The following is a 126,324-nucleotide window of genomic DNA, read 5'->3' on the forward strand; positions in this document are numbered from 1 at the left end:
ACAAATAAAGGGAATGTGGCCAACTTGCTAGGGGCAATCCAATGTCACCGCAACACTGCCTGGTGATGGCTTGATGACCTATGTTTTAAAATATGTAGTTGTCACAGTGGTGAGATAATGAACTCTAAAATATACGCTCAAAGTTTCTCATCGAGGGAGCTAAACTACCCCAGGGTATCCCCAGCCCGTGTGTAGCACAATGCCTGAAAGTAAAGAAGCTCAGATCTAGTGAATGGTGGGGAGGCCTGCTGGAGGTTCTAGCAGCGGTCTCTCCAGAAAAAGAGAGAGAGAGAGAGAGAGAGAGAGAGACCCTTCTGTTGGATCAATATTTCTTTATGAGCTGTGGACCAAAACCACTGCTACCACCATGACTATAATTCTATCCACAGTAATTATCATAATGCCCTGTAGATGGGAGTTCAGAATAAGTCACAACCAAGTTACCCAAACTCAGATGCTCAGACTGCACTGGACAGAAGTCGGTTATATCATAGAAATTCCACTTTAATTTATGAAGAGATTTGGGTGTAACTGAGACAATTTAAAGGGAACAGACAGATGAGATTTATTTTTATACAAGGCATGCTTAGCTCTACGCCGACTCATCATCCCCTCCAGGTGCTGGGGCCTGTCCTTAGAGGCTCTGGACCGCCCGAATCCAACAGCCATACGCCACAGCCTCCGCGCCGCCTGCTTCCCGGGGCAATCGGGCCCCAGTGGCGCTTCAGGGGGCGTCCCTGTCCGCTGCAGCCCTCGGGGCTTCGGGAGCGCCGGCCCGGGAGCAGGAGCTCCGCAGGGGACTCCGGCGTCCGGGCCTCGGACCGCGCGCCTCGTTCTCCGCCCCGAAGCGGCCCCGAGGGGCGGGAGCGGAGCTGGGCTGCGGGGCCGAACCGGGGGCGCACAGCGGCCCCAGAAGTGCGGGCTTCCCCCACCCCCGGTGGCGACCCCACCTCCCGCCCCCGCGGCGTGCGCGCGTGTGTCCGTCTGTCTGTCTTCTCGCTCGACGTCAGTGGGAATTTCCAGCCAGGAAGTGAGAGAGTGAGCAAGACAGAGAGACAGAGAAGTGCACCAGCGAGCCGGGGCAGGAAGAGGAGGTTTCGCCACCGGAGCGGCCCGGCGACGCGCTGACAGCTTCCCCTGCCCTGCCCGTCCGTCGGGCCTCTACTCAACGCCGCCGCCCTCGGCCTGCGCCCCGCCGCCGGCCCCTCTCCGAGACCCCGCGCAGCCCAGGCCAGAGCCGCCGCCGCGGCCGGGAAAGCGGCGCCGCCGCGGCCCGGCCACCGCGCGCCCCGCGCTTCCCTCCGCCCGCGCTGCGACATGGCGCGGCGCTGACTGGCCCGGCCCGGCGAGACCGCGCGCCCTCTCGTCCGGACCCGATCAGACCCGCACTCGGACCTGCTTTGGCCCCGGCCGGCCTCCGCCTCCTCCTAACGCGGCCCCGAGGCCCGCGCCGCCCCGGAGGGGGACCCCGCAGGCGCAGGGAGGCCGAGCGCGGACCCGCCACCAGGGTAAGCCAAACTCGGGCAAGTGGGGGCCACGCCGGGGACTTGCGGCCCGAGTCCCGCCACCTACCCGCCCCGCACCCCTCCAGCCCTGCTCGGACTTCCTCATTCCTGCGATAGCCGCTACTCTGGACCCTAGGAGGCGGTTGACAGGAGTTAGAGGCTCTAGGGATTGGCGAGAGGGGGGAAAGGCACATCCGGACTTGGCGGGGGCCGGTCGGCCCGAGGGCCACGGCTGCCCGGGCTGCCCTTTCTCTTCACGTCCCTCCGCCAGGCGGGAACGGAACCAGAAGGGAACTCTGGCAAACTTTTTTTAATCCTCACCCCCACTCCTTGCTGCGGGGTGGCTTTAAGGTTGAGGTGCGCTTGGGCGCGAAGGAAAGAGGGGAAGGTGGTTGGTGCAGTGCTGAACCAGATTTCACCTAAGGGCGTTCCATGAAATGAAAGCAGAAGTGCATGGCAGTCCTCTCGGCTGGGGAAGCCCTCCCCAGCTCCCCCAAATTGAATAGGACAGCCTTATTCCTTCAAAAAGAAGCCCCCACTTCACAAACACACACACCAGGACATAATATGTTCACCTACTATAGGATCTGTACATTGGTTTTCAAAAAAAAAATGAGGGCCTGATACTGATCTACAGGGCCTGGCATTTGAGAGAGAAAAGAAATTACCTATTTAGATCACTTTTTGGACACTCTGATTATGAAAAACACTTGGAAAACGGTACCATGTGTTGTGCATGACCTCTAAAACAAAATAATGATATAAACAAAGCCTAACCTAGATACAAGTTTTCTCATGGTCTTTAAAAATAAATAAATACTGATGGAGATGTTTGCCCTGATTTATTGGCCTATTCTGAAACTTAAATGGGACTTAATGACACAGTATCTGATTATCAAGATTTAAGACATTTTCATGGATTTGTTAAGTAGGGTTGTTCAGCACTGCAGCTTATTAAATAACTATATTTAACTTACAGATTTTGTCATAAAGCCCATAATCTGAGAAAATGACTATAGTATTACTAAAACACTCAACAGCTCTGGCATACAAATGTTCTACAAACTGATGAGCTTTGGAAACCCTAAAGTTTGAGATCAAGATGTTCGGTGCTTATTTTTCTAGCAAAATACCTCAATTGAGTATTCTTGAGCAGTTTGAATTGCATTCGTGTTTGTTAAAACTTTTAAAAGGAATCTCGATTAAAATAAAGCCCTTGGCTGAAGCATGTTGTTTTCCTGATTTTAATAGTGTGCTTTCTAGAAATGAATTCTTTTATTATTTGATGCACTAGAGAAATTTTGGAAATGATTTAAAGCAAAGTATTATTTTGAGCTTATGAACTTGGGAAGCCAGGATATAAAAAGACTTGTTTCTTGTAGCCTTTTACATTGATCACGTAATTAAATTGCTCCAGTGAGAACATCCATGGTAAATGGAAACATGAAATCTCCTGAAATTGTTCATCCATATTGATATACCTGCAGCTCCTCAATGCCTCCTGGAGCTTGTTTAGATAAAATGTCTTCCTGGGCCACAGCCTACTGGACAAACGTGAACACAAAGGAAGACTCATTATGTGTAGATTTAATGCTGGGCCTGAAATACTGCTTGTTGTGAAGAGTAAACCACTTCTAAATTGTTTAAAAGACTTTTGAAGGGAAATACAATAATCCAGTTGGGGTTGGGGCCAATTGGAAAGTCTCTTATTTTTGTTCAGTAATTTCAGTTTTGTCTTATGTTCGGCAGTTGGCATTTACATCAGCTGAATAAATGCCTCTGTTTTTCAAACCCAGTTAGTAAATACTGGAGTATACATACAAAAATAGTTGTTCCCCTTCTTAAGCTCTGCTTTGATCTTTGCACTTCCTTCTTCTACCTCTTAAAACAAGATTGTCTGTGACGACTGAGTTGCAGTTGGTAAAAGCTCAATTAGTCAGAAATAGGCAGAATTTTAGATTCAGTGATCGTATTCCTCAGAGACATATTTCTCTTGTCCTGTTCCTTGAAACAATTTGAAGCTAGCTTGAGAAATAAATACACATGCAGGTTGTTTTTACCACTGTTTTCATACTTCCAGATAATTGATGAAATAAGTTTTAGTAGTACCTGATTTTCAGGTACTGCTTATTGTGGTAGATAGAAGGCCTAGATAAGGAATTGGAGGCTATAGGAATCTGGGACTCATTCAATCAGCAAGGCCTTATTTTCTACCCAGTATTCCCCTGTTCACAAGAGGTGAAAGTTCTGGCTTCTGAGGGGAAGTGGTTACTTCATAACCTTCAATTAGTTTGAACTTAGGAGAAGAAAGAACAATAGTTGACATTTTAAAACAATACATTTTAAAAAATGATATCTGAGTTTCCATATGGATTTTTTGATAGTCAAAATATGATCTTTTTCTTCTTCAGAACTTATTAGTAGGTGTCCTGTTCTGAACATAGAGATGACTGCAGTAGAAAGTGTGTCTGGAAATGCAGAGTTGTTTAACCAATAGAGTAATTATTCAAATTATGCTCTTCTAGTCTACAGATTGAACATGAATCACATTAGCAGGAATGGATACATAAGAATCAATGGCTAAGCAAAATTTCTCATGAATTTACCTTACTTAGAAGGAAAGTTGTCTTGTTTGCTTGATTGGTTTTCTGTTTATATGACTCATAAAAAGTGGCATGATTGCTATATGCTGTAAGAACAGAAGGAGAAGAAGAAGGAAGGAGAGAATTTTAGTGCTGGAGGACACTTTCAAATGTTCTGTTTCTACATCTACGTTTATGTATGGTACAAGTTCATTGACAAACGCTTTCTTGGTAACCAGTAAACCACATTGAAGCAGTTTACCCTGCTTTCTGGGAAACTTGTACCTCTCATAAGTACTGAACTCAGTATAGTGTTCTTAGAGGTGAGCAGGTAAATCATCAGAAGCATATATATACGTCTTTGAGTTGACCCTGTCATTCCTTAGTTGACCTTGAGGTTTGAAGAACTAGAGGCATTCAGCTTAGGAGAGGACTGTTTGGACTTGTGGCATGGTCCTGCAAGTTAGTTTGGCTCTTTGTGTGTGTGTGTTTTTTTTCATCAGAAAAGATTAATAATTGAAACCAGGTAATTTGGTAGGGTTAATAGTTAGGGTAGCATAACCAAGACATTTATCTTTATGATAGTTCATTAATAAGTATCCAGTGCCACACTGTTAGATTTTTTTTTTTAAGCAGCATTCTTTTCATGATGATAAAATTGCTCTATACCTTTGGTCTCTACTGTATTAGAGGTATTCCTCAGTGCAAATGAAGCTGTCTTTCGTATTTTCCGATGAAGTTGGTAGACTTACCCTTGAAGATCAGCTAATAGTATGGAAAATAAATTGTGAAATAAAATCTTATTGCTTCACTACAAATAACTTAAAGCCAACAGTTTTGCACAAAGTATGTAATATAAGGTATGATTTGTTAAAGATTATAGAATCCTCAAGAGTATAGACTATGGATGAAAATACTTGTTTAATTTAGAGTATTAATCATAAAAATATTTTAAATTTTAAAAAGAAATCAGTTATTATTCTCTTCTTATATTTTCTGTAGTAATTAGTATATTTAATTATCAGTAATACAAGTTTCATCTGCTTTAATCTGTTGCCTGTTTTTGAAATTAGAATAATAAAATGGGTGGTTTGGTTCCCCATTACTTTGGCTTATTATTTTTCATTTACATTTCACCATGAGGCCAAAAAATCTTATAACCAGCTTTCATTATGATCCATACTTTCAACAGATTGTAGTAAATTTGAAGTACCTATAGACTCAATTTCTATAGACTGAAAAAAATAATCTGGCTGTTGGAGCTTTAAAGAAGAATGTGAAGATTCTATATGGCTTATTCTTTAAGAGCCTCGGTATAAAAAAAAAATAATAAAAAGGATAGGAAAAGAGATATATGAGAGAATCAAAATCCTGTAGTTCCAGTTACAAAGAAATCGTATCTAATCTATACTGCCAAATATCTGACACTTAACATTGTGCTTATTGGTACATACTGAGCAATCTGTAACAATTTTTTGAATGAACAAATGACATGTTTTGTTTTGTTTTAAAAATGGGGGGACAGCCGATTTCTGCAAGGAACAAAAATTAGAGTATTTTGCTTTACCTTTTGGAAAGAAAGAAGCCAAAACTAGTTCTTACTTCCTAGATATTACATTTTTATCTAAAGAGCACTTGAAGTTTACTAGGACAGATAATTTATTTAAAAATACCCAGTGCCTTCCAAAAGGGAAGCATTTCATTCTGAAACACGAGTTTATGAACTGGGAAAAAAAAAAGCCTTTTTGTTTCAAAGTTATAAAGGCATTTATCAAACAAGGTAACAAAGTAATTTAAATGATAAAAGGTGCTTGTACAAGTAAAAAATGTAACTTTTTGGCTAAGCTAGAATTTCTGTGATCTCCACTGAAACTGTAATTTCAATACTAGTATCTCCAAAAAAAGGAAACAATGCTGCAAGCACTGCTTTATAATCAAAAGCTTGTTCAAGCCTATCTAAATTAATCAATCAAAATGTAAAAACAAATACAGAGTGCCAAAAAAAGTATACACATTTTAAGAAAGGAAAAAACTGTATTAAAATTGTAATAATATATACCAATAACAAAAGATGAATATAAGTCCTATGTATACACTTTTTTGGCACCCTCACCCACCCCCCGGTATATTAAGACATCCAGAATTAAATTCTTATCACCTATAAGAAAAATGGGAGGGGGGAAGTTATTAGCTAGAAAACCTCAGGAACAAGCAGGCAGTTAGCAAGGTTTCCTGTACTTTTCACTTATTTCTCACTAGTAGCATTTTCAGAAAATTGTCCTTGAAATTCTGACTCTAACCATTTATTCTGTGTGGACACAATGAATGAAATAAAGTCTACTATCCAGACTAGAAAAGAGCACGCGGTGGCACTCCCTGTCCTGCCTGGTGTGATTGTGCCCCAGGGAGAGTCACAACCATTTTATTGAAAACTGCTGACTTCAGTCCACTCTGCTTTGCTGCCCACCTAATTCTGGTCCTGACCCTGCCCTCTTTTGAATCACTTACAAACATACACTCAAGTTCAAAAAGTTAATTTTAAAATGGTTTACAAATACATAGATGTATAATCATTTTTGTTGTTGCCAACAAACTGAGGAAAAAAAATGAAATGTTTACTTTTATAACAACTGCGTTATAAAGGTGTCAGTCATTGTTGAAAAGTACTCTGAAAGTGAATAGCAGCAGTGCTTGTTAGTTAAAATAATAAAATAGTCAAAGTACTCTTCCTGTACTTCCTTGTGAGAAGTCGCCAGGGAACCATAAATGTTGCTGTGTTTCATTACATAATCAGCTCAATCTACAGCTTCTGGGCATGAAGAGAAGCATAAACAAAATCACAAAGTTATAGCATTGTTCTAACCTTTCCCATACTTGTCAAAAATGTATGCACAATTCATATATTTCATAATGGAGAATAAAGCTATTGGATGTTTCTTAGATTTTAGTCTTTTAGTAAATGAGGCTCGCTAGCATTTGTAGGCAAGATTTACTTTTTGCTAACTTGAACCAAAAAAATACAAAACCTGCATGAAGTTAAGCACACCTCTTACAAAGAGTTTAATTAACATTTTTAAAATAATTTGATTGCTATAATGAATTCTTTCTCAAAATAGCAGTTGTTTTAAAAATAATTATTATTCATTATTATTTATCACATCATTTGGACTAAACATACTATATTTCAATGTTATGGCATACCTATCTCTCATCTGCAGAAATCAATTCTAACATATATCAAGCATGAAAGTAGAAAAATTAAAAGTGATGACAGACACGCTAATCTACCTACCTATCTATTGGTTCTGTGCCCAAGTCTGCAGTTCATTTAAAAAGTGAAAATAAATTACTTAATTGTCTTAGAAAATATGCCTTCCAAGATAAGAATTTTAGGAACGGAGAGAGTGACTTTTTTTTTTTTCTTTTAACATGAAATCCTGATACATGTTTTATTGATAACTTGAAGAACGTCTTTGTCTGCCAAACCTTAACTTAGGTATAGGTTTATTGTTTAGGATTTAGCCATTTATTGGTTTTTGATCATTAATACTTGATGTATAAACTGCGTGTCTTTTTCTTTCAAATGGGGGCTAGGTGTGGTGATGAGGTCAAGGAAAAGAGTCCCTTACAATTTACAGCATCTAGCATGATGATGTCTATATAACACAAACATCTTTATGACTTAGTTAAAATAAAGAAGATGTGAAAGGTTGGAAGAAGTATGATGGCTCTTCATATATAGCTAGTTCCATACCATATCATTCAATTCATTCATTTATTATGCTAATATATAAAAGGTATGTAACTTAAGTATTTTGTGTGTGTGTTTGTGTGTGTGTGTTTCACACCTATAAATCTTGAAAAATTTGATCAAAGGATCATGAAAGCGTAGGTAAAGGTTTAGGGGGAGAGTCTTCTATAAAATTAGATCTTGAATTTTATTATTGACTTGAATGTGAAAAAGAAAAATAATCTAGAAAGTGAATCAGAATTCCAGAGAAAATGGTAAATTCTATATCTCATGGGTGAGAATAAAAGGATCATAATGAAAGATGTAGAGACAGATTGTTCTTGAATAGAACTTTTTTACACACTGTGGATTGTCCTGTTTTGATAAATTGAAAACAATGGTCATTTCCCCCACATTCTGAAAACACTTTAGAAGTCAGTTGTGATTTAGCAAACCTCAGTACACCTGGGAAATTAAAATCAGAAGCGTGGTATATGACAACAATTAAATGTACTTCCTTGCTCTCATGCCATATCATAGTATTCATTTGATATAATGTCTTTATGGTTTCTCTCCATGTGTTTACCCAGTTTCCCATTTTACACATTTAACTGAATTTAACTAGCACACCTTAGAACATTTCAGTATTTCCTGACTATTTTAAAACATTAACTTTATTGGTCATTTACCCTGAAGTTCTTTTGTATAGTGGGCAGGGAGAGTATCCCATTTCTCTTAGAAAGTCCACTGCAATAGCCAAATAGGTATTAGTCCAAGTTGCTTAACGAGGTAGTACAATCCTGTGTTGAAATAGATGGCTGATTTGGGGGGCAGGTGTGCTACATTTACTAAATATCTGTTGTACTGAAGGAGTCCAGTCATTCAAGACAAGCCACAGAAAACAACAATTATTTCTAATATTGCAGAGGCACTTGATATTTCTGATATGAATCTCTGTTGTCTGCACAAGCTGATTTCTGCACACCTCACCTCCCACGCTTGCTTCTCAGCTATCCCCTATTTCTCGTATCATCCACATCCATTTTCAGTTCCTTCTCCATGTTGTCTCACTTTGAATGCCTCTGCATATGCATGCCCTGTGTGAGGAGTGCCCTTTCCTTCCCAGCTAACTACTAAACCTTCAGGCACGATTCAGGCATCACCATTTCTCTCTCCCTCCTCTACCCATTCTCCCTGACCTATTCATAAAGAGTTAATGTGCCCCCCATTCCATGTTCTCTTGACTTATGCTTTCCAGACAGAAAACATCTTGAGGGCAGGGACTTTATCTTACTTACCTTTTAATTTGCACAGCACCTGGTAAGTTTGCTGAATGAATAAGGAAGTAAACTATACAAAATATCAGTAGACTGTGTTATTGATTAAGCTGTGTGGCTGTGGGCAAATTAATTAACTTCTCTGGGTCTCATTTTCTATCTACAAAAATGAGAGAGTTAGACTAAATGAGTATCTACCTCTAAAATTATTTGTTTCTTTGATATAATAGTATTATTTGGAAGGCTTCAGCTTTTGCCATATTGAGATAGCTTAAGGAAAAATGCATGTGAGAAGATTCAAAGACAGTTTATGATTATCCATGTGATAAATGTAAGGAACTATTCATTTCTGGATTGAGTTGTCATATATGGTCTCAGTCTAGTTTCTTCCTGGTGTGTCTGGGGTTCCAACTTTTCATTATTAATTAGTCTCTACTATGAACTCACATTCATATTTCTCCAAAGAAATTGAAGGCAAACTTGATACAGAAATTGAATGTAAAATTCAATATTTTAATTCTAAATTGGTTCAGGGTTTCACTAATTATAAATATATTTGGAGGAAGGAAAAAGGGAAGTGGTAGTGGTGTGAACTGAATCCTCATCTGTCATAGCAAGAATACAATTTCTAAAATTGTTTAAGAAAAAAGATATAAGTGTAGTATTTGGAGATATGAAAAGAACCCCCAGGAAAACCAAAAAGAGAAAGTTAAGAGTGTTAAAAAGTCAATCACTCTGTAAAACAGGTTTGGAAGTAAGGAGAGGTGGGGCAGGGGACATTTGCTTTTTTATAAAAGCTCTCTACCTTTGCATAGTAGGATTTTTTTAAAAACCATTAATTTATTTGAATATATGTGGAGTCCTTTCTATGTGCCAGGTTCTAGGTATTGGAATTACAGTGTTGAACAAGACAGAAATCCATAATTTCATGGAGCTCATATCATGTAATGTTGTCAATTTAAAAAAATTTTCTGTTTACATTAGCCTTTTTAAAATCGAAGAATCACCCTAAAAAAGTGCACAAATCGTAAGAGTACAGTTTAATGATTTACCTCAAAGTAAACACACTTCACCTAGGTGGTGTTCTAAAAACAGAGCACCCTAAAAGCCCTTTTCTGCTCTTCTTAATCAGGACTCCTACCCTTCCGTCTTTTAAAAGGTTTCACTAATTACTTTTGGATTACATGTATGTTGATTCCATGATTCATATTCATCCGCATACAGTTGAGAGTTGACTAAATGAATTCATTACTCCAAGGTGCTAATAATGAGCGTCATACAAGTAAGAACTGCTATGATTAAAAACCCTAAGGTCAGTTCATTTCATATTTTCCTCACTAAACAAAATGTTAGTAAAAATGTCAAACAAATCACATTTTCACATTAATTGGTTATTTATGAGTAAGTGTTTTGTTCATTGCCAAGCAGTCAAGGTCACTGACAGGAAAGATAGGAGAAAGAAGTATTTGCCTCAGATATTATGAGACAGAGAAGAAAGTGTAGTTCACTTCTTGCTTTTCTCCTCACTTTCCATCTTGACATCTGCATATATTGAAGGGTTTATCTATCTGAGTGGTCAGTGTGGAAAGGCCTTCATAACTAGATTCAAGGACTGAAAGGTCTTTGTATAAGGCCTGATTTTAATGCTTACAAATAATTATTTTTGTGTGTGATTGGAAGGTCATTATTGTAATTTTGTCAAGGAAACCGTTTTCTCCCTCTAGGCCAACTGGCACATATCATAGAACCAAGTATTGCTGGTTCACATGCTGAATCCTTTTCTTTTAAAATATAAAGGACATAATTTTATTGATACTTGAGGATTAATAAAAATGAAAACCCAAACCCAAGTCATCATATTCAGATTTAAGAGAACTTGATCCGTTTTTCTATATTTGATCAAAAGAACAGTAATCTCTAAATCATAATCCTCAGGGTTTACTTCCTCCTCAGTTTGAAAACACCAGTGCGCCAAAGTGGTACTCAAGACAAAGGCCCGACATGAAATTAAAATTTGGTTATACACTATTTTTTTTATGAAGACTTAATTTTTTTAGAACAGTTTAAGGTTCACAGTAAAAGTGAGGGGAAGGCAGAGAGATGTCCTGTGTATCTTCTGTCCCCACACATGCACAGCATCCACCATTACCAACATCCCCAATCAGAGGGGTGCATTTGTTACAGCTGAGGAGCCTACGTTTACACCGCATAATCACCCAACGTCCATAGTTTACATTATGGTTCATTTTTGGTGATGTGCATTCTTTGGTTCTCGACAAATGTTTAATGACATGTATCCATCATTACAGTATTATACAAGAATATTTTCACTGCCCTAAAAATCCTCTGTGCTCCACGTACTCATCCACCTCTCCCCAGCCCCATCATACTCTATTTTTAGAGAAGATGAAATCTGTAGAATTGGAAATGTGAAAACAGAAGGTTCAGAACAAAGTGCAGTAAGTCAAATCCCTTTCTATGGCACTTGAATGAAAGACCTCAATTTTTTGAGTAGATGTATTGAATTGGTTTTTATGTGGAAACAGAAGGCAGTGACATCCCATGAGTGACTTCAGTTATAACCTGTAAGGTTGTATCTAATTTACTGTAATATTTAGAGAATTTCTCTAGCTATACAAATTTATACTTACTAGATTTTATCCTACCATTGTGTTAACAAAATGAAATTTTACTTAGAATGGAATCTTCCATTTGATATAAATGACACTTCATTTTAATATGATTAGAAAATGTCCAAAACATCTTTTGATCGTAAAAATTTCAGTCATCTATGATAAAGAAAACAACCATAGGCAAAGGTTTGTTTCTTATGGAACACAGTGGAATTCATTTTAATCACTTCTCTAAGAAAATCCTTGTCCCCCATGGTTACAGTAGACATGATACAGCAAGAATTTAGATGCTTCTTTCATGCAGGAGAATGAGGTTATATTTACTATGTTTTCTTAATTCTAAGAGGCACTTTTCCCCTCCACCAATCCCACAATTTAACATTTGGCTTAATTATGTATATTTAAGGATTTACAGACACCTTTCTGTTACTGGTTTCTAATTTAATTTCATTGTGTTTATATAACATATCTATATGCTTTCACTTCTTTAAAATTTATTGAGACTTGTTTTATAGCCCAACATATGGTCTATATTGGAGAATATTCCTTGTACATTCGAAAAGAATGTGTACTCCACCATCATTGGGGGAGCGCTCTATACATGCACTTAGGTTAGTCTGGTTGATAGTGTTGTTTTTAAATTTTCTATATCCTTACTAATGTTCTGTTGATTTATTTTTATCAATTACTGAGAAAGGAATGTTAAAAAATCTTAACTATAGTTGTGGATATTTCAGTTTCTTTCTTTAGTTCTGCCACTGTTTGCTTCATGTGTTTTGAAACTCTTACATACACATTAAGATTATTATTATTATTTTGTCCTGATGAATTGACCCTTTTGTTCTTATGAAATGTTCCTCTTTATCTCTGGTAATATTTCTTCTCTTGAAGTCTACTGTACCTGATATTTTAATATAGCCTGCTTTTTCATGTTTAGTATTTCTATGGTAAAATTGGCATAATTTTCCATCCTTATACCTTTAAACTATCTGAGTCTTTAATATTAAAGTGTAATTGTTATGAAAAGCATATACTTGAGCCTTTCTTTTTTGTCCAGTCTGACAATCTCTACTTTTTTATAAGTGAGTTTAGTCCATTTCCAGTTAACGTAATTATTGATATGGTTGGGTTTAAGCCTATCTTGGTAATTGTTATCTGTTTGTGCCATCTGTTCTTTATTCAATTTTTCCTTGTTTCCTGCCATCTTTTGAATAAATCAAGTTTATTTTTAAAATTCCATTTCATCTTCTTCATTGACTGTTTTTTAAAGCAGTTACTTTAGGGCACCCTTGAGTCTACCATGAATTAATACTATAACATTTCATATGTAATGTAAGAATTTGACAATACTATACATCCATTTGTCATTTTCCCTTCCTGTGTGCTGTTATTATTATACATTTTACTTGTGTGTGTGTTATATATCCCCAAATATATTGTATTTTTTAAATAGCAAACAAGAAAAAAAGTTTTATACTCCGCTACATAATCATCATTCTTGTCATGTTTCATTTTTTCACGTAGGTCCAAGTTTCTATCTAGTATCATTTCCCTCCAGCATGAAGAACATTCTTTAACATGTGTTTTATCACGCTTGCTAGTGACGAATTCTCTTAGCTCTTGTTTATTTGATAAATGTCAATTTCACCTTTATTTTTAAAGATGTTTTTGCTGAATATAGAATTGTACACTGATCATTTTTTCTTAGAGCACTTCTTCCATCATTGTTTCTGATAAAAAGTCAGCCATTATCTGTATCTTTGTTACTTGTCCTTGGATGCTTTTAGGATTTTTGTTCTTTAGCATTAGTTTTTAACAGTTGGTTGTAATGTGATTAAGCATAATTTTATTTGTCTTTATTTAACATGGGGATCTTTGAGATTCTTGTATATGTATTGATTTTTTTTTAAGTCAAATTTGGAAAATTCTTGACCCTTTTTCTTCAAATTTATTTTTCTACTCTCTCTCTCTGGGACTCTAAATTACACTTATGTAAGACCACTTGATATTGTCTCGTAGGTCACTGAAGGAGGCTTTATTCTTTTTGGATTTTTTCTCTGTGATTCAGTTTGGATAGTTTTTATTAACTATTTGCAAGTTTATTGATTCTTTCTTCTATAATGTTTAATATGTTGGTCAGTCCACCTAATGAAATTTCATTTTGATCTAGAATTTTTCATTGGTTCTGTCTCTTTTTAAGAGTTTTCATTTCTCTGCTGAGATTCCGTATCTATTATTCATTATGCCCATCTTTTCCTTTACATTCTCGAACATACTGCTATTAGCAGTTTTAAAGTCATTGGTTGCTAATTCCATCATTTCATTTTTTTCCTTCTGAGTCATATTTTCCTACTTCTTTGCATATTTTGATATTTATGTTGTATATTGTGGATACCACATTGTAGAGAGTATGATTTTTGTCTTCCTTTAAGAGCATTGAGTTTTGTTGTAACAGGCAATAAATTTATTGGCAGATCACCTGGTTTTATTGAGATTGTTTCAGAGTAGCCCTTATTGTAGGGTATGTCCTTTACTCCCATTGCAAAATCCGTCTGGGGTCACAACTGAATGCTTAGATTGTTCAGTGATGTCCTTTCACCCTGGATGATTGGAACTTCGATGTCTCTCAGAAGTTCCAAGAACTTCTGGGATCTTTATTCAGCTCTTAGATCCCCAGCAGCTGTTTTCTAGTAGGCTTTGCTGAGTCCTGTCCTGCATTAGCACAGTTTAGTATTTGGCCAATGACGAGAGGTAATCCCTATGTTGATTTCTGAGCCTCTTTCTTTTTGTAAATCCCTCGTTTTTGATACCCTGTGCCCAGTGTGATTGCTGCTCCCTGTTTGGCCTCTACTTCCTAGTGTCATGGTTTGGAACATGCTCTCAGTCAAAAAGTGAATTTGGCACTCAGCTCAAGTGTTTCCATTTTCTTATGGTGTACAACCGTATGCTGTCTTTTGTCGAGTGTCTTAAATTATTGCTTCAAGTGTTTTGTATAGTTTCACAATTGAGTATGGCAAGGGGACAAGTTCAATAATTGTTACTCTGTCGTGACTGAAACAAGAATTCCACATTTTGACAAATATGAAGTTGCAATGTTTCTTGACATTAATGAATATTAATAAAAAACTACTTAGTGTTTACTAATTTGGAAGTACAAAAGAGTAAATCTGTCATGTCTACTTCTTAGGCATTTATAGCCACTTAAGACAATGGTAAATATATAGAAAGATAAAGTTAAATTGCAGTAGAATAGTATGTTGTCAAGTGTAAAGTCACCAATACACATAAGTATTATAGCCCTGATGTGGACTAAAGAGCTATATACAAAGGAAATTATAGTATTTCTTGGCAGAAGTCAGATTTGAGTAGAGGCTTGAGGAGTGGGTAGTACTTAAATAGGAAAGATGACATTGCAGGATGCACGGCATACTATGAACAAGTATACAAGATGGAAAGGTATTTTTGAATGATCAGTGCCTATAGTAGAGGGTTTTGATTAGGATATAATAATAGGTGATGCTTATAATATAATATGCTGAGTGGTTAAGGGCTTTCGACTTTATCTTGTAAGTAATATAGTAATAATGTGAAAGACACGTAAGGAAGAAGAAACACCACAGTAAGGGAAACCAGTAGGGAGGTTATTATTGTCAGTCAGAGGTGAGGCAATGAAGGTTAAACTAAGGTGAAACTGGAGATGGAACAGAGAGGCAGGTATAAGAAATAACACCCCCCCAAAAAAATCAGCAGAAATTGGTTATTGGCTGGATATGTGTAAGATAAAGAGAGGGGAAAAAAGAAAAGAGAAAAAGTGACTGAACTTTTGACGCTGAGTACCTGAGCGTCATATAGAATGGTATATTGGCAGATATTGGGAAGTCAAGAATGGGGCCTGTTGTCATAGGAATGATGAATTTGTTTTTAGATATTGAAGAATTGAAGGTCTTGAAAACAATATTAGCTTGTTTTATTATAGTATCACTGCTTAAAGCTATTAACAATTTATTAATATTTACATTTTGAAGGTTTTAGCAGTACTAATTTTATGTCTATGCCACAGTGTTTTGGGCTAATGTACTTGTTATTTTTGTTCAGTTGGGAACTGAATAAGCCAATGGAGTAAAAATGACAGTAAAATTTTAGTGTCTCAGTTTCTCTCCCCACTTTATCACAAACACATTGCTTGTTATGCTATCTAAATAGGACCCTAACAAAGAAAGTGTAATTACTAAATTTCCAAGATAACTAACCCCTGCTCCATCTACCCTCCATTTCCCATGACACTTACCATGTTGCATTGCTTTTGCCTTTTTGTCTTCCTGCTTACTAAACTGATACATTAGTTAGTTCTGCTGCATATCAAAATTACCATAAAGCTAATTAAAACACAAACATTTGTTATTTCTCCCCATTCAGTGGGCTGTCTAGGTCATCTGATCTTGGCTGGCTCTACTAATCTCTGAAATCTTCTGGCGACTCAGCTGGTGCTGTTTGGTCTAAGGGAGCCTCAGCTAAGACTTCCCCTCTCTGCTCCTGGTCTCTCATCCTCCAGTGGGCTACCCCAGTCTTGGTCACATGGCAGCAGTGTCCCAAGAGAACAAGAATGTTGTTTTTGCAAGGTCTCCTGAAACCTGAGTATTAAACTCACACTTCTATCTCATTCTGTTGGTCAGACAAAAGTTACAGGCCTGCCAAGAGTCATAGATTTTTCCTTTTGTTGGGTGGAGTTGCAAAGAATTTTTGCCACTGCTTTCAATCTACCACAACTGTAAGCTCTGTGAGTACCAGAACTGCATCATTCTGTGTACTTTGGTGTCTTTACTGACACGTAGTACACTTAAGTATTTGTTTAACGAATGACTAAGTTAATAAAGGGAGGAAGGTATTCAAGGAGCACTTCAATATACCTTAGTTTTAAATATATACATACTTTTATCATGCCATTAGTGAATATGGTATTATCTATGGGCATGTTTCAGATAAAATCTCTTCATTCTCCTTCTATCCTTTGAAATTGACCAAAGGAGATCTTTAAAACAAAACAAAATGCAGCTACCACCAAAGTAACATTGTTTGGTATTTTTACCTTCATATTTGATTGTCTCAGGAAGAACTAAGTTGAGTTTTGTGCATTGTCACTCCCCTGTTCCACTTTTCAGGCTGTGCTATGAGTAGACTAGCTCCAGCCAGAGCGTTCAGGAGACCTGGAGCAAAGATGCTCTATTAAAATAAATAAATTTGTAAGTCAAGAAGGAAAAATCACTTCTGCCTCTTAGACAAGTGAACTAGCTGTAGTCTATAGTCAGATTAGCCAGCATTGCTCTATCAACCCAAGCAAATGACTTACGCTAAATCTCGGTTTTCTCATCTGGGACAATATTTTGGAGGATTCCTATGAGAATTAAGTGAGACATGTGAAGCACTAGCTACAGAGCTGACTCATGGAAGGTAGTCTGTCAAATTTAGTTCTTTCTCCATGTGAACCAAAGCACTGACATCAAGCGATGGCATTTATCAGCATTTCTCATGCTTGACAATATGGACATTTGGGTCGGATATTTCTTTATTGTGAGGGATTGTTCTGTGCGTTAGAGAATGTTCAACAGTGTTTCTAACATCTACACACCAGATGCCAGTAGGACCACCCACCCAGTTGTGATAGCTGAAAATGTATCAACATTACCAAATGTCCCCAGAGGCAAAATACAAACATTTTATTCAACAGTCATAAAGATAAGGAGAGAATGTAGCAGTGTACCCATCAATGTAGGATGGGAAAGAAATAAGAATACTTGATTCTTCTCACAATGCCTAAAACTTTTACTGTCTCAATTGCTCTTCCCAGTTTATCAAAAACATATTGTTTGTTATGCTAATAAAATGGCTAACATTTACTATCTGTCACTAACTGTGCTAATAAACTTTGCATAAATTAATAGTTGAATGTTCTACCATGTTTCTCTGAAAATGAGACCTAGCTGGACAATCAGCTCTATTTTACTATAAGACCCGGAATATAATATAATGTAATATAATATAATATAAATATAATATAGTATATGATATGATATATGATATGATATGATATAATATAATATAATATAATATAATATAATGTAATGTAATACCGGGTCTTATATTAATTTTTGCTCCAAAAGATGCATTAGAGCTGATTGTCCAGCTAGGTCTTATCTTTGGGGAAACACGTATATGTATCTGCCATCCCTATCCGATTGGTGTTCCATTGTGCTCTTATACCAGCCCCAAGCACAATGTGCTCGTACTTACTAGGTAGCAACTCTACCTGTCAGTTGGTCACATTGCACCCAAATAAAAGAATAAGGAGCTGAAAATGGATGGAGGAGTGGAAAAACATGGAAAATGAGTCTATACAAATCAAAATGTGGTGGAATACAAATATTGACTCTCTGAAAAATCAGCTATTCTGAGAAAAGTAGCTAAACCCATCGTTATTTTTTCTTTCATCACTAACTCAATATATCATCAGAAAGATGTAAATAAAGAGCTCCTTTAGAGTTAAATTTTTTCTACTATATATTATGAAGAGGATTTCAGTAGTGCTTAGAATTATTTAACTAATTTTATACTTCATCTTTTATTCACTATATGGCATTAATTGTTGAAGATGTCAAAGTTAAACTTTAAATTCAGGATAGGGTTTGATTTTCTCTTTTTTCCTATTAAAATGTGTATTTCCAATTACACAATTGAGTTAGAAAATTAAAACATAGAAATGTATAACTTACGGAGTAAAAGTCTTCATGTTACTATATAATAATCTGAATTCTTAAGTTTAACAGTTGCATAATATGTAACTGAATGCAGCATAATTATAAACAATCTTCTATCAAAAGAGATTTATATTGTTATCAATTTTTGCTGCAGTGAATATTCCTGTACTTATTTTTTGCACACTTGCTTGTATAATTTAGTACAAATTCTTGGAAGTAGAATTGCAGAGTCAAAAGATACTCTCATATGAGTGTTTCACTTTATATGTAGTACACATGTTGTACACCTTATAGCACGTTCCCTCAAAACAAAAATTCCTATATGGAAAGAAACTCCAGCATATCCTTTCTCTTTATCAATTCATTACTCATAGAGAAATGGTCAAAAGTCATTCTTATAATCTCATCCTCCTTGCTATCCACGATAAGGTATTAAGGTTATACCTAAGGGGTGTGTGTTGTGGCTGAATATAATCTTGAAACCAGAGACACTTTATCTCTGATTCCCAACTGTACCCTCTGGATGACATTTCCGGTTCTGTTTTAAAACTGCATATTGTGACGCATTAAGGGGTAATGAAATCATTTTCATCCATTGGAAAAATTTTGGGGTTTTTTGTATTTTTTTTTCAATGAAACTTAATAGAATAAAAATGATATGTTTTCTTATAGTGGGCCCTGGTAAAAACATTGTGAATATGTCTGATCCTACAAAATTCCCCCAGTTACAAGGAGAGGCATGCCCCCCAACTCCATCCTGAATGGTCCAACACTGTGACCTTGGTCTTTCTGCCTTCACGAAGAACTCCTTATGCTGGCCTCTGATGTCAGTGATGGGATTGTCATGTATGTGCAGAAAATAATCCATTAGGCATGTCATATAGAACTCATCACATATTCAGAACTTAGCCAGTTATAACACTATGCCTCTCATATGAGAAATGCAGACAATTCTCTGGAGATGTTTTATTTATTGCTAGCTAGCTACATTTTCTATTTTTCTTTCCATGCTGTGATATTTTTTCTGAAAACCTCATCATTGGGGGAGAGAGATGAAGAGTTTAGGTGCATCTTCTCACCGTCAACCCAGTATCCCCCTTTCTGTTTTAAAGTCCTTCCTCAAAAGCACAGATCTGTGCAAGGGGAAAGTGAGAGGAAGGGCTGGGGTGGCAGGGGGCCAGAAGGGGTTTTCCCTGGTCTTTCCTAATCCTTCACTTCCAAAGGCTTAGTTAGTCTTTCAAAATTTTGAAATAAAACCTGATTTTAAAATTAATGCAAATGTTTCTGTGATTCATCCTTTCCAAAGAATTCTTCGTTTCTTTTGACATTTTATTTTTAAATTATGAATTAACTTTGATACCACTCTAGGGTTACTCTTACCTCAGCTCTTTACAGTGAACTTACACTGTCTGACAAAGGATGTAAAAGTTTAGATTTCACCATCACCCAAGTAGCTTTTGGACAGCTGTTGGGTGTTTAAAACTGTGATTTTGGGGTACACATTTGTGCATGGGGAGGTTGTCGGAGAGAGGACTGTGCTTAGTTGGATAGTTTGCTAAAAAAAAAAAGCCTATAATTTAGGTTCATTAAGGTTTTAACCACAATAGTGATCGTGATAATTGCCCTGCATCAGTTTTAATAAAGTAGATTTAGTTGAGTTTTTTAAATTAGGGTGAGGGATGCTTCATATTAAATCCATGCATTTAAGGGTCTGGAAACCAACTGTGTGTGTGTGTGTGTGTGTGTGTGTGTGTGTGTGTATTGAACATGTTCTGTCAGTTTAAGAAGTCAACAGTCTCCCCTCTGCTTTTGAAAACTGTGGACTAAGATTGTTTGAGAGGATTCAGGTAATCAGCCCAGATTAATGGAAAGTCTAAAGGCAGAAAAAGAAAAGGTTTTAATATTTTTCTTGGTAGTTAGTCTCCTGTGGTATTCTAAGAATAAATACTTTTTTTGCATGGAATGTTGTAACTGGTATTAGCACTGTATTTCAGCATTACACCATTTTGCTAGTATTCTTCATATAAATGAAAATTATGCTATGATTCTTTAATATAGATATATACCTGAATATGTATAAAAATCGAAGTTTACAAAAAGAGTTATAATTTAGGTAATTTGTTCTTTGAATAAGCATTTATTAGCTAACTAACATTCTGAGCTCAACAAAATTCTACTCTTTTCAAAGGTCTATCCCATCAAAATCTCTCCTTTTACAGGTGAAGAAACACACCACAGGATCCAAAGTCACCCAGCTAGCAATGGCAACACATTTAAATTTTGAATGACTTAATTCCTCTTTACTGTATGAGGTCAATTTTCCCCCTTTTAACTGCTTGTATTAATTGATTACAGCTGTTTATATATCTTCAATCAATAATTTCGTGTTTAAAATATTTCCTTGCAAATCTGCATGGACTTCTTGTTCTGTAGGACTCAGAGCTTCCCTTTGCCCTTTTGTTGAAGTTGGACACCACCTCGTATCCCACTAGGAATCTTCACGAGGCTTTCTCACTCCTCACCAGTCACACAGAACTCTAGCAGGAGAGGCTTTCATGGGAAATCAGGGCCCTCTTTGGACAATTTTGTCCTCATTGAAGTTAGGTGATGTATTCATGAGGGAGGGCTAACCTGTTTTAACAAGAGATCCAACAATACACTGTGTTAAAGAACAAGGAAGTTTCTTTCTGTCTCACATGACCACCAGTATTAGCTGCCTGCCAGTCCGCATCATCTACGTGATAGAAGCTCCATCTTCTCCATGTTTAGGTTTTATCCAGCAAGAAAGAGAAAACACAGAAACATGGAAGGATGTTAAAGGCCTTAAGCCCAGACCTGGTGGGGGCACACAGTAATTCTGATATTCCAGTGGTGAATATTTCATCAAATGACCGCCCCTAACTCCACGGAAGTGTGGGGTATACTCCAGCTGAGCAGTCAGGTTGCCAGCTACAACTCTATACTGTGGAAAAGGGAAGGACAGATTTTGATGGGCAGCTAACATTTCCAGCCCCAGTCCCAAGTGCCCTTGAATGCTTTATAGACTTCATGAAAAAATAAAAAAGGAACTTTGCCTCAGGAATCCATATTTGCTTTCAGCCTTGGTTTTTTCAATCTTCTGATATTTCATGTAATATATCTAAAATTTGATCTAAGTAAATTTAAATAAAATGAATCTATATTTAAAATGATGATAAGGGTATTTCTTAAAGTAAATAAATCCGTAATGATATGTGATATTACATACTATTTTTATCTGACAATGTGATTCTTCACTTTTCTCAGGGCCTGTGGGTAATACAAGATTGCTAGGGCATGTGATGTACTAATATCTGGCTGGGGTTGATTGAATCTGAGACTATAGCCTCGATAACAAATTCTCTTATTTTTGTGTCTTTTGATTGCACTTTTAATATTACAGTGTTTCTATGCAGTAGTCCCTCCTCATCCATGGGGAATACGTTCCAAGACCCCCAGTAAATTCCTGAAACCAAGGATAGTACCAAACCCTATATATGCACACAGACCTATGCTAAAGTTTAATTTATAAATTAGGCACAGTAAGAGATTAACAACAACAATAATATAATAGAACAGTTATAACAATATACTGTAATAAAAGTTATGTGAATGTGGGCTCTCTCTCAAAATACCTTACTGTACTGTACTCCTCTTTCACTTAAAGGAAGCATTTCATGGCTTCTCTTTGGCTTACCCAAATTGCCAGGATCACGACTCTTGCAGCTTGGGATCATTATTAAGTAAAATAAGGGTGACATGAACACAAGCACTGTGGTGCTGTGACAGGTGACTGATAACCAAAATGGCTACTAAGTGACGAACAGGCGAGTGTTGTATATAACATGGAGACATTGGATGAAGAGGTGAATCACACCCCAGGCGGGATGGTGTGCGATGGCAGGCGATTTCCTCATACTACTCAGAAAGGCACACAATTTAAAATTTATGAATTGTTTATTTCTCGCATTTTCCATTTAATATTTTCTGACTAGGTAACTGAAACGGCAGAAAATGAAACCGCGGATAAGGGGAAACTGCTGTACCATTTTAACAATGGCAGGAAATGTCCTGCTGCAGTGGAACACACTGGCGGACTGAGCACAGCACACTGTGGCCACCCTCCCCTTGTGCCATCATGCACTGACCAGGCCACTAGGACAGCAGAATGACCCCCTTGTGGCTTCTCAACTCCAGCAGCACATAGAAAGCTTGGAGACAGGTCTAGGACCATCACAGTATTCATGAAGGGTTAGAAAATAATCTACACAAAGAGCTAAGACTGTACATCTTGAAATCTCCATAGTGACAAAAAGAAATGGCCTCTAAGAATCCAAACATGCATGATTTTTATACAGAGGATAAAAATCTCCAGGACGTTGTTATGAGCTTGACAATAGAGGTTTTGGATTATACGTAAGCAGTAATTCTTTGATTATGCAATCTTTCTGCTGTTAGATTTAGATTCCAAAGAAGAACTACTGTCTTCCTCCTAAGGTCTTTAAAAAAGAGTTATATTTAGTCTTAGTGGAATAATACGGATCACTCATGCATGATGGAATTTTTAAGGTTCATGTTAGTCTTACAGTTTGCTTTTGTTTTGTTTTGATCTACAGCTCCAAAATGGCAGAAGACAATCCATATTTAGGAGGGCATGAACAAGTAAGTATTATAATATCATCTCACTGATAATTATTTTTGTAAATGTATTCATATTTTAAATATACAGAGGTAACAATAGTAATTATCAGGCAAACTCTAAAATTGGTAAAAATTTCTTTTAAATTGTTTTTGCAGTTTTCCTGTCTCTGCATATAAGGTTGGAGAGGCCATGTCTTATAAAATGAGTAACTTAACTCCGCTCTAACACACTGTTGCACAAAAACTATATATGCTACAGGTCAAATGATAACTGCTGTATTAGTGTCCTAGGGCTGTTGTAACAAATCACCACAAAAGAGGTGGCTTAAAACAACAGAAATTCTCTCACAGTTCTGCAAGCTAGAAGTCCAAAGTCAGGAGGATGACAGGGTTTGTTACTTCCAGGAATTCTGAGGAGAATCTGTTCTCTGCTTCTCCCCTGGCGTCTAGGGGTTGCCGGCAAACCTTGGCTTTCCTTGGCTAGTGGTTGCATCACTCCAGCCCATGGCCTTCTTCCCTGTGTATCTCTCCTGTTTCTCTGTATCCAAATTTCTCTCTTTTCTCTTATAAAGGCACCAGTCGTTGGATTTAGGGCCCAGCCTTCAGTATGACTTCATCTTCACTTGATCACATCTGCAGAGATCCTATTTCTAAGTAAAGTCACATGCACAGGTACTAGGGGTTAGGACTTGAACATATCTTTTTTGGGGGATACAAAATATTTAAAACACATCTAATGAGGAGGCAGATCGGTATGGTTCAAAGACTTTTGGAACTTAGAATTTGAAAAACTTTATGTAAATGCTAGCTGCTACTGATGAGCTCTTAAAACCTGAGGAATCACTTAGCTCCCCTGATCCTCACTTTTCTCCTTTGCAAAACAGGACTGCTAACCCCACATTAACAGGGGTGCTGAAAAGGCTTAACGGGCAATGAATGTGCTTTGGGAGTATAAACTGTTCTTTATAATTGTATTAGCAGTTATGAAGAGATACCAATGTCCTCTTTTCCTTTTCCTCCTAGTTTTTTACTTGGAAAAATGTCAAGCCTATAGAAATGTTGAATAGTCCAACAAGTCTTTGTCCGTTATTAATATTTTGCTTTCCTCTCTATATTTTTATATTTATATAGAATATATATGTGTATGTGTGTGTATATATATATATATATATATATATATATATATATATATAAAGTGAACCATTTGAAAGCAATTTTTAGACACTAGGGTAATTACAATGCCAATATTAAATTTTAATATAATGATTTTTAAGAAGTATGTCAACTTCTGGGGTTTATTCATTCATCAGGTGTTTATTGAGGCATTACTCTGTAGCAGAACACTGGGTAAGGAGGGGGACAAAAATAGTTACATAGACCCTAATTTCCGACACTGCCATTCTACTAAGAGGGATAGCAACATAAATAGTTTCATATGTGGTAAGTACTGTAGCAGTAGTCTGCACAGAATGTCAGAGGGATAACTACGAGCTGCCTGTGGGGAGATCAGGGTTATGGGCTTACCAGAGGAAGTCTCTGTAAACTGAGATTTGGAACATGTAGTTTGTTAGACTAGATAGACAAGAAGAGGTAACAAGAGGTACCAGGACGCCCTGGGACTTAGAGGGGGCCAAGGGTTGTAATGATGTCACACTTAATCATTAGTAGCAACCACATAAAAAATGGATTTTCCAAATTTACACACGGAAAAAATCAGTCAGAAAAATAAAACCAAAAGTGAAATAGTTTCTAAGGGGTCTAGTATTGCTTCTTTAAATAAAAGAGACTTCTGTAAGCAGTCATTACTCTTGATAATGTTCTGATTGATTTAGAAAGAATGCGGATGTATAGCCTTTCACATTCAGGGACTCGTTTTTGAACTTGACTGTAAAAATGGTGATACAGGATAAATCTAGGAACATTTTCTTTAATTAGAGCATGAAAGACATTTGGCTACTCATAGCATCAAAAACCTGTGTTTTACCTTTCGCTTTTAATAGGCTATCTGTAACAAAGGCAAAGTCTAACCAGCCTTAGAGTTGTTTCTTCTGGGTTTTAGACGATGCTTTCCTGTTTATAGGCAGGAAATCTTATCAACAAGAGATAGTCCTTTATGCCACACAAGAGTAAAATCTGCTGAAAACATTCATTTCGAAAGTTTTTCTTACGTGGGCATTTTTGGTGATCGGTAGCAACAAACAGGTGGGGCCATGTTCTGATATTTCCACTTTTGAGGGGAAAGGTCCTCGAAGTTTGTTTGTTTGTTTGTTTGTTTTCCTTGTCTGAAGCTTAATAGTATATATTTCCTGAAGTTCACATGTCCTCAGTGTTGTAGTGTATTCTGGAATTTGCTCTCCACCCTTGACGTAATACACAGTGCAAGTTGCAGCACAACACAGCTTCTGTCTTCTTTGTCTGAAGTGGAGTGTGTGTCTCTGTCCTCAGATCAGTGCTCTTGCCCTCTAACCTCATTGTTCTTGCCCCCGGCAGGACCCTAGGAAAGAGGGTTTTTTCCTGCTAGGTCATCTTTTCTGCTCTGCGACTTTCTGGTCTGTGAATACTCTGTAAGGTGGGGCCCATTTTTACAATAACATGTTTTTTCATTCCAATATTTCCTTTTCAGCAAACAATGAAAAGTGTAGATGAACTTGACTCTTAAGCAGTAAAGTGAAGCACATTTATTATTCCTCAGTTGAAAATTTGCGTACCTCACTACTGGAGGTGAAGTTTTCTTTATTTAAACACTGTGTTTGTTATTCTTGACTTAACGAGGCATCTAGGGTCTTAGTTACCCAAGAGTTTCCAGTAATATACTAATAAAGAAAAGGAGTAAATTGTAATTCAGGTGTTGTTGTTGTTGTTTTAAATACCAGCTCCAGCACACTTCCCAACTAGCATATCATAAAAAGTGAAATATGGTTGGTTTCTATGCTATCCACAGACATTTCGAACAGATGACTTACTTAGGTTGAAACAATTACCAAGCTAAGACATATGAATTTAAAGTCCTGAATGAACTACGTGGAAAGAAAAATTTTTTCTTGGGATCAGTAATTATTAGTAACTTATCAAGATAGAATATATAATTCCATCAGAATACATTGTATTGGTTTTCTATTGGTGCTATAACAAATTACCTCAAATTTAGTATCTTAAAACAACGCAAATTTATTCTCTTATAATCTGAAGGTCAGAAGTCTAAAGTCAGGGTGTTCGCAGGGCTGCTCTCCTGGAAGCTTTCGTTTCCTTGCCTTTTGGGCTTCCATAGAAAGCCAATGTTCCTTGGCTCATATCCCCTTTAATCACTCCAACCTCTTGCTTCCATTGTCAGATTTCTTATTATTCACTTTGATATCCTGTATCCCTCTTATCAGGCCCATCTGGATAATCCATGATAATCTCCCCATCTCTGTATTATTACGTTAATAACATCTTTAAATCCTTTTTGCTCTATGAGATAGTATTCATAGGTTCTGGGGATTAGGATGTGGTTGTCTTTGTGGGAACTTTTATTCAGCCTCCCACATCCACTACACTCCAGGTATTTCTGCATTGTGCCAGGTACATAAAGGTTAAAAAAAAAGTGACGGAGCTCAGTGCTTAGTTATCTGCTCCTTAGACTATAAGTCATATTTTCAGTTTTTCTGTAAATTGTTCCAGGGCTGGTGTCGAATTCTTTCAGGACTTGAAGTTAGATGGCTAGAGTAGGGGTCTATTTACCATCATAAAAGAAATACAGATTTCTAGGATTATATTCTTGTGCTTATATTTCTAAGGGAGTTTATTCAACAAATATTTATTAAGTATCCACTATATGATAAACATATACTGGGCCCTGATACACTAGTTAAGCTGCCTCTGTGGATTTTATAACTAGGTCATTCTTCTCGAATCCCTTTGTCACATAAACACTGCCAAAGTTATGGAAAGTTCCATACAGATGAGGATTTAGCGAGGTCTCATGAAGGCATTTTTAAAATCCTGATTTGAAATATTTTCGGATTTTTTTGTTTTTGGCTTTAGGTTTTGGTCCTGTAATTATGTTTTATGCATAGCAATTTCAAATGTTTAATGCAACGTTGGAGACATAATGATTGACAATTTACATTTTCTTTGTTACAGATGTTTCATTTGGATCCTTTAAATCATACAATATTTAACCCAGAATTATTTCAACCAGAGATGTCACTGACGACAGGTAAGAAAACCCCTCACTCCTACTGCCCTATTGTTTTGCTTTCACTTTTACTTAAATTCAGGATTTGCTAAGTCTCTTTTAGAAAGTCAATGATGTACCTAGGAAGGAAATGGTGATTTATGTTCTAAACACCAATCTTTTAATATACTTTCTTGAAATATATTTGCACAAAAAATGTTTCACCTCAATTATGTATTGTAAGACTCAGAATGTCTGTCACTGATATCTGCTAGGACAGCTCAGAAGTAATGTCTTCACTCAGTCTGAGGATTTTCCTTCTCACCCAATCTTATCATCTCTGGATTCTTTTTAAATCCCCCGTGCTTTGTTCCAGATGTAGGCCGTCTCGACTCTTCAGATCTACTCCAAAAACACTTATTTGAGTGCCTACTGTGTATGTCAGGCACTGGGGAAAGAAAGTGGACAAAAGTCACAAAAATCATCTCAGTATAAAATTCATCCTTTTAAAAAGCTCTTAGCTTTACATTCTGACCAGTTGGATAAAACTCATGATAATTATCCTTCCTTCTAACGTGACTGTATTAATTATTGCCATCCATAAAGTGTTTAATCTCATATGAGTGATTTTAAAAATGAACACATTTAGTCTCTTTTTTTATTTATTGATTTGTATACAAGCTCGGTGTGATGGCTCTCTTTATGTGCTCCTCACATCACCAGCGGGGGCACTTAAGAGATGTTCAAAAGCAGTGTGAGTACGTGATGGAAGTTGTATATAAAACATGAAGTTTTGTAATCACTGAAGTGGACATCCGCTCTTCGATTCACCATGGACTTGTCCTCATTGGAGGCCTTTATCTAATTTGTATCATTCTCATTTAAAACTATTAATGTTACTCTGGTACTTACTTTTCATTTTTTAGACCAGAATGTTTTTCTGCATTTTTATCTTTATTATTTCTGGAAGTTCATGGGAGGGAAAAAATAAATTTGCTATGCTTTCACCTTCACTAGCAAAAGTTGTACTGCTGAGGCTGTTTTCTCTTTACCCCACAAAACATATTTTGTACGCCACCCTATCTGAGATCTCGTGAACTGCTGTCCAATTTGAGCTCTAGGTCAGCTTCCTGTGAAGAACAAGTAAATGCCTTGGTAGCTTCTGTGTTTCCTGTGAACTTTTAATTCTGGGGATCAAAGTATTTTTCTTAGTATTAATGCTTTAGTGAAAACATAAGAACTTGGTTCTGCCCTCAAGAAACATATACATTTCCATTTAAGACCTTGCAAATACCAAACAGTATCCTGAGGCAGACACTTTCAGAAATAATGTCGTTATTTCATCAACTTTATGAAGATAGAAATAAGATTATCAAAAGAACCATCTCATAAATATTCTGGGGTCAGAGCTTCACATTGTAGAAATTATTTTGCGATAATATTAGAAAGACTTTTAAACTTATACCTCAAAAGTTTATCTTCCAGTTATTACCTCATCATTTTTATTGTTTTTCCCCCTCTCTGTTGTAGTGGCATAGTGCAGTTTTTAGAATCCAAGTTGTATGCTGTTTTATGCACATTTTGAAGGGATAGGATGATTATGTAAGCCAATATTAACTTGTAATTTTCACATGGATCATTTTATCTTACATGTTTCTTGAAATCTAAAACCATTAGTAGTTCCCTTACTTATTGAAAATTCTATGGGCTATAGTACAACTGTTAAGTCTATAACATTATGCTGTAATTTAAATTTCTCTATATAGTGGGATGTTACTTCATGGAGTAGAAATGTGACCAAAAGACAATTGTCATTAAAACAAATATATACATATCACATCTAATTTTCTAGTTGATTGAATTTTTTAGTGTGTTCCCTGAAAGAGAAAAATGGCCCCATTTCACTGATAAAATTTTCAAACCTGGAATTTCACATATTAATCATACAGCAAAAATAATAGCAAAACTTCAAGTACTTTTAGAAGTCAATAACAAGTGAGAGACTTGAAGTTTAATGTAACCATACTTCATCTCCCCTATATTTTCCATGACATCCAAATGTTGCTTTCTTAGAGGCCTCTCTTCTTGATATGTTCATTTAGAATTCTGGAGGGAATGTTTTTTTATGACTATATTTGTTACATTGTCATACAAGCTACATGTTAGTAGTGTGAAAATATTTCTATTTCTAATTGGTTTTATTTCCTTATCAAAAATTAAATTCTAGCCACGTTTTAGAATTTTTAAATTACAATTTCTTTTCTAAAAGTTTAAAATTTCCAGGGATAAATTTCATACAAACAAGAGAGCTCATTTACCTAAATTATACTACAATGGCCAGTCACTCTCCATATTTCCTTTCTTGTGTATGTTTCACTTCAAATTCAGTCAGTTTTCAACTGACTTTCCTGTAAATTTCTTGATTAATAACAGGAAATAATTATACTTTTGTTTCCAACAGTTCTCTAGCTTTATGCTGATTCAGTATAATGCTTAAAAGATAAAAATAATTTATCTCTTAAGTTAGTAGTTTATTTATAATTTCAACCTGAAGGTGTGTAGTTCCTCATATATTTATTTATCTGAAATAATAGGTCTTCAACTTCTGGCTAAAAGACTGTGAAGATTGAAATGCACACAGAAGCATTCTCCTAGAATTTTTTTAGTGCCAAACTTTTTAATTTACATTCAAACAAGTGAGAAATACCATATATCTTTATTTATTGTAGAGCTATGGGTTATTATACTGTTGACATAAAACCAGCTGGGGAGCTTAAGGACTATCTCATATTGAATAAATTTGTATTTATACTGTCAGAGGCTCTGATTTCCCTTTGAACTTCCGAAGTCAGATATAATCATGGTATGGATTAAGCTTCTAGTTTTCATTATGTTTTTATAGTAATTAATTGACATTCACCTATCTTCAATTAAATTATTTTCAGGATTTTATAAAATGCTTATGCTTTTTTAAAACAGAGTTTATATCAGAGCACAGTATTCAAAAATTGTATACAAACATCAAAAGCTATGGATTAATAAGAAAAGTCTACCATGTCATTTAGACCAAATTAAATTTGAGAGAGAGGGAGAACAAGCTAGCCAATTGGTGAATGAAGGCAGTACTTATGGAATCAAGGAAGGGAAAGGAACAAAAAACTTAGTGTAAGGGCAAGTAGACAGCCTGAGACCATTATCTATGTATTTCACACATGTAAGTGCCAGCTCAGTCTTTGTAATTTCACATTAAGGACATTCTCTCTGAGGAATGGAAGTCAGGATCTAATGATGTGAAAGCAAAAGATAATTCTTTGTTAAGTACACAAGACTGTGAAGGCTATTAACATCTTAATCTTTGCCAACATCAGGCCTTTTGTTGGGTTACACAATGTACCATCACCATTCAAGAAGTGTTTATTTATTGTGGTTCTCTAAAGGTGTAAAACTGTTAAAATAAGGACCAATTTAATATTCAAATAAGGAAGATAAATTATATCCTTGTGGAATTTTAGCTAAAAATTTAATAGAAACCTCTTTTTAAAAACATAATATCAGTTTTTTACTTGCTTTATGTTTTATACCAAGTTTGAGAAGCCTCACATTCTTTTGGTTTTTGTTTGTTGTTTTTGTTTTTAGCAGATGGTCCATACCTTCAAATATTAGAGCAACCTAAACAGGTAAGAAGATTAAAGGGATGGGGCTGTGTCTTTACATGTTAGATCCATAAGTCTAATAATATTAATATCTCAAGCACCGAGTAATAGTAAATGAATTTTGTGAAGGAAGTAGCTTATCTAGAAGGTCAACAACCTGTCAAATTATGTAACCACTTCATTCGTCTATTTTACATTTCTATTAGTCATTCTTCACATTGCCTTGAACCTCAGTATGTAGTCTGTAAAACTCCATTAATTATAGATCCTTGGTATCTTACTATGTCTACTAACTTTGCTGACCAGCCACTCCTACAAAAGGCATAGGTTCTCTCCATTCATCGTCATTCCTCCAGAAATACGCACACATGCAGCTCACATGCAGTTACATCCGCCAGTCGTGTCCATGCACACACAGTACATCTTAGCCTTCCTCCTACGGTTGGTAGGTCCAGCCTTTTCTGTTCTGTCTGTGGAATATGCACCCTAAGATACTAAGTGGGAGGTAATAGTATTAGAACGGACAGTTGAGTTCTCTTCCTTCTGGTGTTAGCTTTAGAAACTCAGCCTCTTTGGAGTCAAGAGAAGAGGCTTTTATTTTCTCAGGCTCTTCCTCGATTCTGTAGAGGATCCCTGGGAATTGAAGTGGCCTCTTCATCATGCCCCAACTCTGTGGATCATATTCATCGGAAATTGGATAGGACCAGTGATGAAAGAGGAGGAAAGAGAATCTTTAATATCTGCCTATAGATTTCAATTATTAGGGTGCAGAAAATGGTATACTTACTCCTCCACAGAATGAGGACAAGTCAGTAAATCTCTGAATGGATGTGCTTACTAAATTTGTGTGACACTGAAGGTGTATATACCTGTTCTCTTGGAGTTATATTACCCAGGACCTTTCCTAAATGTTCTGAGTAGCTCAGGCTAGTGAGCGTAGCACTTTTACATTGTGTAACATTTAACAAATGCTAACTAGGTCTATATCTTAAAACATGTATTGTGGTTACTGTATTTGTGGCATTATCTGTGTATTTGGATTTGGTCAACATTTAAAGGATATAAATATTTTAACTATGACCAAATAGACAATCCTTATAAAGTTGAACTTAGGTAAAAGTTTTTAGTGTGGGGACTGAAAAGCCACATGAGACTTCGGGGCATTGTTCTAGTTGCATGTTGGTGGCACACCCTGACTCCACAGGCTGCCAACAAGACTTTCCTTTGCTTATGTCCAATTCCATAGTAGTTGCCAACAAGACTTTCCTTTGCTTATGTCCAATTCCATAGTAGTGACTTCTCACAGAAGGTCACCAATTATCTCAAAGATCCTTCCAGTGGACCTTTATCCCTAAGATTCTATGCAGTGGGCTCCTGGAAAATTTTCTAGCTTGTAAGATCTGGGTAATCCATGAAACTGAGAAATCAACTAACAATTATTTGGCTGCATACCAGACAAAGCATGTTTTTCAACTATCCATTTTCATAAGCATAGCACTACAATGAGAATTTTAAATGCAATTTCTTATGAGGGGTCTAACAGTTATAAGGAAAAATTGACATTTATAATTGACCTGAAGAGTTATATAGTTCCAAAATTCAAAATTTAATTCACCATATGTGGAGGGGTAAAAGCTCATCTGAGTAAAACAATGTGTCTGTTTACCAAACTGATGCTATTTTGATGTCTGACTGCAGTGAAAGTAAGAAGGTTGTATTTAAGTCAGACTTTCTGACCGGATGGATGTACCCTTGCCTTTGAGGTTGATGACTCATTTTAAGCAAATGGAGTTACTGAGATGAATGGCTGTGGACTGGCAAACTTTAATCTCAAAAATTTAGAATCGGAAATGCATCTAGACTGTGCATTTGAAGAGATCCTATCTTCCTAAAAGTAAACAGTAATAAATTTCCATCCTCAGGTTAAAATTCCTTTAGAATTTTATATACTGTTATACAACCATGAAAACTATTTGTTGTTTTTCAAACTTAAGCAAGCTATTAAGACATGTTTCTTTACCCATATCCTATTTGATACTACTCCCAGTAAGATGTAAAAGTATACATGTATATGTTTTTCCAACTTTCCTAGAGTGATTAAAATAATGAATTGCTTTATTCCATTTTTAAAATAAAAATTAGGAAAATGTTCTTTTTTCTTTGGGTTCTCTTTGCCACAATTCTCCCCAGGTCTGACAGAGATGAGTCATAGCATAGATAATTAATCTTTGAAATAACCAGTTCTGTTGCATATTATTTAATGCTAATTATCTAATACTGCTTAAAAACTGAAGTAGTATTTAAATTGAGTGCCATTCGAGTAAATTCCTACCTTTATTGTTAGCTATTTCCGGAGGCTAATTGTTGCACATGCTGATGCTTTTTATAAATTTAATTTAATTATTAAAAATAAGCAAACAGCCTTTGTTTACAAAAGGGATAGAGCTGAATTTGTAACTTGTTTTTTAGTTTGAATTTTGTGAGAGGCAAAACAGAAGCATTGCCCTAAATGACTGTCCTCACCTCAGAAGGCTTCACTAGGATTTAGGTTTGGAATCTCCTGAGCTATACGCAAGAGTTGTTTTAGGTCCCACTTTGATAAGTTAATCACACACTCTAGATCCATGTGACTTGAGGAACTCCCTACACTAGGGAATTTACTTCAAGGCCTTACTCATCCCATGAAACATGCTTTAATGTTGATCCTCGTTGCAAATCAGGAAGATCTCAGAGAGTATAGGGATAGTTCCAGATGCCAGAAATTTAAATTCATTCAGGACCCTTGGACCACTCAGACAGAGACTGTTTGTTTCCCAAGACCCTACGTGAAGAATAATGAAATGTAGTGCAATCTAAGGAGGGCAAAATTTTTACATTGGTTGAAGAGCTCAAAGCTGTTAAAACCTTTGTGTTTGCTGACTCCACAGTTGCTGAGTGTGCAGGGCAGAGCCCTGCCAGCACGTAGAGGGTATGCAGAGCTCCTGGTAGCTTAGTGATGGAGCACTGTTCCTATGCAGTCAGTCCCACATTAATATAAATGAAAGGTGAGGATGTTACCTGAAGTATATTAACATACTTTCACCTAAAGGTCAATGTGGAAAAAGAAAAACTGTCTGGTTAGTGACTGTATATCTGTAAACTACTAGCACTACTGCAAATTGACTGACATCATTATAACTTTGAGTCTTTCAGGAAATACACCAAAAGTTTACTTAATGTGATGGTGAGCTCCATTCTCATAATTGTCCTTGTTTTATTATTTTTGTGTGTACTAATATGATACAAATTATAAGTGTTAGCTTTGTAAATCATAAAATGTTAGAACTGGGACAGACCTTTAAGGTAGTCTAGTCTAATCTCATTTGTATAGATAAGAAAAACATGGGATTTAGGTATTTATGAGCCCACCGTAGTTCATATAGTCAAGACTAACCCAGCTCCTCATCGATTTACTACACCTGTAAAATTCTTGAGTCAATAATGTGTAGAGAGGCTGTCTGGTTTTGCATTCCTTCTGGTCACATCATATAGAGAGCTTGAGCTTGATAATATCAATCATCATAAAATCAAAAATCTTATTTTCTGGAACTGTTGAGAAAAGCTGGCCAAATGTGGCGTCTAGCTTAGGGTGTGTTCTGCAACACCGATGTGCGTGCTGGGTTTAGCAAGACATTGCTGTATTCCCTCCTGAGCCAACTGTAATCAGAGGAGATAAAGGACTTCCTTTAAGTAAGAGTCAGTGAAGCCTAACTTTGAGTAAGAGATCTAAGTTCAGAGCTTGGCGGCAGCAATCTGAGACGAGGAAGCTCTTGATTCTAACGAGCTGTAGCCCGTGGAGTCCAAGGCTTAAACTCCTCAGCAGTTCACTCCTCGGTATGCACAGCGGGAAGAGTTTTCCAAAGGGTTAGGGACCGGGCTTTTACACCACAGCTCAGCACATAAATATCAGTTAACCTCAGTGTCCATAGTAAGATTGTGGGAAAAGTGGTTCTCATTTACACAATCCTCTTTCACATATTTCTTGTTTTTCCTCTGTCGTCTAATACAGACAAGAATTAAAAATTTGTATGTAACTGTCCCTATACTTTTAATGAGTATTTCTCAAACTTGTTGGCTCTGTGTTCACCTTTGCAGAGAGGATTTCGTTTCCGTTATGTCTGTGAAGGCCCATCCCATGGTGGACTCCCTGGTGCATCTAGTGAAAAGAACAAGAAGTCCTACCCTCAGGTCAAAGTAAGTTAGTGCTATCTTTCTATGTGAATTTTGGTTTCCTAGCGACAAAGGTGAGGAACTGCTTTAAATGAATACAATTTGCTTTTGCCCCTAACTTGAAATGGTCACAGGATTATTATAATTTTTAAATAGAAATTTGTGTCTTAGCAATAGAAATGACAGATTTTAAAACTCCGTTAATATATATTTCTATTTAGTAGAAATTATTTCAACATTAGCTAACAAACTTTTATTATTTCTTGGTCACCTTAAAGGGTGTTTTTAATTGTATACTTCTTGAAACTTTAATAGTAAGTCTGAAAGAAGTGCTTCGTTTCAGCGCTTTAGAAATTTAGTGAAAAATGAAACAGATGACTTGAGTATATGGATTATATAGCGTAGTATTTAAAGTCATGAATTCAGATGCAGACTGTTACTGTGTGGCTTTGACGATGTTGTCCAACACTTCTAAACCTCAGTACTCTAATGTATAAAATGCAGAAAGATTGGTGGTATACGCTTCATAGAGTCTCTTAGAGATTAAATGAGAAAATGCATATAAGTGCTCCACAGAGAGCCTGGGAGTGCAGTAGGGCTTCTGCTTTAGCAAATACACATGCACAGGTGGTGGTCCTTGGAATCTACTGCTTCCTGACATGCCTGTGGTGTGCTTGGTGGAGCCTTTCACATCTTCGGGTTCTTTTTCTGTTTGTTAATTTAAAGAGAAGATCCTTCTCTCAGTTAATTTGAATTTTTTATTTTCATACTCAATGGTGTCATGCTTCATAGATGGCTTGGTAATTGTTTTGCAGATAACCCAGTCCACAATTGCAGTTACGTTGTTTATAAAAATTTGTATTTGTTTAATAATTCAAGGCTTCGGCAAAAGGTTAACTCAGTTCCCACTAAGGTGTGTGTGCCCCTTAGGATATGACACACTTTTGGCCTCAGTCTTTTTGTTGGTTTGTTTTTGTGACTGGGTGAAGGGAACAGGGCAGGCCCTCAGTAAAATCGTAATGTCAAGGAAATTGGGCTGTTTTTGCCAGGCTTGCTTTTTGTTTCCTCCTTCTCCTTACAGCCCACTTCTGGCCTAGGCCTTTCTAATTTCTTATCCCTGTTGCCAAGCAAAAGACAAAATACTGTGATGATATTCCTTACCTTTTGAGTGAAACCCATCCGTATTGTATAGTATCAGTCCTACCAATCATATTTACATTTTAATTCTCCTACCTCTATGTGGAATGAAAGATGTTTTTCTTATTCAAGGTCATTAGGTAGGGTAAATATGGTGTGTCTAGCCCAGAGAAAGAGACAACAGTCTTAGGGTCTCAGTCCTTTAGAGTCTGGATGAGGAAAGGGGATCAGCAATTATCAAGAGAATTAGCATTTATTAAGCACCGAAGATTTGCCAAGTGCTCTGCATACATTACCTCTTCTAATCCTCAAAATAACCCTGGGAGGTAAAAAGTTTCTGAGGAAACTGAGGCTCAGGGAAAAGAATTAACTTGCCTTTCTCACAGAACTGGTGGCTCTTTATCCTACAGAAGACTGTTGTTCATTGAAATCTCACTTGGAATGTGTACATTTGAAATGCTGGGGACAGGGATATGGGTGACAGGACATGGGAGAACGATGGTGAAGAAAGGGGCAGAGAATTTTAACTCTAGAAACAAGGGAGAGAGAGGCTCAGGGGGCAAAGGGTACTCGATATTAGAGTCTAATCCAGCACTTATCTTTTTAACACGTGTCCATGTATCAGTAGATAAATATTGTATGTGTTCATGTGTTTGTATTTGTGATAAGCATAATTAAAAGGCACATGTTGTCAGCATTGACACTGATTATAATCACTGAAGAATTAACATTGAGAGAAAAACTGGGAGTATTTTCTGAATTGGTTCTGTACAAAAAATATAAATTACTATGGTATTTTCATGAACTATTTACTTCTATTGCTCTGGTCTTTTGTGGCTGGCTGACAATTCTTGACACTAACAAATACATGGGATTAACTTGGTTGCAAATTTACTACCTAATAAAAACTTTATATATATCCATTTATGCTCAGTTTCATACAGCCTTCTCATGTATTGGTTGCTGCCTCATATTTACAAAATAATTCAGAAGTGAAACAACCTATTGGACATTAGCTATTCTTGTCAAATTATAGTTTCTATATCAATGAGTTTAATACTTAGTGGGAAATACAGATATATAAATAACTACTACTATAGGAAGTCAAAACATAAACGGGTAAATTGGTCATTATTAAACTTCAGCAACAGCTTCATTATTACACCCCATCTAATTCAACATATATTTATTAAGCATTAAGCTAATTCAGTTGTAAAGAAAAAAAAAAAAAGGAAGAACAGTTCAGACAATCTATTACAAACTGTCAGTGTTCTCCTAGCCTGTCACTGTTCACTGAGAGTTTAAATGACCGCTGTTTCTAGCAGTTAAAGCAAGTAATATTGTTTATCTTAGAAGCTCTTACTCAGAAGGATGGGCAGGAGGAAGAGCAAGAGACCACCCTGAGATATTTTTCCCAGAGCTCTCCCAATATCACTTTTAACAATCTTTTCATAACGGATAGCTGAGGGTGACCTTTCCGTTTACAAAGGGATTTTTAAATCCCTGTTCCTTGTGAAGTTGAGGCAGAGGAAACAACTGTGCTCAGTGTGTATCTCTTATCAGGAAGATCTTTACGATTGTACATGTGTACTTCACTAGTTATCTAAGCATCCGCTCTGTGTGAGGCTGTAAGGAAAGCAGTGGGACAGATACAACCAGATCAGGGTTTTTCAGACTCAGCACCATTGAGTTTGGGCCACAAAACTCTTTGTTGGGGGTGTTTTCCAGTGCATTGTAGGATATTCAGCAGCATCCTGGCTTCTGTCCACCAGATAGATGTCAGTAACATCCCTATAGAGGTGACAGTCAGAAATGTCTCCAGACATTGCCAAATGTTCCCTGGGGGACAAAATCACCCTGCTTGAGAACCACTGATGTAGATGCAGGGTCGAATGAACCGTAACCTTTCTCTGTTGCATACTCTTCTACTATAAAGCTGTAGCACACAGATTATATGGAGTTGCCAATGTGTACTATTTTGCAAACATGTACTTTTCCTGAAAATTAGTAGATACTTATTTTCAAGATGATGATCATGGTGACTGTATCATTTCTTCTAGAATCTCTGAGCTAGCTATATTTGGATATTAAGGAGCAAAATGGAAAAGAGAAGGAAAAAACATATCTTAAATATTCTATATTCTGTGATAACTGCATGCTAAAGATGGACATAGGGGTTCTGTTGGCTCTTGGCAAAATCTATTACAGAAGAGAAAGTCAAAGTGGAGTTGAGTTCGGTCAAGGCCGTGCACCTGCAGAGCAGCTGTGAGCAGTGGGGTCATCAATGGAATGGTCGTCCTCCTCCAGTGGAGGGAGGTATAATGGAGGGTGCCCCCACCTACCCTCCCAATCCATTCTGCCGGGACTTCAGAGGGAGGGCATTTCCATTTACTGGAAAGAAATGATATTTCTGAGATTTGCATATGCAACGTATTTAATAAAGGACATTTGTTCAGGCCTTACAGCAAAATCTTAGGGGTTCTGCCTTTTCCTCACCTATAACCTCTTACTCTCTTCTCTCTCTCTCTCCTCCAGCCTCCCTCCCTCTTTTCCCATCATGCCTCTGTGAGAGCACACCACTCCCTTGAGAGGCCCTGAAAGGCTGGTAGTTGAGTGTACACTCAGTCATATGCAGGCAGCAGCAAAGGGTCAGGGTCAACCTGAAAGCTGTTGGGGCTGTCTGTGGTTTGGGGTGCAGACCCCTAACTACCTTGCAGACCACATAAACATGTAACCCTATTGGGTTATTCTCTTGCTGATTGTCCAAATATGATACCTCAAGTTAAATCATTTTAAAACCAACTCTAGAGGCTATCCAAATCCTCCTTTTTCTGCTGAAATTTAGTCCCATGTTTAAAAATCCTATTTCAAATAAGCTGGGGGTAGGATAGACACTCTCTTACCATGTTGAGGTTATTTCTACAACTCAGGCTACTGGACCATCTAGTGCTCTGCTTGTTTTTCATGTCAGAAAACCCTACTTAGCTTTCTAGAGTCTTGCTTTGTAAGTCTTCACTTTGTTTTTAAAAATTATCTTAATTATAAAATATTTCAAGCATACAGAACATTTAATAATTGATATAACAGATGCCATCTACCACCATCTCGATTTAATACATATTAACATTTTACCATATTCGCTTCTCATCTTTCTCTCTTTCTACAATAAAATATACTTACTACAGTTAAAGCCCCCCATCCATCCATCACTTTTTCCTATTTCATAAACTACTATTCTGAGCTTTCATTCTCAGATATGTTTTTACTGGTTTCTACCCAAATTTTCTGTTACACATGATTGTTCCTTTTCAAGGCAAGTAAGAGTTAAAACTGGGCTCCACTGAAGATTCATGTTCCCTTTGATCCTATTGGTTCCTCTGTCTCTCTTCATCATCTCGATAAAATTTATTCATTCACAATGTGGAATTTATTCCGACTCTTACAGCAAAAAATAATAACCAGAGGAAAATCTGGGGGAAGTAAATATGTAGACTAATTCTTGCATCTTACTTTCTTAAAAGAAAAGCTTTCCTGTTGTTTAATATTTAATAGTCTATTATTCTGTGCTGTAAAGTTTCCCTTTAAAGTTTCCTCAGTTCTAATTTCATCATGAAGCTCCTAATGGCTGAGGCTGGCAGAAAAGCACAAGTACCTTCCTCGAGGCCAAGCTTGTCTCTGCCTGTTTTTGACTCAGTGAGGAGTGCCAGGGAAGGCTCATTTCCCTCTTTTTCCCGAAAGTTATGCATGATATATTTTTTTTAATCAAACTGCCTTCCTCTTCACAGAGGTGGAAAGGTGCCAAAAGGAACAGGCCCCTGGGGCTTCAAAAACCCTCTCTGATTCTCGAGTGACCAGAAAGCACCCATTCCTTAGCTGATATGACATCCTCCAATGTGGTCTATCCCATGCCAAACAGAAATCAGCATCTGTGACCTTGGTTCTAAAATACAAATAGCTTGCCAGTGGTATTCTTATTTTCCCTTTAGTTATAAATACAAATTGCCACAACTTGAAACACAGCTGATGTAAGTGTAACTATTTTTAATCAAATGTTTTCTGAAAGCTGGGCCTCACATATGTTTTCTTTCCTGAGTGTTTTATGTTGAACCGAAGGCAAGTGGTGAACTGTTTAGGTCAACCGCAGCTTTTTTGTTGCTCCCCCACCCTTCGCCCAATTTTTTTTTTTTTTTTTTTTTAATCTCTATCCTTGGTGCCTCTCACTTAAAAATCCTAAATGTTAACTTTCTGTCAAGGTCAAATAAAGACTGGCTGATCTGTTATGGCATTTAAGGATATCACATATCCTTGCATAACCTCCCTTTCCTTTGTGTAGACTTGTTTGATGTGGGAGGCTTGCCATTTTAAGGATTTAGGTGTAATACCGATTTTGAATAATTTAATCAGATTCAATTAGTAAAAACAACAGGGAAGAAGATCACCAATAATCAATTAGGCATGCATATGGAACTTAGTTGATAGCATTTATTAAAATTTCCATCAACACTCCTAAGCTATTCATTATTTGCATATGTTAATAAGTGAAATTAACCATATCCCCTATGTACGGAGACCCCTGTTACATATATTGAAGAGAAGGGCTTTGTGACCTGGATCCCTTTTTGTGGTTTCAGAGGGATTTGGGACTTCTGAATTTATATATAGAACTTTATGTATATGTATATACATTTTTCTGGGGATAAAAGTATAACTTTTCATCATATTCTCAAAGGGAAGGACTCATACTTGGTTGAGAACTAGTGCTGTAAAGAACATGTCACTTTAGTTTTTTGACAACTAATTAAAAAACTGGTGTGTGTGTGTGTACACACACACATATATAATCATTTAAAATTTTTCATTTTTATTTTTGTGCTTTTTAATTTTATATTTTTGCATTTTTTATCCATTTTAAGCAAGTTGAAATACTTCAGTTTGCCCAATACAAAGCCCAGGAAAGCCTCCCTTCACTTTGGGTGTAGAATGGAAAAGAGGGTAGACTTGGTGTCAACAGCCAAAAAACAGTGAATAGGTTTTACTGCTTTTTGTTTCTTGCTCTTCCATAGAGATGCTGATTGAGCATGAAATTAACCAATAATGGTTGAAGCCAAAAGAGGGAAAACAATTCATTTAACAAATATTCACTGAGCACTATGCGTCAGGTTCTGCTCTAGGCACACAGACAAAACTCCCATGTGTAACCGCAATCTAGACTTCTAGATAATTTTTCTCTCAAGTTCTTTCAAGTAGTTCAGAAGTTTTGCATTTGGCCCATGGAACAAAATATTACCTTACAGAATATTTTTTTAAAATAGCCCTAAGAATTCACTGTATGCATTCCTAGTCTTCATTATAAACTAGAGAAAGCTACTCATTAGAGGAAACCTCTAGCACAGATCATAGCTGTGAAACTTAACCCTCAAAAATTATTAGGAGAACCACAGGCTTCTTAAACTTATACATTGTCCGAATTTTAGTTTTGTTTTTGTCCGTCCTGACTTGGTGACCTTCCTCTGTTGGCCATTCCCATTTTTCTCCCCTCTACTCTTCCTTAAATACATCTGTATTCCAGAGACCATTGCTCATTCGGAAGCAAGTCTCTGATGGCTTCTTCTAATCCCTGTGGTCTCAGCCTGAAGATTATATAGAACCCCCCCCCACCTTCCATTCAGGAATTTGGATGTCATTAAATCACATACTGATCATTATTCTTAATTAGGTAAAAATATACCAAAGTACTACAGCCCCAAATGTGTAACACCTCCTCCTCCACAGACATGTTTTCCAACCTGTCAGCAGGTCTGGAAACTGATGAGGCTGGAAACTGCCCTGCAGTCTCAGTCTCCTCTCCTCACACTCCAGGTAGATTCCAGATCAGAATCCTCTAGTCTACATTTACTTCTCTGAGGTCTCATGAAGATGGACTGGAAGGTACGTGAGGAAATGGAAGCCTAGAGAAGTTAAAAAGCTTACCGGCCTTTCAGGGATGAAGCCCAAGATTTCAGTTCAGGCCGTCTAAGAGGCTACACTCTTAATAATTATGTGATACTACTCGTGATCATAATATTAAGGGTCTGTCTGTACTCAGGTGGGTCCTTTAAATCTGTGGTTCTTGACCATGCGTGTGCATCAGAATCGCCAAGAATATTCTAACCACAGAGATGCCTGGGACGCCCCACACATGCTAAATCACAATGGGTCATTTAGCCAATCTGCGATTCTGTGATAATTCTATGATAATTTCTAAGGACTCATATAATGACAAGATATAGCAACAGATGAATGACTAGGTAAATCATGATGTAACCATGGAATAGAATATTAGGCCACTGTTTTACAAAATAATTATGAAAACTGTACAACATGGAAAAACTGCTTAAGACCTAATGTTAAGAAAAATGCAAGATTCCAAATTAAAAATCTTAATCACTGAAATGCTTTAACTCAGTGAAGAGTTAAAATCAAGATTAAAGACAGTAGAAGAAAGAATTACCAAACTGAAAAATAGATCTGAAGTAATTTCCTAGCATGCAGCACAGAGAGATGGAAAACTTGAAAGAAAGGATGAGACACATGGCACAAGAGAACGAGTATGAGGTGTCTAATTGAAGTCCTGGAAGGAGGTAGAAAAGCTGCAGATTTCTGGTTCTGCACATAGAGGTTCTAGGTCTGAGTGAGGTTCAGGTGGCTCGTGGACCACACTTGCAGGTTTTGAAGCATTGGCTCTGAAGTCAGTTCAGGGCAGGGCCTGATCTTGATTCCTAGTTTTGCCACTTACTAGCAGTGTTACTTATCCTGGCCAAGCCTCACTTTCTGCATATGTAATGTTGAAGTAAATACTACTTACTTCATAGAATGTATGTATAAATTGAGTTGATCAATGCACGGCACATAGTAAGCACTTAAAAATGATAGTTGCCTCTGTTTTAATTTACCCACATACACTAATTTGAGTATTGGATGTCAACTTTGCTGATTGGGTTATGGAATCATGGAGCTGTACAAAAGCTTGACCAGTCTACTCGATTTTCAGCACAGCCTCACTAATTAGTATTGCTTCCACTCTATTTGCACCATGTCCTTCCTTCTCTCTGGGGTTATTAAGGTAGGAGATTGAATACAGATGCTATGCCAAAGCTTACTTTTAGATGTAACACATGATTTCTTATGAAAATCTTACAGGTAGCAAGAGACCAGAAAGGAATTTATTAAATTCTTGTTAGGCTTCCTAACTGTGCTCTCTTAAGCACTATGCATCTACAAATTTGTACCAGTATTTTATTAGTTTCCTAGGGCTGCCATAGCAAATTACCACAAACTGGGTGGTTCAAAGCAACAGAAATTTATTCTCTCACAGTCCTGGAAGCTGTGAAGTCCAAAATCAAGTTGTCAGCAGGGCTGTTCTCCCTCTAAAGGCTCTCAGGAAGAATCCTTCCTTAGTGGCTTCTAGCTTCTGGTTGCGGGCAAAATCTTCAACATTGCTGGGCTTGTAGCTGCATCCCTCCAATTTCTGCCTGTGTTCCCTCTGCCTCTCTGTGTCTGAATCTCCATCTCCTTTCTCTTGCAAAGACCCCAGTCACGGTGTTAGGTCCCACCATAATCCAGTTGACTTCGTCTTAATTAATTACATCTGCAAAGACCCCATTTCCAAATAATGTCACATTCTGAGGTTCTGAGTGGACATCAATTTGGGGAGGATTCTTGTCAACCCATTACAAGTATATTATGATTATGGTATTAAGCTGATAAACCAATAGTCCTGAAAGTATAGGATAATCACCATTTTAGGCCCATGATGCACTGGGAAAGAATTTGCATGTGTCCATGGTGTACCCTTATATATCACTATTATATATTTAGGGAGCAGTAGAAAATCTTTCAAGTTGGAGAACTCTGCCAGTATTTTGAATAATTTATTTAAGAAAGTTAATTTCTACGTGATTTCCCCATTGAGTAGATGATGGGCCTTAAATATAGTGGTATGCTAGTAAATGTGTAATAACTGGCTCTCCAGGAAAACAAAAAACACCTGATTTGTAATATTCATCAATTTACTTGATGTAAGTATACACCCACCATAGTCAATTTCAAGCTATCAACATGAAGTCAATTGGCTTACAGAATTTCTGAAAATGTAACAATCAACTCTTGTGAGCAGGTCAAGCCAACTCTAACATACCACTGCAAGATTTCATAAAGAAAACAGATATGAGATCACATCTTAGTTACTAACCCAATGAGCAATAATATCAGATCAAGAGAAGATAATAAATTGCTTCATATAAGGTTCTTTATTAGTGTGTTATATAATACCCGGGACTGTGCAGGATCTGAGTAAACCCATTAAGTTGCTAAAGTGGAGACATGTGTCATATAGTAGTTAAATAGAGCTGTGGTTTAGTGAGCAAAATACAATACTTGAAAGCAAAAGCTAGATCTTACTTGAGATTGCCACTTACAGATGGTGTGATCTTCAACAAGTCACTTAATCTCTTTCAACTTTATTTTCCTCATTTATAAGATGAAAATAAAATTACCTACCTCACAGGAATAGTATTAGGATTAAGTGAAGTAAGTGACATAAAAGAACCTAGCACAAACCCTGGCATGTCTCTAGCACTAAATGTTCATTTTAACATGTTTATGTTTTTAATTTTTAAAAAATCATGAAAAATGCCTGTAAAGTGATTGTTAGCTCTATGAAGGCAGAGATTTATTGTTTTCTATTTTGTTTGCCGCTGTTATCTCCAGTATCTGGAATAATATCTAGGTAGTATATATAATATCTATAGTAGGTGGCCAATAATTATTTGTATAATGAATGAACAGTCAAGGTGCAGGAAATGCTAGAATTATCTTCCCCAAAGAAGCACTAGCACTAGCATGATGTAGCTAAAGAGACAGATAATACGATGCTCTAATGATAGGTTGGTATTGGAAACAGCACGAGTCTTCAGTCAGCCGGCAAGGCTCCCCTCCAACTGCTGTTCCATCTTGTTCTTCCCATCTCACTGACCTTCCTTTCCTTCTCCTTCCTACCTTACCCAACTAGGAATCAGGTGACCCATGTCCTAGTGCCAGTAGGCATGTTACAACACTTTTCCAAGTTGAAAAGGGCTTTTTCTGCCTCAGTTTCTCTATCCATTGGAATAGGTAAAGACCAACTAAAACTAAGCGAAAATGGAAATTTATTTCTTTAAAACCTGAAAAGTCCAAAGGAAGAGCTAGCTAGCTTCAAATTCCACTGGATTCGGAGCTGACGCTACACCATTTGGCCTCTCTCTGTCTCTCTCTGTCTCTCTCTGTCTCTCTCTCTGTCTCTCTCTCTGTCTGTCTCTCTCTCTCTCCCTCTCTCTCTCTCAGCTATGAGTTCTGTTGTGTAGGCTTCCCCATCTTCAGCTCCACCAGGTGGCCCCCAGCAGCTCCAGGCTCACTGTTAGGGCACCAAGTCCTGCACCAGAGAGTCTGCTTTCCTGGAAACTGAAACAAAGGTTTCTGGGCCCTCATTGGTCTGTATTGTTTCATGGCCAACCCTTGGAGGTAACATGTGGCAGGGCATGTGGAACAGATTGGTTGTGTTAATAGCCATTCCCAGGCTCCACCCCTGGATTTGACAGTGGGATTAGCTGCACCACAAACTCGTGGACTGAATGGGGGGTGGGTGTATCCCCAACCAAAAAACTGAGTACTGGTAAAATTCAAAAATTCAAAATAACAAACATCAATTAACTCCTCTGCCAATGAACAGACTAAGACTTCTAAACCCCCTTCATTACTGAAATTGTGGGACCCTGTGTGCTCCCACTTTAGGCCAGACCTGAGAATGTCTAGTCTGTGTGACATTCCCATTGGTTTATTGTTTTTAAATTAAAAATGTTTTTTTTAATTTAAAGTATCATATTCATTTAATAAATATTCAAGTAATACAAAAATGCATACTTGTATAGTGATGTGTCCCTTCTATTCAAGATTCCTCTCCTCCTCCGAGAGTAGCACTGTTAGGAATTTCTTGAGTAGTCTTCCAAAAATATTTCGTGCATATACAAGCCTACATGTGTATGTTTATGTGGATAAGCACATGTGTATTTATACATCCAAATACACATATGAAACATAAACTACATAAAGCATATATGTGCATTTATATACACACACATATTCTGTTAATCTGTAAAATACTCTGCCCCTTGCTTTTTTCACTTAGTGAATTCTGTAGGACATTCCTCAGTAGTGTATAGACTCTAGAGAAGTGATAGAGCAAAATAATTAATAGCACACTCAAGAGCACAGTACCCTGGGTTCAAATCCAGCTCTGCCCCTTAGGAGTTGTGTAATCTTGGACAAGTCGGTTAACCTGTCTGTGCCTCTTTAAAGGGGAAATAAAAACAGTACCTACCTCACAGGGTTGGTGGGAAGATTAAAATGAATTAGTATTTGTAAAGGGCAGTGGCTCACACATGGTGAGTACTCTGTGCGTGTCAGGTTTGGGTATCTACCTTATTCTTTGTAAGGCCTGTATGGCATGCCATTGCTCAGATGCAGCTTCTCATTGCTTCTTTTGTACATATTATCTTTTGTAGCCTCTGAATCCACCTATTTTCCTTTCTTTTGTAAAGGACAAGCTCAAAAACCCTACCTTGATCATCCAACTTGATCCCAATTTCTGAGGTCTTCATATTTTTAAAATGTATTTTGTCATCAAGTTGCCTTTTAATAACCATGATGTTTTCCTTTTATAGATGTTCTTCATTCTTTATGAATTATGGTGAAGTTTTTATCCTGACGTTATTTTCAGCTCTTTGAAATATCATTTCAGCTCCGTGTTGTATAATTTATTTCCTATGTAGTTTTCTGCCGTGTTTTTCAGTATAAGGACTCCTTTGATTTGCCCTCATTTCCCCGACGGAGTTAGGTGACTGCTTAGTGTCCGTCTTTAATCGGCCCATGGTATCCTTGCGTATCTCTATTACTGTCCCTCCTATTGTTTCACAGTTATGCACATGCCTTTCTCTCCATTTCTAGAGTTTATTTCTTAAGGGCAGGCACCATGTCTTTTTTCTTCCTGATATATTCTTCTACTGGTATATGTGTAACAAATATTTGCTGAATTAAACTGAATTCTTTTTCATTCTTTGGGCACTCAGTTATTGCTCACCAATTAAAAATAGAAATGTAAACTTAAATAGGAAGTTAGTTTGTTTAACTAGTTAAAAAGTGTTTAACTAGCTAAAATTTGACCAAGAACAGGTTCTCTTTTTTCATTTCCTCCCTCTTACGGCTTTAAGTAGCTTATAGATGCTGACGACTCCAAATTCTTTTCTCCAGCTTAGACTGAGCTGCTTGATTGACATTACTGTTTGGATGGCTTGTAGACCTACTATGGCCAGTGAATTCCTAATCTTTTCCACCAATCCGCTCCTCCTAATACCTTTCCCTTCTCAGAAAATGGCAGCTCCATCCTTCCAGTTAGTTGCTCAGGCCAAATTCCTTGGAATTATCCTGAACTTCTCTCTTCCTCTCACATTCCATATTTAATCCATCAAGTAATCCTATTGGCTGTGCCTTTAAAATTTATCCAGAATCTGATCATCCTCACCACCTTCACTGCTGCCGCCCCGGTACACGCCACCATCCTCAGCTTCTTTTGCCCAATGGTTTTAGCATTTAATGGATGATTCTTTCCTGAATCATTTATTATTAGTAATTGATGATTATAAATTTGTGATTTTGATTTTGTATTTATATCACTCCTTTTACTTTTTTGTTAGTTGGGGGTTTTTATGTTAAGAAAGGAACTTTCTCTTCTTCATATTCCTTTAAACATTTTTTAGTAACAGTATACTCATAGATGATTTTGTTATTTAAAGTATTATAAGCCATTCCTGTCATTTATTTTGATCCTTAAATTGTCCCAGTGGGAGTCTATCGTACTAGTTCCTGTTTCCTTTTAACATGTCCCCACTTGATTTTGTACACTTCCTTATTTCAGAAATAATACTCTAGGCTCACCCCATTCTTTCCTTGCCTCAGCCCTAGAATCATCCATCTCTCCAAGAAGCCCCGGTTCTTTTATCAGAGAAATTTCTTCTTGAATCCATACTGATTCCTCCAACTGCAGTACAACACCACAGGCGTCTTGCTTTCCTTCCCCGTCCCATGTTTGTATCGCCTTTCCCCGATAATGAAAACCCTAGCTGCCAGTGATGTTAAGCATACTTACTCATTTTGCTCAGCCCTATGGTACATACAGAATAGCTTCAGAATTGCTATACTAATATCGGTACTAGCTACAAACTTACTAAATACAGTTCAAAATGTTTTTGCAATTATTTTGACGTTCAGATATATTGAGAGGGTATTCAATCAGAATAATGTGTTCAAAAGTTTATTGGATTAAATAGTTTTCCTTCAGGTACTTCCAGTACCATTGGGATATATAGTTAGTCATTTATTTTTGTTTGCATGAAGCTTTAGTGATTTTCCGTCCTAGTTGATTTAATTTCATTTTTTTGAATATCGATATATGTCAATCTCATAATCTTTCATTTAAATGAAATTAACTAGAGATTTTAGAAGTCATTATGAAGTCATTTTATTACTTTTTTAAATAGAAATATAGATGCAAAAGGGATCAGTCAGAGCCTTGATTTAAATTGTGTTCTGGATTGTTAGTTTAGAAACCTGAATCCATCTAAGCCTATAACATTCCGTTTGTAGATTTCAGAGCCTTTTGGTCTTCCTTCCTTCCTCACGTTCACATAGCACAGATTTGTCTAGTGCACACCACATGCCAGGCACAGTGCTAAGTTCTGCGGTCTCACCTGAACTGACCATTTCCTCCCCCACCATTACATGGATCATCCAGGAAACACATACATATGGATGATGATATGGGTGTTCCCCCAGGTTTTGCTGGAGGAATATCAAAAGATGCTCTGCAGTGTGTGGGTGCAGGAGGGCTGGGCGAAACTGTACCCTCACTTGAGAGCACCTCCTGGCTAGATAGTCCCAACCTCCTCCATTTATGACAAAATGCTCATGGCATTTGATAGGTGTATTTCCAAACCAGAGACAGAGAGCTGGGTCTCCATCCCAGGCACCTTAGTAAGAACAAGTGACACCAACTGTACCTTACTGTCTACTTTGACAGGGTTGTTGGAATGGTGAAATAGTGAGACGCTAGAGATCTCAGTTTGGCACTTCAGGAGTTAACAGTATTTCTCTTGCTGGTGATGTCAACCTGGAGGGATATTTCCAGCTCCAAGGATCTTTCCCGGCCACTTCAATATAGTTTATCGGTGTCTTCAATGGAGGCCTTATTAAATTTGCAGTGACATGAAGGGGTAGATAACAAATATTTGAGTTCAAATATTTGAAAAGCTGGGGCAAAGGGCTAAATTCTTAAGCAGAGATATTTAAAAGAGATGAATGCATCCGGAAAACAAATTACCACAAGTACAGGGTGAGAGAGATATGTGTGCCAAGTGTTCTAGAAGTTTTAGTTAATAATAAACTCAACAAGAGCCAACAATGTGATGTGACTGCCAAACAAGTAATTCCACATTAGGCTGCATTAATAGAAGTATGGTATCTAAGACCAAGGAGGCAGTGGTCTCACTCCCACACCAGGAATACTGTGGACGCTGCTGGGCACCACATTTATAGAGAAATAAAAGCCAACTTGAGTGTGTTCAGAACAGAATGGTGACAAAGCTCAAACCTTTCTCAAAAAGGGAGTAGTCGTTGAGCCCGAGAATATTTACAGCCTGGAGAATTTGGTTGTCTTCAAATATTTGAATGGCTGCTATGGGAAAGAAGGATGCGATGTGTCCTGTCTGTCACAAAAGGCTGAAATAAGGAGCAATGAGTGGTAGCCCCCGGAGAGGGAGGTTGCAGCTGTCACCAAGAATTAGAGCGGCCAGAGGGTGAAATATATAACTTCAGGATGAAGTTCACTGTCATTTATTGTTGACTGGTTCAACAATAAACTGGAAGACAACAAGGTAGGGAAGCTAACTTGTGTTAAGATCCTTTACGATCCGTAAATTCCTTTTGTTTATGCCTTTCAAAGATTTTCTGCTTAATAAATTATAACTTCATAATAAGGAAAAAAATATCAAGATTTGGTTATAGGGCAGTTATAATTCTCTGGCGAGTCCCTAAACATAATATTTAGAAATAAATAGCCTGCAGAACATTTCATCCGAGCGTCAAAGTGTATGATTTATTTCATGTTTTGTGTTTTAGTCTACGTATACAGGCTGAACAACATAAAGTTATCCCATTGAAGGTTTGGGGCAGGTTTAAAGTCCTGCTATTTTTCCAAATTACTGGCTAATATTATCCTAGAGCTTGTTAGAAATTTTGGTGTTTCCCCCTTTTGCTTACATCATTGTATGTAGACGGTACAATGCGTTGGTTAACCTCAGTCTGACACTTAGATCGCATTTTCTCTTTTGTCCTATCAGTGCCCAGGACGTAGATTAACCAACAAATGGCAACAAGAAATCAGACAAAGAAAATTTCCCAGTTCTACTCACTTGTAATTCTCCTAATTTAGTAGGGGTTTTCCACAGGAAATCACAGAAGAATAATTGAAATGCTTTTATCTTATGTACTTTCCTTCTGAAGAAAGGAACAGCTAATTATTTTCTTCCCAAAGTGGTCCAAATTCTTGTACAGGCAGCTGTATTTACTATAGTACAAATTAAATTCTACATAAAATAATGTCTATAAATACTTTCAGTCATTAAGGGCCAAATTAATTATGTCTCTGACCAGTGGATTTCAGAGAAGGTGATAGGTTTTCTAAAAAGAAAAAGATATCATGAGGATGATTCTACGCCTCTAAGAAAAAAGAAATCAGTGATATTTATGTATATGAATTTTAAAAATTTTTTATTAAATTTATTGAGGTAACATTGGTTAATAACATTATATAAATTTCAGATGTGCAACTTTATAATACAACCGAAGTCTAGTCTCCTTCCATCACCATGTATTTGACCTCCTTACCCTTTTTGTCCTCCCCACCCACCTTCCCCTGTGGTAACCACCATTCTGTTGTATCTGTAAATTTGTTATTTTGTTTGTTAGTGTGTTTTTGTTTATTCATTTGTTGCTTTTGTTTTATATCCCACATAGGAGTGAAATTATACAGTTCTTGTCGTTTTCCATTTGACTTATTTCACTTAGCATAATTATCTCAAAATTCATCAATGTTTTTGTAAATGGCAATATTTCATCCTTTTAATGGCTGAAGAGTATTCCGCTGTATATATGTACCACATCTTCTTTATCCAGTCATCCATCAAAGGGCACTTAGATTGTTTCCATGCCTTGGCCACTGAATAATGCTACAATGAATACATGGGTGCATACCTCTTTACGAGTATTTTCAAATTTTTCAGGTTATATCCAGAAGAGGGTGATAATGATAGCTCTATTCTTAATTTTTTGAGGAAACACCATACTGTTTCTATACAGGCTGCACTAATTTACATTCCTACTAGCAGTGTGTGAGGTTTACCTTTTCTCCAAATCCTCTCCAAACCTTATTATTTTTTGTGTAATTGATAATAGCCATTCTAACAGGTGTGAGGTGATATTTCATTGTAGTTTTGATTTGCATTTCCTTTATAACTAGTGATGTTGAACATCTTTTCATATATCTGTTGATCATCTCTATGTCTTCCTTGGAAAAGTAGTAATTCAGGTCCTCTACCCATTTTTTTTTTTTTTAATCAAATTGTGGGGTTTTTTTAATTGAGTTTTATGAGTTCCTTATATATTTTGGATGTTAGCCCCCTTACTGGAGGTATCATTTGCAAATATCTTCTCCCATTCAGTTGGTTGCCTTTTTGTTTTGTTCATGGTTTCTTTTGCTGTGCAGAAGCTTCTTAGTTTGATGTAGTCCCATTCATTCAGTTTTGCTTTTACTTCTCTTGCCTTTGAGGTGAAGTTCACAAAAATCCCTCTGAGACCAAGGTCCATAAGTTTAGTGCCTATGTTTTCTTCTATATATTTTATTGTTTCAGATCTTGTATTCAAGTATTTAATCCATTTTGAGTTATTTTTTGTGTATAGTGTTAGATAGCATTCTAGTTTCATTCTTTTGCATGTAGCTTTCCAGTTTTCCCAACACCATTTACTAAAGAGACTTTTCTTTTTCCATTGTATGTTTTGGACTCCTTTGTCGAAAATTAGTTGCCCATGTATGTATGGGCTCATTTCCGGGCTCTCAGTTTTGTTCCATTATTCTGTGTGTCTGGTTTTCTGCCCAAACCATACTGTTTTTATTATTGTAGCTTTCTAATATAGTTTAAAGTCAAGGTGTATGATACCTTGGGCTTTGTCCTTTTTTCTCAGGACTACTTTTGTTATTCAGGATCTTTTGTGATTCCATACAAATTTAAGGATTTTTTTGTTCTATTTCTGTGAAAAATGCCATTGGCATTTTGATGGGGATTGCATTGAATATTAGATTGCTTTGACTAATGAGCCATTTTAAGAGTGAGTGTTAATGAATATGGAATATCTCTCTACAAAATCAGTAATATTTAATCCCAAGTAAATTTGAGTATCGAAGAGGCAGAAGATATCCTGAATTATCTCAAATTAATTTTGGGTTAAAAACATTATATTGAGAGACTTTAAAACTATTTTAAAAGAATGTTAAAAACGTACATTAATAATTTCTGTTTTCAAAGAATTAATAAATAGGAAATCTAACGTTTTTATTTTGGACATACTTCAATCATACCTTACATGTGGCCTGATTCTTCTAATTGTTGTCATGTAGTTTGTACGGATTTTAAAAACTTTATAAATTAAAATTTCTCATTCTGTCTTTTCTTGCTTGTCTGTTTCTTCCCCACACTTGTGTAATGGAAGCATTTCTGACATATCCCCAGAAAGGACAATTCTTTATTATCAGGACTTAAATATCCAGGGCAAGGCCCCCCTTGGATTTACTGCAAATAAACACTTTGGGTACTCAAAATCAGTTTTAATGACAAAAGTTGAAATCTTTGCCTAACATAAAGGTTTTTCTTTGTCTCTAAATTTTGATTTTCCATGCTATCAGAGGCCTCATTGCAACAGGTAATCTGAGTGTTGAGTGTATGTTTTCTCAGTTTGTAATTGTGGTGAAATGTAAAATGTTCACAATTTTAAAATTAAGTTTACCTATTAGCTTCCTTCCAACTCAGAAATTCTGTGATTTTAAACTTTTGTTTTCAGTTTGCAAATGTGATCTTTGGGTGTTGTCCTGTGTGTCCTATACTTATGACTAGGAATCATAGAATTTTAGAGCTGGAAGACACATTAGATATTATCTAGTGCATCTGCAAATGAAGAATTGAGAGGCCCAAAGAGGTTAGGTGCCTAATGCAGCGTCATAATAATAAATGGCGACTAAGACTCTGGCCACTTACTGCAACACTGAAAATTAACCAAAATGTTCTTACCTGAAAATTTTCAGATTTCAGGAGAACATTCTTCTACAAATTTAAGAATTTTGAGGCATATATATTAATTGCAATTTTTTTAAACTCTAGAAACTATGCTGTCATCCCCGTTGGGTTTTCCAAACCTGGAATGATACTTGAAAATAAATTACAACTTTGGATAGGGTAAAGCTTCCTGATGATTTCCCACTCCTGGGATTTTTTTTCAGTGACTTCGCGTAAACTGACACTATGAAGTTAGAAGTGCTTTCCAAGGGGAGGGTATGTCTCTGGGTGCTTCTGGGGAAAGCCCACCTGTGCAGCTGCGCTGGGATGGTGAACACGAGATCAGCTGTGCACATCACACAGAGCCTGAGATCAAGGCAGCACTTCTCCGCTGCCCAGTCTCACTGCTATTCTGCCCGGAATCAACCCTCGGTGGTGGTTTTCCACCCATCCCTCCACCTTGGTCAAGCCCCAGCACACGGGAAATTGTATGTCAGGGTTAAATGCTACCTGGAAATAGAATGTATAAAAACTAAGATGTTTTATCATGTCTGCATCCAGTCTGTCTACAAATGAAAGTTATTTTTCTCATTGGAAAAGCCTAAGAGAGTACAGTGCTTCAAAAAATAATCCTCTTTTAAATAAAAATAGTGCCAGGGTTAGGTGTTCCCAACTGTGATTTCAAGCCAAGGAGATAGTAGAACTCACAGGTTAGCTGCCTTCACGTACTCACCTTCCGCTAGAACTTTTCAGAAACTCCTCAGGTAATCCCTCATAGCTATATTAGTGAGGCGAACTCTGTCACATGACAGTGACCCTTCAACAGCCCTGAAGGGAACATAGCTTGGTTGGCCCTGCTGTCAGCATCTTTTCCAAATGCTGCCTGGGAGCTTTTCACTACTTTGCTGCTCCCTCCTTCCTCAGTGTAGCCTGAAGCCAGTGATTATTAGTTCCTTTAATAAATATTGATTAAATAAGTACTGGTTCTGTGCTGGGGGTTGGAGAAATAGAGAGAAGAATTAGCACCTTTGTCCTCCAGGATCAATTGGTTTAATAGGGAGACTAAGATATGTCCTTAAATAACTGAAAAATGATAATACCGTTTGTTTTATTCACTACTATATAACCAGCACCTGTAGCTGCCATGTAGGAATTGCTGAATAAAGTACTTTTTTTAATGAAAGAATGAATGGCCTAATCGCTCTAAGGTAAAGGTAAACTTATAAGAGCCAGCTAGTTGTGGTGCTCATAAAAGACTTCAAGGCGGAAATTGCATTTTGGACTGGAGCTTGAGGGAAAGGTAGAAATTTGAAAGCATAGATCTAACCAGAGAAAACAGCACTGGCAGAAAAATCAGCAGCAAAGGTTCAGTAGAAACCTCTGAGGTTGAATGGGCCTAGTGAGTAATTCTGCTGGAAAAAGAGTACAAGAAGGGGAAAGACGGAAATAAGGTTAGACAGATACAATAGGGCCAAATCTTACAAGACTCAAGGATTTCGACTGAATTGTGTAGAAAATGGGTAGATTACTTGAGTTTTAATCTAGAAATCATATGCCCTAATCAGAATTGTGCTTTAGGAATATAAATCTGGTAGCAATCTGCTAAGGGAAATTGGAAGGGAAAGGCACAGGGACACCAGTTTAAAAAATTTGTGGTGATTCTCATGAGTTAAACTAAGAGTTTGGGCTGCGGTAGATAAACTAAGGCAATGAGAGTAGAGGAAAGGGACAAATGGCAGAGATTTGGGGGATGCCACCTGGCCAAAATTGGGCGACTGATTAAATGTAGAAGACAACAGAGGAATCTACGATGATAGGAGGAGTTGGGTACAATTGCTTGGAATGTGGTGCTCCATTTGCTCTGGGGTGGAGTAGGTTTCGGAAGGAAGGCAGTTAGTTCAGCCCTGGGCAACCTGAGTTGGAAAGATGTTGTAGACGAGAAGATGCCCTGCAAGTAGCTAGATACGTTACAGGTGCTTCGAAGGAAAGTAAGCATATGCGATTGAAATTGAGGAGTCATCTGAATGGAGTAGATAATTGAATCTGGGAGACGAGATAAGAGTGTCAAGAGACTGATCATGTTAAAGATTAAAAATGAACTGAGGATGGATCTCCGGCGAAACTTCTCTTTGGGGAGGAAGAAGAGTGCCTTCGCCGAAGCATCCAATGAATTGGGAGGGGGGAGTATCGAGGCGGGAATGGTAACTCATCCCAGGCCTCAGAGAGGTTAAAGGAGATGAATAATAAGAAATGGCTGGTGGGTTTGGAAACATTGAGTCCGTCATGACCTCCAGTCACATGTTCATTTCGGGAGAGGAGAATTAGTTAATTTGCAAAGGACTACAAATTAAGTAGAGTTTCAGCATTGGTGATTAGAGCTTTTCTTGCATTCTTGTTAAGGAAAAACAGAATGTCCCTGAAGCAGGTGTAAGTATCTTTTAAGAACCTTTCTCACTGGATTATAGAGAAAATCAAATGGAAGAATGGTTCTATACTTCTGTATTTCTTGGTGTAGTGCCAGGCCCATAGGTTTCAATAAATGCTAACCATTACAGTTGTCATCGTCATACTCAGGAAAGGGATTTTTTTTTAAAACTAAGGGAGAAGAATGGACATGTTTTGTGGACGAAGGGGAAGCGTCCTTTGGAGAGGCAGGTAGAGGGTCATTCAAGGTGATCTGGAATAGGTATGTCATTTAGGGCAAAACCAGAGTGGTTATCCCTGGAAAAGGGAACAAATCTACATTGCTCTGAATTAGGAGAGGACGTATGAAGTAAGGTGAAGTAAAATGTGAAGTTCTGAGCCTGGGTAACAGTAAGGAGAAGAGCGGTTTAAGAGACTCGCATGCAATGGTTTCTACTTTCTCATTAAAGTCAGAGGAAATATCAACTGCGGGTACCTGCTTAAGGCATGAAGAGACAAGAACCACCACAGACATTTGTTTTGTGCCAGCTATGTATCAAGAACTGTACTAGACACTTTAAATTAGCTCCTTTAATCCTTGTGAAAATTTAGAGATTGTGTATTTGTACTCACATTTTATAGATGAGAAAAGAAGGCTAAGTAACTCACCCAGGAGCCCACAGCTAGCAGTGGCAGGACCTGGTCCGTCTGATTCCAGAGCTTGTGCTTTTTATTGAAAGGGAGCTCAGCAGTTGGAGATCTTGGAGGGGCAGCCCTGTACTGCATCATGATAAGACCCTAAGGGGTTATTCCTGTCAGTCACCACAGTGAACAGCAAAGAAGGTCCCTCTCATTTCAAGAGTCAGGAACTGTGAAATTGGGGTGGATCAGAAATGTGAATTCTTAATCCCTTAGGGTGATGCTAATAAGGCAAGGAGTAAAGAAAATGTTTGAGTCAGGTACTAAGACTTTAGTACAGCGTGGTGATGCCTTCTGGGCAACAGCAGTTAGGGTGGGAAGAGGGAATGACAAGGCAGTATCTTGGACTTTAAGAGGAGAGATGGTACCTTGGTTTTCCAGGGGAGATAATTCAAGAGTCACATTCCCCTTCACTTTCCCACAGCTGCCGGAATTCCTGTCCCTCAGCACTTAGCATCCTCTTACCTCACGGCAAGTCCAAAGCCCCCACCCAGACACCCTCTGCCAACTCCGGCTAGTGTTCTGCTCTGGTATATAATAGTCACGCCCTAATTTAAATGATTTAAATGGCCTATTGAGAGGCTACACTAGGATCTAGCCTTTTTTTTTTTTTTTTGAAAAGACAAAGTAACGAAAGAGAATATAGTTACCTTATTTCCACCTAATTCAACTCTTTATGTTTTGGTGAATTGGTGAATTGCCTTCCATAGATAGCATTTTAGTTATTTAACTATTTAATCATCCCTTAATTATTTAATCATGCATTCACTAAAGAATTAATTATTGAATGCCTACATCATGATAAAGATTATTGCAAGCACTGGGGCTATAGCAGGGAAGAAATCAGTGTCCCCACTCTTATAGAGCTTCTATTCTCATGGGGGAAATAGGAAATAATCGAATAAGTGAAATGTGTAGTACATTAAATAGTAATGAACACAGGGAGAAAAATAAAGCAGGGGAAAGGAAACCAGGAATGCAGGGATTAGAGTGTGGGAGTGGTAACAGTTTAGCGAGGAGTAAGGTGAAGGGTTAAAGCCTCCCTGAAAGAATGACATTTCTGCCAAGCCTGAAGGAAGGTAAGAGGCTTGCAGGTCTGGAGGGCAGGGGAGTGCTGGGCAGAGGACACAGCAGGCACGGAAGCTCCCAGGTGGGGCGAGGCCAAGATCAAGGAGGCTGATATGGCTGCAAGGGATTAGTAAGAAACGAAATCAGAGAGGAAATGGCGGGTCCATCGCCCAAGGCCTTGTATGCTATTGTAAAGAAAAGGGCTTTTAAGATGGAAACGCACTGGAAAGTTTGGGGTTCTTTTCTTTTAACTTCTTATCATGGAAAATGTTAATCATAATATACACAGGATAATATAATGAGGCCCCTTATGGTACTAATCATTCAGCTTCAACAGCTTTCGCTTTTGGAGGACTTTGAACAGAGGAGTCACCAGACTGGCGTGACCTGACTTGAACAGGATCTCTCAGGAGGATGGGCTCTGGGGAAGCAGGGCAGGCGCAGGAAACAAACTTAGGAGCAAACACTCAGGAGACAGATCGTGGAGGCCTGAAACCAGAGAGTGGCAGTGGAGGGTGAGAAGTGATCAGAATCAGGATACTTTCGAAGGTCTCACTGGATATTACGTATATTTATGCTTTGTGCAGAAAAAGAATTTGATAATGCACATAGTATAGTGAGGAGAGTAAAAGATGTAAAAAAGAAATGGTACTAGAATACCACTATTTTAAACTTTGTTTTCTGTTAAGAATAAACCCAAGTTCCCAAAAAATGGTTTATAAATGAACACTTGTAGTACAATCCATCCATAAGTTATAAAGAGTCTGTTCCTCCCATAAGCTTTTGCAAGCATGGATAATTGTCCCAGGCAAAGGGTAAGGATTTTTGTGTGATTAATGAGGTTACTTGATTTTCGGAAAGAAGCATGATTTATAAGAAGCTGTATTTGATGCAATGAAACTGAAAATTAAAATAGAACAACAACAACAACAAAGAATCTCCACATCAAAGTGTGACAGAAAACTCAAACTTTCAAAGCAGGCTTAGACATACACAGAGATTTTATTTGTCCTCTCTGCATACTTAATGATACCCTCTTAGCCTTTTTTGTTGTATTCAATGGCGCAGTTTGCCCTTCTGATCCCAGCCTAACATCTGCGCCATATGCTGTTGGTGAAACAAGCAGGGCATTAAACAAGGTGAAAGAATGTGAACAAATCAGTGGAGATCCAGGAGTGCTAATGGAAAAACACCAGGTCGTCAGCCCTGAGTGGTCACAGAGGATATTTTCCTGACCTCCCACATTTACATTCAGAAGACTCAGGATGAATTCCAAGGTCCTCTTGTTTTGGATGTCTGACCTTGTGTTATGCCCTTCTTAATCTGTCTGAACTTCTGTTTTCTTCTCTGCAAAATGGGGATGATAGTGCCTACCAATCCTGTCTACCTCACAGGGCCATTGAGAGGCCTGGGGGGGAAGCAGGCCCTTGATACATAAAAGAGTAGGAAGGAAAGAAACTGGTGCTTCCATAGTCCCTGTCACGTGCCAGGCACTGGTGTCCTCCCAACAGCCCTCTGAGGTCACCTTATTGGCCCATGCTGTAGACGTGGGGCGTGAGGCTCAGAGAGGTTATATAACTTGTGTAAGGCCGCTGAGCTGGAAGAAAAAGAGCTGGGATTTGATCCCAGACTGGATCAACCTGAAATCCCTGCCTTAAAAAGAAAGAAGCGCTTTTACTGAGCATCTTCCTATGTTATGCCAGAAACTGTTAGACATGGTTCTGTACTGCCTTGTTTAGTAAAGGTTATTCTGTACTTCCTGGGTGCTCAACAAATAATAAAGAACAATGAAACCTGACTATTTTTTATCATTGAGAGGAGCTATATTATGAAAACAAGGTTCTGCTTTTTTTCCTTTTCTTCTCCCTCCCTATCCCACTCTCGCTCTTCATCCCCTTCCCCCACCCCTTTTCTTCATTTTATATTCTGACTTGCAACCTAACAGAGAAGAATCAATGCATGGTTTATGTCTGTGGCATGATGTTTTCTACGAAGGAGCCTTGCAAGAGTGCACTTCTGCCACCTCACAGCTGTCTCTGAGACCTCTTTCTCACAGCACACACCAACAAAACCAAACGAACAAGTTTTTCAGGAATAACTTTCATGTACCAACTCTGTGCTGGGCAAAGGAGAGCTACAAATCACTGGGCAGACTGGATACATACAAAAGAAAAGATGATTGAGCCAAAGGGTAGCCAGTGCAATGGAAAATGTGAATGGGCTTTGGAGGTGGACAGACCCAAGTTCAAAGGGCTGCCCACTCACTCCGGTTATAGGAATATGGCTGGTTTCTCCATCTTAATGTGCCCTCAGCTGTGGAATGGGGTACCACTACTGCCTCCACAGAGCTGATGCGAAAATCGGCTGAGTTAACATGTCCCCTTCCCTTCTATACAAACAGTAAGTTAGGACATATACATGTATATGCTCTGGGGATTTAACAAGCAGAAGAGCTAAGATAATAACCCTATAGTTGCCAGTTGGTTTTACCATCTTCTGGTTGCAATATGTTGTGTGGACTTTTCCTGCCCACTCCCATCACATTCCCCCCAAAAGGGGGGATGTGCTGAAGTGGTGAGGAGAGTGTCATGGAAGATTCAGAATTAGGTCTTACCCTTGAAGAATGGGTGGTTCTAGGTAGAGAAGAGAAGGCTGGGACAGCCCCAGGTGGTAGGAGCCACTTGAAGAAAACCCTGAGAAATAGTAATGAGCATGACCTAGAAAGTGTTACGTAGGACTCACCACAGAGCCTTTGCACATGCTGTTCTCTTCTCAACCTCCTCATCTCCTACCCATCCCTTCCCTTGTTCCATTTCTAGGCTTCTTTCAGAGCTCAGCCCTCATTCTCCCTCAGGAAACTTTCTCTGACTTCCTGACCAGGTCAAATCCCTACTATATATATTCTTTGTAAGTGCTTCACAGTTATGCATTTACATTTATTTATGACATTCGTTGATTAGTTTTGGTCCCCCTCTTTAATTCCCGCAGAACAGGGGTTGTGTCTGGTGTGCACTCACTGTGTATCCTTTCACTCCCTGACTGACTTCAGGGCATGGAACACAAACGAGGCTTAATAAATACTCAATAAATGGACACATTTTGGTTATCAGTGAGGTAATAGCCTGGATAGGAGAGAGGGTTGATGCTTGAGATTGCTAATCCCATGAGATGTCAAACACTGTATCAACTCCTTTAATCCTTAAAAACAATCCTATGAAATCACATGTGTTATTACTTTCATTTTGAAGATGAAGAAACTGATAGCCAAAGATGTCAACCATCTTTCCCTGTTGACTCAGCTAATAAGTGGCAACAGAGTGATTTGAGCCCAGCAGCCTGGCTTGAGAGCTCTTGGATTTAACCACTTTGCTCTGGTGCTTTAGCGCTAGAGAACAAAGTTACGTACATAAGTAAAGTCAGAATAGATTTCTGTTTGAAAATTGTGGATTTTTTTTCCTCCTCTTCTTCAGTTATCATCATCATTATCATCACTTTACGGGTAAATTAAGCAGAAAAGAACTACTTCATATGTCACATCTTACATTCATGTTGACTCTACATTCTGTGATTTGGTCACATTTACTCAGCGAGTAAATTGGACATTCCAAGTTCTGATTCCCAGAAAATTCTAGACTACTTCTCTTAATCACCTTTAAAGAAACAGTATGTACTTTGCCAGAGCATGACAGAGTTGTTGTAAATAAAAGGAGGTGATTTGACTAAGTTTGGTATTATCTGAGACTTCGGTTTCCATTTCTTACGCAAAAAGCAGATCTAGCCTGTGGTCATCAGTAGGTATTGAGTCATAAAGCTCCTGGAAGAAAGGCTTAATTTTCATCAAGGAAGCCACGAAATCCTGAGCACCACCAAGAATGATAGGTGTCACTATAATAACAGAACTATTACTAGAAAATTAACCAACCCCATAAAATATGGCACTCTGGAAAAAAAAAAACTTACCCTAGGAATAAAAATTGCTTAATCTGTCATTTATTCTAACCACCTGCCTTTAGACAGGATTTTTTAAACAATCATCTCAGGGCAGTTGTATTATTTAAAGATCTCTAAGTAGAGGAGTACATTATGGTAATAAATAAGGCAATAGTTAACACTTGTGTACTACTGTTACTTACTGGACAGTGTTTTAAAGACTATACTTGCATTAACATATTTAATCTTCACAGCAAACCTATGGTGTCCAATTATTATCCCCATTTTACAGATGAGGAACTGAACACTGCCCAAGGAATGTACCCCTCCAGTACATGCTCTGGAAGTGTCCCTTGGTAGCTGATTACTCAAATTGTCACCTTTGTCTCCTTGGCTCTAACTGAAAGCTTAACCTGTGTTTAAGCCATTAGTGCTTAATTAAGAGCCTGCTATATCCAGACTCTTTCAAAAATAACCTACTGTTTCTGGCAGATACTGGGTTGCTTTCTATAAATCTGATGTTCAAGGGAACCACTATTCAAGGAAGTAAAAGGGAGGCTGAATAAAAATCATCAAATTCTCCATGGAACTAATTAATTTTTGAACCAACTTCAAATAGCTCTCAGTCATCGTGGCATTTTATAAAGTATGTCCTCCCCTAAGTTATAATTCCATTGTCCTCATTTGTCACATAACCTGAAAATAGTATCATTATTTTTTTCTGTCCCCACACTTCAGCTTTCTTCTTTCAGTCAGTATTTTGGAAAGTACACAAAACCCAGGGGCCTCCCTGTCCTTGCCGTGTGGTCTGTGTAAAAACCAGATGATACCATGCTGACTTGAACTCTTTCAAATGGCTCAAACAGCGCATTAGTCACTGGCAAGTTTTTCATGTCCTTTACCTCAGAGACTACCCAGTTCCTCATTCTTGCCGCCCTTCGATCATGCAGTAATAGCAAGAAAACGCTGTGCTTTTTGAGGACACCTCCTACCTCTTTTCTTCAGTGCCAGTGACTGATTCCTTCATAGCAGTGACACTGAAGGACCCAGATATCCCAAGTGACTGGACTTTGATCCCTGGGTTCCTTCTGGTGTCCTGCTGAAGAAGAAAGCATTTCACCCAAGTGAAGCATTTTGTCATGCCTTCCACTGTTGCATTTCTGTGCTTAGTGCACTTAAAAGTGGTTATCACTTTGTGAGGGGTGTAAATGTCTAACTATTACAATGTTTTGTACACCTGAAACGAAAACAAAACAAAACAAGACCTAGAGAAAAATATATTTGATGAATAAATTTAAAAAATAAATGAACCCAAGGAAGGAAAACAAAAAGTGGAATTACACAATCTATTTAGTGCTCTTTTACTGTTTATTTACTGCTGAAGAAGTCCTTACGGAGTATGTCGTCATAACAAAGCCTGACTTCAGATGTCAACCCCAAAGGCACATTACTGGCCTTAGCAATCCAGGGAGTATGTAGGGACAACAGCCAAGTTTGGAGCAAACCCAAAACTTTTTGTTCCCTGCCCTGTCCTGAAGGGCAAAGACTTTCTGCCTGTTATAAAAGTGAAAGCACGAACTTCATAATTACTTCTATGCCCAGAGGGCTTTTTCAAGTGCTGTATCTGTTTAAGAAATTATCTATTTGTGCTTTGAGGTGGTCAAAACCTAATTTAATCCTAACCGGTCTTTGTGATTAGCTTGCTCTTTGTGATTAGGTGGCCCTGTCCCTCGGGAATGGCTGTTAGAGAGTTCAGAAGCAGACTTTGGCCGCAGCTCTGAGCCAAGGTTCAATCAGAGAAGCCCCAACATTTCCAGTGGAGCCACACTGTTGGTTAGAGGGGAATCTCTCCTTTGCTCAGGTGGGGAACTTCTCTCCCCCAGAACCCTCTGGGGAATAATCCCAGCTCTTATCACCTTCTCCTCTTGCAGTGAGAGATTGGATTGGGAAAAACATCCATACAGAAAAAATTCTTACAAACACCTGCTTCAGTGGGATGAATATGAATCCCTTTGATGATATTTATAGAAGTAGACTGGTTGAAAAGGAGTCTGTCTGTTTCCAAGAACTTTTACTGGAAAGTGTAGGTTCTGCCTCAGATTTAAATCCGAAAGGCTGCCATCAAGAATCCATTGCTAGATGAAATTCCTCTCTACTTTCTTTCCCTTCTGAGCTAAAGGCTGCTGTGGAGATCGAAGTATTTCTAATGATTGTCTAGTTGGGAGACCCTCTTTGTAGGGCATGGACTTCCTCAAAAACACCAATAGGAGCTGAGGACACAGGGTGACCAGCTGTTAGCCCTAAATGTCCTGGAACCAGGAAGTCCTAGGCAAACTAGGATGGCTGGTCACCCTTGGAGGAAATATAGTGCGTTTCCAGCAGTTTGGCCGAATTTATGTCAGGATTCTGACTTACAGGATTCAGGAAGGTAAAAAGAAAGCCACTCGTCTTTTCTGTTAATATGATTTTAGTGTGGGGGCTTTCTCAAGGAAGGTGTCTGTGGTCTACTATAGGGGTCTGAGGACCAACTGTAGGAGAAAGGGTGCCCAACCTCTCTTTGCTTAAAATGTCATTATCCCCATGCAATTTCCTTTTAATTGCTGTTGTTAACATTTTAAAAGTATAACAAAAAAATAAATTACCTTAAATAGAAAAATCTTATTTTTTAAAATAGCTAAACAGGTGTCCTATCTAAGGATTTGCACTTAGGAAGTGCACATATTTTAATTGAAGAAACTTACTATGGCCTGGACCTATGTAACTCAGTTGTCAGAGCTCTTAGCAGCGAGTGCTGCCAAAGGCTGTTGTATCCTGACAGATCACTGCAGGCCCGGTCTGTGGGCTTGGGTGGCCATTGCCAACCTTCAGAGCCAGGTCCCTGGCAAGAGTCTCTCCTGCCTAATCTCATGGCAGAGACGTAGGATGCACTGTTTCTGCTCACCTCCTTCCTTCCCTTGATTTCCGTCATCCATCAACCCCAGTTCCCTTCTGACAGATCGTTTATCCAACTTTTATGACCAGAAATTGTGATGAGGGTGCAGATAAAATGTGTTCTTGGTTAGTTAGGAAGGGGGTGCTTCGTGGCTACACAGCGTCCTCCAAGATGTGCATTCGAACTTTACAAATGCAGACCGTATTATAAATGATCTGCTTCCTGGAGTGGATCCTCCACACAAAAAACGGCTACCACTAGCATTTTCATTTATTTCTATCTCATTTGTTCACCTCACATTGTTAAAAATAGAGCTGTGGTTGTATATGTACAGGTATACCTGACTTTATATTGTACCTTTTATACTTACTGGCTTGTCCTAAGCGTTTTACCACATTGCAATGTAGTCAGATGTACTAACTTTTTAAATGTGCTTCTTACATAGATCTGCAACTATGTGGGACATGCAAAGGTTATTGTTCAGTTGGTCACAAACGGAAAAAACATCCACCTGCACGCACACAGCCTGGTGGGGAAACACTGTGAGGATGGGATCTGCACTGTAACTGCTGGACCCAAGGACATGGTGGTCGGGTAAGTGAGGCAACATGATGCTGTGGAAGTGGGAGCAGACAGAATATGGCACCCAGGGATAGTGATTGAAAAGGCCCTTTTTGTTAGGGGCCTTTCCAAGACCAAGAGAAGGCCTGAAAATGAAAATGTGCACCCTCACTTGAACACTGAGACATAAGGTGCCCACATGTCTGGATTTCCCTGAGACAGCCCAGTTTGCACCTGTGGCCCTGGCCTAATTACTTAACAGCACCCCCTTTCACTCTCAAAAGGGGCCCAGTTTGAATGATAAATTATATGATCACTTGACTTCTGATGCATTTGTGCCACTTTTAGCAATATTTTTCTTCTGGAAATAAAGACAAGGACAAATTAGAAGAAACCTAACTGTCGCAGAAATCAATACTTTATGAATGGTTTTATGCTCTTGATGATTCCATTAGGGAAGCATTGATTCTAGATTTATAGTTTGAACATTTTGAGCATGAGGTGGATAAATATCGTTTCAGTTCTGTGCTGCTTAGAAAGTGTGCACAGATAAGAAGCCAAGGAATGCACATTTGTTATGGCATTCATTAGACTTGGAACGTAAATACAAAGTGACATATTCATTTAAGGGTTGGTCTGACAGATCAAAAATCAATTTGAAGTGAATGAAATATTATAAAAATAAATTCAGTCCAAAAGAAGTAAGACATTTTTAATTTAATTTTTAATTTATGTTTAATTTTTTTAAGGCTGTCTTTCAGGGTTTCCTAATACTGGTTTAAATAGTTTATGATAAAATCCCAGTTAATCTGGACTATTCATGCAAAAGAAAGGAATTGTTTAAATCAACTGTAATTAAGCTGATGGTAGCATTTCAGGCTTTGAATTCCGATCAAGTTTCAAGTTGGTTGTTATTGGGGAGGTTGAGCTTTCATGTTCCTAGGCATTTCTTTGTTTGACTGTGAAAATATTCAAGTGTGAAAAACCTAGAGAGAGAGCTTTCTTTTAAGTCACTAAAATCTGATTCTTTTGATGTTAGAAAAAAAAAGACTCTAGATTGGAGGAAGAAGCTTAAATTGATTTGAAAAATTGAACCGTGCTTTATATGAACTTGTTTCAACATCCTCTTGAAAGACTGGCCCGTTTCCTGTTGTATGTCACCTTGGTTCATCGTCTGTTTTTGGAATACTCTTAAAATTCCTGACTGACCTGTGAGAGCTTTGAAATGCAGGGTAATCGTCAGAGTTTCAGACTAATTGATCATTTAGTGTTTCTGCAGATTTTCTCCAGTAGTCTGCTGTCAGTTTGATGTGTTTATTCTGTTTGGTCCTGTTTAATCTGTGTGATAATCATATCCTTTAGAGGAAATTATAGCTGAAGTTTCTTACTAATAATGTTTGTTATTATAAAACTTCCAGTATATTGTCTATAATTTGGGGTTTCTGCGGTTTGGCTTAGTAATCTTTCAGGATTTTAGAAGGAACTAATAGTTATTTAATTTGGGACCTACAGCAGGAGTCAAAGTAAATTCTCTGTTTCCAAGGAAAGTGAGGAAATCCTCTACTCTCTTAGAGTGCTGGAGTGTGGTGTTCAGTAGTTGGGAGAACTCATTCATTCATTCATTCAGGAAACATTTTAAGCATCAAAGCTCCTAAATTTGGTCATCAAAATGTGTGGTCACACCACTATGGGATTTCCTAACCCTATGCAATTTCATTAAGAAATTTAATCAAGAAAATGCTACTTGAAAATTACTGTAGACTCAGTAGACTTTTTTATTCAGAGTGTTCTATGAAGCGTTGGTACTCCCTTTGTAATTTGATTTTTAACTGAGAAACTTTTGCTTACCATGTTTTCTGAAATATAGTATATGCTTCATGATTAATTTATCTGTCTTTTTCTTTTTTTTTTCAAAGTTTCCAATGTCAGAACCTGTTGGATTTTAGTAAAAAGAACATTACGCTAGTAGTCTGGAAACCAGAATCCTATTTCTATTTCTGTCACTCTCAACAGGACTGGGGATAATTTGCATTACTTCTTGGGGACTTGAATTTCTTCCCTTATAAAATATGAGTGTTGAGCTACAGAATTTATCTCCAGGCCCTTTTTATCTCCATAATTTTAGACAGAGCTAACATTAGCTAATAGTATAAAATAACATGAGCAGACTTGCCATATATGTATTTATGGTATGTCATCGATTATTATTATTTAGTTCTAACTTGTAGGTAAGAATAACACAGAAATTTAGGAAGATAGCCAACATTATTCCTTAGACTTGTCAATACTAGAAGTGGAACCAAGATAACCTGTTTTCAACAATACAGCTTAGGCTATGAGTACAGTATAGGTTTACAAGCATGGCACCCATCCAACACATCAAAAAAGTTATATATAAAAAAGAAAATGACACTGAGTAGATCAATAACCTTTAAATTATTAAAAACCAAAAGAATTACTTTTCTTTGGGTTCTCAATAAAATTTAGTTTCTATTTTTAAATACATTTCATCTATATTAAAATATCCATGTTTTCGATAACTAAGTCATGATTACAAGTTTGATTGCTTTAACTTGAAGGATTTTTCCCTTTTAATTTTGTTTTGGTTAGCTTTAATTTTGTCTTTTTATTTCTTAGTCATTTATTTAGTTAGCCTTTGGTGCCAGTCCTCATAAAAACAGTCTTAGTTTGGTATTATATGGGTGACCCTGAATATCAACAATTTGTTTCAACATTTCAGTTCTCTGAAATTTTCATGCTATGGAAACTGTTACTTGACTTTGCCTTAAGCCACCTTCCTCACCAATAATCACCACACCCTCTGTTTGCTTCCTGGCAGCCCTGATTTAGAGAGATGGGAAGTCTTTTTTTCTAACTAATATTTACAGCATATACCAACTGGTGCGCACTGGAAGTAGATATTTAATTACAAAACTACGAAAGAGAGTATGGCCTCCCTCATTGAGCTAGTGCAGATCATATTAAATTGCTGTTTTTGAGGGTTCAAAAACAATTAATTATTGGCAATTTCATGATTCAACCTTAACACACAAGGAGCTGTCTGGAGGAAATAGACAAATACGGCCTGAGATTGGAGTATCCAACTTCCAAATTAGAGTGTGAGTTAGGGGCTGCTTTTAAATCTCATGCTAGCTGTGTTGTCAGTGTTTGAGTCCTGAAAGGAAGAGAGGCCAAATAGAGGGGCCGCTTTAGAATCCCAACCCAATGACATGGGGATTTGAACCTGCCCAGAGGACATTTTGAGTAAGAAACAGGATTGTAGTCCCAGTCCTATTATTAAGTGTGATAACCTTTGTTTTTTTAATTTTTGTCCGGTTTTATTGAAGTATAATTTAAATATGTAATATTTACCCTTTAAAGTGTACAGTTCTGTGAATTTTGACAAATACTCATACAAACACCACTATCAAGGTATAAAATAGTTCTGTAATAATGTCTGCTCTTATTCTCTTTTATATTTTATTTTACAAATTTTCAAACATATACAGAAGTAGAAAGAATACCACTAAACTATTCTGTTTATCCCAGTGTACCTGTCACCCAGCTTCAACAATTATTATTTGTGTGTGTGTATGTGTGTGGTATTTTTTTAAATTAGTTTCAGGTGTACAAAGCAATGTAATAGTTAGACATTTATACCCTCACAAAGTGATAACCACCACCACCCCACCTCTAACATCATATATAGCTGTTACAATACCATTGACTATATTCCCTATGCTGTTAATTATTACATGGGCAATCTTGATTTTAAACTCCTATCTAGATTTCTTTCAGTTATCGATATCTGATTTAGTGCCATTCTGGTAAGAGAATATTGGTATGGTTTGAATACTTTTAAGCTTATTGAGACTGGTTTTATAGATAACAACATGGTCTGTTTTAGTAATTGTCTCTGTGCACTTAAGAATGGTAGCCTGGTCAGGTTGAATGAATGTTCTATAAATGTCAATTAGGTCAAGTTGTTTAATAGTGTTGTTGAAGTCTTCTATATTGTTACTCATTTTTTCTCTACTTGTTCTATCTATCATTGAGAGAGGGGTGTTGAAATCTCTGAATATATTTATAGATATATCTAGTTCTCCTTTTGGTTCCTTAAGATTTTGCTGCTTATATTGTGAAGCTCTTTTATTAGATACATAAACATTTAGGGCTTTTATGTCCTCTTAATGAATTAATCCTTTTTTCATTATGAAATGACCCTCTTTTATCCCTGGTAATATTCTTTGCTCTAAAATCTACCTTGACTGATACTAATATAGCTTTTTCAGCTTTCTTTTGATTAATATTACTTGGAATATTTTTTTCCATCCTTTTCATTTTAATCTATTTCTGTCCTTATGTTCAAAGTAAATATGCACTGCATATAGTCGGGTCTTACTTTTTTATTCCATCGGACACTCTATGCCTGTTAATGGGCATGTTTAAGTAATTTATATTCAATCTGATTACTGATATGGCTGTGTTTAAATCCATCATCTTGCTACTTGTTTTCTGCTAGTCACATCTGTTCTTTGTTCCCCTTTTTCACTTTTTCTGCCTTATTTTATATTAATTGATTATTTGTTTTTATAACTTCATTTTATCTCCTTTTTTGGTTTATACCTCTTTCTACTTTTTAGCACTTGTTTTATAGTTTATACTATACATCTTAAACTTATCATAGTCTACCTTTAAGTAACATTGTACCTCCTCGTGTATAGTATATGAACAGTATACATTTTTTTGTCAAAATCAATTTCTATCCTTTTCAAAATTTGTTTTTTATATTTTTTATTTTTAAATTACAGTTGAAATACAATATTATATTAATTTCAGGTGGATAGCTTAGTGATTAGACATTTATATAACTTATGAAGTGATCACTCCATAAGTCTAGTACCCATCTGACACCATACATAGTTATTACAATATAATTGACTATATTCCCTGTTCTGTACTTTTGAACGGTATACTTTAACTTCCCCTCTCTCAGCCTTTGTGCTATTGTGTCATATATTTTACATCGACATATGTAAATATATTAGTTTAAATAAATATATGTATAAATATATACATATGTAAATATATGTAGGTAACATAACACATGTCAGTGTAAACTATGACACAATATATATTTTTTAATCTTTGCTTTAAAAAGTCAATTATCTTTTAAAGAAATGTTAAATAAAGAAAAATGTATTTATATTTACCCACACATTTACCATTTGCAGTGCTATTCATTTTGTTTCATAATCAAGACTTCTTTGATCTCATTTCATTTTCTTCTGCCTGAAGCCCTTCCTTTAATTTTTCTTGTCCTGCAGGTCTGCTGCTGATAAATTCTTTTGGTTGTTGTACGTCTTTAAACTCTATATTTTGTTTTTCAAAGATATTTTTGAAATGTGTAGAATTCTAGGTTGACAGTGTTTTTCTTTCATGTCCTTAAAATATGCTGCTCTAGGGTCTTCTGACTTGTCTTTTTTCTACAAGAAATCTTCCGTCATTCTATTTTTGTTCCTCTTCACATAGTGTGTGTCTCTTTTTCGACATCAGCTTTTCAGAATTTCTCTTCACTGGTCTAAGCAATTTGATTATAATGGGCTTTAGTGTAGTTTTCTTCCTGTTTCATGTGCTATAGGGTTCAGTGAAATTCTTGGATCTCTGTTTAAATTTTAAAACTTGTCAGCCATTATTTTTTAAAATATTTTTTCCCGTCCATTCCTCTTTTTGTTCTTCCTTTGGAACGTCAATCACATGTATATTTGGCCATTTGAAATTGTCCCACAGCTCATTGATGATCTGTTCTTTTTACATTTCTTTTCAACTGCTTCATTTTGGATAGTTCTATTACCATGTCCTCAAGTTCACTAATCTTTTTGTCTGTCATTTCTATTATGTTCTTAATCTTATCTAGTATTTTTCTTCTCTGACATTGTAGCTTTGATCTGTACAGGTTTGTTTGAGGTCTTTTTTATATTGTCCATGTATCTCCTTAACATACTGATGCCTTCCACCTTTCTCACTATATGTACCATATCGTTAATAGCTATTTCAATGTACTTGCCTACAAATTCTGTGTTTTGTTTCATTTCTGTACGTATTTCTATTGATTGGGCTTCATCCTCATTATGAGTTGTATTTTCCTACCTCTTTTTATGCCTGGTAATTTTTGATTGGATGACAGGCATTTTGAATTTTGGATTGTTACATGCTAGGTTTTTTTGTATGCCTTTAAATATTTTTGAGTATTGGGATGAAGTTAAATTTGGGAAGAGTTTATCCTTTCTAGACTTCCTTTTAAGTTCTGTTAGGGAAACCAGAGCAGCCTTAGTCTAGGGTTAATTGGATACCTTAGTAAAGCATTTACCCTGATGATCCATGTATTACAAGATTTCTTAAACTATTCCAGACCTGTGTGTTCTCTAAACATTTTTTGCCTGTTTATTTCTGGCAGTTCTTTTCCCAGCCTTGGGTCATTTCTTCACATACATGTTTGGATAGTACTCAACTGAAGACTAGAGGTGGAGCACCTGTGCATCTCTGAGTGTCTCTCTGCACGTGGTTCTTCCCTGTCTTGTACTCTGCCTATGAGTTCTAGCCTCCTTAGCCTCCTCACATTTTTAACTCTGTCTCCTCTACTGAGACAGATAGCCAGGTCCTGTTAGGAGTCCCTTTCCTGTGCTGCAGCCTGGAAACTAGGCATTAAGACAGTATAATTGTAGGATTCACCGTGTTTCTCTTTCCTTAAGGATCACTGTCCTGTGTTGCCTGTTTCCAGTGTCTGAAAACAACTTTTTTCGTGTGTTTTTTGTTGTTTAATGTTCTCTTGGTCTCTGTTACTCTATCCTTACCTGACGCAAAAGACTGACTTCTATGTTGTTTCATCTATTACCAGAGTAAATTTACTATTCATATAATGAATAATAAGAATGTTGCATTTTTTTACAGGGATTAAATTAAATAATGTACATGAAAAGTACTATATAGATGGTATAGTGTAAAATGCTACACAGATCTTTGTCCTTGCCATTACCAAGGAGCTTACCTCATTTTCCTATAGTTGTGGATGTTCTATATAGGAATAAGGCCTAAAAGGCCAAAAGATGTGGTTTCTGAAAAATTGCCTCTGCCGCCATCCATATCAGTATGTCATGTTGCATATTTTTCTGTGCTGTATTAATTTATGCATTCATTGATTCAACAGACACTTATTAGACACCCGTGTGTCAAGTGCTGTTCTGTGCACTGGAGACCTCTGCCCTCATGGAGCTTAAATTCTCTTAGTGTATGGTCTTCTGTGTGTGTGTCTCAGCTGTCCCACTTTTTTCAGTCACGGTATGGACACATGTCTCTTTCTGTCTGTTGGCTGCTGTATGAGGGCTCATCTAATTCTGACTTTACCTCTTAGGTTTTCTTTCCCTAGTTTACCTGGTCTTCCCACATTATCTTATTCTTTGTTTCAGTTAATCCAGTTGTCATAATATTTCTAGATTTCCTTTACTGATCTCATCTTTTTTTTCTTTCTAGGTAAAAGCTAGAGTAAATGAAAAGTCCTTACAAAAGTCCACAAGGCTTTAACAGATCTGTGCCCACTGACCTCTTCTTCATTTTCCTCCAGCCACCTTGGCCTTCTTGCCATTGTTGTCTTTAGAAAACACCAGGCAGGACCCTTCCTCAGGGTCTTTGCACTTGCTGTTCCTCCGCCGTGAATACTTTTCTTCCACATATCCACATCTTTCCTCTCACTTTCTTCAAAGTGTTTATCAGTTGTCATCTTTTCAATGAGGCCCTTTCTGGCCTCTGTCTATTTTAAAGTGTCATGCCTTCTTCTACCTCTCCTATTCCCCATTTCTACCTTAGTTTTCTTGGTAACACTTATTATCTTTTAAATTATACTGTAAAAATTGCTTTGTTTATTTTCTGCTGTTGAACTAGCATAAAAATTCTGTGAAACCAGGGATTCTTTTGTTGCTGACAAGAACACTAGGACTCAACCTGGAACTAATAAGGAGCTAAATAAATATTTGTTGAATGAATGAGTCTCCTTAGTAAAGTGCTTTTTTGTTTGTTGGTTTGTTTGTTTGTTTGTTTGTTTGTTGTATTACATTTATTAAATATACTTCGTTTCCTGTACTTTATTTAAAAATAAATGGCTAGAGAATTTTTATATATTTTCTTAAAAATCCCTTAAATAGCTTTATTTAGCTTATTAATGTATTTTGTTCTATAGGTATATAGCCTTCAGGAGATAAAGTGTTCTCCATCCTTGATTACAGGTATACCTTCAGGCCTGAGTCCCTGTAGAATGAAATCGCATTCTAGTAGTAATAAATCATTCCAACCTTATAGATAACCTAGGAGGAGATAGAATTCCAGGAAAGGGGACCCCCAAACAAGATCTAGACATTAAATCCCATCCAGACACCCAAAGATATCCAAAAGAAAAATCTTTCAAAATATAATATTCCTCTTATTCTCAAAAAAAAGTTAGTACTATATTTGGAATTACAAAATTTTTGTACAACTCTCCTAGAAAACACTTTAAAATGAGTCTAGGTAGAACTTCCTATTGTTATATACATATGTACCCTACTCCCTTAATCATAATTTGAAAGTCTAATAAGCTCTGAAAACCAAAAGATTTTGCTAAGTTTACCATGACTCATTTGGTGGCAAAACCCAATCTGTTCTGATGTGCAACTAGTTATATTTTTCCATTTGGTGAGTCTACTTGATATGCTTCACTGCAGAAATAGTGTTGTGTTTGATTATATTGTGAGGCCCAGCAACTGAGCACTTTTTTTAACTCCACTTTGCTCAAGTGAAACCATACTCTCTAGTCATTGACTGCCTAACTTTTGGTTGTTGTTGCTGATTATGTTTTCTCTAGCTTTGCAAACCTTGGTATACTTCATGTGACAAAGAAAAAAGTATTTGAAACACTGGAAGCACGAATGACAGAGGCATGTATAAGAGGCTATAACCCAGGACTTTTGGTACATCCTGATCTTGCCTATTTGCAAGCAGAAGGTGGAGGAGACCGGCAGCTCACAGGTGAGCATCTCTCTCCCAGCCTTGCTCCTTTTGGAATTCAGGCTCTTATTTTCTCGTGTGTAGACTATGTGCTCATCTGTATGCCCCAAGTTTCTCTTTCTCCCAGTCTGTACCCCAAGGTGCTCCCGTCCTTTCCCTGCTCAGGTACTTTGATAGCATCTTGCTACCTGTAGAATAAAATCTCTACCTCCATAGCCTGGCATACAAAGCCATCACAGTCTGGCCCCAGTCACCTTTCTAGGCTCATTTCCAGTCCCACCTTGCACCCCTTCTCCCCATCACTGCCCCCTGAACACCTGATGCAGCTTTACACCTTTGTGTGTGTATTTCTCTACCTAAAATACCCCACACTTCCCTTTTCAACCTGTCAAAACCAATTCATAATTCAAGACTTAATTCAAAAACACCTCCTCTGTTATACCTTCCCCAGCTCACCTTACAAGGAATCTTTCTTTCTTTGAAATCTTTGGGAACATTATAAACTATTCTCTTTATCATAAAAATACTTTGTTGTATGTTTTCCTGCCTTTACTTGTGTTTTTGTTTTGTTTTTTCTTTCAACCTTATCCCACCACATGCACCATTTCTGCTTTCATATGTTCTCCTTTTGTCTGGCCACTCTGTCATCAGCTCATATTCAGGTGATCCAACAGCAGTCATCATTTTTCCACTAAATGTGTTCCATTTTCTAAAGAAGTATGCAGACTCTAAGCCTTATCATCTTTGACTCCACCTTCTCCCTGTGTTACATCTCCCGTTAGTGGTCCAGCTATGCTGTGCTCTGGTGCTCCACTCCTCACTTCATTTGCATTGTGCTGTCACTTCTAATGCAGTTTACACCCTATGTCCAGATGGATCTTACTAAGGCCTACATCTCACCAATACTTAGAGTCTGCCCTTTACCTGCAAAATCCAAATTCTGGAAGCTGGCATTTTAGACCTCCCAAGAACTGGCCCCCCAGTCTGCATTTCCCACCACACCCCTTCAGGTCAAACTGAACTACTCCATAGAAGTACCATGATTTCTCATTTCCTTGCGTTGGCACATTTTTCCTATACTTCCCTCTTTCTGGAGTGCCCTTACCCTCTTCATAAGTTGAAGTTCTATCCGTTCAAGATTTAGAGCTAATGTATTTTCTGCTCCAAAGCCTATGGATTCTCCCCTCCTTTGAAATTCCATCTCTCTTCATCTCTAGCCCTTTGACAGTACTTATCACTTGAATTATCACCTTTTGTGATATAAGGTAATTATGATTATATCCATCATTATGTCCATCAGCATGAAAGCGCCATCAGGAGGGAAGGGAGGAGACAAATGTAACTGAGTCATTCAGTTCCTTCAAAAGTACTTTTTGGGTACCTACTATGTGCCAGTTCTGGTGCGAGGCACTGTCGAACAAACACAGTCTCTGTGCTGAAACAGCTTTTTGAATACTTAATTTTCCTATTTCTCTACACAACCTGTGCATAGTTGGCTTCCTGCATTCCATTCCATCACATCCTTGGTGCCTTCAACTCTTACTGTAGGAAGAAAAGGGAGCACTCTGGTGAGAGAAGAAAGGAGAAGTAGAGAACAGTTTTTACTGTAATACAGAGGAAATGCAGGTCTTCTTTTGATGCCTTTAATTTTGGGTAACATAAACGAGACAAACTTTAAAATTTTGTTAGCAACATGAAGAATTTCAAAAGAGATTTTTGTTTTACGTTCATGTTACTTGGGCTTTGTAAAAGCATCCTATCTAAACTGTTCACGCTTTTCGCTTTCCCTGGGCGTGAATGCCCTGTGCTGTGTGGTCCTAGATCGGGAAAAGGAGATCATCCGCCAAGCAGCTCTTCAGCAGACGAAGGAGATGGACCTCAGCGTGGTACGGCTCATGTTTACAGCTTTCCTTCCGGACAGCACCGGCAGCTTCACCAGGCGCCTAGAACCCGTGGTATCAGACGCCATCTACGACAGCAGTAAGTACTGGTCTTCTAATGGGAGAGGCAGCTCCTTATAATGCCAAGAACAGACTTGCAGCGTGCCCTGGCAGTTACTTACAAGCTCTGATTCCAGGAGTAAGTAGCTTTATCACTTGGAGCCTCATGTTTATCATCTACAAAATGGGAATACTAAAATCCAATATAAAAAGTTGTCCAGGCTGAAAGTGAAATGCTATGAGGTGCTCAATAAATGTAGTTCTCCTTCCTCTAATGTGCATTTTAGTCTTTTACATACAATGCCAAATCTCTTATTACTTATGAATTCCTTGCTCTGAGGATATATTGCTGGTGTACTTAGATGGGAAAAGTATCTCATTTTTTTCGTTGGGACGCTGAAGAGAAGTTAATAAAAGACAACTGTTATTCTTAGCCACCTTCATTCTCACATGTTGTAACTTTATCAAGATAGGAACTTCAAGTTAACTGAATGAGCATATACATTAGTACATGGCTTCACGATTCTGTTTCAGTCTATAGTTCCTACAAATTTTTAAGAGCTTCACGGTGATCTTCAGCATTTACCATGCAAACTTCTTGTTTGGTATGTGTGGGATTTATTATCAGAGATTTCCAAAAATCCTGCAAGTGTAGTACTTAGGCTCATTGAAAGTATATAGAGTTTGGTCTAAGTAGAAAACTCTATGCTCCAAGTACAACAACTAACTGATTTCTCTAATTTAAACAAATTTGAAGGGAAGTGAAAGAGTTATAAAATGATATGGACTCATATACCAAAGATCACCTTAAAATGCAGCTGTTGGAGGAAAAAAAAAAAAAAGGAAGCTTTATACTATTACCACACAAAATCTTTTCCCCTTTAACCACATAGAATTCTAATTTAGTTTGGGGAAAAGAAATATACCATCTCCATTTTTCTTTTCTGTGTAATAAAAATTAATAGTTTTTAAAATCTGCTTCTCCTAAATTTGTAGGACACTTATAAATGGTATATCAGTATCACGGAAATAAGTTTGGGGTGAAAGTCTTGCCCTAATTGAAATCCCACAAATTCATTGGCTTGATACTTCCCGGAACATCAGATGAGCTCTTTCTCTTTCTGTATTAATTTCTTACTGTGTTAGTGGGAGAAACAAAGATTGCTCCTTTCTGCCTCATCCGTTTCGATGATAATGAATGACCGTCGCCCAAGAAGTGCTCTGAGGACTTCAGAAGGCATTTTTGTTTTATTTGTATCCTTGTTAAAACAATATGCATGAAAGCATCTATTTAAACTTTCTTCTGATTGATGTGTGCTAAGGGCAGGATCTCTCATAAGAGACTGGGTTGTGAAGCTGAGGATAAACCATGACGTCTGTTGTTTTTCTCCTATGGACAGAAGCCCCCAATGCGTCCAACTTGAAAATTGTAAGAATGGACAGGACCGCTGGATGTGTAACTGGAGGGGAAGAGATTTATCTTCTCTGTGACAAGGTTCAGAAAGGTAAACATATGCTCTGATCTCAAGATGTGACATATTCTGTGTGTATCTGTGAGTCACTTCTTAAGCAGGAGACCCAGTCATATCCCTTTTCTGCCATAGAACTCCTTTCAAAATGTGCACATTTCACCTCTTCCAAATTTGTCTGTGTTATTTGTTTACACCCAACTAATTCATTTTAAAATTTTCAACAGAAGTAAAGAGAAATTTAAAATGGTTGTAATCAGTGACATTTCAGTGTTTTTATCCTTTAAACCTTGGTATCTAAATTTAGTTAATTAAAATAAATGGGTAATAGCCCATGCTTCTCACACACTTACAAACACACACACACACACACACACACACACGCACGCACTAAATGTTTTGTGTGTGCTATGTGCCACTGAGTAGGCTCCAACTCCTGGCAACCCTATGAATGAGTGATGGCCACAATGTCCTGTCCTCAGCAGCCTGCTCAGCTCCTGGAGACTCAGGCCTGTAGATTCTTTTATGGAGTCAGTCCATCTCATATTTGGTCTTTCTCCTTTTCTGCTGCCTTCCATTTCTCCCAGCATTATTGCCTTTTCCCAAGAACCCTACCTTCTCATGATGTGCCCGAAGTGAGACAGCCTCAGTTTGTCATTTTTGCCTCCAGTGATGTTTCAGGCTTAATTTACTCTAGGACCTCTTTGTTCATCTAATGTTTTACATAGTATAAAATTGTTTCTCGTGTTTCTCTTACAATGCTTTGTTGCAACACTGAGAGAACTGCTCCAAATACTTTCACATGATACTGTGATGTCAGCTAAGAAAAAGAAAGAGACTAAGGTTTATAGGGAAGTTACCAGAGCATATTCCTCTCATAATTTTTACGTTCAGAAAAGGTTCTTGGCCATTAATCTCTCTTAGATATAGTACGAGATTGATATGTTAGCAAAAGCTGAAGAAGGTTATGTTATTTTCTCAAACATCACTTATATTTAAAATAAAATGATAGAAAGTATAGTATAACACAGATCTACTTACTATAAAAGTGATAAGCATTATCAAAATAAGCAGATGCATACCTGGAAATATAGCCTCTAAATAAAAGAATTATGGCTTAAATGAAAAGGAAAATTCTCATTTGAGGATATACACTCTGAGGTAAAAAGTCGGAAGAAAATTAGTTCAGATACCAGATTTTAAACTAAAGGAATATATCTTTATCCAAAAAAAGTTTACACTGTCTCTTCTAATCTTGTTATCAGCTTTCTTTTAACTCATTCTATCCAAGTCATATGCATTTCTGGATTCCTGAGTGGGCATACTATGAGTAAACACAATCTGAGTTATCTTTATTTGTAAATGTGATTCTTAATCATTACCGTTACATTGGAATGGCTTCTTAAAAGAAGTCTTGTACTGGGCTTAAAGAACCTGAATAACCAAGTCCACGGTAGTCCTACCCGAAGGCAAAGGAATAGTGCAGTCCTTCCTGTAAGATGGAAAGTATAGCCAGGGAGATGCCAATCTGAGTTATGTTGACACATTTCTGCAGAAGTAGAATCCGTGACTACTGAAGTGTGGAATTTAGGCATTCTAAGTTAATCTAAAGGGACTTGACCAATGTAATATTTTTAACAGTTTCTCACTAAAGTTAAATAAAGTATTATAGGGAGGAAGCATAGTAGAATGTTTAAGTCAGAAACTGTACTGTCTATATTCAAATCCTGGCTTCTCCATTTACTACTGTTCAATCTTGCTTCTCTTCTACAAAATGAGAATATTAATAGTACACCTGCATCACGAAGTTATTGTGAGGATTAAATCAGTTAATATATACATATAAATCACTTAGTACTGTGTCTGCCATATAGTAAACTTTATGTAAGTTAAATATTATTGTGTAAATCTATATTGAGCTGAACCACCTTTTGGAATTCTGATATTCCTCACTATTTTCCGTGTTTCTCAGGAGTGAATTGGTTAGGGATGGAGAAGTGGGACAAAGACTAATTAAGAGAAATCTCTGATTGAATAGGTAAATCTAGTATTCTGTCATTTTAAATGAAACTTGGGGCCCATTTTACTGCCAGTAAAAAAATTCAGTGATTTGTGAAAATTTTTAATTATTATAAAGTTTTATTTCATAGTAATTACTTTCAAAAAAGTTGGTAGAATGTGGGACCAACTTTATTTTTCAGCATGTTTATAAATATTATTACACCATGTGAAATTATATACCTGAATGTGACTGTTTGCAGATGACATCCAGATTCGATTTTATGAAGAGGAGGAAAATGGTGGAATCTGGGAAGGATTTGGAGATTTTTCCCCCACAGATGTTCATAGACAAGTAAGTGGATGATGATGATGATTTTACATTTTCCACCTTGTTGAAATTTAGTAGTTTCCAAATATGAGAAAGGAAAAATCATAAATATTTATTTAACTTTCATAAATGAATACTATTCTGAAGACGCTTGCAGGTCTTTCAGAAAGGTTACCTACTATAGAATTATGGGCAAGGCTCTATAAAACCTTTGGCTCTAAGACATTTCATTTGGGTATCTGATCACCCAGCCATAAGGCAGTAGCCCTCGGATCCTTTGGTGGAAACATTTTAAATGTTTGTATTTAGTATGTTCAGGCTGGGTGGATTAACCACAGACATTTACTTTCTCACAGTTCTGGAGGCTGAAAGTTCAAGATCAAGTTCTGACAGGGTAGATTTCTGGTGAGAGCTTTCTTCCTAGCTTCGAGACAGCTGCCTTCTCACTGTATCCTCTCATGGTGGAGAGAGAGTGAGCTCCCTGGTGTTTCTTATAGGAACACTAATCCTGTACAATCAGGGCTCTGCCGTCATATCCTCTTTTAACCTTAATTATATCTGTAATGGCCTTATCTCCAAATACAGCTATGCTAGGAGTTAGGGCTTCAACATACAGATTTTGGGGAGAACACAGCCAGTCCATAGCAGTGTTCTACTGGAGTAATTCTGGGGAAACCTTAATTCTGGGGAAGTTAAAAGGGTATTCTAATGAAAAATGTTGAAAGGAGGAGTCTTCTAGTTGAGGCTAATGTCATCATGATAAATCAAGATTTCCAGGTGACTGAGAGATGAAAATGCTAAATCCTTGTTTTACTGATTACTCTGAATGACTAAGGAATACGATTTTCACACACACAAAAAATGGAAACGATCCAAATATCCATCAATAAGTGGCCAATTAAATAAATTATGTGTGTCTATGTTATGGAATATTATGCAGTTATTAAAAAGAATGAGTACTCTGAACCAATATGTAAAGATCTCAAAGATACAACATCAAACATTTTTTAAGGATGAATATAAAACAAAGTGTATATTTAAAAGATTCACTGTTCATGTTTGCATATGCATAAAGAAACTGAAAGAATACAAAAGAAATCAATAACTTCTCTGTGTTTACCTCAGGTACATGGTAGGAATTGCCTGGATAGGAGACAGGAGTAGCAAGGAGAAGTTTCAGTGTATGCCATTGTATTTTACAAAGTCTTGTTCGCTATGAATATATTACATCATCAAAAAATATAACTAAACAATTTAAAAATGCCTAACTATTGTAGCACTACCAGAAATTAATAAGAAAGCTATCTTAGAAGTGTTACAGAATGCCCTGCATATGTCTAGAGCCTTCACCATCCTCACTTCAAAATACACTGACCCTGTGATGATGTCTCACTTGCAGGATTTAGTTTTCTTTTCTCAATGTTTGGCCTGCAGGCTGATAGTAGTACCACCTTCCTCATCTCTCTTCCCACATCCAGTCTTTCTGATGTTGCTATAAATAATCATCTTGGAGACTTTTAAGACTGATTGGAAAGAGGAGAAGGTGTATGCAATGTATTATTTACATGATTGTTTACAACTGGAAGACATTTAAAATATTAGACAAATGAAACAATAAGATTTGCAATATATTCTCATAGTCTTGCTTTAGTTTCACAGTGTCAATTTAATAAAAAATGTATGGGTATAGAAATCTGAGTTTGTAACTTTCTCTAGGGTATTTTTTTTTACACTGTGTCTAAATATTGGGCACAAAGAATGTGTTTAATGAGTAGCATTGCTGGGGGGAAAAATGTACTCTTACCCCAACATTTGGATCTTTGTATACTGCAGTTTGCCATCGTCTTCAAAACTCCAAAATATAAAGATATCAACATTACAAAACCAGCCTCTGTGTTTGTCCAACTTCGGAGGAAATCTGATTTGGAAACTAGTGAACCAAAGCCTTTTCTCTACTACCCTGAAATCAAAGGTAACTTGGCTGTTTATACTCTTGCTCATTGTTCCAATAAGAGGACTTGCTGGTTAGAAAAGATCAGTTAGTCACCTCCTTTGAACAGCTTCCTAATAACTTGCCCCTGGGTCCATGGTACTCATTTTTGTTGTTGTTGTTGTTGTTCTCAATGCTTTCATTTATGTTTTTATTATTAGTTTCAGGTGTACAAAACAACATAGTGAGTTGACATTTGCACACCTCACAAAGTGACAACCCCAACAAGTATCCCATCTGACATTGTACATAGCTATTACAATACTATTGACTATATGCCCTATGCTGTCCTTTATATCCCATGACTATATATATTTTTAATTGTAGTTGACATTCAATATTATTTTATATTACGTTCAGGTGTACAGTGTAGTGGTTAGGCATTTATATAATTTATGAAGAGATTCCCCCAATAAGACTAGTACCCATCTGACACTATACATAGTTTTTAAAATATTATTGATTATATTCCCCATACTGTATTTCACAACCCCGTAACTATTTCATAACTACCAATTTGTGCTTCCTAATCCCTTCACCTTTCTCATTGATCCCCCATCCTCCCTCCCATCTAGCAACCATCAGTTTGTTCTCTGTATCAATGAGTCTGTTTGTTTTGTTTGTTCGTTTATTTTGTTCTTTAGATTTCACATTTAAGTGAGGTCGTATTTGTCTTTCTCAGTCTGAATATTTCACTAAGCATAATACCTTCTAGGTCCATCCATGTTTTTGCAAATGGTAAGATTTCTTTTTATGGCAGAGTAATACTCCATTGTATGTACCACAATTTCTTTATCTATTCATCTATTGATGGACATTTCGGTTGTTTCTATATCTTTGCTATTATAAATAGCACTGCAGTAAAAAGAGGGGGGCATATATCTTTTCAAATTTATGTTTTAGATTTCTTTGGACAAATATGCTGGGAAAGGAAAAAGTAAAACTGTCATTATTTGCAGATGACATAATATATAGAGAGAACCCCAAAGACTCCACAAAAAAACTATTAGAATTGATAAATGAACTTAATAGGCTAGCAGGATATAAAATTAATATTCAGAAATCAGTTGCATTTTTATACACCAATAGCAAACTATCATAAAGAGAAATTAAGAAAACAGTCCCATTTACAATTGCATCAAAAAAAAATACCTAGGAATAAATTTAACCAAGGACGTGAAACACCTGTACTCAGAAAATTATAAGACACTGAAGAGAGAAATTAAAGAAGATATAAATGAATGGAAATATATACCATGCTCATGGATAGGAAGAATTAATATAGTTAAAATGTCCATACTACTTAGGGCAATCTATATAGTCAGTGCAATCCCTATCAATGTACCAATGACATTATTCCCAGAACTGGAACAAATAATCCTAAAATTGGTATGGAACTATGAAAGACCCCAGATAGCTATGGCAATCCTGAGAAAGGAGAAAAAAGATGGAGGTATCATGCTACCTGATATCAAATTGTACCATGAGGACATAGTAATTAAAACAGCATGGTATTAGCATAAAAACAGACACATAGGTCAATGGAACAGAATAGGGAACCCAGAAATAAATCCATGCCAATATGGTCATTTACTCTATAACAAAAAAAGTAAGAATATACACTGGGATAAAGACAGTCTATTCAATAAATGGTATTGGGAAAACTCGACAGATACATGAAAAAAAAAAAAGAAAGAAACTCGACCACCTTCTTACACCATATAAAACAATAAACTCAAAATAAATTAAAGACTTAAATGTAAGACCCTAAACCATAAAATTCCTGGAATAAAATATAGGAAGTAAACTCTCAGACATTACCTTTAGTAATATTTTTACTTATACATCTCCTCGGGCAAGGGAAACAAAAGAAATAAATAAATAAATGGACTACATCAAACTAAAACATTTTTTCACAACAAAGAAAACCATCAACAAAATGAAAAGCCAGCCTACTGAATGAGAGAAGATATTTGCCAATGATGCATCTGATAAGGAGTTAATATCCAAAATTTATAAAATCTCTTACAATTCAACACCAAAAAAACAATCCAATTAAAAAATGGGCAGAGGACCTGAATAGACATTTCTCCAAAGAGAACATACGGATGGTCAATAGGCATATGGAAAGATTCTCAACCTCACAAATCATCAAAGAAATGCAAATAAAAACCACAGTGAGATATCACCTCACACCCATCAGAATGGCCATTGTCAATAAATCAGCAAACAAGTGTTGGCGTTGGTGTGGAGAAAAGGGAACCCTTGTGCATTGTTGATGGAATTGCAAATTGGTGCAGCCACTATGGAAAACAGCATGGAGGTTCCTCAAAAAATTAAAAATAGAACTACCTTATGACCCAGCATGGTACTTATTTTTAGAGAAGAGAGAAGTAATATACTATTTTGGGGTCGTGGAATTAAGTGCAGTCTTAAAAAACTGTTATTTCCACCAAGCTTATATGAGATTTAGACATTTGAGAATTTGTCTTTGAATTTGAAATTCTATCATTTATTCAGTAACTCAGGGTTCAGGCATTTGAGATGAAAAGATAAGACTCACTATGTAGGGGAGTCAGCCACTCCACCAGTGGACCTCTGACAGGTGGAAAAAGACTCAGCCCCGATGCAGTACAGAACTATAAAAATGAATAAAGCACCATTCTTTTTCTCACAAGAGACACACAAAGAAGAGGAGATAATAGTCTCCTTAAGTAGTTATGAAGCTAATTAATTATTTTGATTATTTCCAAAAGTGAAGCATCCACAAACACATACGAGGAGAATGCTGAGGAAAGAGAGCCCTTGCTTCTAAAGCCACCAAGAAGAAGGCTTCTTTAAGGTCCTTAAAATTGGCAATATATTTCAGTAGTTGGATGTGAAAGGAAAAAGGAAAGGGTCTCCTAGGCTTTAGAAACTTGAGGAGCTAAAACAATTTGTATTTGTTCATAGAAAAGTGTTATGAGCTCTGAGATGGACTCCTAGGCCAAGCAGGGGAGGAAGGCCAGGGCCAGGTTCAAGTGCTATCTATGATTGGCAGCTAAAGAATTTTGCCTTGATTCTGGAAAGGGGAATGACCAGGCCTGTTTGAATTGGGAATGATGGCTCTGACTTCTTATGTAGACACTGAGGAGATTATCTGGGCAGCAGGCAATGAGTCAGAAGATAAATGCAAGAATCCAAGTGAGAAACGGTGAGACTATGAAAGGTATTAGTGCAAAGAATGAGAGGAGAAGGTGGATTCAATGATGGTGTCAGGACGACCCACATGTTGGCTAAGGTAGGAGGTGAGGGAAAAATTCAGGAGTTGTAGGTGGTTGTAGGCATCCCAGCCTAGGAAGGTTGTGATGTGGTTGAGTTGATAAAAGAATCAAGAGAGCAAAAGTAGATTTAGGTGGGAAGAGAGGAAGTTCAGTTTAAACATGTTGCATTTTAGGTTCCTGTGGCACATTCCTAACAGGCCAGTCAAAAGGCAGAATTGAAACTCCAGAGAGGGCAGGGTGGGAAATTCAGCCTTGAGAATCCTCTCAGAATGAGTGTAAAAGTCCCCCAGACTGAATAATTGTCCAAAAGTACTTCTTCACCTGGTGTCCACTGACGCCCAAGGGCTCCATGGATAGAAATGTACTTAAATGTAAGTAGCTTTTCTGTAATCCTATTTTGTATTTTACATATTGAAAACTGTGATTCTAAGAAGGGACCATAGACTTAAGCAGACTACAAAGTGGGCCATGGCACAAACAGAATTAGAAACCCGGAGCGAGAGGGAAGTGGGCCTAGCGAGTGAGGTCGATAAATGACCGTCACAGGGCACCCAGGTCCTGGCTGAGGTTGGAAACCACAAAGGTGCTGCAGCAACGGTCCACACATGTATTGGATCCTGTGATAGCAACATGTGATGGATGATTTTGAAGAGGACTTTCTTTTCCTAGAATTCATGCGGTGGCAGGAGCACTTAGAAGGTGCTTCTGTGAGTTCTTGTTTCTTTTCTGAGGTTGTGACCTCTCCACTGATGAGTCAGATTTATAGTGCATTCCGTGACTGGTGGTTTGAAAACATTGTCAGCAGAGGAGCCTTTCTTTTCCCTCCACATGAAATTTCATGCAAAATCTCAGTATGTAAACCTGATGGGCTCTGGTTAAAACAGAGGTGGACAGCTCTGCCCACTTAGACTTTCCCAGAAGCTCGCTCACCTCTCTTCACTTCCCCAGCCAGGAGCTGCCTGAGGTCTTCTGAATGCTTTAGTCTGCATACAATTTGAAAATCACTGCTTTAGATTAAACACTTTTCTTTAAAAGTAGACACAGAAGAGAAGCATGGCAAAATTTTTGAACTTTATGAGGAAAAAAATAGACTTCTTGTCCTAAAATATGTCTTCAAAATAATGTCAATTTTTCTAACACAGAGAATCATGTTTTAAAAAGGAAACCCAGATATGTATGAGCTTAGAAACGTTCAAAGCTGAGCTTGGTCTGTAGGCGGCATGTCTGCCTTCCCCAGTGGTATATGTGCACCCAGATAGGATGATACAGGAGGGACACGTTCAGACTGTTACTTCCATTGCTACACTATGGTAGGAGCCATCTGTTCTGAGGATAGAGAAGGGGAGCTCCTGACAGTTAAGAATCCCACCTAAATGCTTCAAGTACTTCCCTTCCAGGCTATCATTGACTAAAAGCTGGATGTAACATAAATAATAAAAGAAGAACCATCTGGAAAAATAAGGGCTAGCAGTTGAGCTCCACAGAAAGAAGGGCCAGTATATATTGTGATTAAGTCATTGTGAGATTAGAACTATTTTATTGAAGATAACAAATTACCTTAGTCTATAAACCTTTTGAATTATAAAATCCAAAAGTGAAATAATCCCAAGGAGAAACAATGACACCAGGCATGTGATTGGTCAGAAAAGTAGCAGACCATTTAACATGAGAGTAAGTATATGAAAATGATCCAAACTATACAACCCCAAGGAATCATTGTATACAACTCAGAAGTCATTGAGCACATCTTCCATTGCTCCTAGCCCCTCCAGTCTCTCCCTATCTTATTACCTAATTTTATACTCTTCATTGTTTTTATCAATATGTAAAGCTGTCTTCTCTACTAATTTGTGTCTGTTGTCTTCTTCCTACCTCCCATAAGAATATTCTTTAGGTCACAGATTTGGTCTTTCATGTTTATTGCTCTAGAACAGTATATGTCTCATAGTAGCTGCTCATTAAATAACTGACCTGACCAACCAAGTTGGTATAACTGATGGAAAAAATTTATAAATCTGTCCAAAACCTTTCATAAGGAAATTGTTAAAGTTTCTCCACTTTGAGGTCACCTCTTTCTAGTGGAAGCACAGTTTCCTCAAAGGTGACCCATGTTGGCTTTCTTTCTCCCTAACAAGTCTGGACAACATCAGTTTTTAAACCATTATTTTCTAAATGCACTTTGCTACCCTACTTTCCCCTGCTTCATCTTTCAACTTCACTCAGATGATCGGGAGATAATCAGTAAACAACAGCATTCTCTCTAGCCCTGAGATGACAGAAACAACCGCAGAATTAGAAATAAGTGAAGATATTTCCGAACACAGACAACAGCCAAAACTGACATTGAAGATTCAGAAATAGAACAATCATTAAGTATTAGGCTGCTTATTACAAAAAAGGATACCACATTGACTGTTTATTCAATTTAATTTGTTATTTAATTTTATTCAATTTAATTTTGTTGTTCAACAAAAAACAAAACTTTTTTTCACTCCTTCAGCCCAAAAGAGGGAAGGAGAAAAAATATATAGCAGGAAAATCAGAGAAGAGAAAAGGAAACAGAAAGAAGAAACAAGAACACAACAATAGACCACAAAGGCAGTGCCAGAACTCAGAGGGGCGGTGGGACTGGTGAGAAACACAGGCAGTGAGAAGCTAAAGAAAAACAGAACAACCACATGAGGAATGAGGGAAGAAAGTCTAAAGAACATCTCGACCTGGACAGTCAAAACTCTCAGCATCACTGCAGTTTAGTCAAGTAGTGGTTTTAGACCTTTAGCCTTCCATAGCCCGTCAGTCACCCCAACAGCTACAGATCCCTCTTTTACTGTATTTCTGGGGTCCACCCATTTTTATTGTCGTGGTGACCACCAAGGAACAGCCTCCATCACCTTATGTCTTCATTGTCTCTGCCTCTCGCTTTGACTCTATTTTGTCCTATGTACCAGTGACAGGTGAATCTTCCTAAAATACCACCACGGCACATCATTCTCTAGTTCAAAACCATTTGTTGGCTCTCTTGCCTGTGAGCTAAATCCCTTCAGTTCATAGTTCACGTGCTCCACAATATGGTCTCAATCAGCCCTGTTTCTCAAGAATTCCTCATACTAAACTTTCACTTCAGCTACACTGATCCACTGCTGTTCTCATAAGCACACAGTGCACATTCTTTCCTTCATTACTTGCCCTCTGTATCCCTTTCGCAAAACATCCTCCACTTGCCCTTTCCTGATATAAAGTTGATTTAGGGAAGCTTTTCCTGAAATTTCCAGCCCACAGGGACGTCCTAGAAGTCCTTCCTTAAACTCCTGGAGTACTGATTTGCACCATGCATTCAACATATATAGGTAGCTTTATAGTGCTATCTCTCTGAGGCTTTCCACCACACTTTAAAATTACATTGGAGGGTTCTTGACAGCAAAGACCTTATGTCATACGTCTCTATTCCTATGACTTAGCTCATGGGAGATAATAAATGTTACATAATAAATGTTAGTAGTAGTTGTTTTGTATGACCAAGTGAAAACGCTCAATAATATTTTTCTTATTCAATATCTTAATCTTTGATGGACAATCTAATCTCTCCCTAATTTGAATGCATGGGGACTCAAGAAACTGTTGCAGAGAGGATTTGGGTGTGTACTGTTCTGTGGTCTCTCTGAGGCTGATTCTCAGTCTTCGTATCACTGGAATAAATATAATGCTTCTTGAAATTTGGCATCTCTTCCTCCTTGGGTACTTTCTGTTTCCCTTTAAGATGTTTAAAAATACTATTAGAATCAATATCCTTTCTGTGACTAGCAGTGCAACTGAATCAATCTTTTCTCCTCTGGTTTCTCTTCCTTTAACGACAGATAAAGAGGAAGTGCAGAGGAAGCGGCAGAAGCTCATGCCCAATTTCTCGGATAGCTTCGGTGGTGGTGGTGGTGCCGGGGCTGGAGGCGGAGGCATGTATGGCAGTGGCGGTGGAGGAGGGGGTGCTGGAAGCACCGGTCCAGGTACGAAGCAGGTCTATTCTTTCTAAAGCTTTTTCACATCAGAGACGGACACATTTTCTTTTTCTAGATTTCCCAGCTTGTCTGTGGGTAGAGGGGCTATGACATTATTGAGTAGGATATGTTAAACTACAACTTCCCAACCAATATAATTTTTTTGCAAAGAAATGCCATGTTCTTTTTGCAATATGTAGATAATACTAAAAATTATAAGAGGAGAAAAAGTCACCCACAGCCAGTTACCCAAAGAATACCTCAGTTAACATTTTGGTATATTCCCTCTTTATTTTTGGCATAGTTGTCTTGGTATTCTTTGGAAACATTGAAAATTATAGAAAATTTGAAAATACATAAAATCTTGCCATCGAAGGTTAACTACTTCTAACTTTTTTCATGAATACATTATAATATACATTTATGCATTTTCCCGAGTACAGCTGTGCATATCCTCCTTATACACATTATTTTAATCCATTTACTTGTATTAGCTATTTATTATTAGGTTGGTGCAAAAGTAATTGTGGTTTTTGTAATTATTTTTAACATTTTAAACTGAAGTTACTTTTGCACCAATGTAATATTATCGCATCCTGATTGTGTATAGAGAATCATTATGCTGTTTTTCTAACGGGTTACCATAAGCATTTCCTCTTGGTAATATAATTTTTTAAGTATCATTTTAACGACTCAACATTTCATAAAGCAAACAGACCATAATGTAACTTGCTTGACTGTTGTTTCCTGATTTTTATATAAAATACTATACTGAACTCTTCTACCACATTGCTTTTCTTTTATTCCAGATAATTTTTTAATTAGATTCTCTGAAGTAAAATTATGTCAGAATATATCATCTAATACCAGCTACTTTCCCAAAGAGTTTTACCAATCTATGCCTCTGCCAAAAATGTGTGGGAATGAGCAGTGGTGGCCATGTTTCCACTGAGAAGTCACTATGTCTTTTTGTACTTTGTTTGGTTCAGTTTTTATCTCCAGAGGTTATTTTCCTGTCTTCTGTGTCAGCAAGTCTGAGTTTGGGTGGTGACCATTCTCTGTTAGCCTTTCCTCTCCATGATGCGGGAGATTTTGTCCAGAATGGACTCCCCTATGCTGCCCCAAGCCTGGGCACTGCCTCAGTAAACTTTGCCAGATTAGAATTGTAATCATCCATGAACCTCCATGATGCATGTTACTGTCAACAGAAGCACCATATCAGCCATACTGCCTTCCCACACCAAAGCGTGGCTCACTTAAGTTTGTTGAGTCTTTGTCAAAAAAACAACAACAAAAAAAAAAACACATAATGAGGGTTCCTTTCTTTTATTTTCTATTTCAGGATATGGCTTCCCCCACTATGGATTTCCTGCATATAGTGGAATTACCTTCCATCCTGGAACCACTAAATCTAATGCTGGAATGAAGCATGGTAAGTAATAATTTTTTTGTTTTAATACTGAGGAAGGAACAAAAAACTTGATGCCAAAAGGTTTATTATCATAATTTATCATAACATTATCATCTTGAAACAATTTGATGAATGCAAATAAACTAAGAAGATACTTTTCAAAAAATATATTATTTCCTGGGAAGAGTATAAATTCTACTCCTGATGCTATGTTTATGTTTATATATTTACTTTGTAAATGGCTTAAACAAGGGGAAGAAAAGAACATTAAAGAAGGACATACAGAGACGTGACTATTCAAACATAAAAAAGTCACCAAACTTACCTGCTCTCTTTTCTTAAATACTATACTTTTGAAGACATTTTGAGTTTTATAGGGATAGCATTTTCCCATCAAATTCATCCCCTAATTACCAGGTATCATACCATGTGTTCTAAGTTTATATTACATGTCTATTCTAGTGTATCCATTGAAGAAATAATACAGTGAAGTCTTCCTTTGTATTAAATGCTTATTTTATGTTAGCTGTTTTAACATGTTTTAATGGTAAACTTCATGATTGCTCTGTAAGGAAAATATTAATATCTCCATTTAACAGCCAGAGAATACCGAGGTTCGGAAATGTTCAGTCACTCACTGAAGACACATATCTGTTAGTGGCAGAACCAGGATTTAAATCAGGTCTGCCTATGAAGCCTAGGTGCTCTCATTGTACCTGTCACATAACACAGTCAGACCTGAAAGAGCATCGTCAGAAACGGTTCACTGGATAGCTCCTACACTAAAGAACAGGAATTGAGATCATGTCTTTACAATTCACTTAGTTAATTAGCATAAGGAAAAAAATAAGTCCTCTGCTTTCAAGAACTTTATAAATTCCACTTCCCTGCAATTCACAGAAGAGCTTTATTTCATTTTCCCCTTTACAGATGAACAGAATGAGATGTAAGTTTTCAGAAGTATAAAAAAAAAAAAATGTTTTTTAACACCTTAAAAGTTCTCATCACAAGAAAAACAATTTTGTAATTGTATATGCTAATAGATGTTAACCAGACTTAACGTAGTGGTCATTTTACAGTACATACAAATATCAAATCATATTGTACACCTGCAATTTTAAAAAGTTTTTTTAGAAGTGAAAGTTTAAAATATCTCCAAAACTTGTTACGTATGACCATTTTAAAAGGAATTTTAAATTGCTGTTTTTCTTTTCCCTTTGCAGTAAACTTGCCTCCCACGTTTATCTGACCTTCATTAAAACAGTGAATTATAACTTAATTAATAGATTTTACTGAGAAAAAGCTGATGTTTTTGCTTTTCTCTTAGGAACCATGGACACCTCATCTAAAAATGACTCTGAAGCTTGTGAGGAGAGTGATGACAGAGAGGCTGTCAATCTCTCCAGGAAAGTAACTGAAACCACAGAACAAGATAAGGAGTCCAGCAATGAGGATGATGAGGTTACTCTGACGTATACAGTGGGAGTAAAGGAAGAGAATTCTAGGTTTCAGGGTAAGTGAACACACAGATGATTACATTGTATTACTTGGCGAGGGGATGGGTCAGCTCTAGGTATAGAAGTTATTTCCATATGACTGGTTTTATTTTTTATTAATCTAAAGGTGATGTATCAATATTTAGTTCAATGTGTTCTTCAGAGTCCTATATGCCTTTTGAAAAACATGTGTCAGGTCATTTTATTCACATTAGGATTCCCATTTTCCCAGTATTATCTTTGAATATAAAGTACAGAAATTTACATATGCATTCTCCAATCATAATCATGCCGTTTCAGGGTATCGTGAAAGATAATCTAATTCATTTCTATCACAGAAAATAGAAAACAGTTTCTATAACTTTAATAGTCTCCCCTCTCTAGACGGCAGTTCAACTGTCATACTAAAGTGGAACTTGGCCTCAAAATAAGAACTTTTCTTTTTATCCTGATGCCCTTTTTGGAGAATTAGGATTAGGAGGGACAGTGTACTTTTGTGTGTATTTTGAAGTAGTAGCTGTTAGAGTATGTGTAAGGAATCTAGGTCATCCTAGATTATACTCAGAAAACTTTCTGTAAAGGGAAAGTTAGGAAATATTTAGACTTGGTGGCTACATATGGTCTCTAGCACACATTTTTTACACCCCTTTAAACATGTACAAACCACACTTAGCAAGGGGGGCATATAAAAACCAGCCATGCACAGGATTTGGCCCTCACGCCCCAATCTGCCTACCCCTGACCTTCAGGAAGCAAACTTTACAAAAACACCAATGGCTCATGGAAACTCTGTCTATGGCAAAAACTGTGTTTTTTGGCACTTGGCCTAATGAAAGAGTTGTTCAAGAACTCCAATGAAGGCTATCCAAGATGGCGGAGCAGATAAACACTGTGCCTGCATACTTCTGTGAATACATTAAAATTACAACTAAATTATAGAACAAGCAACCTGGAGAACCATCTGAAGTCTAGCCAAACAGAAATCTTATAACTAAAAATATAGAGAAGAAGCCATGTCAAGACCGGTTGGAGAGGTGGAGATGCAGAACGGGCTCCAAACCTCCCTGTGTCAGTTGAGAATCAGGAGGGATACCTCAGCTGCGGCGGTTCCCCCCGGAAGAGAGAGGGACCCCAGGCGTCCACACCAGGCTCCCCAGCCCAGTGTACTGGTGCTGGAAAAGGAGCCCCCACAACATCTGGCTGTGAAAAACAGGGGATTCTGACCGTTTGGGTGGGACCAAAAGCTGCAGGAAACCAACACGTCCATTTAAACAGCCCGCACACAGACTCACTCGCTCCCTCGCAGACACTCACCTTGAGTTCCAGCGCAGGAACGGTGACTGGGAGGGGCCTCGGAGACATACAGAGTAAGGCAGACTCAGGTGTGTGGCTTCACCGGGAGGACTGGAGGACAGTTGGCATTTTCCCGGTGAGGAGGCCTCCTCCCATGCAGCTGGCAGGAAGGCGCCATCTTTGCTGTGTTGAGTCTGCCTCCCTCTGGCCAAATCTGAATCAATGATCTGGTGAGTACCACTGCTTCACCTGCTGACTCAGCGGAAACGCTGCCCGACCCCGCTCTCACACCGCCGGAGGTAGTTTTCCACAAGCAGCCAGCCCCTCCCAAGTTGCACTGTTTCTTATTGGAGTCTGGCAGACTCCAGGAAGGTGGCGACTGGCCTCAGTGTGCTCTGAGACTTTTGCTGAGTCACTCCAGGCTCAGCACTGGCACCAAACCAGAGTCTATATTAACCTGGTGACCACAATTCCTCCCACTCTAGTGAATACCTGAGACCCTGCCTCACCCAACTCCAGTACCACACGAGGCTTTATCAGTGGCTGAACCTTAAGGGAGCCAACAGGTGGAAGCAGGCTTCCAGGTGTCCTCACTTTTTGCAGAGTTACTGCAGGCCTGGTACTGGTGGCAGCTGACTTTGGTTAGCAGCATGGCCTCTCCCACATGCCTCTAGGTTTAGCACAGGCAGCAAACAACTGCAGATTGCTTTGTAGCTCCTCCCAAGTAGCCTCCAGCCGTTTACAAGCAGTGGCTGACCTGGGCCTGCACTGGAGCCCCTCTCAGGAGGCTACAGAGCCAACATACTTGGAGGTTTGCTTCAGACCACAGCAAAGCACCACCCAGTTAGCCCCACAAGTGGCACAGAGGGTGGTCTCAGCAGGCAACAGAGCCCATTGGAATGAATCCCACTCAGTGGGGTAAGCCTCTTGCACAACAGCTATAGACGTGGCCAAACCCCACAGCCAATCAGCCTGAGAGTCAATCCCACTCACTGAAGTGCCAACAGCAATCAAGGCTCAACTATAACAGGTGGGTATACACAACCCACACAAGCGACACTCCTGGAGCATCCGGCTCAGGTGCCTAGGGAGACTATGCCTCTGGGCCCCACAGGACACCTACTATATAAGGCCACCCAGCCAATACTGGGAGACATAGCAGATCTATCTTATACATAGAAACAAACACAGAGAGTCAGCCAAAATGAGGAAACAAAGAAATGCATTCCAAATGAAAGAACAGGAGAAAACTCCAGAAAAAGAACTAAACAAAATGGAGGCAAGCAACCTACCAGATACAGAGTTCAAAACAATGTTTACAGGGATGCTCAAGGAACTTATTGAGAACTTCAACAAAGAGATAGCAAGCATAAAAAAGACATAGAAACCATAAAAAAGAACCAGTGAGAAGGAAGAATACAATAACTGAAATGAAGAATGTATAAAAGGGATCACCAGTGGACTTGATGAAGCAGAGGATTAAATCAGCAATTTGGAAGACAAAGCAGAAAACACCCAATTGGAACAGCAAAAAGAAAAAAGAATTTTAAAAATGAGGATACTTTCAGAGACATCTGGGACAGCATCAAGTGGAACAACATTCACATCATAGGGGTACCAAAAGGAGAAGAGAGAGAGCAAGAGGTTGAGAACCTATTTGAAGAAATAATGACTGAAAACCTCCCTAACCTGGTGAAGGAAATAGACGTATAAGCCCAGAAAATGCAGAGAGTCCCAAACAGGATGAACCCAAACAGGCAACAGGCCTACACTAAGACACATTATAACTAAAATGGCAAAGGTTAAAGACAAAGAGAGAATCTTAAAAGCAGCAAAAGAAAGGCAACTAGTAACTTATAAGGAAGCTCCCGTAAGACTGTCAGCTGATTTGTCAACAGAAACTTTGCAGATGAGAAGGGATTGGCATAAAATATTCAACGTGATGAAAAGCAAGGACCTACAACCAAGATTAGTCTAGCTAGCAAAGCTGTCATTTAAAATCAAAGAATAGATAAAGAGCTTCCCAGACAAGAAAAAGCTAAAGGAGTTCGTCACCACCAAAATGAGTATTACAAGGAATGTTAGAGAGACTTCTTTAAGATAGAAAAGAAAAAATCAAAATTATGAAAAGTAAAATGGCAATAACTACGTATCTATCAAGTTACTTTCAATCTAAATGGATTAAATGCTTTAATCAAAAGACATAGGAGGCTGAATGGATAAGAACACAAAATCCTTACATATACTGCCTACAAAGATTCACTTCAGATTGAAAGAGACACAGACAGAAAGTAAAGGGATGGAGAAAGATATTTTGTGAAAATAAAAATTTAAAAAAAAAAAAAGAAAAAAGCTGGGGTAGCAATACTTACACCAGACAAAATAGACTTTAAAACAAAAGCTATAAGAAGAGACAATGAAGGATCCAGTAATCCCACTGCAGGGTTTTATCGAAGAAACCCAAAATGCTACTTCGAGGGGACACGTGCAGCCATATGTTCATTGCAGCATTATTTACAATGGCTAAGATGTGGAGGCAGCCTGGGTGTCCATCGATGAAAGAATGGATAAAGAGGAGGTGGTATTAGGTTGGTGCAAAAGTAATTGCGGTTTTTGCAATTATTTTTAACCTTTTAAACTACAATTACTTTTGCACCAACCTAATACATATATATTATATACATATACATATATATTATATACATATACATATATGGAATATTGCTTGGCCATGGAAGGGAATGGATTCTTGCCATCTGTGGTGGTATGGATAAACCTGGAGGGTATTGTGGTGAGTGGAGTACATCAGACAGAGAAAGACAGGTGCAATGTGATTTTGCTTATATGTGGAATCTAAAGAACAAAATTTACAAACAAAACAGAAACAAGTTCATAGATACAGAAAACATTTTGATGGTTTCCAGATGGGAGGGAGGTTGGGTGTGTGGGTGAAAGAAGGGAAAGGGATTAGGAAGTAATTTGGTTTTTACAAAGTAGTTATGGGGATGTAGGATATAGCATAGGGTATATAGTCAATAACATTGTAATAGTAACTATGTATGGTGTCAGATGGGTACTAGATTTGTTAGGATGATAGATGGGAGGAGATTGGGGGGCAGGGTGAAAAAGGTGAAGGGATTAAAAAGTACAAATGAGTAATTACAAAATAGTCATGGGGATGTAAAGTAAAGCATAGGGAATATAATCAATAATACGGTAATAACTATTTATAGTGCTATGTGGGTACTAGACTAGTCAGAGGGAATCACTTCTTAAATTATATAAGTTTCTAACACTATGCTGTACACCTGAAATTAATATAAAATAATTCTGAATGTCAAAAAAAAGACTCCAATGAAGAATTATTCCACCAAGAGATTGCTTACTGATTATCTATGGCAAAATCCAGTTAACATTATTTAGAGATTGATTGTTCCCCTTAAAATAAGACATTTCTGAACTTCTTACCCCTAACAAACTGTAGACAGATTTTTCAGATCAGCCTCTATGTTTATCAGTGAGCCAATGTCCAGTTGTGCTTTTTCTAATGAACACAATCCAGAAGCATCGAAAGGAACACTTTCTGTAAAACAATGTGTGTCAAGGTATCAGAACACTGGTGCTGATGGTTTTGGCCTCAGGACGCCATACTTGTAGAGCGACTGTAGGAAACTCACCTGTGATCATGGTCATTGCCTTGCAGATAACCTCTTTCTAGAAAAGGCTATGCAGCTTGCCAAGCGGCATGCCAATGCTCTGTTTGACTACGCCGTCACAGGAGATGTGAAGATGCTGCTGGCTGTCCAGCGCCATCTCACTGCGGTGCAAGATGAGAATGGGGACAGGTAAGGAAGAACTTCTGACAACAAGGGTAGTTTTAAGGTAGGAAAGAGAGATAATCATTGTATGCATACTGAAAAGAGAATTGATCAAAATTATTGGGTCCTGTAACTAGAACACTCTCTCAAGGAAAATAATGTGTCAATAAGGTTGAGTGGTATAATTTGCTTCTTCAGTCCTGTGGCTCTCACCTGTTGGATTCAAGAATAGCTGGAATACTCATCTAAGAGTACAACATTCTGGGCAAGAAGACTAAGATGTGTGTGGGGAATAATAATTTTTGATAAGCCTTGCTTTACTTACAGGAATAAAATTTAGAATATTATTTAATAAAAAAATATTTGTGTATTGGAATACTAATATTTTCTTTATGTAATAATATAATATATACATAATGTAATAATAAAATTTGGTCCTACCAAATCCCTTAAGCAGTTGTTATCCCAACTGTATATTTGTAATGACAGTATACTCAAGTAAAAGCCCATTAACTGAACATGTCTGATCTTGGAAGCTAAGAAGGGTTGGGCCTGGTTAGTACTTGGATAGGAGACTCCCAGGGAATCCTGGGTGCTCTAGATTAAATTTAAAAAAATTTTAAAAAAGACAGCACAACAACAAAATGATTAAGAGGTAATTGTCATTCTTTCCCAGTTACTTGTTCCTTCTCTACTGCCTCTGTTAATGGTCACCAGTCTGTGAGTGGATCAGACTCATGACCTCTCAAACCCATATTGTGTGGGAGTCTTACAATCCCAACACCATGCCTCCCATTCTTGCTGTGACTGAGCTTATAGTTGCAAAGCCACCTGGCTTCTTTCTAAAACAGTTCTCTTAGTCCTTTCATTGAGATTTCTAAAATGATCTCAAAAGCCTATAAAAATAACAAGAGACAGCAGCCCTCAGATTCAAGTCAAGGGCCTTATCTAAAGCCTTCCTAAAATAGTGTTGACAATGAGAAATGCTTTTCTGTGAAAGAGCTCTTGAGTGCTGTGTTTTAAACGTCTGTTTAAAAACTGAACCAAATGTTTTAGGAAAGTGCCAACCTCAGGGTTTCAAACAGAGACCTCTGTTCTCATTCCTTGCATCGTAACCAAGGATGTGGTATAACCACTGGCCTTGTTATACAGTATGAGAGGAACTGGTACAGCCTTCTTTGTGTAATGTCATGAACAGCAGAATGTTTTTTAACAGGGTTAAATTATCCAGTTAGCATTCAGTAGCATATAACCACAAGGGAAAGCAGTTAACCAAGACAGGACAGCAGCATTTCAAATGACATTTTCAAGGACCTGCTGAATTGACGAGTCTAAGCAAGACGAGCACATACAAGTTAGAAAAGGACTGTCAGTGTTTGAAAGAAGAATTGTGACAAGGGATGCAAGACTCATGTATTCAAGTGGGTGCATTGAGTGGGGGGGGGGCATAGACATGTGTAAGGACCCTGGACATATATGGAGGGGCTGAAGAGGTGGCCTTCCCTGCCCAAGCAGGAAATCAATACTTAGAGTCCCCTCCTAGGCCCCAGACATACTCGTACAAGCAGGCTCAGGGCTTACCAGCTAGAGACCAGAGAGCTGAGACTTGGGGAGACCAGAGGAGTCCTCGTAAGAATGTAGATAAGGGATAAGTTTTGCCTTCACAGCTCAGGCCTCTTGTTTTCATTGAGTTTGTCATATTCGGCTAATAATCTGAATCCTGTGTCTATTAGTCATCACAGAAAATACAATAAAGAAAAAATATAATAAAAACTTCTGGTATTGGGGAAATTCCCATGAGGGTGTGAGGATTTATGGGGGAGGGGTGATGTACTTCTCTATGAAATGCTGAGCTGCACATGGAAATTTTTAGGCAGCTTTTGAAGTGCGGCCTTTTTCTTGGTATATGTGCATCATGTCTGCGTCAGACTTAGGCCTTTTTCAGAAGTCTTCTTCCAGCCTCACATTTCAAAAGACAGTAGTGAAACTCTGAAATCATGCATTGAAAAACATCTCTTAAGGAACAGTCACAATTTAGTTTTTTAGACCCTCCTGTGCCAGTGTCAATCCCAAGTAAGATACACTTGCTATTGTTAAGAAAGAGACCTGGATAAAATGACAGCTAATATCTTTAAATTAGAGAAAATCCAGCCTGTGCCTCAAATCCCAGATGTGCTGCCACCATGTGATACTCTGAATCTGCCCATACTCCAGCGTATCTGTCCTCTTAGGTGTTTTATCTACAGCTCTGCAGAGCAGAACACATGTACCCCTGAAGCAGGATAGCCTAAGGGATTAAGAGATGGCTTTGGAGCAGTACAGACCTGGGCTTAAATCCCAGCTGTGTGACCCAGGTTGAGTTCAGTTTCATCATCTGCAAAATGAAGATAATATTACCTACCTCATAGGTTTGTTGTTACAATAAATGAGATAATATATGAAAAGTGCTTAGCATAGTCTGGTGAATAGAAGCTCAAACAAACAGTAGCCACTTTTATTGTTGTTATTGTTGAGTCCTTTCAAAATAATTTAAATAGTATAAGTATTTTTAACAATTAAAAAGAAAAATGTTGTTCCTTGGAGTGATGCTTGGCACCTGCCAATATTTTTGACCTCATTAGTGTAAGCCCCTAGGTTCCTTCTTAGCATCCTTATTTGAGGGCTCTAAGGCTGATCCAGAGAGAACCAGCCTCCAGAGAGGGAGAAAGATGAATAGGAACCTGCAGTTCCACAGTCAAGCACTATACTTGAGGGGAGACAATTGCTCTGCCTAGGAAGTTGGGAAAGTCTTCTCTGAGGATGTAAGGTTTAAACTAGAGTATGAAGGATGGAGAGGCATTGTCCAGAGGCAGAGAACAGGAGCAAAACCATTCCAGGCAGAGGGAATATTCACGGGGAAGAAACACAACCACATTGTTCCTTCAGAAGTTCGCTTCTAGAATCTTCTCCCAGTAGTTAATCACCTGACTCTATTTTCCCCTCTTGGGATCTCAGAGATCTTAAAAAGCCACAGGAGTGTATTTACAGGAAGGTGGCAGGGCTAGGTGAGGGAATGACATTTTTCTGAACAGATCCTAATTCAGGCATTTGACATACATCATCTATATGTCAGGGAAAGTCAGGGAAAAGTTAGAGGAGAAAATGCCCTGAAATCATAGTATAGAGGCAGAGTTGGGATTTGAACTCAGCTCTCTCTGCCTCCAAGCCCAGGTGCCTTCCACCTCAAGGGCTCAAACCTGGATGCCCCCAGAGACCAGGCATGTACTGTAAATGAGTGGGGCAGCCTTGGGCAGGAAGAAGAGCATCCCCACCTCAGATTCAGATTTGATAGATTCAAAACACATGGGGCCAAAGAAAACTAGGTGTGAGAGTCAGATGCAGTCTGCAAGTCTAATCATTATCTTGAGAGGTTGTGTTTTTTTTTAATTAACACTTTAGTTGATTATTGCCATTATGTTTTTGTTCCAGTGTCTTACACTTAGCAATCATCCACCTTCATGCTCAACTTGTAAAGGATCTGCTAGAAGTCACGTCTGGTTTGGTTTCTGATGACATTATCAATATGAGAAATGATCTCTACCAGGTAAGCAGAAATATATCAAGGAGACAAATGAAGAAAAATCTATAGCTTGTGCGTGCGTGTGTGTGTGTGTGTGTGTGTGTGTGTGTGTGTGTGTGTGTGTGTGTGTGTTTCTAATAACGTTAACAGTAGCACACAAAAAAATACGACAAAAACATCTTTTCAGGTAATATCCTAAAAGCCCATTACTCGGGAATGTTCTTTTATGAATTAGGATGCTTTGATCTGTGGGTATAATATTATAGCAATCAACACACAGTGAAATACAGAATCCTGCTGGGGGAAGGCAAACTTTAGAAATCCACCAAAGAGTCAATCCATTTAGAGGAGAACCTAGCATAAGTGCATCACATCTGTCAAGAAAAATAAAATAGGAAAACATTAAGTTTGAAAAGCAATAATTTACAGGTATTTTGAAATCTGCTAAAACACATTTTGACAACATCTCAGTTAAATGTATATCAAAAAAATGTGCTGAAATCAGACTACAAAAAGATAAAAAAGGCTGTTGAGGAAAAAGTGTCTTTCAAAACACAAAGATAGTTCAAAGCGAGGAAAACAGGAGACACCAGAGTTTTGTCTAAATCAGGTTTAAACAGAAATTAGGTGGGCTCAGAAGCAACTTGAACTCCATTACAGAGGTCTTCAGATTTACAGAGAGAAGTTAGCTGGAGACTCAGTGAGGCTGCCTGATGGGCACAGGCAACTGTCAGGTGAAGAAAGGAGATTAAAATTCTATGGGCAGAACCCAAGCCTGGATGTTGGGTGTTGGGAGCCCAGAAGACCTGGGCCAGCCTCTCTGGCTAAGGGACCTGAGGGACAGCACTAACATGAGGTGAGGAGGGTCCTCTCTCCAGGGCTGCTCCTGCCTCCCTCCCCTGGGCGCCTTTCCCCTCCTGCTCACTTTCCTGGCCCCACCAGTCTTCCTTCTGTACCAGTCTCCTGGTCTCTCCCTTTTCTCAGCTTTCCTGTTTTCTCCTTCCCTTCACTCGACCCAAAGTGACTTTGCAGTCCTTGGCCTGGATGGTATGCTTAGATGCCCAATTAAAGCATCTCTCTCACTCTAAAAATACGGCAACACTCTTGTATCATTACTTACACAATAAAGGTGCCTGTCCCAGTTCTCAATTTTTAAAGCAGTTGATACGAATCATTTTTGTTTCCTCAAAGCAAAAGTACTAAAAGGTTTACATGTAGCTCTCAATAGGTTTTTATTTGTGAATAGGTGTTTCCTGAGGGGGGAAGCCATTTCACATTGGATGTAAGGTTTCTTCTCTGGCTGTCGTGCTTACTATCAACGGAAAAATGAAGTTAGGGATTCCTCACTGGCTCGTAATATAAAATAACTAGGATGAGGTCTAATTTTAGACATACCACATTTAAAGGATATCTTCTTCAAATAGCTTTCGTACCATTTTGAGGGTTGTTGGTATTTGGAAAGTCATTTAGCCCATTAAGCTTGATTTTCTCAGGCTTCTGGACTCACTGATCCTTTTCACCATCACAAGTGTACAAATCAAACTAGGAACAGGATGTTGTTGTCACTTCTCAGTCCTCCTTTCAGAAACTGTTTAACTTCACTGCCTGTAGGTCAGATTCAAGAAATCACTTGTATTCCTGTTTTTAAATAGGAACTGCAGAGGCCACTGTATGACAGGATTAGTAGTTGTGATTTATTATGTCCAAAACTTACTGTATCATTTTGGTTACATACATTGAGACTCTCTAGTGGGCTAGAAACGTTGAAACCACCACCTTTGACACTTCTGCACCTTCTGATTTGGGGACTCTTGGAAGAATGCAACATTTTTTCCCTCCCTTACCATTATCATCAGTGGGTAAGGATTCTGGATCCTCTGGTATGCCTTCTAGGTCTCAAACACACACCCAATGGCAACTTCTACTTGAGAGCTAGAAACCGCTAAGACTTGGACTTTTTGTCTGCTGTAAAGGTTCTCTGTAACTCTTCTTGATGGAAAATTATACAGTTCTCTCATTTATTTGGATGATTTGGCAATTGTCTTAAACATTCTCCCAAAATACCCTTCTCTAATCTTAGTACATTTCTGTAGCCATCTGTCATGATCAAATCTTTCTCCCCATCCACCCTTTAGAGACACATTCAAAATAATCCAAGTCCACAAAGGTTGAAGGTTTTGAAATCTGTACCCTTTAAACCCTGTTTTTCTCTCCTGTTCCCCTCCCTTCCAACGTAGACAACCACTTCGTTGCATTTAATATGGGTTGTTTCATTTGCATGTGTTCCTATAAAACATTAGTGGGTTTTTTATTCATGTATTTTTTTCTTTTATGTTTTTTATTTATTATAATATATATTCATAGTTTTTCAAATGGCACATAAGGGTATGCATTCCTTGACGAATCCAAGTTGCCCTCCCTGGCAGCATTCAAGTTTCCCAGTCCCACTCCCAAATATAACTATTGTGTTTATAAGTATTTTCCCCGGTACTGACTACATAAACATATAAACCTTAAATAGATAGATATTTTAGTATATTCTCACACACTATCCACATTATATTATACATACTGGTCCTGTTCTGCATTAACCTTTCCCTTTAATTTTTAATTTGATGTAATTATAGATTCATAAGTGGTTGCAAAAAACGTACTAGGAGGTCCCATGTACCCTTCACCCAGTTTCCTCCAATGGTAACGTCTTTCATAATTATAGTTCAGTATCAAAACCAGGAAATTGACATTGATAAAATCCACAGATCTTATTGGAGTTTCACTAGTTTTACATGCATTCATTTGTGTGTGTCTGTATAGTTCTTCGTGCATGTATTATTAAAATGCATAAGTGGCTTTGTGCTACATGTCACTATATTTCTACCTTCTCTGTTTATGGGATTTACCATGCACCTGTGTTTATAGCTAGTTCATTGTTTCTGTTCCTGAAGAGAATTCCACAGTGTACATCTTCCACCTGCAATGTACATATCTCCTCAGCAGTGGACACTTAGCCAACTTCTTGCTTCCCATCTCCATAGACAATACTGCGATGAATATCCTCACCTATGCCCCCTTGTGGATTTGTGTCACTCAGACATATATGCAGGAGTTGCTGGGCATTTGTCTGCTTGACTCTGCAGAATGTCTGTATATGTCCACATGCTGACAAGCATAGCATAAGGGTTCCTGGATCCCCACATTGTGTAATTGTGTAAGATACAACCCTGGGGTTTAAGATCTAAAGCCTTGAAATATCATAGAAAAACTTTAATGGGACCATGGGAGACGCTTTAAAACAACAAAAACCCTCTCTTACTCATGGTAGAGAATTTGTATGATATGAATGGTGGAAGGTTTTACAATTTCAGATCTTTTCTCATTCTCTTTCCTTTTCCCATCTCCCCAGATAGCATTCCTGATTAATAAAAACAGCTTTTATTTACTTACTTAGTTTATTTTTCAAGAGGAAGGTTCTCGGTTACAATATCTCAAGTTTTTAGGACATCATTCCATTTCAAGCTGGGGTATAGTCCTAAAAGACAGAAAGAAATAAGGAAGAGAGTATAAATCAGGCAAAAAAAAAAAAAAAATCCTGTCTTGTTTCTGCTCTGTTAAGTAATCCCTGTGATTGAGACTTAGACAACTAAGCATCTTTCATCCAGTTCTCATGTGCTCTGGTCCCTCTGCACCAGCCAGGATGAGGCTGTTGCTTTTGAGGCTGTTGCTGCTACAGTAATGGCTAACTGAGAGGGACAGTTTAGGCAAATTGTCACTACACGGGCTGAATTTCACAGGCTCCTGTGAAATAGACTGATCTGTATAAAAATATATTGCTGTTCTCTGTCAGTGACCTCAATTCTTTGAAAGATGCTTTCGTGATTGTTTTTCTTACTCATTTTGAAAACAGGCAGTTTTCAAAACATCTCATTTGCATTTGCTGAGGTCCTACTTTGTGGGCAGGGGAATCAGATGGACTATTATTTACTTACCTATTAAGTGTCAGCATGTCAGTTTGTTTGTTCATCTGAGCTGTCTCAGTGAGACAGTTCTATTGTCCTATATGACATTTAGAATCCTTTATAGTGGGGGTGGGAAGGTTCTATTAATTGGTCTCAGTGGAGCCAGTCCACGGAACAGTGTTTTTTAATTTAACAAATTTATTTTCTATGTCAACATATGACAGCACCTTTGTTAATTGATTTCTATTGAGTGGTTCATTTAAACTTCTTCAGTAAAACTGTAGCCTTGATTTAACACATGGAATTGTCAGCTGAAGATGGAATCCTACCAGAAATTCAGGAAAACTAAATTTACTAATAGATGACTTAACGAGTTCAACAGTGAGTGGGTTGGAATGAGAAACAAGAAAGCTATTAAGAATTGTGTATAGAAAAATGATCTTAATAATTAAATGGCTGAATATTAGTCCAGTATATTTATTGCACAAGCATATGATATGCAACAGGGAGTAATTCATTGGCAAAAGTGAGAAGTTAAGCCGGGAATGGAAAATGGCCCACAGTATGACTCTACCTACTGCAGGAGCAGTTGCCAAACCTGTGCGTTACAAGTGTTTGCTACTGACCAGTGTATCTCCTACCCCTTGTCCACTTCCCAGACGCCCTTGCACTTGGCCGTGATCACCAAGCAGGAGGCTGTGGTAGAGGCCTTGCTGAGGGCGGGGGCCGACCTGAGCCTCCTGGACCGCTTGGGGAACTCTGTCTTGCACCTGGCTGCCAAAGAAGGACATGATAAAATTCTCGGTATTTTACTCAAGCACAAAAGGACAGCACTACTTATCGACCACCCCAACGGGGAAGGTAAGAGAAAATCAAAGGTCATGGTATAACTTTATCCGCTTTCTATACAGTTAATAGGTATTTGATAAATGGGTGTCGTTATGATTTGATTTGCACCCAAAGTGCTTTCCTTAGTCACCTGGAGTTCATCCCCACTTGTGGGACTTTCTGTTGCTCATCTTTAAAGATGGTTTGGGATAGTTAGGAGGAGGAAAAAGCAGGGGCCTGAGCAAACACTGGGCTTGAGGTGTAGAAAGCGTCATTTATTGGAGAATGTTTATTTGCTCTCATGTCTCCTGAGAGCATAGAAGGTGACTTGCAGCAGCTGTGAAGACTGGGGGGCGCTAGAGACTCTCAGCACTAGACCCGCCAAAACCCACCCGTGGGCCTTCCCTCCCTGAGGGCTGCCCGTGAGCAGCCTTCCCGCCCCGTGACTGTCCCTGTGCTTGGGCCGCAGGTCTCAGCGCCATTCACATAGCCGTGACGAGCAACAGCATGCAGTGTCTCTTGCTGCTGGTGGCCGCGGGCGCGGACGTCAATGTGCAGGAGCGGAAGTCGGGGCGCACGGCACTGCACCTGGCTGTGGAGCGCGACAACATCTCCTTGGCAGGCTGCCTGCTCCTGGAGGTGAAGGATGCACTTACTGGCCTTTGCATTGAATTCCGGGGGTGGGAGTGGCGGGGAGGTTAGGAACATCTTTTCAAAGGATGCTGTTGGTAACCTTCAGCTCTATCTGTTTAATATCCACTCAAGGCTTCAGAGAAGCAGCTTCAGGCATTCCCATCACCCCTTGCCCAGTATCTCTAACGGGATTACTTCAGTGGCAGAGCCTGCCCAACATAGCACCTGGGTTAAGTAATATCACCCCAAGGAGCCATGAAGATGGGGGCAAGAAGGAGAGAGGACCTTTGACTAACCCTTTTCTGTGTGGGCCGGATTGTAGGGCGAAGCTGATGTAGACAGTACCACCTATGATGGAACCACACCCCTCCACATAGCAGCCGGCAGAGGGTCCACCAGGCTGGCAGCTCTTCTCAAAGCAGCAGGTAAGGCAGCCTGGTAGCCAGTCGTGGGAAATGCTACCAGGAGCGCGGACGCGAATTTCATAGAGCAGCCCTGTTGCCTTCCTTGAGCCGCACATCTGTGAGCTGCGGAGGGGGATGAGTAAATAAAATCCTATGGCGAAGCACACGTACCTGCCGCCAAGGCACTGTTTGGACTAGTAATCACAGGCTTCATCCTGTGAGTCACGTTAATTTTTACTCTCTAATTCACCTGTTTGTTTTGGGTTTGGGTTGTTTAGGTTGACTCCCATAACAAGAGATCTTCAAGTTGAATTTAATTCCTTATAGAATTCTGAGCAGTACCAGTCTCATCATGTCAGAAGTGCCCAGAAGGAGAAATGTATTGGTATAAGAAATAATGTAAAGATTTCCTTTTGTAAGAAAGGTCTCTTAGAAGTTGAAGTAATAGGGAAAAACAAATGGGGTGTGTATTGAGTACTATCATGTGTGAGGCACTAAAAATTACTAGCGTTTATTGTCTCCGTCCCAGGCACTGGGCTAGGGACTTCACTTGCAGTGTCTCATTTCATCTTAATCCACAATAACCCTTCGATATAAATTCCATTAGTATTAATTCCCATCTTATAGCTGAGGAAACAGACTAGAGAGACCTGCATCCTATTATCAGGGTCCCAGTAAGTGGCAGAGCTGTGAGTCACACCTTGTTAGTCTGAATTGCCAGACTTTTTTCTGTCTACTGTGTTTCTCTCCCCTAGTTTGGGCAAGGATCTGCAGGTGTTATTCCATGTAATCCTCTAGTCCCATGAAGTATAGAAAAATTATTCCTGCTCATCCTTGAATCTATTGCTTTGTATAGTTAGAACCTCAAAAACTATTTGACAAATTTGGTATCTCAAACCTGCCTTGACATAGCTGATTTACTGTAGAGGTTATTAATTTCTTTTAGAAAGTAAATGCTTCATAAATTAAGAAAACGGGTGGCTGGGTAGCTCAGTTGGTTATAACCTTGGTCATAACACCAAGGTTGCCAGTTCGATCCCCGCGTCGCCACTGTGAGCTGCACCCTCCTTAAATAAAGAAAGAAAACAGAGCAAGTTAAATACCTTCTTAAAAAAAAAATAAGTCCTAACATTGTATACCACGTTAGCTCATTCATGTATCCTGCTAAATCATATTAATCAGACTTATTTTTAATTAATGAATATTTCTTAGAAGTTTTGGGACAGACTTTATGTAATCTTTCTAAGTATGATTTCTGAAAAGCAAATGCATTAGTATGTTTGCCTTAAACTTGTAGACTAAACCAACTATTGTCAATGGCACCACATTTTTCTGGCAAGTAAAATTATATCCCAAATGAACAACAGCCTTTTCTTTTTTCCTTTGTCAAGTTGAAGTTTCTCTTGAACAAGAGACTCTGATTGCGGTGTGTATGATTAATTTGGCAAGTTAGTGGTTATAATTAAGGAATGCCTTCAGACAAAAAGCTGTAACCCTTTCAAAAATGCTTTCTCTTAAATTCTCAGTATCCCATGAAAGGAGTAGAAAGTAGTAGTTTCTCCAGTAGATAACCGTGTTTCCCCGAAAATAAGACCTAACCGGAAAATAAGCCCTAGCATGATTTTTCAGGATGACATCCTCAGAACATAAGCCCTAATGTGTCTTTTGGATCAAATCATAACATAAGACCCGGTCTTATTTTCGGGGAAACACAGTAAAGGGAGAAACTCAGATGAAAAACCTGGTCCTGAGCTCCGTCCTGAAGGTCACTTAAGGAACAGACATAGCTCAGCTCCTCCAATCTTCAGCCCTGTAAATTGTTCATCTAAGTTTGTCCACTGTTTTCATGGTCAGGTGATACTACTGCTTTGTACATTGGCCTAGGACTAAGCGAATGAAATAAGAAATAGCACCAAGATCCTTCTTTGACTCTCCTTAGGCACTCCCTGTTATCAAAATTGGCACAAATCAGATGTCCTCCCAGCAAGCTGAAAACAAGTTTGTCTTCCCAAAAGGGTGTGCTGAACTTACCGCTCTGTCATTAGTCCTCAGATTGAAGATACATCATTCAATTTAAAAGTATCCTATAGAGTTAAATTAAAAGCAAGAGTCAGAGTATTCCAAGTCATTTGTTTTGAATGTGTCCTTGGCTGTGTAGGGTATCTTCAGACACTTTTACAGTCAAGGTGAATTAGAATTTAAAAGAAGGCCTCTAGATGTTTCAGTACATATGTTTTGCATATTTATAAGTAAACATGTTGTATATATGTATGATATGAGATCCCTGCAGACAGTTGGAGGTTGACAAGATCTGGGTTTACCTAATGCTGTGTAAAATTGACGTTGCAGGAGCAGATCCCCTGGTGGAGAATTTTGAGCCTCTGTATGACCTGGATGACACTTGGGAAAAGGATGGGGAGGATGAAGGAGTCGTGCCTGGAACCACACCTCTAGATATGGCCACCAACTGGCAGGTGAGTGTGGCCCTGGTCTGTTTGATGGCTGCTCCTGGAAGAGCTAAAGGTTCAGGAATAATAAAAACAGACGGTTTTTCTGGGTCTTTATTCCCCAAAGCACATGCCTTTCATTTTTTAAGAAAGTCTGCTTGTCAAGAGCTGTATTTATCTCAAAGAGCCTATCCATGAAAGATCTAGGTCAGCAGAGTTCTGAGTATAAAAGTGTATGCCTAATCAGATCAGTGTTAAGTTGTAAGAGAGGGTTAGACCAGAGAAAACACAAAATTCACATTAAGAGTTATCCATTTGGAACTCACAGCAGAAATGTACCCATCTCAATTTTTGAAATTGGGATGATGTTACAGTTTGCTTGAACTTTGGTAAGTGATTTCTGAACATAAAAGGAAACTGGAGATTTCAGTAATATAAAAAGAGTAAACAGACTTAAAGCTTTCTTCAAAACTCCACTGACCTGCCAGCTGAAGGTGAAAAGCAGTTGCCACGCCTAATGGACCCAGGATGAAGAGCCAGAGGAAGGAGGGTGGGCAGCTCACAGATTTCCAGCACAACAGAATCGACTTTCTTGGGGCAAGCACTGCTCCACATCCAAATACTGCTCGCTGCCACCTCGCTGCATGTAGGCTGAGCTGAGTGACCCTGGCAGAGAGACGACACGGTTCTCTTTTTACCTTGAGCACCTGGCTTTCCCAGAAGCCTCACCACAGAACGCTGAAAGATATCCTGCTTCAGTGACCCATGCTGTCCTTCCCGGGGTCAGCCAGCGGCAAGGCTACTGCAGGAAATGCAGAAAGGCCTCCATAGCTATGGAATGTATGTGTTTGTTTAAACTTAAGACTTTTCTGGCCCCTCAGTTAGAATATAGATGGTGCTAGAAGACTAACACCACGCCTTGTGAGCATTTCTGTACCTCAGTTTGAACTAGTTTATAAAACTCATTCTCATAAGCCTTTTACTAGGGAAGAAGGGCAGCGAGGGGCACAGATTCATAGCTCTGAGGAAAGTCAGCCCTCATCCAGCTCTCAGGGCGACATCACTGACCAGTGACTCTGACCAAGACATGGCTGACTTGGCAGCCTGGACTGCCTTTGTGCCTCAGAAGGGCGGTGGCCCTTGCTGTCTGTGAGGGTGGGTTGTGTCCTCCAGCCCCCGTCAGACAGCTCCTGTGGAGGACAGCCTTCCGGCCCCAAAGGCCCAAAGGGTCCACGTCCCTGGGCAATGGTACCGACTCCTCTCTCCACTCCTCCATCTTTTCAGTACTGCAACCTCCTAAGAAGGACATGCTGAGTTCTTTATTACAAACAAACAGTTTCTTTGTGGTCCCTTTAATGTGCAGTTGTTCCCCATGTTTTTCTCCCAACAGGTATTTGACATATTAAATGGGAAACCGTATGAGCCAGAGTTTACATCTGATGACTTACTGGTACAAGGTGAGGTGTGGTAAAACCAGGTTCCCTTCACTAGTGTTATCTCCACACTGTCTTTTGAAAAGGGTCGGGGAGAGCCAGCATTATCCGGGGTGTTCTGTGAAATGCACAGTGGTTATTTTAGAATCAGAAGGTCCTGGAGAGGTGAAAGGGGACTATCCCATGGTAATCGACTAAAATACATGCTGCTGGTCCTCAGCTGGGCCGCTGCAGACTCTCAGGTACAAGAGTTGAGTGCCTCCAGGAGGCGTTGGAGGCTGAGCAGTGTGGCGGGGATCAGCCTTCCAGAGTGTCTCTGGTCATCGTCCTTCTTCATTTCCTTCAGGAGACATGAAACAGCTGACTGAAGATGCCAAGTTGCAGCTTTACAAGTTGCTAGAATTTCCTGATCCGGACAAAAACTGGGCTACTCTGGCACAGAAATTAGGTCTGGGGATACTCAATAATGCCTTCCGGCTGAGTCCCGCTCCTTCTAAAACTCTCATGGACAACTACGAGGTAACACAGCACCTGGCTAACTACGTTCCTTTCACTTTGCTCTGCTAACATCACGGCCGGGCACAACCTGCTCCCTTCTCCCTTAGCTCTGAGGAAGAAAATCAGTCATTGCCCATGTCCTGGGAGGGTGGCCCAGGCCAGGCTGGCAACCCACCTCCCTAAGAAGGCTGTTTCCGACACCTTGAGATAGTCCCTATTTTCAAATACCTTGAAATTTTCTGCAAAACATGTTACTGAAAGGGTCAGGATGGTCACAGAACTTTGATCTCCCTGAACAAACACAGTAGACTCTGGTCAACATTCATCTCTTCCTTTTCCCAAGAACATGCCTCGATCACCTGTCAGGACATGGAATCAGCTTTCTGCAAGGTGACTCCTAGTGGAGCCATTACCTGGTGATGCTTTACTTTCTAAAACTAAAAGATAGAAAAACATGGGGGGTTGGTCGGTTAGCTCAGTTGGTTACAGCTCGATGCTAATAAAACCAAGGTTGCCAATTCGATCCCCTCATGGGCCACTCTGAGCTGTGCTCTCCTTAAAAAAAAAAAAAAAAACTGAAAAACATGGGATGAAGTTAGTTTCTTTTGAAATTTTTATTGCTAGCTCTTGTTTCTCAGTGGTTTTCAGAGCTTCAGCTTAAATGGGGATACTACATAAGCTTTGCTCTAGGTAGTTTCACTGCTTCAGCATCTCTCTCTCTCTCTCTTTCTGTCTCTCTCTCTCCCTGCCTCCCTCCCTTCCTCCCTCCCTCCCTCCCTCCCTCGTTCCCCCATCCCCCTTCCTCTCTCATGCTGTGCTTACTATAAACTGCTCCTCTGTGATTTCCTGAGTGGTCTTTGAGCTGAAACAGGAAACTTGACTCAGAGGCAGTGTATTTTCTTAGACGCTCTTCGCTCTTTTCTCTGACCTTTCCAGGACCACCTGGCTCTTGCGGTTGCAGGAGGAAGCTTGGCAGAGGGAAGGGGTGTGGTGTAGCGTTTACAGCCTGCCTGGTTGTTCCTTACACAGGTTTTCACACAAGAATGTGCTCTTCCTTCATTTCTTTCTTGCAGGTCTCTGGGGGAACAATAAGAGAACTGGTGGAGGCCCTGAGTCAGATGGGCTACACTGAAGCGATCGAAGTGATCCAGGGGGCCTTCTGCACCTCAGGAACTGCAGCCCCCAGCCCAGTGAAGGCCACCTCTCAGACCCGCTCACTGCCTCTCTCACTTGCCTCCACAAGACAGCAAATAGGTAAAGAAAAAAAGAAAAAGCAGTTGAGATATTTTCCTGCTCCCCAGGCCACTGTGGTCAGTCTCTTGGGATATGGCGTGCCCCCCAACCCTGCCCCCTGCCATTGTCTCCTGAGTGTACTCTCCCATGTGTCTGTCTTCTCCCTGCTGGGGTGGGGGCTCTCAAATTCAACCTTCAGCCGCTTGTGACACCTTCGTTCAGGTAAGGGACTGTCCCCAGGAACAGTCAGAGTGACACATGAGTTACTCAGATTCACAATAAATACTAAAAACAATACGATGTGGGTGGTTGGGGTAAATATTATGTCTCTTATCTTTCAAATTTAAAAGAGAGAGATACAGAAAGAGAAAAACACACGGGAACCAGCGTTGGCACCCAGACTGTGGACGGACGCTGTGGTTTTCCCACCACACCCTCAGCGTCCTCCCCTCCAGGGCTTCTCCTTCCTCAGCCCCCTCCCCATGTTCATAACACTGACCTTATGTCCCACCATCATTGGCTCCATGTGTCATCCACCTAAAACACGGAACATGGTGGGCTTTCCACACAGCCCAACAATCCTATGATTCTCTTTAAGTTATTCTCCCACTCTCTAAACAACCATTTCATGCTTTCTCTTTCTAACCCCCAGCATCCCTTCCCCTGCACTGGCGGTTTCTCCATCCCCCTGGGTCACTTAACAAGCATACTGTGGTTTCCTTCATCTTTCAAAATAAAACAAACAAAAACGAAAAACACTCCCTTTATCCCACTTCCCTTTTACCTACAGCCCAGTTCCTTTGTTCCCCTATAGAGCAGAGCTGCTCAGGAGAATCTTTTAGAGTTGTTCTTTCCACTTTCTCTCCTCTCCATGACCCGTGCGGTCGGGGCCCATCCCCACCACTCTCCCAGGCTGCTCTCACCTGATGCCCAGGGCCTAGTCAGAGCTGCTCACCATCTTTCTCATCTCGCCCACCACTCCCAGCACATACCACAGTTGACCACTCCAAACAGCGTCCCCTCTAGGCTTTTCATAGCACACTCACCTCGGTGCCTCCTCCACGCTCCCCAGAGCCTGGTACTAGGCCCTCCTTACTTGTCCTTACTGACACGGGCCTGTCAGGGCCCCACCTGAACTGGATTGGCCACATCAGTGAGTCAGAAGCACTGTCATCCTCTAGGAGGTTAAGACAAAACCCCAAGACTGGCCCAGGAGTACTTCCTGGTCCTCCACACCACACAGCCGGCCATCAGGCTTCTTCCTGTCTGCGACCACCACCCCCGTCTAGTCCACCTGCATTGCCTCCTTTCCTGCCGCCACTCCTGATCGGTCTCCCTGTTTCCTGTCAGTTCATTCTCCACACAAGACGTAGTGTGATTCTTTTCAAAAATTAGTGAGATTCTGGCACTCCTGTTGTATACCCGCTGGTTCATTCATCCATTCAGCAAATCTTTACTGATGGCATCCTGTGTGCTTAGCACTGTTGGAGGCTTTGAAGATGGGGCAGTGAGCAGTAATGGCAACGTCCCTTCTTTTTCCATTCTCTCTTTTAAACATGGCTTTCACCCGCCCTTCCTCCCACCCCACAAGTCCAGTCTAGTCTTAGCGTCTTGGAACCTTCTCTTCCCCTTCCCTGCAGAGATCCTCACCTGACTGGCTCCTTCTTGCCACCGATTCTGGCACAGTGTCACCTTGTCGGGGGAGGGGGGCCTCCTAGGGGAGACAGAAGAGGTGTTTTGCTCACTTTAGAAAGAAATAATGTAGCCACCAGGCAAATAACTCGCCCATCCTGTGTCATGACCTGATTCTGCTTCCACACTAACAAAGAAATGGGTCCTTATATCTTCAAAAGCATTAAGCCCTTGATTTGTAGTTATTTTTAAAATACCTCACAGCCCCTAGCACCTAATAGAAACTCAATAAAGATTGGTTGATTGAATAAATCAATCAATAACAAGACGATAGCCATGTCACAGCCATTAAAATCTTAACGTTAATATTGGCATTTAATATATAAGAAGATAGCATTTTGATTCAGGTATATTAGACTTCTTTTCCCTTAGTCACTCTCTCTCTCGGAAATAACTCACATTGTTCAGATACCTAAAGACACTTCTCGACAAGGAGATTTTGACCTAATTGTCCAGTATAGGCTCATTTTCATCAAAATCACCTCATTTTTGCTACCAAAATGTTTTTGAGGCAGTGTGTAGTGCGTAATAGCATGTGAGGCCCAGAAAGATATCTTATTTTTAGTTCCTAATTCTGTCACCAATTTATTTTGCTTAGATTCAGCAATTTCCCCAGCTATAAAAATAGGTAATACAGTGGTTGGAAAAAATACACCTGATTTCTAAGAAAATAAAGGTACATTTTGGGTCAAGAGAATTCAGAAAAGATTCTGACAAACATGAGGCTAGATTTGGATGTCTTCCCAGTCTTTATATTACTGGGCGCTTTCTGCTCCTCACCCCGCTGAGAACAGGGATGACACACGGGTGGTACAAACGGGATGTGATGACACATAGAAGCTAATGGGCAGAAGTAGCGCACATACCTTTTAGATCCAATCTTTGAGCCCCAACTGCAATGAAAGGCATATGCACCCCAGTGAATTCATGCTTTCTCCCCTCAGACGAGCTCCAAGACGACAGCATCTGTGACAGTGGCGTGGAGACATCCTTCCGCAAACTCAGCTTTACAGAATCTCTGACTAGCGGCGGCACATTGCTAACTCTTAACAAAATGCCCCACGATTATGGGCAGGAAGGACCTATAGAGGGCAAAATTTAGCCTCCTGCCCATTTCCAACACCCTGGAAACCAAAGTTCTGAAATTCCACAACATGGTCCAACGAAGGTAAAATGCTTCCAGAGGTACTCAGAAGAAAACCTGACCACCTGGATCATTCTGCATTTAACTCAAGGCCTTAAACGTGGCTTCCTTGCTTGGCTCTTAAGTGGATTTCAGTTCAGCCCACTTACAGATAGTACCTGACAGTCACAGCCTTTGGTGGGGCTGGTGCCTCATTGCGATGAGGTGGCTTGCTGAGCTTTACCAACTGCTTTCTGTTGTCATTGCTGCTGTCCCTCTGCTGCGTCATTAAAAGATGTGACTGTCTCCACACGTTGTGCTTTCTGGCCATCCACAACACACTTGTGGATTCAGATTCAAAATCAAGAGAATTCTTAATATTTTATTAAGAATTTTTAAATGACATATTTTAAAATGAGACTCAATGTATAATAAAAAAAGGCTTACTGCTTTTTCTAATGTGGTTTTCTGTGTGATTTGAAAAAAGAACATGTACATGTCAATATTTAAACCTGAATACAATCAGCCCTGAAAATGCTATTTTACCCTTTTTCTGCATTTTGCTATTGTAAATATGTTTTTTAGATCAAATACTTTAAAGGAAAAAAATGGATTTATAAATGCTATTTTTTATTTTACTTTTATAATAAAAGGAAAAGCAAATTGATGACCTTGTCTTGTTTAATCTCTACAAATACTTTCCTAAGATGATTCCTTGTGATCACAGGGAATTCCACAGCCTGTTTATCACATTCACATTCCCCTTTAGAGTCAATTTTCTGATCCAGAAATAAACAAAAATTAGTAAAAGAAAATTGTTTTCACCTGAGATGAAAGCTTTGGGTTTGTCAAACCCTTGCTTGGCTCATTTCATTTAGGCTGTATCCCCTCACCTCCCTCCATCTCATGCAAAACTCTTCCTCCTCAAGCCTCTGTGTTCTCAATGCCTCCGTGATGCATAAAGTATTGAAGTGTCAGCATACCAGAGGGTCTTGGGCAAGAAGCCTTCCAGCATGAAGCTCTGCGGAAATGCTCTTCACTCTGCTTTGGAAATAAGGGAGAGAACTAAAAGGCGTTTGAACGAGGTGCTACGGTGGACACTGTGATATGTAACCAAGATCCCTCGTTCACAAAGGACTTGTCAGTCCAGCCACTGGGGACAAATGGCCTCCAGCTACAGAGAGCCACCTCACCCAGCTCACGCCCGTTTCCAGGATGGCTCCATGCAACACTGATTGATGTGGCATATTAAAGCCTGTCCAACCCAGGACAGCATTGAAAGGCTGTTTGACCACCAGAGCTCCTGCAAGGTTGGCTGAGGTGTTGTTTGGGTCGGCATCACAGCTTTGCTCTCTGCCCGGTACTCTTTTTTCCCCTCCCTTCCACAGGTGTGGATTCCAGGGCACTCCCAAATAAACATCCTGCATATGGGTCTCCATCTCAAGAGAGGCTGCTCAGAGAATCCAGTCTGCACAGGTGCTGGGAACTAATGCTGACCAATTTTGCACGACATATGAAGTCATTTAATCTTGAAAATAACCCAGTGAGGTATGTAGAATTGTCCTCAATTTACAGAGAAGGAAATTGAGGCTTCAAGCGTTCAAGTAGGCAACAGCTAAACTGCTTCTGAGTTTACACCCAGGTCTGTCTAGCTGCAGAGCTCATGGGTTGGAGAATTATCTTGGTAGGATAAGAAGGTAGATTAAAATAATTGAGTCCAAAAGTAGACCTCAAAATATGTAGGAACTTAGTAGATGACAAAATAAATTTTCAATTCAATGAGGAAAAGATGATTAATCAGTAGGTGGTCCAGCTTGTTAATCACTTGGGAAAAAATCACTCTGAACTGCTATGTTCCTCCTTTCATCAAAATAATTTTCAAATGTATCAAAAGTTAAACCATGAAAATACTAGAAATACTGGAAATTATGGGTGAATAACCTTGAAATAGGGAAGGCCTTTGTAAGCAAGACTAGTTTATGGTGTAAAATAATTTGACCACGACAAGGCCTCCTTTCTGACCCAATGCTGACACTCCTCCCACTGAGGGGAGGGGCCTACCTTCCTTCCCTGTGAATCTGGGTGGACCTGTGACAAGAACGGAAGCACTACTAAGTGACTTTCAAGGTTAGGTCAAAAAATACAATACAGTTTCTGCCCAGTCCCGCTGGTTACACCCTCTTAGAGCCCAGTTACCGTGCTCTGAGGAAGCCAAATGGCCAACATGGAGAGGCCACATGTAGGTGTTCAGCCAACAGCCTTCACTGAGGCCACAGCCGGTGCCAGCATCAACCAGAGAGTGCAGTCAGAAGATGATTCCAGCCACCAGCCTGAGTCGCAGCTGATGAGACTTCAAGCTGCCTCAGCTGACGATGCCCGAGTAGAGACAGTCTGAGTCCTATGCCAATGGCAGATCGTGAGTAAATTAAGTTATGGCTGGTATTTTAAGGCCTAGGTGCGCAGTGGATTGTTACCATTCTCCAGGTCTCTAAACTGACTGTTCCCATACCAGAAGGTCACTTTAAAGAGAAGCTGAGCGCAGGAGGAACAACCTAGCAAGCAACTTACGCTGAGACTGAAAGTAACATTGCCCTTCTTTACTAAGAAGCCCCATTTCTCTTCTGTTCCAGAAATTTCCTCTTCCTCCTCCCAGATCACAGTGCTGGCCTGAGCCTCTGCGTAATGCTCTCACAAAAAGGCTACCAACGCCGGCCGTGCCTCTGAGGAAGGAGTGTGTTTCATAACGCACCAGCAGATGGGGATCAATACGAGAAGGAATGCCAGAATTCAAGGGGAAAGCTACAATGGGCCTGAAATAAACCTTCCCAGATAGCTTGTCTCTCAGCAGGAAGCCATTTAAAAATAGCTTCCTCAGAACTTTCCTCACCTTTTGATGTTTCTATACTCTGCAGGCATAACCTAGACGTTTCCAGGATCAGCGGTCTTTCTTTTTTGGCAGAAGGAAGCCCTGCTGCTGCTCCCTTACCCACCTGAGTCCCCTGCGGTAGTCACATGTGGCATGGACGTTCCCAGCCATAACCACAGACGGAGGCCCCACAACTGGGACCTTCAGCATCTTAGGAGAAAGGGAGGGAAGGAGCCTGGTGGATTTGAGTGTTTATTACATGCCACTCCTTCTGCACTAACGATTTCTGATAATATTCTCAAGCTATGCCTTATCAGGTACATATTTAACCACAATTTTACAATGAGGACACATCATCTGAATATTAACTAACTTACCTATATTCAAATCCAGATCTATCTGATCCCACAGCTTGTTCTTTAATGATGTCTGAAGTCCTTTGAAGAAAAGATGCTGTATTTAAAAGAGAAAAAAATCCATATAAATCTGCACAAAGATGATGGGGTCATAATGTACCCCAACTACAGTGCAAAATGAACCCAGAATATCACTAAAAGGATATTGTACTTAAATGTTACCATCACTTGATTTTTTCCCACTAATAACAGGCTGAGGTGGTTAAATACGAATTTTCCATGGATCGGAGATCACTGGTCACATCTTTCTCCTTATTTTGTGCTTTTGGGGGGAATTTTCTTTCTGATTTGTGCTTCCCCTGGTAATGGTCTTGGGGAGGCACAGGCATCAACAGAAGATGAAACTGAAATTCTGCTTGTTTTCTAAAGGATCACAGAGCTTAGAGGTGGACAATAGCTTAAAGATCAACTAAGTAAATCATCCAAGTCACCATATTTTTTGAAACACCCATGACATGAAAACATATCCTCCTGCAGTCCCGCTGCTCTGTTTACACCAAGGAGTCTGAGCGACGACAAGTTCCTGTCCACTGGTTTTCTAGGTTCATTGGTTGGCTTCAGGGTTGAGAGAAATACTGAGGAGGGGCTTTGAATTAAATGGATGTCATTCTCCATTGTTATGGCTTCCATTATATCTATAACAGCCTGCTTCCATTACCCCGGACAAGGGACTATTAGGTTGATGCAAAAGTAATTGCGGGTTAAAAGGTTAAAAATAATTGCAGGGCCGGCCCGGTGGCTCAGGCGGTTGGAGCTCCATGCTCCTAACTCTGAAGGCTGCCAGTTTGATTCCCACATGGGCCAGTGGGCTCTCAACCACAAGGTTGCCAGTTCAATTCCTCTAGTCCCACAAGGGATGGTGGGCTCTGCCCCCTGCAACTAAAATTGAACACGGTACCTTGAGCTGAGCTGCCTCCCGGATGGCTCAGTTGGTTGGAGCGCATCCTCTCAACCACAAGGTTGCTGGTTCAACTCCTCCAACCAGCAACGGCAACTGGACTGGGAGCTGAGCTGCGCCCTCCACAACTAAGACTGAAAGGACAACAACTTGAAGATGAATGGCACCCTCCACAACTAAGATTGAAAGGACAACAACTTGACTTGGAAAAAAGTCCTGGAAGTACATACTATTCCCCAATAAAGTCCTGTACCCCTTCCCCCCCAAAAAAAAAATCATCTTTAAAAAAAAAAAAAAAAATTGCAAAGACCGCAATTACTTTTGCACCAAACTAATAGTTCCACAAATTGTTCAACCTCCTTAGAATGAGAGGGAGAAAGGGGCTGAGATTCTCTCACTTCCATCAACTAGCTTTCCTATGTTGATATCTCTTTCCTAAATGAGTATTTCATTGAAATATCACAAGCCTCAAAGAACAAAGATATGTACTCAATCAAAATTTCTCCAGTGTCAGTTAATGCCATTCACTACAATGAGTGGCCATCATTCATCATCTCATATTACTTGCCCAAAAACCCTGTGAAGTAAGAATTTTGTCCCTATTTCACAGATGAGGAAACTGAGGCACACAGAAAGCATTTAACTTCAGGATCTGCTGACTCTGGTAACATGTTTTAATAAACCACACTTGTAGGAGGGGGCAAGGTGGGTAGGGTGTCTGTCTTCACTTTGTCATGAAGGGATCCAGGCCAACAGTCAGTCTTCCTCCAACCCTTAGCTCCCAAGGTCTTTCTGGGGGTGACGGTCCCAGTCAGCTGGAAGGGCAAAGGCATAGAGAAGGACGGGTAGGAGTGTTGAATGGGTCACTTCCTCTCACATTGCACTGGAGAAAAACTTCAGTCCCGTGGGCGCATTAAGAGCAGGAGGCTATAGGGGCGATCTACTTTTGTTCCGGATATTAGGACGGGGGTGGATTTTGGTGAAGAGGTTCCAATCTTTGACACAAATCAAAAATTCTTACCTGGCTGATGGAGGCTGAATGTGAAGGTTTTTTCTAGTTCCAACTTGTATGCACTCACTCACTTACTCTGAGAGTCACCTGCAATCATGAGAAATGGCCATTGTCAAAAGCAAAGGACAAAGTCACATTTTCTCTTAAGGAAATCCTCAGAGCAGAGATGATCAAGGGTGTTAGGTCAGATAGGATGGGGCAGAGTAACAGCAGCAAAGTCTTGCCCTCGCAACAAGGAGGACTCCTGCTCTCCAGACTCTGAGAGGCCGTGGGCTGGTTGATATCAAGGTTAAGGGTCTGCCAGGGGCCGTGGCCCTTAGAATCCCGCCCAAAGGAGAGGGAACAAGTAAGTTCATCTTTCTCGTGATCTGCGGAGAACTGGTAGGACCTTGATTCCCAATTCTCAGATGAACGGGAAAGGAACAGAAGTTGGTTCTTGGAAAAATAATATTCTCTTCAGACCAGAAGAATAGCAGATGAAACAAACTCTACAAACCTCTTCTCCCAGGAAGCACAGTTCATGCTGAAGATGGTGAGATGAAACCTGGAGACATACGATGGACGGGCACGTGTCAGGTCAGAACCAGTGATGAGTTGATGCTGGATATCAGACAACCAGGTTGCTAGGTCTATTCTCTGGCAAAAAGAAAGAGATTTTCATTTCAAAACTGTTTTACTGTTCCCCTACCCTTTCATAGGGCAAGAGTCCACAACTTATCTTTGCTGGAAAAATTTAAATGAGAAATTTCATGCCGTGGATTTTTTTTCTTTTGTAGAACACCTGTTTATCACTTTGTCCAAATATTCCTTTTTGCTTCTAAAATAAATTTTATTTTCTAATTTTGGGGGGGAAAATCTGTTTTGGAAAAACAAAACCTTTAGACGTGAATGTTTTCATTTACAAAATACTGTCAAATATTCTCATAACAATCTGAGAGGTAATCGGAGGAGGTTAACACCCGCCATTTTCTACACAATGACAAAGATGCCGATGTTGCTGAGGTCGCTGGTCTAGTGTGAAGAGTGAGGGCTGGACTCAGCCTTCGGTGCTCACCCTGAGCCCCTGGGCCTCGCTCTGCAGCTGGTCACAGAGTGCATGGCTGCTCCGGAGGGAGCAGGGGACAGTCACATAGACATGTCCAGGACAGGGACAGTGCAGCAGGCCCAGTGCAGGCTCTGAAGGCTGGCACAGAAGCAAGAAGTCTGCGTCCCATCAACAAATGGGCTCAGCGGGTGGTTGGAGGCAGGGTTGGCAATACACATGGCACTGGGCACTAGTCCCTGCAAACGTTGATCCAGGGAGCAGCCATGAGAGCAGCCTTCTGGCCCTACTCTCCTCCTTTAGCTGTGAGGCTCTCAGCAGCTTTTTTCTCCATCCTCTGCCTGGTTCTGCCATTTCCTCATGTCACTCCCTTTCCCCCAAGTGATTCAAGCCAAGGCGTCCCACCTGCTCCCCGAGTGTCCATGCAGAGCCCTGCTCTCAGTGGCCGACCTAACCAGAGGCCAGAGAACCAGAAATCACTGTCCTGGGAAGACCCCCCAGCAGCTCCTGGGGCATGTCCCCACACAGAAGCAGAGCCCACGCACAGAACCACTCCTGTCTCCTTCCTATGTCTCACCCCTGCCCCTCTCCTGTCACTGCCTGGGACCACAGCATGGCGGGAATGCTCCCTCCCTCCAGGTGGGGACGGATGTGCTCAGGAGGTACTTGAAGGCTCACGGAGAAGTGGGTACCTCAGCCTGATGTCAAAGCAGTCCTGCTGTCTTCTCCTTCCCAGTGCTGATCTGGGAAGGTCACAGCCACCATTTGGCCCTGAATGTCTTTCTGCTTCACCAAAAGCACATCTTGAACGATAATCAGCATATGCACACAACATATGGGCGAGGGACTATTTCGGTCTGAAAGGCATAGACTCCAGCTTTAAAGCTTCAGGAAAGAATGTGTGGGGAGCGAGTCATCCACACTGCCCCATGCCCACCCCCTTAGAGAGAAAGGCCCTTTTGGGCCAGGGAAGACGCCTCCATCACTCCCTCCTTTCTTCAAATCAGGCCTTGACTCAGTCTCAGCCATTTGCTCTCTGTTCCTGTGCCTTTGAAGAGCTCATCTGACTTCTCCCCCATCAATCTATTCCAGAGGCTTTGCGCCAAGTTTTCATAGAGCTATAGTAATTAAATGAGGATTAAAAATTATTCATATGCTACCCTTTCATCAAGGTAGCAACAGTGGAAGGAGATGAAGAAAACAAAAGGCAGCGAGCAGAAAATGTAGCTGTGCACGTCTGACCCTTGTGAGCAGCAGACTGTGCCGTGTGTCTCTCAGCCCGGGAGCCTGAGGTGGGGGGATCAGAGCTGGAGGAGCAGAGCTGTTCCCCTCCTCCCTCCCTCCCCCCTTCTTCTCTCCTCTTCCCCCTCCTTTTCCTCCTCTCTTTTTTGTTCTCTCTCACTTTCTCTCCCTTCCTCCCTTTCCCTCCCTCCCTCCCTCCCTCCCTCCCTCCCTCCCTCCCTCTCTCTCTCTCTCTCTCTCTCTCTCTCTCTCTGTCTCTCTCTTTCTCCCCCGCCCCTTTCTCCTCCATTCCTCCCTTTCTTTTTCTTTCAAGAAAGACTCTTGAATTCCAGCGCACTGACACCCAGCTCTCTGAAGCCCAGAAAAACGGTGGAGAGGGAGATGGAGGCCCTGCAATCTCTTCTGTAGTATTATTCTGGGGAAGCTCCTGGAACCAGTGCCCACTCCCTTCCACCTGCCAGCAGCCTCATTTCCTGTGCACAAGAGGCCTCTGCTGGAAGAAGCAGAACTTTGCACAATCACTCAAGAGCTGGCATGCTTCTTGCTACTCAACTTTTTGCTTGAATAAAATTGGAAAGAGGCTTACAAGGAAAGGGATCTGGAAACTTCAGCTGTCTGCCTGACTTTTTCTCCTTCAACTCAAGTTGGCAAGGCAAATGTAAGACGCCTAGGCCTGATCATTCCCGCCACAGCCAACCTTACCCTGTGAGGGATAATAAGCATAAGCCAGCATTTACTCCTCATTTACCTATCCAAGGCCTTGTACATCTTTTATCTTATTTAATCCTCACAACGCTATTAGATAGTAATTACGATTAACCCCATCTGAGGAAACTGAAACTTAGAGGTTGAGTGATTTGTCCAAGTTCAGTACATGTTGGAGCCAAACTTGCATATTGGAGGTTCACTATCAAAGCATGAGCCTGTGGTCACTGCATTACATATGTACACACACACACACACACACACACACACACACACACACACGATCTGGATCTTTGACAAGGTAAAATCTAGTTCATTGTAATTGCAAGGTTGACTAGGTAAAAAAGCTTTTAGTTCAAGTACCAACAATGTGGAAAGGGAAGCATGCCAATCACCCTACTTTGCTGGGTTCCCATGATAAAAGAGCAGTGTTCTCCTTCAGACTCCTGAAGTCAGGCCTCCAAAGCCTTCCTCCCTGGAGACGCCCCTGCAGCATCCAAGTGCAGGGAAGTGGCTTCATCCTCAGGTCTCTTTCTCATCAGGCAGGAAAACCTGCCACCAATATCCCACATTAAGTTTCAACTTATGCTTCATTTGCCAGAATTTGGTCACATGCCGAAGCCTAGACCAATAACTGGCAAAGGAGAATAGAATTAGTAGAACCAATATTGACTCAGTCCCTGGGGCAGGACGCCTAGCCAGCTCTGTTAACAGAGAGAAGGGGAATATGGCTGTAGGGTGGCCAGGCAATCATGTCTGCTCCAACTACTGGGAATATGTGAATTGTCTCCCAGGATCCAGTGCATTGTTCAAAAGCCATAGTAAGTAACAATAACAGAATAAGAAAAGAGGGTTACTCCCATATACATTATGAGGCAGGATGAGTACTAGCTCTCCACCAGAAATTTCAACGATCCTGACATCCATTTCCCAGGCATTCTAGGTCCCTTGGTGTTAGTGTCATCCTTTGTACTTACACAGTGCAGAGCATAATGTGGCAGAGGTTGGAGCTCAACAAATCCTGGTAAAGCCCGAGACGCGACCTAATGGGTTAAGCTGCATTACTGTCACAAATGTTTCTTTCATGGCAGGATTCAGTAATGCATGTCTACAGAGATAAAGAGAGGTAATTATAAAACATGACATAGTGATACAACACCCTTACTTCTGCAAAGCCCATCCACTGGCCCCTGTTCAAGGACCTCAAGTTGTCTTTACGGATTACCACCCTCTGTTCATGGACCACAAGCTCAGAGCCCAGCCTAGCTGACTAGCTGACTCGTGTTTTTCCTTCCATATGTAGTAATTACACTGAACGTCTTTTAGGATTCCTTTCTCAACTGAAAAAAGTTTTCACTTATTTTTTTATCATAAACTTTCAAAAAGAACTTTTCCAAAGTGTTGAATATGATGGTCTTATCTAACATTGTTCCCCCATCACTGTCACATTACCCTTACAGGACTTGTCACCAGCTGAAATGGCCTTGTTTACTTGCTTATTGTCCGTCTCCCTCTACAGTAGACAGTCCATGAGAACAGCGACTCATCTGCCTTTTTTCATTGCAATACCCCCAGTGACAAGGACAGTGCCTGCTCAGAGTGGCCCTCAATAACTGCTTGGTAAATGAATGAATAAATTCTTAAGTTAAACTGTCTTTAGAGTCAGAATATAAATGTGTCTGAACACTGGTTTTGTTTGTGACTTAGGGTTTTGTACAACTTCATCTGGTTCATTCCCTCTGATAAGTCAATTAGAAAACAAGAATTCCCCCCCCCCCAACTTGGAAATTTACTGAATACCTTTTCTGCATAACCCTTCTCATTTTATGCACTTACTGAATTGATAAGACTGCATTCACAGTCAAGGTAGACTCTTCAAAGATGTTGAAATGTTTTGGATTTCCCACATGCACAATGCTTACTTGTTTTTCTCCCTAAATCTTACCAAGTTGGGGAATAAGTTTCATATCTGAGAGCCAGAAGTAGCCCAAGAGAATATTCTTTCTGTTACTTTAGGAACGCTTGGGAAACATATCTTTAATACTCCTGCACTCTAGTTCACTTTCATTCCAACAGAGGACAAAACCTTCCTATTTATTTTCCAAGTGACTCCCCATGGTTTGAACACCTCTTGCAGTGAAAAGTCAAGTGAGAGAAAAAATAAGAAGAGTTCTAGTGAATGTGAATGAGAAAATTACCATTTTTATTGTTTTCTTCGTTCTAAAATGGGAAGATGTAATCCTGTCAACTGACCTCTCTTCATTTCACTCTCTGTGGAATGTGCTTTGTAATCAGGACAGCAAAGGGACCAGGTACCGGTCCTTCCATTCTTCCTATTAACGTTTGCATAACTACTAACAGAAAAGCCTTCTCAGAAATCCAAAGCCAAGAGTAAGTACATCAGACTCTACTCCAACAAATGCAACAAAATAAGTCTAATAAAATGTTATAAATGACTAACTGCAGCACGACACATGAACTGTGGGAGAATGTTCTGGATGTTAGTATTCGCTTACAGAAATAATGTGTTTCCAGCACATCTCTCTCCTTTTACAAGTTGTCATCAGCATATATTTATGTCCATTCATTATTTTTCCCTTATATAGCCATTCTTTTCTGATATCTTTTTCCCCTTAAAAATTTTTCAAAAAACATTGCTTTTATTTGCCTCATTTTTACTATTGTTTCATGTACTAATTGGGTGATAATGATTATGATGTTAAAAAAATATAACCACCATTTACTTAGCCTTTATTTTGTTCCAGACTCTATTTGTTTAGTCCTCACAACTACCTTTGAAGGTTAGAGATCACTGTCTCCATTTTACAGATAAGAAAACCAAAGCCCAGGTCAAGTGGTTGCCTAACGTTACACAGCCAATAAATCTCAGAACTTGGATTCTGATTCAAGTCAGTGTGGCTGAAAACCTTGCCGTGTCTAGGGCAAGGACACACCCCGGGATGGTGC

At 39.0% G+C, this 126,324-nt stretch overlaps 1 protein-coding gene and 1 long non-coding RNA gene across 4 annotated transcripts; one reads left to right on the forward strand and one right to left on the reverse strand.

Moving 5' to 3' along the window:
- Positions 1–777: 777 nt before the first annotated feature.
- Positions 778–115,843, forward strand: NFKB1 (nuclear factor kappa B subunit 1). Of its 3 annotated transcripts, none has more exons than XM_019738929.3 (24): positions 778–1,508; positions 23,114–23,159; positions 27,261–27,336; positions 30,934–30,971; positions 35,082–35,180; positions 65,221–65,369; positions 74,230–74,393; positions 76,194–76,352; positions 77,713–77,817; positions 80,043–80,134; positions 81,944–82,082; positions 89,218–89,361; positions 90,695–90,784; positions 92,091–92,276; positions 97,256–97,397; positions 100,839–100,953; positions 105,545–105,746; positions 106,183–106,352; positions 106,669–106,771; positions 109,100–109,224; positions 110,588–110,654; positions 110,977–111,149; positions 112,202–112,382; positions 114,998–115,843. In XM_019738929.3, exons 2-24 carry the CDS (start codon positions 23,121–23,123, stop codon positions 115,153–115,155), a joined length of 2,916 nt encoding a protein of 971 aa, XP_019594488.2. In that variant the 5' UTR covers positions 778–1,508; positions 23,114–23,120; the 3' UTR covers positions 115,156–115,843. The 3 variants fall into 3 exon arrangements, with proteins under 3 accessions (XP_019594488.2, XP_019594487.2, XP_074179127.2); XM_019738928.3 differs by having other exon boundaries at positions 1,089–1,508; positions 30,931–30,971; XM_074323026.2 differs by lacking the exons at positions 778–1,508; positions 23,114–23,159; positions 27,261–27,336; positions 30,934–30,971; positions 35,082–35,180 and adding an exon at positions 53,346–53,393.
- A 2,529-nt stretch (positions 115,844–118,372) lies between these two features.
- On the reverse strand, positions 118,373–120,997 carry LOC148759304 (uncharacterized). The gene is made up of 3 exons (XR_016018965.1): positions 120,865–120,997; positions 120,378–120,455; positions 118,373–118,495 (listed from the first exon to the last, which is right to left on the reverse strand). It is a non-coding gene; the product is annotated as an uncharacterized LOC148759304 (long non-coding RNA).
- Between the last annotated feature and the right edge of the window lie 5,327 nt (positions 120,998–126,324).

The sequence above is a fragment of the Rhinolophus sinicus genome, chromosome 1 (assembly GCF_057876585.1).
Source record: "Rhinolophus sinicus isolate RSI-liver-muscle chromosome 1, RSI-T2T, whole genome shotgun sequence".
In the NCBI taxonomy this organism is placed as follows: Eukaryota; Metazoa; Chordata; class Mammalia; order Chiroptera; family Rhinolophidae; genus Rhinolophus; species Rhinolophus sinicus.

Excerpts from the sequence above, each read along its gene's own strand:
- NFKB1 (XM_019738928.3), top strand. The coding sequence starts at position 23,121 with ATGGCAGAAGACAATCCATATTTAGGAGGGCATGAACAA. Across the intron at positions 27,337-30,930 it reads AGAGATGTCACTGACGACAG|CAGATGGTCCATACCTTCAA; the intron begins GTAAGAAAACCC and ends TTTTGTTTTTAG. Across the intron at positions 76,353-77,712 it reads AGACGCCATCTACGACAGCA|AAGCCCCCAATGCGTCCAAC; the intron begins GTAAGTACTGGT and ends TCCTATGGACAG.